Source organism: Pseudopipra pipra, chromosome 1 (assembly GCF_036250125.1).
Source record: "Pseudopipra pipra isolate bDixPip1 chromosome 1, bDixPip1.hap1, whole genome shotgun sequence".
NCBI classification, from domain to species: domain Eukaryota; kingdom Metazoa; phylum Chordata; class Aves; order Passeriformes; family Pipridae; genus Pseudopipra; species Pseudopipra pipra.
Window position 1 is genome coordinate 139,408,738 of NC_087549.1, and position 110,815 is coordinate 139,519,552.

At 37.4% G+C, this 110,815-nt stretch overlaps 1 protein-coding gene and 1 long non-coding RNA gene across 3 annotated transcripts; one reads left to right on the plus strand and one right to left on the minus strand.

The window, feature by feature from the left end:
• Window positions 1–16,691: 16,691 nt before the first annotated feature.
• On the minus strand, window positions 16,692–95,673 carry ODAD2 (outer dynein arm docking complex subunit 2). The gene is given in 21 exon segments (XM_064636335.1): window positions 16,692–16,947; window positions 40,796–41,017; window positions 41,598–41,786; window positions 53,905–54,019; window positions 61,587–61,829; window positions 65,191–65,345; window positions 65,810–65,920; window positions 67,789–68,013; window positions 68,176–68,385; window positions 68,664–68,810; window positions 84,644–84,785; window positions 84,995–85,106; window positions 86,334–86,343; window positions 86,535–86,747; window positions 89,529–89,642; window positions 90,660–90,796; window positions 91,248–91,354; window positions 91,926–92,121; window positions 93,477–93,634; window positions 94,774–95,085; window positions 95,577–95,673. Coding segments are annotated over 20 exon segments (3,144 nt in total). The 5' UTR covers window positions 94,998–95,085; window positions 95,577–95,673; the 3' UTR covers window positions 16,692–16,833.
• On the plus strand, window positions 95,553–110,597 carry LOC135402852 (uncharacterized). 2 transcript variants are annotated; one of them, XR_010425227.1, is made up of 4 exons: window positions 95,553–96,534; window positions 100,200–100,243; window positions 101,825–101,900; window positions 106,339–110,597. It is a non-coding gene; the product is annotated as an uncharacterized LOC135402852 (long non-coding RNA). The 2 variants fall into 2 exon arrangements; XR_010425228.1 differs by lacking the exon at window positions 100,200–100,243 and having other exon boundaries at window positions 95,568–96,534.
• Window positions 110,598–110,815: the final 218 nt, after the last annotated feature.

Genomic DNA, 110,815 nt, shown 5'->3' on the forward strand with positions numbered 1-110,815 from the left:
GAGGTGCTTTGGGGCCTAATGTGTCTCACTGGAAGAGCCAGGAAAAAATCAACTGTGCTGTCAAGCTGAGAGGAGAAATTGCTCCTGAGGCTGCAACTGATGGAGCTTCTCAGTGCCAGCCCTGTTCCAGACAGCAGAGAAGCTGCAGCCCCAGCCCCACCGCCTGCAGTGAGCAGATACCCTGCAGAGCCCCACTGGGGCTGCCTGCTCTCCCTTCTCTGGCCATGAGCAGAGGACAATCCAAAACCAGTTCACAGAATCATAGAACATGTGAGTAGGAAGTGACTCATCAGATCACTGAGTCCGACTATTTGCCCTGTGCAGGACACCCCAATAATCACGCCATGGACCTGAGAGCATTGTCCGAATGCTTCTTGAACTCTGTCAGGCTTGGTACTGTGTGATCACTTTCCTGGGGATCCTGTTCCAGTGCTCAGCCACCCTTTGGGTGAAGAACTTTTTCCTGATATCTAACCTAAACCTCCCCCAACTCAGCTTCAGTTCACTAAAGTCCCATCTATGCTCCTAAATACAGTCCTCATTTCTGGTCTGCACTTCCAGTATAATGTTGCTTTTTGTCCCTTGCTTCCTGCTCTGGTTATTTTTTAAATGCTTTCAGCAAACATTTCCTTAGTGTTGCATTCTCACAGCTTCTCCCTCCAGCTGCAGATTCCTTCACAGTAAACATATATGTTCAAAATTCAAAGAATTTCCTCATGGCCCTGGTACGCTCTGCGCTATGGCAGGATGGGTGGCTAAATAACTACAGCCATGTACGTTGAAGGGCCTGAGAAGTCAAATAGGTGAGAATTTGGTTAGGATTATGCAGAATGGGGTGTTATCTACATAGTCACACTCACAGGGAGAGCAGCTGCAGAGACCTGTTGCCATCCCTGTCAGCAGCTGGATCAGTGCTGAGCAAAGTCCCGAGGCACGTGTAGACAAGGATGAACCTGCTTAACCAAGCTGGAGATTTTGTTGGATCTATGCTAGAATAGCCACTGGCTTAGACTAAGGGCGGCTCTGTGCTCCATCCTTAGGAACAGTGAGGTCATCATACTGGGCATACAAAATCTGAGGGGGGACATAATTATGTTGGGCTACTAGAAAGCAAAGACAAGCTCTGAAGTTGCCAGCTGATTACAGGCCTTTTTGCATGCAAAGACCTGTGGAGGAATGTGTGTTGGAAGGTTTCTCAACAGCAGTGAAGGACCACCTGAAAGGCAAAATGTGTGCTTATGTCTTTTCTTGATGGGTGTTTGGTTTCATGGAACTGGTAAGAAGATATTTTGAAGTGGAACCACGTATACAGGAAGCAAATACACCAACGTTGTCTGTGACTATTCTTAAAGCAGCTTTGGTGGTGGTGCTGCAGCAGGTAATATTGTTAAACTGCAGGGCCAAAGACCATGGGGAGTTCTGTGAGCAGGGAGTGCAACAACAGCACAAAGGTGAAACAAGGAGGTTGTCAAGAGGATGTTCTGAAACTTGGAAGATGTGACCATTAACCAAACCCTGGTTTCAATTCCAGATACAGCAAGACCAGACTGAGACAAAATGTTAGACTGTAGCTCCAGTGTAGGCTTCAACTCAACTCATATATTTCCTTACTGTGTACACCCAGGAAGGGTGTTCATTAAGGGAGCTGCTCTGCTGTCTGCAGGCTACTGAATGCTGCAGAACAGTGGACCAGACATCATGTGCCGAGAAAGCCGAAAACAAAATTGCACCACACTCTGCACAAATGGAGGGGATGACCTTATGTAAAGGTCCAGTTCTTGCCTTCCACAAATCAGGAAGAGCAGCATGCTGTTTGTGTTTAGAGGAGTAGGCTGAGGACATGGGTCGGGTTGTAGAGTGGACTCGTGCTACAACGCATAATATTTTGTGATCTGGCTTCTAGCTCAGTTCAGCGATGAAACCTAGAGCCAGGGTGGTGGCATGGCAAGGCTGTGCCTTGGACTTGGCCTTAGTCATGGCTGTCGGGAGTGGGGGGACCAAGACCACTTTGAAGGCAGGGAGCTGGGCTTGCAAACCTGAGGAAGGGGCAGGTGCCTCTTTGTGAGCTGCAGCAGGCAGTTGCTGGCCCTTGTTTCTTTTAAGAAGGACGGGGTCCGGTGGGTGGCCTCCGTGGTAGCACCTTCAAACTGGGGCTAGTGGTGGCAAAAGCCCCAGACAAACTGCAGATTTAGAAACCCCCAACACTTAGCTGTTGCTTCATCTAGGAGGGTGGAAGACCCAGTTCCATTCTGCATCTTCATTATATGATTTGTCTTAAGAATTAATAAACGAAAAATTAAAAAACAAAACAAGGTCTCCAACCAATGATCTCAGTTAGTTCTACTTCCATGTGAACCTATCCCCAAAGAGTTAGAAAAACAATCTCCTGACTGGTGCTCAGGATCTTTTTTTTTACTCACTGCTCTGTTCCACCTCCATTTTCTATTGCATTTTTTAGGTTTCCATCCCCTTGGGCCATGTAAAACAAAATTCTTTCCATAGGGCCTCTGTTGTCCATCTGGTGCTGTGTGCAGTGGGCACAAATAGGAGGAGGAGGGCCATGGTGTTTGCAGGAGACGTGTTTTCCCAGTGTCCCTTAGCTCAGGTTCTGTTGGAACTCTGTGACAAGCCAAAAGGGCAAAAGGGCTCCAGAGAGGGGCCAGATTGTTTCCCTAGGAATGAAAATTATGTGTAATGCAGTGTTAATTAGGAGGAAACATGGTCAGCAGGAGAAGCTCTGCAGTTTGGCCTGGGATAGAGTCGGTGTCTCAAGATCAGGCATCTTGGTTATTAAGCTTCATTTATGTGTGTGAACTGGTCTCCATTTCATGCTCTTAGGACCCAGGTGGGATCTGCATGTGCCCCATAGGAGACTCCACTCATGGCACTTATGACCTGCCTGTTTTCTTCAGTTCTCTGCCCTTTATGGAGTCAAGATATGTGGGTTGCTCCAGTCTGCATCATTCCTCCTCGGCTGCTCTTTTTTGCTTAACCCCAAGGAATACAAAGTCAGAGACTCAAGCCTCAGATATGTACAGGAGCCCTTTTTTCTGTACCAATAGCAGGTGAAATATCCCAAAAGAGGATGATTTTCTTAATTATGTGTAATGTATCAACATAATCAAAATTAGTTCTTTTGCTATGCTTTTATATATTTTATTCATTTAATAATCCTGTTTCTTTTTTAAAAGAGTTTTAAATTCTGTATTTAATATTCCCAGAGGAAAATCACATCCTTGGTGTCTTTACTGGCCAGGGAATGACTCAGTTTCATTTAATGTAGTATCTCAGATGGTGATGTCTGCTCTACATTTGGAAACTGCATTTGTGGATTTGTTTGGATTTACCATTAACATTGCAGGTCACATTGCAGGAATCACTGTTTTGAAAAGCTAAGCATAAAGGTTGAACAGCTGATAACACTTATAATTATAAATCTAATTTTTCTTAGGTCACCTGTGCAAAAATAAACACATCACACTGTGTTATTGAATTCCCTACTATTTATTCCTGTTCTAGTTCCACTGGAAAGCATAAAGCTAAGTAATTTTGAAATTATTATCTGCAGAATGGTTCAAACAATGAGGAATTTTTGCTCGTCTGTCTTTTTTGGGCAGGAAGAGAAGAGGGTGTGCATGTGGGTGCGAGCAAAGGTGGTGCAGTAACGCACAAGGACACTGTAACTCCTGTGGCATCTGCCTGGGACCTGTCCTCTCTACCAGCCCCAACTCTCAAGCGTCCCCAAATATTCAAAAATGTGAATCAATCCAGCAAGACAGGGAGACATGCATGGGCTGAGGGGACGGAAGGGGCAGCTCCGAGGGGCTGACTCCATTCCCTGCTTGAGCCGCATGCGGCTTCGTGCGACCTCGTGCGAGGATTTCACAATCCCCATGCCTCTCTCCTGCAGCTGTAACATAGGAATAATAACGCTTCCTCCCCTTTCTCTGCTTCCTACTCTGCTTTTGGCACACGGCTAATACAAGAGAGCTTGATCTCAGTTGGAATCTATCACTGCTACTGACATGTTAATAATACCAGAAGAAACGTTTCCTCTTTCCTTTGTACTGACAGAGCTCTGCACTGGGTAGCAGCTCCCAACACGTCAGCCCAGAGCGTATTCACTTTCAACCCCAAATCTAAGGCGTTTTCCGGAGACAAGACAGAGAAGATGCAAGATTCAGGCTGACTTTTAGGATTTTAAACAGGGAGAAGTAGTCATAACATGCTTCAGTTTGATGGCCCTCCAGTTATTGCATAAAAAACCTCTGAATTATCCTCAGCCTCTTGGCTGCTTACACAGCGTTAAACCTCGTGCGGTTGAGTCAGAGTTTCTATGATTTTCTGTCTAGAAGCTCCTCTGGTAGATATCAGGTCCTGGAGAGGACAGGCAGAGTCAGAGCGTGTTGCCTTGGCAACATGGATGTGATTGAGGAGATTTTGGATCTTGAAGGAAAACCCCAAAGTCAATGTCGGTATTTCTAAAGATTGTGTGGGGTCAGGCATCAGAAGCTACCTGGGGAGAATTTCCTCCGGGACACAGGATCCTGCTCTCTCTGACTCTGCTTGGGAGTCACATAGTGGTGGGTTGGTTTCCCGCAAAGGAAGCCTGAGAAAATCTGAGGATAAAATAGGTTTGCGGGAAGATTCTTCTAAAGATGACTTGCAATTAATGTTTTTGGCCTGATTTTGAAAATGTCCTTCCTTACTGCTTGCAGTCATATAAAAATGTGTCCCTAGATGCTCTAGCTCTTACATAATTGATAATTTATAAATCTCTGATGATTTAAAAGTTTTCAGAAAGTTGTCCAATAATAATAAATACGTTTATTCAAGCAGATCAAAAAGTCAGGCCAATCCTATTAATCTGTTTAACCAGTTCTGATAGCTGTATTATCTCCTTTTTAGTAGAACTGATGTTAAACCTCTGTAAATAGCTTTAAAACACACAAATTCTATTTTAGCAGAGGCTAAAGCCAGAGGCTCAAAATGCAGTTTGGCTTTGATAGCTATTGCCAGCCTCAGATGTGGATACCCAAGGAAAGGCAACAAACTCATACTCTGTCTATGCTTTCCTGCTTGGGTACAGAATAGATGGGTTCTGCAGGGTGCAAAACATGAGGTGTAGCAGCATAATTCATGTAAACACTGCTACTATTTATTATTGGTGAGGCTGAGGCATGCAAGCCAGTGAAGGAAATAGCTGGCACATCTTCATTAATTCCTTCTGGTTCTAAAGTAAGTAGTTTTCAGGAAATAATTCTCCAAGACCTTGGCTGCACACACAGCATATTTATTCGGAGTTGGCAGGGGCACCAGAAAACATATAGTTCATAGAGCCCTTGTTTCTTTGGATCCTGAAGGTATTTATCAAAAATGATTTTTAGACAGATTAGGGCCACACACATGCACGGAATCAGGCCTATGACAGTCGCTGGTGTCTTCAAGCACTTTAGTTTAATCATATCCTATGAATAAACTTCAGAAATTCCCCGATGTCATTAAGGGTTATTTTGAGAATGAGTAGCCATCCACCTTAGCTTGGCAAGTGAATATTGGCTTCACAGGTTTTTCCTCCAAGTTACTTGAATATAACTATTATATTTTCTTTTGGATTGTGACTATTTGACTTGTGACCTCAGGAATACTTTACTTGTTGCTTTGAGATCTAGCCATGACTAAATCCAGAAATTTAGATATGTATTCAGACTTTTTTATCTGAAAAATAGACTGAAAATCTTGAATATCAGTCTCTCTCATGAGATGTCCTGATTTCATGCATTACAGCAGGGCCAGAAATAACATGAGAACAGCTTTTCTCACAGTATTTCAGTAGTTCTTTTCTGGCCACTGCCAAAAGCAGGATGTGAAGACATGCACGAACATTAAAGCAAACTCTTATTAGAATAGTTCAAGTTCCTTTTGCATTGTGGTAAAAATTTGTGTCAATTTTCATTCTAGTCAGACTATTTCAACCCTTTCAGTACTTCAAAAATCCGTCAGTGTTTTTTCTTAATAAATCATTCTGCTAGCTTAAATGTGATTTGTGGGTTTTCATCTTTTTTTCTTTTTCTTTTTAAACACAGGCCAAGAATATGACAAAGTGCTCAGACCCAAATTGCACATTTGATTGTACGCATAAATGTTGGCTATCCCGCTGGCTACTCCATTCCTCATTGGTGTAATATTAAGCCTCCAGTGTTTGCTGGACTGGGCCAGAAGGTGCCCTCAGATGCCCGGGGGAAGACTGCAACTGCCATCAGTGGGGATGTGCCCCAGCAATAAGGACAGAATAGTTTCAGGTTTGTATAATTAAATTGTTTCCTTCAAAGCTGTCAACAAAATCAGGTGCCGGTCACCTCACAGTCTTTCCACAAAGTGATGAAATGGTATAAAGTTACCTGCTTCAACTGCCAGGGTAAACACTGGGAATAAGTGCAAGCACAAAGCGGGGTCATAGCCTGCTCCCGTGGGCTCCTCCAGTGTGGGATGTGCACTGGGCTGACAGCCCTGGCAGGGACAGGGCACATCTTGGTGCTGTGCCTGCCCCTGTTCCTGGCAGTGCCTGTACAGTACTTGCTCCTGCTCCTTTTCAGAGTGATAGGCTAAACATGTGCTCTGCCCAGACAGCAGTTTGACCTCTCCTGGAGTGAGGCTCTCCACCCACACTGGGGTCATGGTGGTATCGGGTGGGGTTACAGACCTCTCTGCAAAGTAGGGCTTTCCAGATGTCTAAACCAGGGCGCAGAGGAGGTCAGCTAAACCCTTTGGACTTCACCTTCTCCATGAGGCATATTCCAGCCTGTTTTAATAGACCAGGGCGTCCCTTACTTGCCTATGTTTTCTCTTCAGCAGTTCAGTAAGGAAAGAAGCACAGGGATGTGGTGAGCAGCTTGTCCACGCGGCTCCTGCAGGGACACCCTGCTGTCACTGGCAGGCTTGTCCTGATGAGGAGCCAGGCACCTCGACCATGAACTAGTCTCCAACTGGAGGGAAAATGAACAGAGTTCTGGACTGCCCAGGGCATCAGTGAAGGCCCAGATCTCCTCAACTGATCTGTTCACTAACTGCAAACCAGATCACCACATAACACCAGGTGGTTGGTTTAAACACTTGGTCTCCTCAGGAAAGCTGTCACCCTGTCTGGTCCTGGATGGAGAGGGTCAAGTCATGGTTACACATAGAGAGGAGACCTCTACTTTTTTGCTGACACTCTCTCCAAGGACAGCTGAGATGTAGTGTCTTACTCCAGACAGGTGAATCAGAGCATGAAAATATCTGCCTGGCAAACCAAGAACTGTCAGGCCATTTACAGGATATAGTTCAGGGTTTGCAGATCCAGCCCTGCAACTATGAATCCCAGGATCTCAAATCAAGAGGGCACTTCAGGAGCAGTCAAATCCTACTAGAGGCTTTTACTGTTCACCTTTCTACAGACAATATCAGGACTAAAACCAGCTGGCTACATAGTATTTGAATTGGAAACGGATTTCCTTCTCCACATTTGCTGATTCTCCTTCAGTAGCCTGATATAATATCTGTCCCTGTTGGTTGGGATGCAGATATCTGGGGAGGAACAGATGACCTTTTGCAGTGCACAAGTGACACACTGCTGGTTTTATTAAGAAGCCTTTCAGGACACCCACTGGGACTCTGAAGTTCAGAGACTGAGACCTTTTTCAGTGTTGTCACAGCCACTGTCCTGTAAAAGGCTGTGCCTGAGATGCCTGGGCCCACTTGGAGTGCTCTCTCCAAAAAAAGGCACTTTGATTTGTGCTTGTGTTTATGTGGGAGACTCTCCATGGATTGAGCCATAAAGTCCCAGTTAAGGTAATTCTGTCTGGCAGCAGCACTAGATAGTTTGCAATGAACATTTACAAACCATCCAAGAATATGATTTCTTACACAAAAGATCCAGCTTTTTAAGGCTTTTACCCATGGGAGCTACTTCAAGCAGTCCTCATACCTCAGTCCTCCCTTGGATGGACTCTGCAGCCCTGGACCAGGCAGCTGATAATACAGAAATGCTTGAAATGCCTGGAAAGGACACAGTCATGTCAATTGTCTCCAATGAAGGTAGCAGTCACAAACACATGGGTTTGCCAGGAGTCCCTGGCTGGTTCCAAGACGCTTTCGTTTGTTTGCATTGCTAATCTACCAGAGACTGAGACTGCTCAAAGAGATACCAAGCCTTTTGTGAGCTTTCTTTCACCCTGCTTCTGTTGGGATCTGCCGGACAGCAGCCATCTGAGAAGGTTTTGGGAGACTGTACAGTTATCAGACTGAGACAGAAGGAAATAGTCTGAGCTGGAGGCAGGACAGCCTGTACACATATTCATTCTTAAGTCCTCTTGCTTTCCCCGTGGCTTAGCTGCTTGTCAGGGCAGTCAAACTCAAGGTCTCACTGCAGCAGGGTCTGGACAGGCTGGAGGAATGTCCTCTTGAGATGCACCCCCATAAAATTCAGTTAATGCCGTAGCACATGGAGGGCATTTGGCTCACAGATCATGATGGGATCCCACTGTAAGAAAAATTTCTTTAAGGCTTTTTGAAGCTTTCTTCTCATAGCAGAGTGCTGTGTACTTGTATTTATGGAAAGGGAAGCAGTATGAGGGTGGTATAGGGTGTATAGGGCACACGTCCCTTTTCCAAGTAGATGTAGCATTGTTTCATGCCCCTTGTTGGCCGGAATGATTTCCCAAAAGAGAGGCTGGCTTTGTATCCTGGCATCCTGGGTTGCCACTCCACTGTGCAGGATCCCAAAATCTGTGTTTATAAGCTAACACACTAAATCATCTTTCTTTGCTTCTTACTAAAGTCCTTCCTTAATAAAACCTTTCTTTCCATCTCACTTCCTTCCACACAGTGATGTGACTGACCAGCACCTCCCCTGCAGCTGAGGATGCAGCTGCACTCACCTGAGCCCTCCAGCAAAGAGCAAGGTGAGAAGTAGAGAGTGTGAGTGCAGCTGTGCTACCCTGGTGCTCCCAGGGCTGGAGCATGTTGGGTACCTGCACACCAGTGAGAATCACTGAAAGTGACTTCTCCATCCTTCCCCTTAAATTTTCCTTGGGCAGGAGTGATATCCTACACAATCCACACTTGAAATTTTTGTGCTGTTACTTATTGCCCAGAGCTGCCCAAGCACAGTGTTCCTCATCACAGTAGGCTGGGTTTACAGCACATCCTCAGCTGTTGGGAGCTCTCCAGGGGTAGCCTGCAGCCCCCTTCAGCTCTCACTCAGCTGTTTTGCCATCATTTTGTTTGCAGTTACTCGAGACATATTTACCCAAATCACACTTGTGACTGGCCAAGGCAAAAAGTTACCTGTCTCAGCAAAGTGAGATTTCACTTATTTTTCCACGTATTTTACTGACTGAAACCTTAAAGGGGTATCTGCAGGTGGCAGCCACATTTTGTAACCAAATTCCCTCTGCATTCTTATTACTTTGTAAAACTGCTACTAGTTGATTACAGAAGCACAGTCTCATTACTTTGTTGACCTGTTTAATTTAGAAATGTAAATCTCGTGAACTTCTGACAATTGCTAACTTTCTCATTGGATTAAATTCTTAGACAGTTTTATTGATTCATTCTGTGGGGTTTTCCAAGGTTTTCTTTGGCTGGGTCAGCTTTTCTAAACTGCCACTTAGATTTGCTATGAAAATATACGCCTCTGCATCCAGCGCACACCCTGTCAGATGCACAGTGGAAGCCCTGAGCCCAGGCTCCTTATCAGCCCCCTGCCCAATGCTGCAGGGTGCTAACATCTCCACTGGGGTTGGTGGTACTGGGCAGAGAGGCTCTGTGCTTGATCTAAGCCCTCTTGGGACTTACACACTTACTTGAGGCTGCAAAAAGATGCTTCACATCCCTAAAGTTGCTTCTGGAGTTCAGCATTTTGGCCAGCACTTTGTGAGCCCCCAGCAGCACAGTTGTGTTTTGTCCTAGTTGTAATGGTTTCCCATGACATGGAATAGCTGTTCCAGTGCCACGAGGGTCCTTTCTCATGTTTGCTTTCTCTGATGGAGACTCTCCGAGACTTGCAGGGTTTCTGAGGGTGCTGTGGAGCACTTGAGCTTGCATTTCCTATCTCCCATAGCAAGAACATACATGGTAGAGTACAGAGTATTTTCCTCTTAAAGCTGAAATGTATTTCAGCTCTTTGGGATGGTGGGTGTAGATGTGGCAGTCTTGTAGGAGAGGAGACACACGATTCAAATTCAGTTCTAGCAAAAGTTATAGTGGTTTCTATTACACATTCCTACAAAGTTCAGAACAGATTAAGTAGTAATTAGATATCAGTAATTGCCAGTGGAACTAAAATCATAACATACATCTCAGTAACTGTTGATTTAGAAATGTCCACAATAACGAGTCTACACCCATACTTGTAAAACCCCAAGACTGGTGGAAAGAGCATGCCCACACAATGGAAGTGTCTTGAAGATATGCAAAAATCTGAATAGTAATGTGAGTGGACTGAAAAGAGTTCTGTTTTGGTTTGTCACTTTTTTTTAATATTGAGTTTGGAAATAATTAGGCCTCTGTTTCGTCAGACAAATCACTCCTCTTTGTTTTGTACCTCTTCACGCCACATCAGATCCAGTGCTTGGCAGTCACCTATATTCCTTAGTTGCTGTGCTGAAAAACATTCACCTAGTCATTACATTCTGGGAAGCATACCAAAGCTGTCCGCTTTTCCAAATATTTTTCCTTTTACATGACACCCCACCACAGACAGTTGTGGAACGGGTTGGAAGGAGGCATCAATCTGACCATAACTTCTGTTTCTGAACATATTTTACCCCTCATCCTCAAGTGCATATGGAATATTTCTCTCTAAGAGTTGCTCCAGCTCTACTTTGAATATTTTCCTGCCTGACCTCACACAGGGGTAAAGACTAGGTAGTCTGCTTTCCAAATGGTGCAATTAAAAAAAAAGTCAACCATAATTGAGTTCAGTGAAGGTCTGCAGAGCAAGACTGGCAGCCATGAGGACAGAGATTTTCCCTATACTGGGCAAACACAGCACAAAAAATGGTAATCTTAGAGCCTCTGACTATTGCACCCATTGGGACTGAGTGCAGTTCTCAAGGACAGTGTGACTTTGGTTATTAGCGTGAAGCAACACTGATCTCTCCTCTCAGAACATTAGGAGCTGCTTTTCTTTTGGGCTGATCACCCCCTGGAAAGTGGGCAGAGAAGACCCACTGGTTTGATACATGATGTTGTCCTCCAGCGGGTCTCAGCTTGGCCCTGATCAACCCCAGTCCCATAACCGAGGTTTACATAACTGCTGACCATCCACCACCAGCCTCCTTCTCCTCTTTCTTTTTGACTCTGTGAGTGTCTGTTTGTCCCAGTATGTGATCCCCCACCCTTCCGTCATTGGAAGGTTTAATGCTGAGTGAAAAACCACGAACAGCCTTTGAACGTGTTCTGCCAAGTCTCTTTACAGTACAATACTGGCAGGAGTAAAACACTGGAGCCAGGCAAATATGCAAGCTTCATCACATTAAAGGAAGCAGAGCAGTACGGTTATTGCATCATTCTATGGCTTCCCAGACGTTGTTGTTATGTTTTCATTAGAGCAACAGAACTGCACTTGGTGCTTTCTGCTGAGGAGCCAAGGAGGCCCCAAAAGGCTGTCAACTGGGGAAGAGAATGCGGCAACTGGAAAGATGAGTGGTTTATTGCACTAATTTTATAGCACAGCCTTTACCAGTTAGTGGTAGAGGGAACCAGCAACATGATCTGTGTTTGCTTTTTTTTATAAAAAAAGACACGTAGCCAAATACTTATAACCATTTGCTTGTTCAAGACAAGTTATTTGGAAGTTTAACTACTACTGAATCAACCAACGTTTTTCAACACTAAATCATTTTGACTTCATATCATATGTTTTTAATTTTATCAGCATCTGTATTTTTTTAATTACCATTTTTATTAAAGCTTTTTTTTATTTTTTTATCAGAAGCAGGACACAAATCCCTAGCTATTTAATCTGGGTATTAGAAGGTGCAGTTCAAAGCTCAGCCATTGAAAGTATAATTCTGCTGCCAGATGCACCCACTGGACCACAGGTGCTCGGTATTGCTTTCCTTCATTCACCAAGCCCCTTGGAGAATTAGAGTGTGACATAGCATGGCTGGACAAAAACTTACCACCATTAACAATTTCAAAGAACAAGCAGCGTTAAAAGCATTCAGGATCCTAATGCAAAGGGGAGTTGACTGAAAACTGCTGGTTAGGACCTTGTTCCCTGGTTCACCATTAGTGTAATGTCATTCTTCTGGTCCTTCTCCAACACACACTCAAAAGTAACAACAAGCAAAGGTTTTGACTGGCCAACTGCTATCTTGTCACCACGTCAGGATTCCCAAATGATGGAAGAAACATGTAAAATTAGTGAAGATGGCTTTGTGTCACTGCAGAACTACAAAAGTAGCAGGATTAGGCCACATCGCATTACATGGTAGCCAAAATCAATGCTTCCTTGCATGAGTTCATGAGCCTTTCAGAAAGAAAACATTTGTGTTCAAAGTAGAATTGATTGCAGTTGTAAAAGATCAAGCAACTGAAGGGTACTGTGCTCCATGCAGACCAGGATAAAAACACATAACTTGCCAATGACAACAAATGGAAAAGAGAAAGGAACTTGCCAACTGAAAGGTATCTGGCAGATAACATAGAAACAAGTTGAGAGGATAAACACAAGCCATGGTGATGTTGTCCATGGAAATACTTCCCAGCAAGTTGTACTACTGAACTGATAACTAGGCAAAGCACATGTTACAATGAAAATTGCACCCAAGGAAAAGGTTCATGAAAACGGCTGGCTTCAATAGCCAAAGCAGCAAGATATTAAACACTGAGGAACAACACTGTTTAAGCAGGAGAGGGAACAGTAATTGGTAAAATTAATGCCTTCAGAAGTGGTGTAATGTAACTTGCTGCTGCAATGGCTGTGACTGCAAACACGCTTTTCCTGGCCTGTGTCAGGTCACCGAACAGCCTGTGATTAGGCTGGCTGAGTTGAGGAGTGGCCAAGGTGCAGCACTGCTTCTTTCTGTTGTTCTGGATCCTGAGCAGTGTGTGGCAAAGCCTACTACAATTTGCAGTTGGTGAACAGTCAGCTTCTGACTCTGAAATAAGCTCTGCAAACAGCCTGCATGGAAACTTGAATTCCACTGCTGAAGAAACACATTACATATTTCCGTCGTAGTCATCCTGCTGTCATGTGTAAAATGATGATTATGTTGGTGGAAATGTGCAAGGAACAACCATTTAATTTATTATGAGATGAAAGTCTTAAACTAACATATTATCTATTTCAGCCTCCTGGGACGATTCACATCTGACCGCCAGGGTCAGCAGCTCATTGAACTCACTTAAGGATATGTGGAATGAAAGAGGTACCACGCTTTCACACAAAGTGATCAGTTAGCCTAAAGCAAACTAGTGAATCAAATCTCAAGACAGCCCTATGAGTTTCAAGGTCATTTATTTGCCAAAGGAAAGATCTGATGATGGAGCAGAAAAACAAAACCCCTAAAACATCTCAGATTCATTGCACCCAGGCTGTGAAGTTTGTATTTCTCTAACAACTTGGAGACAATATCATGTGTCAGAGCATATGCACTTGTCATTAGCATGCATAAGAGGAAATGAACATAAATCCCAGATTCAAATGTGTAGTTTGAACATCCTGGGACAATTAAATTATTGATAATGGTTATCTGTCACCAAGCAATAAATCAAAGTCATGGAGTGGTAGAAGAAAAGCTATCTTGGTGCTGACAGATGTGTAGACTGAAAGATGTGGTGGGCCTTTAACGCTCCAGAAATAATTGCATAAAGGTGAAAGATTTCTTCTTTTACTCTTTTTCTCATCAACTCTAGCATTTCCATACTCAGAACAACACTGTCTTGTGATAACTTTTCTTACTTGGACTCTATGTTTTCTGACATTTTAATGTAATTGATGAACAAAGCTGACAATGAGCAGCCGGTGAAGAGCAGGCCCAGCTTTATGGCTGCCAGTTGGAGCACGGTGCTCTGTGCAGAGCTGGGAGCTGGCTCCCAAAATTGTGAAAAGTGATGACAGTAACATCCATGTAAATAAACTGGAAAACCCCCCATATTACAAGACTGTGAAAACAGAGGAATCGCATAGAGGGAGCAGACGATGGCACATGAACAGGACAGAGGCTGACTCCCCCTTCTAAATCACTTCATTTTTGCAACTAAAATGATTTGTACATCAAATTGCTCTGCGCTGAAGATCATATCAAGGTCCCATACTCGGCATAACCATATGTCCTGAGGCTACAGGTTTACACGGACAAGTAGCAGCTGGCAGGAAGGGCAAGGAGTGAAGGCATTTCCCTTCCAGGCATGGGAGCTGGGAAGTAGGAGCTGGCTGGTGCCTGGGTATACGCGGTGGGAATGCTGGGCCTGGGTGGCGGTAGCTGCTCGGGTTGGTGCCAGGGCTTGAATAGGATGGTGGGCACTGCCAGGAGGGCTGTGTGAGCAACAAGTGGGACCCAGCTTTGTGAGGATCCCTTTTCAGAGAGCTGCAGTGCTGGGAAACTCAGCACAGTTCTGTGGACAAAGTGGAAGCTTTTCAAATGTACACGTTGTACTGCACCGCTCAGAGGGGCCAGGGATCACACTCATTTATTCATTTTCCAACAACTAAATCTCTTTATATTAATTACATGGAACCCACCAGTTTTGGCCAAAAAAATATGTATTTTTTTAATACTAGTCCTTTGTCTGTGTGGCAATCTGTATCGATTTCAAGAATTCTTCTCCCTGTACAGAACTTAAAAACTGCAGGCATGGTAAAGGAAAAGAAAACAGCACAAGTAAGTCAGCTTAAGTCTAGGATTAACTGTCTGAGGTCTTAAAACAAAGGTTTCAGAACTACTTGGAGGCATAAGGGCTACCAGTGGGAGTGAGAGTGGCAAGCTGAGGCCATTTCATTGTCAGGAACATGACATTTATTGCCCTGACACCTGTATCATAAAATTAAGCTTACTTCAGAACTTATTCCATTTGAAATCCATGCTAAACAGTTAAGTGTGCCTTGAGAGGTCATGTTAAGGACAGCAGTTATTTTCAGGGAGGTTTTTTTTCCCCCTAACAGTTAGAAAAATAAGCCACCATTTTACATGTTATTCATAAGTGAGACTGTGATAAACTATTTGTATCTACAGCTTTTCTCACAGAAAAGACAAAAATAAAATCAAGCCTCTCCTCTTCCAAATGAATTTTGCAATCAGCATTTATTTTAGAAGTATTTTTGGGTATAGGGCTGAAGCATATGATACTACTATAGCTGTGACATCAGTGTAATAATATAGACATGTTTATTCAAAATAACATACCAGGCCTGTGGAATAGATTTGGAAAATACCTAAAATAACATTTGCTTGGTCACTGGTTGCTGATTGAACTTGTGACAACCCCATGATTATGTTGGTGTTTGCACTGATCAAAAAATACTACTTGGATTAACATTTTGATCTCCACACTATTATATTAGCACCTGTCAGTAGTTGGTTTCCTTTAAAATAGTCTCTACAGCTTCTCTAAGGGCCCAATGCAATTCCCCTTTTTCAGAATTCCATGAGTCTTCTAAAATGAAATTTTAAATGAACCTTCATGTCTGCTTCAGAGAAAACAAAATAAAAAGGCGGATTTGCATTATGTCTTCCTTAGAAGCTTCTGTCAGCAGGAAAATTAGTTGCCTTGAGAAGTCATGCTAGTTAGAACAAATATGGTGAAATTACAAAATGCTTCCAACCAAGAAAATTGTTAATTATTAAGTGAAGTGAAAAGAAATCATTCAGAAGTGAGTCCTTGACAAAGGCAAGTTATTTAAACATTTGCTTTTTTCAGTTTTGTCAGCAGTCTTTGCTTGTAATTAAGACATTACTGCTCTCAAAGAAATGCCTTACTATTATTTGTTAAGCGTGGTATGTACAGTTGGTCTGTAATTTATAATATCAATAATAATTTCTGTGCTTTTTTGAAAGCAACTCTAATTCTGAACATAACTTTATGCAGAAAAATAAAGTAACTACACCAATACAACGCTGTCTTCAGTTTAAAAATGAAAAAAACAGGAAGATAATGTGCAAATGTAAATATAATATCCTGATCTTCATTTAGAGCTGGTAAATTTTAATCTGAGTTAAACACATGTTAATTAAAACACATTTCACCAGCTACTTGGTAAATTAAGCGCTATTTTGTTTGATGTTGGTAGAAACGGGAAATCTGGAGTGATGTCTATTGCTACAGCTGTTTGCAGTCCTCATATAACACCAGATGTGAGATAGATGTATCTGCATTTTCTGCTCTCCTGTGACTCACAAGTGATCAAACATGCAAAAACATCATGAGAGGATGACTGGACAAGTTTATAATGCAGGGAACTGTTCAAGACATTCATAAATTGCTGCAAACCACACACACAGTGAAGGAAAATTTATTGTAACGTCACAGACAAGCAAAAAGATATCTACAGTGAATTAAAATACAAGCATATTAATTTTAGAAGGTGTCTTTGACATATCTCAACTGTCTTTAAAAAGATATAATGCTAAAAGACACTCAAAATCAGGTCTGAGTGTTTTATCAAACCTAGGTGTGACAAATCAATAACGTAAAAACAAATGTAAGTTTCCGCAGATTTGTTTTTATTAAAGTATCCTCATATAAATGAGCTCTGCTATGAAATACAGATGCTGGAAGGAATAATCATGTATTTAAATGTAGCTGTATTGCTAAACAAGTGTGTTGGTAAAAGCTGCTAAAGCATCAGCCATACTTTGCTTTTTCTGTTGCTAGAGCCAATCTGCGTATGTTTGCTACGCAACCAGCTGCTGCCTCCTGCAGAGGGTCATCTGTAGAGCCTACCATAAGCAGTAGGAGCTAGCAAAAATACAAAAGAGAAATGGCATGAGAAAAACAAATAAGTGTGCTATTGTTTCAATAATGTTCAAATCATATCTGGAACCACTGCATGAATTTACCCACACATATAATAAATAAAATACTAACAATCATATTAACAACACTGTATTATATATGTATATATATATGTATGTATACTGTTACATGAATACTTTTGTACACATATATGTATTAACATCCACATAAGAGTGCAATGCCTTATATTTTATCATATTTGTACCTGTGAATTGGCATTTTCATGTCTTATTTTCTGGTTATTGTACCATGTCTGTCTATTGGTTTCTACTTGGATTTTTTTATTTTAAGTAGAAATTGCACATGTTTTATTAGAGTCATGGTTTTCTCCCCAGGGTATACCAGTGTAATTGTACATGCTCAAGATTTTTAATAAACAAAGCCATGCTTTTTTTTTCCGGTCTTGATCATGGACCTGGATCCATGTGAATGGGCCCTTGTGTCCCATTGACTGCAGTAGGTTTCTTTATTGTCACAGCAAACCACTCATGTTAAACTGCTTGAGGGATATAGATCTGGGCATATCAGTCTTAAACATTTGCAAGTGAAAAACAAAAGCTCAAGAAAGGCACCAAACTTTTGGAGTTGATTCAGCTTTTCAGTCATGTGGAGTAAATCCTCTGCTCTGGAAGTCATTCAAATTTTTCAGTGGAAATTCCTTGGGAGTAAGGTACTGTTCAACATGAGTAAGACACAAGACAGGCCTCGATGATAAAACATTTTTACATATCAGAAAACCATTAATAATGGGTTTGGATCTCATTTTACTGTGTTGTAAGTCAGTGATGCAACTGCAAATGCAATATAGCTGGAAAAGAGAAGATTCTTGCTTAGCTCAGATCAGCTCCACACAACCTCCAGATTTCTGAAAATTTGCCAGGCCTAATGTGCGTTCAGGTATTTTGAAGCTCAGACAGCTCTAATTAAAATCTATATTTTCAGTCTGCAATACTTAGGAATCTGTATTCACCCAAACAATGTTGAGTCAAACCACAGAGAAATATGTTATCACTCAACTCTGGTGCATATTTTTCATACAGCTAAAATATTACACAAAATTATGAACTGCTAAATATAAAAGCATAAATTGAATGCAGACATCAAATTCATATGCTACCTTTTTCTAACCTTCCAGCAGTTGTGAGGCATGGGCCACAGCTGCACACATATGGCATTTGCTTAGAGAGATCAAAGCCTTTTGAACTTGAGGAAGTAGTTGTGTTAGCCAAATGTACAAAACAAGCATCTTGCCAGTCACCCATCAACCTTTGACCCCTACATGCAACTTGTATCACAGTGCCTGTGATAGGCCTGAATTAAGTCAGAAAGAGTATTGTGTCAATTAAGCGTCAATGATATTTTTTTCTAGCAATTCTTCTTATAATTTCCATTACTGTAATCAGATGTCTAGGCCCAAGTAGCTAGGTAGTAGAATTCTTAAAGTATGAACACTCCTGAAAGGATATGCCAGAGTTAAAATGACATGAGAAGAAATGATATGGGAAAGTTTTATGTTACTCTACTTTATTTGCATGCAAAACCCGGGCCAAGATCAGCAACCAGAGAAGTCAGTGGAAGGTACCACTGGCTTCAAGTGGACCTAAGATTAAGGAGCATGTCTATGTGTACTGATAAAACTGCTCTACAAAGCACAAAGACCAGAGTGCAAGCCTTATCAAATGACTTCTATTTTTTGATTCTGAAATATTGCTGGATGAAGATCTTTCTGCCTTGCCTTTTGCCATGAGCTGATTTCTCATCAGCTTAAATTATCTAGTGATTCTTTAGGTGCCTCACAACTTTCTTGTGTAACTTACAGAAAAAAACTGTTATAAATCCTTCATATCCCTGACTCAAACCCAAAAATATGCATGCACATACCGTTCATATGGCGGTTTTGGTAAAGCTCTAAGTTTCAGATTTGGGGGCAAGGAAACTATACGCCTTATGTGATTATTCACTTCACAGATCTAATGCAAGGCTTTTCCAGTGTACTGAGTGTGGAACTCAAACTCCCTTAATAATTTCAGATAAGACTTGTTATCAATGTATAAGAGCAGAAGTTCATTACAAAAATAACGTTTTGGAGATACATTATCTAGTAGGAATATAGCAAAAAGTGAAAATCAACCTTTGCCTACATGTTAGGTAGGACTCAAGGTTAATTACCTTTTATTTTAGCCATCACTTCTTTCTAGGCCCAGAAGACTTAGGAAAATAGGTATTTTTCTGTCGCTTTCCACGGAGAGCTCAATATTAAGCAATGACAAGAGCTGTAGGGGAGGGTCCATGCTCTTTGCTGCAGGTGCATTTTGGAAGATCAGGGTTAGGCATCAAGGAACAGAATGCTACACAACACTGGTTCCAAGTATCCAAATAGATGCCTAAAGAATTATGGTACGAATGCAACCAACGCAAACAGCAATTTTTATAAAGGTATCAAATACTGATTTTTCTCCTTCTGAGTTCAGGGGATCACAGACCAGTTGTGCTCCAATTTGCTGTTTTTCTAAATTACTTGCCAGTGGTAACATCTGTAAGAACTGCCACGTCATACAAAATCCTGTACTACACTGTGTCTCAGGATTTTTACAATACGACTTCAAAGGAATATTCTTGGAAACACTGTCCAATACAGTAGCTGCCTCTAAAGACTGAGGATATACAGCAACATTTGTCAGTTAACTTACTCCTTTTGTGCTAACAAAAAGACAGCTGAAGAGAAGATTATCAAAAATGCAAAATATTTCATTTAGAAGTAGGTAATTCTGTATTTAGGAATCCAACTTTGAAGATTTTGATATAAATCCTGCCTTAAATGAAATAAAAACTTATTAAACTTATTCTTTTTTTTTATAGACCAAGACATTTATCATTCTTTCACTTCCTGACTGTCACTCCTTGACCCTTTCATGTGTTCAGTTCAATTTACTGGCAATTTGGGTCATCCAGTTGAGGTATGGGAATATATTCATAGATAGTATACACAAACTACACCCACATATTAGATATATTTGACAAGTCCAAGAAATATTTTTTTTTTTAATTCCAATGCACTAGTGCAATATAACATGTCATTTTTCTTGATGCAATGCCCTTGAACTTCACGTATCCCTTCCCTTTACTGTTCAGGTATTGTTTTCTGACACATGTAAATGCTAACAGATGTGAGATGCAGTAAAAAAAAACATGTGGTATAAATGCTTCTTTCTGGCACATAAAAGGCACTTTCCATAGACAGGGAAAGCATCTGCAGCACCATGTAGCCTTCATTTTCTGTTGGCAGGTATCTATATTCTAAGGCAAGAGTCCAATATTTTTTGCACAGTTAGCACGTCACACCAGCAAATAATCACAAATACAAGCTGTTTTGAGAATGTACAGAGCATATGTAGCATTTCTGGGTTCCAAAAGCAAGAGTAATGCACAGCCAAATCATTTAAATATTCAGAACAATTAAGATTTTGCTATTGCTATCCCATCTTCAAAATAGCACAAAATTGTGATACTATATTTGGAGTGCACAATCACAGAATAATTCAGAATTCTGAGGGGATCTCAGGAGGTCTCTAGTCTAATGTCATGCTCAAGGCAGAGTCAGATATGAGGTTAGACCAGGTTGCTCAGAATTTTATCCAGTCTGAAAAACTCCAGGCATAGAAATGGCACAACCTCTTTCAGCAACCTATTGCAGTGTTCGACTGACCTGGTAGAGAAAAAGGTTTTCCCTGTGTTCAGTTACTCTTGTTTTAGTTTATGCTCATTGTTTCTCATCCTCTTGCCATGCTTCACTGTGGAAAGCCTAGATCCATTCTTTTGATGACTGCCCTGTAGGCACGCCATTGACCATCCTGGTGGTCCTCTGCTGAATCTATTGTGGTTTATCCATGTCTTCCCCACATCAGAGGCCAAAGCTGAGTGCAGTATTTTAGGTGTGATCTAATGAGTACTAAGGGGTACAAGCACTTTCCTCAACCTCCTGGTTGTGCTCCTGCTATAAGCCCAGTGTTTCGATTTCTTTGCTGTCAGAACATATTGCTGGCTAATGTTCTGCTTGCTATCTACCAAAACCTCTATATCCTTCTCAGTAAAACTGCTCCTCAGCCAGTCAGTCTCTAGCATTCCCTTCATAAACTCTCCAGAGAGGAATGTGAGGTGACCAGTCTGTGGTGCTCCAGACTGGAAGGTGGAATTGTAGCTCTGAAGACACACTTTGCAAACTCTTATTGTTGGGTCTTATGCTCTCTGGCAAAGGTGTAACAAAAACAGAAATTCCTTTATTCCTCAAGGCATTAGTAAGAGGTAAGGGGATAAATATAATATTGGTGGCTAATGATGCCACCTACCACTGCCTGAAAGCACATCCTCCTTTTATTTAGTATCTTTACCATCACAAAATAACCAACTGAAAAAGTGTTATTTCAAACAAGATAACACAAGCACCAACAGCAGAACTTGTCGGAAGTCCCATTACCCTGGATGAGCAAGACAGGTATAAAAATGGACTAGCAATTCTCTTTCCCATGAATATGTCTTTCTAGAATTTTTCACTTCTACAAAAGAAGTAGCCCAAGGGGATTTTAAAGCAGAAAAAGATAGGTACGTTTTGTAACAACAAACCCTAAACCTGACAAAATCTCAAATGGTCTCGATGTACTGGTTACCATAACTTAGAATTACTCACTTTCCTTTAGTCACAGTCACTGCAGCTTCTAGACTCAGAGGAGGGAAGCAAGAAGCATAGGATGTCATGTTTTCAGAAAGAATAGAGGTTTGCATGTAATAATCTTTAAATAACAAGTTAGTCATGCAATGTTTCCACAACAAGTTTTCCAAAACAGTGGAAAGTGTAGAACAACGCTGTTGGAAAGAGGCTCCCTTGCTCATAAACAGATAAAAGATCAGACTATTCAATACTCTGGAGTCCTGTGAATGTGAACGAAAATTATGAATAAAGAATAACTGTAAAAAATATTTAATGCCCTTTTTTATTCTGGCTTCTTTAGGTTTTCGACCCTGTAAAACAAATCTTATTTGATTTTTTCTAATCAGAAGGAAATATGGATAAACTCCTTCAACAAGATTCATATCTGTACTGGGAAGCTAGTCAGAGTTCATATAGAGCTTAAAATTCCTGGAACTAAAGACATTTGCTTCAGTACAACATCTTGTAGATTGATATAGCATTTCCAGTTGATGGTAGGACTTGTCTTTTTTTTCCTTAAATTTAGATTTAGTATCTGACTTCTTTTACATGCAACATTTCCTGAAGGATGCTAAATTCCTAGCACTGTGATTTTCTAATTGTGTAACACTTTTTTTTCAAAAAAGACATTTTTCACATGTTTTTTATAAATTGAACATAAAAGAAAAAAATACTTTAAATAAAAGCATATGGTAGAACCTTATCCAAGAAAGTATCAGTCTAGATCCAGCCAGCATTTTCTAACTTTCAACACCATATTGCACACTGGAAAATATTAAAGCACCTAGTTTGAGTGTTACGTTACACATATTCCTACAAAAATACTTTAATAAAATTAAATTATAAATAATAAAACACTCCACAATCAAAGCATAATGAAGGTTAAGCCAAGTCACTGCTTCTAAACTAAAATTCAGGCCAATTTCCTGATTTCCCCTTTCAGCTGAACGAAAGGGTAAGACAACAATGTACCATACCCAGACTCCTAAGAAGAAGATGCTCGTGTAAGTTCTGGGGTGTTTTCTGTTAATTTTTTTTTCCTCAGGTGGCACAAAGAGAATAGATTTCAAACATAAAGACCTATGCACCAGGGAACACTGAGCTAGCAGCCATATAAAATCCAGTACCAAGAAATTCCAGTAACGGCAGAAGATGGGCAGGGCAGGCACTCACTGTGCTGATTCCCTCTTTTATAGGGTCTCTCCTCCCTGGGACTAAAGTCGGAGTAACCCTTGGTGCAGCCTAGTTCACTTGTTCTGAATGTAAAGAGGTGAGAACTGAAGCTCTCTGGCTGGGGTGGAAGAAATCCTAGGAAGATTACACCTGGCTTTTTTTCATTTCTTGTCTTCTTTCTGTCTTTTCTCTCTCCCATGAAACTCATATCCATTCTGGCAGCCATGGGAAAAGGACAACAATCTTCTACAGTCACTCAAGAATGGAGGGGGGGGCTGAGGAGGTCGAAAGGATGCAACTTGGGCTAAGGTACACCTGAATGTGGTGGTGGTCTCTTCTTTCTCATCTTTCCCTTCCTCCCTCAGAAGATTAGGGAAAGAGTACAGAAGCTGGAAAACCTGTGCACTTTCTACAAAGAGGTACAGGACTTTAAGTCAGGATGAGAATGAATTTGTCTGCAGTTTGTTGTGCATTTAAACCATCTCACCTATCTCAGGACTTAGGACAGGTGACTTGTCCTTGGCAAGTCATTTTTCCTATGTGACTGCATGTGACAAAATGTCTGTTGGCAAGATGAATCCCACAAAATGCTGGGAAACACGGGAAGAAGACGAGTAGGACTTGATAGTTTCAGTGAAGTATTCTGAACATATGGTTATTGGTACCTCACCATGAGATGTTTACTCTTTCTTTAGAATACACAGCTTACTGAGCTTCAACTGATTTTACACCATGACGGATTCAAAGTTTAAAATCTTTTTGGGTACAGTGTCATTTTTTCATTTTTCCTGCCTGCTGTCAGTCCTTTTTTTCTATTTTGTTTAGTCACCTCCTGTACTACAGGAGGTATTTGGGTCAAGGACCATATTTCTCCAACACATCTGAATGGGAACAGCACTCTTGAAAAGAAGTCCTCTTGAGCACACAATAATAACATACAAAATAAGAATATAGTTCTCATATTCTCCAATAAAGTTAAATGTTGCATTGCATTACTTTGGAGAAATACATACAGCCTGAATGCCTAAAGGGAATTATAATATGGTACACACACATACTTGCAAATGTTTATATAGCTACAAAATATGAACAAACTCTACAGCTCTCTCTCCACCTCAGCTGTTTCATTGTCTATTTCGTACATAGTTATTTAGAGAAGGATGCCCTCCTTCTCTGCAAAGACATAATAAATGGGCAAAGAACTGTGAATATCAGTGACAAGGAGAAATTGACCAAAATGCTAAATGGTGAAATGTAAAATAGTTTAAAAACTGTAAATTTGCAGACGACTTTAAAATACACTAAGTTTAAAGGTTTTCCTATCTCACATTGCAACTTACAGGACTTCAGAGGAATATTTACAACAATTTCAGATGTAAATCTAACTAAATATAAACATATCATGCAACGCTAAAGGTGCTTAATAAAACTGGTAATAAAAGTTATTTCTTATCTTTGTTTAAAGATATGTAACCTATTGGAGTCCTTAGAGGCAGACAGCTTGAATCTACATTCAGCTGTAAGATGTTTGGTGCAATATTAAGAAAGAATTCAATCACCATGAACATTCCAATGTACAAAAAGTCTTATGGGATATGAAATTCATCCCACAAAAAACAACAGGCAGATCTGATAATCCAGAAGTGATGAAGCCCAGGGTCTCACAGCATATTTTTATTTGAACCACTTTCTCCATTTTATTTTTATTTCATTGTAGTTTTCAAAAGAAGATTAACATATAAAAGGTTTTTGGTGGGATAGAGAGAATAAAAAACTTTTTGGTAATCTCAACAGAGTGACATTTCAAAGAAGTTTTTTTCAATTAATTGGAAACTAATTTTATTAAAATTAAAACATGAACCTGTTTACTTACATGTAATGGACATTCAAAACAGTGAACTTATGTCATGGACGTTCCTTTCCTTTTATAGAATCATAGAATCAACTGGGTTGGAAAAGACCTCCGAGATCATCAAGTCCAACCCTTGATCCAACACCCGCCGTGGTTACTAGATCACGGCACTAAGTGCCACATCCAGTCTCATCTTAAAAACCTCCAGGGATGGTGAATCCACCACCTCCCTGGACAGCCCATTCCAATGTCTGATCACTCTCTCTGTAAAAAATTTCTTCCTAATATCCAACCTAAACCTCCCCTGGCAGAGTTTAAGACCGTGCCCTCTTGTCCTACTGCCGGTTGCCTGGGAGAAGAGACCGACGCCCAGCTGGCTACATAATTTACTTTGGCTCAGTAACATGCTGGGGACTACCCTTCCTTTATATCGCTGCCAGCCTGATCAATCTTTCTTCTTTGTATTTCTTGCTCTTTATCCATACTTACCTGCTTTTTCACACTTTCCTTTTCACTTTACAGGAGCATGACTTTTACCTTGCCTTTCCTTCTCAAATATTACTGAGAAGATAGAATAGGAAATTGAGAAAGAATTCAGTTTTGGTTTTCAAATTTGTTAATATGACTATGAATATGAGTATTTTGTCTGTTTGTCCCTAGCAATCATATGAAGATTATATGAAAGCTAATCAGGGGCAGTTGCAAATAAACTATCACCAGCAAATCAGAGGAAAAAACCTGAAGGGTTCTGCTTGACTTCTCAGCAATAACCTGAAAACATTCTGTGGGGTTTAACTCTGATATTCCTGAAATGCACTCTAACTAGTCTGTCTGTGAAGATAACATTGAACTGCAGTAAAGAGACACCACTGTTTCCAGACTTGTGACAAATTTTGCAGTGTTTACTGCAAGGGCATCTTATCCTGAGAACAGGGTATAAAATCTGACTGCATTAGTATTTTAAAAGTATGTTAGATCTACTGGTGTTCGTGAACTGACTTCAAATTCTCTTCTGTGCTCATTTCCAAGTACTGATTTTGATCTCTAAGGTTAATATAGATTTAGGTCCAATGATCTAAGTGTCTGTCTCTCTTCTTACATATGATCATTATAATCAAAACCAGTGAGGTGCTTTTGCTAGTAAACCTTACATATCAAAGTCTGGGGATAAAAGCAGGATGTGGATCCATACAATAGAATTTATTTCAAATAAGGAGCCAGGGTATTTCAAAGTTCTTTTTTTTGTGGCACACAAGAAGACTGTTCTATAATCTTATGTTTTAATACATGTGGGTGGCAACAGTGCATACATTTACATAAACTGGAAGATGAGTGGTACTGTTCAACTTATAGTCCGGTTTTAGACTACTAAATGTACTAGAAAATGTTCAGTTAGAACACAGGGTAAATAAATGTATAGATGCTATGAACACAGCTCAGCTTTATTCACATAAATATGCAAGTGATGAAGTGATGAATGCAATGAAGCAAAAAAAGAGCTGGGGCTTTCATGGGCAAAGGTCCATGTACAGTCCACATGTTCATTCATATTGGTAGATTTAAATGTATGATATCAGAACATTAAATGTATGCTATCAGTTACTTCTCAAGAATCTCAAACTGCTTTTTTTGTTATCAGAGAAAAACATATGGAATAAATTAATTTATACTGAGGAGTCAACTTCCAATAATCAACCCAAATTTCTGAGTCACTTGAGCATTTCTTTATGAACAGAGTCTGATTCAGTGCTCATAAAATATATTTACAAGTGCTGGAAATTTGTGTGCTTTTTTACAGTCTGTGTTGTGGAAAAACATTACCATGTACACTTATTGTGACAGATAAACACTTTGGGTTTTGGTGATGAAAACACAGGGAGTGGCTTGAATTAGTGTTCCACTCAGGTCATATTCAACCAAAGTACTTGTGATTTGCATACAGTTATCTAGAGGGGAGTTAGGTATTTTTTTTAAAAATAAGCAAAAAGTCTCTCCAAAACCACTCAAGGACTCTGGCCACAAGGTGCTTGAATGACTGCTGGATTTTGGAAGCTTTTTGAGATCAGAGACTTTTAAAAACACTGTGTAGCCTGCAAGCAAGCAGGCAATAATACCTGCCTGCCTGATTTTTGTATGTCAGCCAGGAAATCCTAGAGGCCTTGATCTGCTTCCTTCCCTCTCTGAAGATGTAACTATGAAGTAATGAATGAAAAATTAATTAATAAAAGCTAAATTTAAAACTTTAATTGAAGCAAAAGCCTGTTCCTCAACTTTTTTATTAACTGATCAACTTCAGTTCCAAGCTTCAAGTTTTGGAGATCTTTTTGGCTTATTCATTTGCTTGGGCTTTTTCAGTTTTATAAAAAGAAAGTTATAGTTGTGCTTGGGCAAGTGGAGGTTGTACCACATGCATAAAAGCTCTGCTAAAGCTGGTTAAAGCATGTGGGGGAAGATGTGAAAATTAATTTTCTAAAACCATGCAACTCTCTGCTTTAGTACAGAAAGAAAAAAAAAATCATGTGGACCTTATAGCTGAATGCTATCACTGCAAAAGGTAAAAAAAGAATCACAATTAATACTCTAAACCTGGTATGGCAGTTACTTTGTCTCTCAGGTAGGATGAAATGGCTGGAAAGGTTAGTTAGTTAACTAGTTTCCCAAAATATTATTTCACAACACTAATGTTAGCACAAGAACATCATTAACCACATATTGGACATTCTTGGGTGAGTATGTTTGCCATCTAATTAAAACAACATGTGGAGCTGGTTTGAGACAAAGTACTACTCCTACATGGGGAATGTACTCTCTTCTTCATCAGTTCCCTACTCAAACAGGCTACTATTTCAATAAAACAGTGCATCATGGGCTTGATTCATGACAAAAATTAAGGAACTAAACATCCTTCCCTGAAGAGGAGCATCTTTATGAAGAATATTGACATCTGTAAAAGAGTGGTTTCTCAAAATACAATTCTCTCATACACATTTCTGATTCTGAAGAATTAAACAGACTATCAATTTCCACACACCCCCCACTTCCCAGGATGTCAACACAAATTTAAAGATAAATAACTCCTACATTTAACTGCAAATTTTATGAGAATTCTTGGATTGTGAGACCAAGAGCAGAAAGATTAACGGAAAGAGCCTGAACAATCAGAAGCAAAGTCAGGGCTTCAGGGTGACCCTAACTGTATGTTACATTGAATTTTTTTTCTGTCCAAATTGTTTACAAGGACTTTATTGCCTCATCCAAATACATGTGGACATCTTTTCAGTTCTGACACACAGTTAACTGTCGGTCCCTTTGGATCTGCTGCACATGTAGTGTGCAATACTGCCCAGTGTAGTAAATCCAACACTTCCATGAAAAGGAAAAACTGCAATGAGCTGTGACATATTTGCATAGGAGATTTGACCTCCATAGCTCAGTACTATGAACTGCAGTTTGCAATTGTCTCTGTCTCTACTACCATGAAGAACTGTATTGTCAGCAAAGTTTGCAACCTTACCACTTACTACCCTTTCCCATTATCATTTATGAAACACTGAATGGCAAGATCCTGTGGCTCCAAAACTTCATCCTATTTCCTACACTTTGATTCCTCATTTTTAATCAATTATTTATCCTCTCTAGGACTTTGCTTTCTCATCACATAGTACTTTAACTTCTTTAAGCATTTTTGGTGAAGAGTGCTGCTGAATGTTGTCTTAAAATCAACTGTCAATTCCACCCTTCCAAATAGCAACAGGATTATTGCACACAAATAGAATAATCAACTGATGAAGAGACAAAATGCTCTGAGGAGCAAAAGACTAATAAAATATTCTTTATACAATGAATATACGGCAAATGCAGTGCAAAAGTATGACAGACCTCCTTTAGATATATATACACTCCATTGACCTATAATGTGCCTGGAGTTTAGCAATTGTGTGTCTTTGGAATTCTGAGAAGGAGCTAATCCAGTCTAATGACTGTTGGATTTGAGCAGATTGCACAGATACAATATAAGAGATAAAAGGAGCAAATAAACCTGAATTCATCTCACATACCTCTGGTCAGGGTAGACAGTAGGCAAGAACTGGTGAAAGACAGGATGTCTGGAGTGGCAATGTTGATTATAGGTGTTCTAAGGACTTTCTGGATATTTTTAACTTTTCTATGTTGCCACAGAGCCCTAAATTATCTTAGTCCAAGTCCATACTGTCATACCTGTATGGCAGTATGGTAGCACCCTTATGAGTTCCTGGTTTCTCAATCCTATGTCATGGAGATATTTTTTTTAATTTCGTCCATAACTTTAACACAAATGCAATGAGTAAACTTAAATCAACCTAAAGGCATCTTCTATCTAGTTTTACAGTTTCTGTAAATTTAAAGATAACATATAACTTGCAGTGTATCAGACTCCTTTGGTAAATAAATAGTGTTGCTGGCTAATATTCTCTTACTTTAACACTACGTTTTTTCTTCAAAGCTTCTTGAAATGAAGAATTATCCTAAACCATGGCAAGAAATTCTGCACTGATTAGCAGCTGATAAATACAGTCAACAATCATTCTTGTTGATAAGTGCAAAATTAAATAAAATCAAATTTTCAATAAAATAAAATTGTATGCACTTTCACTCATAGTCTAGAAGATACATTTTAGCTTTTACATACAATTGATTGTTAAATAAGCATCATTGCATCAGCAATTCATAACCTTTCCCTACTCTCACTCAAGTCAGGACAGAATTCTCATCAGCCTCCTGCTGCCTGGCAGCCTCGTCAGCTCTTTAGAATTGATGTCAAAGTGTGCAGAACACTGACCAGGAACATTAACACGAGAGCCCATCTCATTATCCCCACGTTGCAAATGGACTTTCCCTCAGCATCTTTACCTTGAAAGTGACATCAATAAGATGTGCCATATTACTTAAAAGATACCATAGAGTGCTCTTTGAAATGGCAACATGAAAGAGATTACAACGACTAGGGCCTGAAGCCAAACTGAAGTGATTGATTTTACAGGAAGAACTTTGTTCTTGGTATTTCTTATGTTCAGCTTCTTTGAATAGCTCCTTACATACAAGGAAACTATTTTTGATCAGCTGAATGTCAAAAATAATTACCTGGCATTGTGTTCTTACCCATTAAGCCTTATATCTCTCAATTAAGTAAACTAATTTAATATCTGACAGTTTAGCTAAGACATTATTCCATAAACATAAAAATATTTTAATATTCTTCTTTCTGATTGTTGCCAAATTAGAAAGAAAATGATTCACACAGTCACAAGGATAAGTCTGGTGCAGGGAGCTAAACAATTGCAAGAAGCTGCTCTGTGTATTTCTGTGGTTTGGAAATAGTGCCAAGTCGGAAGGAAAAGACATTCTCTGCATTTTCTAAAGCAAGATAAATACAGAAAAGAAATATAGATGAAAGATGGAACTGCTATCTGTGGACTCTGCCAGATTCCTTGGCTTTTTGGCACACCTATTGAAGCTGGCAGACTTAGCCAGTAGCAATCTTTTCCATTAAAAGGAGCAGCATATATTTGGATTTAACATACTTTGTTTGTGCATTTTTAAGCTTCAAAAATGTCTATTTAAATTTTTTTTAATGATTCCTTCTGCACAGTTGGCTGCAATTGCACTTATTTGAAATGGCTCATTTATCACTAAAAGAACTGCAGGGCACAGCTACTGTTAAACAGCTCCAACAAACCTACAGCTTAGTGGGACAAGCTCCTTTTTATAAGACTAAAAGATGTTTAAAATGTGCCAAGAGGAGCTTTATGCCAGCCTCTAGGTTTGTTATCCAAATGTTACGAAATTAGAGATCTCCTGAAGCACAGTTTGTGCAACGATAAGCTGATCTCTCTTAGGCTGCTGTTTTTTCCCATCCATGATCAGACAGATTTTAATAGAACACTTGCTACGTATCATAAACTTTAGCAATGCGAAATTTTGAAAAAAATAATCTAAAATTGAGGCTTAACCTATACTGAAGCCACACTTCATTACCTTTATCAATGGCACAAAAGCAAAATGTTTTACATGTAAGTGCCTCTACTTTATGAATGGTGAAATTTTGCTTATTATGAAGGGAAAGGGTTACTGGTTCCTGTTTCCTGGAGCTGAAACCCTAAGAAAAATGTTCACACCTGGCAGTTGCTAGCACAATAGAAATTGCACTGGTGTAACACCGACAATTTTCATTAATTCTTTTGAAATGAGACAAAATATGCTAGTATTGGACTTCATTTATGCAACCCATGTCTAAAATTTAAGTGTGATGTGATCAATACATTTGTGGGTGAAGGGATTTGTCATACTTTCTGTAGACAACAGACATGCAGAAATTTTGGAATCTAGTGCCCTCCTTCTTGATGTCCAAGAACTGTAACAACTAATTTATAAAAAGCAACAGGCATTAGCTTGGAGTATGTGCCAAACACGCCATATCTCCAGCCTGAACTGTGGAGCCTGAATAGAGTGAACCACTATAGTTAAAAAGGGGATTCTTCTAAACTTAAAATAACCATATAAATATGTAAATTTCAACTACACACTATTATACCCCAATAATGCTATTGTATATATATTACACTGAATATTTTGGATTGATTTATGAAAATTTGTTTAATAATGTAAAACTCCTTATTTTTTATACAGTGTTCTCACCAAAGGCCCCCCACAAGAAAACAATCAATCCCATGGCCAAATACTCCTAAAGAAGTAGGTGCCAGTGCTTTTGCATTTAATTTTCTATACTCCGGATATATAAAGTATGTGATAAAAGGTTGGGTTTAGAATGTTTGCAGTAGAGATTACTAGTAATTGTCTTCCATATTTTGTAATTCACATTTATTTATTTCACAAAGATGGTCTTATGAAAATCCTTGCACATAAAATGGTTAGCCAAAACTTCTTGTAGGGATTTATGACTTTAGCAAATAATGACCAATTCTCTGGAAGCTCTGCACAATAAGTTACAGAAAATGTATTTTTTAATACAGTCGTTATAAAGAAGCATAAAAAACCCTCCAAATATGAAAACTACATTTCACATAGCTTTCAGAAATCATTGTTAAACAAACTGTTTTTATATCTTGGATTCTTACAAGGGAATGGATGAGCCTAACCTTTTTTCCATTAAGAACTGAACTCAAAAAGCACAAATATCTCCTGTTAATTCAACACAGAATTCCAAAAATGCACTACAACTGTTATGCCTTCTTTGCCAAAACAACAAAACCAACCAACCAACAATCCAATATGGAACACACCCACCCTCTCCCACCTTCCCCTAGAGGCATCTCTGTAGGTTGTAACCTGATGAAAAGACACGAACAAATCTGATGAATTAATTAAAAAATATTAAAATCTGTGATTATACAAATCAAGTCCCCTTCTTAGGAGCATGAGTCTGCTTTTCTCACCTTATTGTACCAAGCAGTTGAAATGCAGTTTTCAGCACCCCTGGTGACCTTCTTATAAGATAGACCAATTGATATTCTAGAAGGCACCTATTAATGTTTTGTAATATTAAGAAAACAGAGCACTTCCATGTTGGGCAAATAATACCATAAACCAGACCACAGAGTAAGGCTAAAGATCAGTTGTATGCATGGGTAGGTTAATTAGGCACTTTCAATATTAAAAAATATCAGAACATAAATGGAAAGTCTGATCTTGTGCATTTCAGGTATATATATTTTAATCATTAAGTTAATGGTTCCTCTAGCCCAAAAATAATTAGTTCTGCATGTACAATGGAATAAGAAGAGGAGAAAATGGATTTGTTCATACTGCCGCACAGAATACTATCTTTAAATAAATCTGTTTGGAAAATAAAAGCAGCTCAGAACAATGCAAAGCTCAACAGAGACTAATTTACTTTGACTTCATGTAGCCTTCAGTGCAGACACACATACGCGAAAACCTGCCAACAGCACCAGTTATGGTTCCCATATGTTGTAAGTGCCTTAAAGTCTGGGTGACTGGCTACTGTCCAGTGGTTCTAGGTTTTTACAAAAAGCTTATAGGCAGTATTTGATATGTATGTTTTACTTTAGATAATTAAGTTGCAGCTATGAATCAGCAGTAATTGCATCCCAGTTTGCTCGACCTATCAAATGTAATCATACCTGCCCAGTGCTGCATCCAGTTGGCATCCGGTCACTAGTGGTGTCCCCCAGGGATCAGTGTTGGGCCCAGTCCTGTTTAATATCTTTACTGATGATCTGGACGAGGGGATTGCGTCCACCATCAGCAAATTTGCAGATGACACCAAGTTGGGGTGAAGTGTCAATCTGCTGTAGGAGGGCTCTGCAGAGGGAACTAGACAGGCTGGATAAATGGGCTGAATCCAATGGTATGATGTCTAACAAGACCAAGTGCCGGATCCTGCACTTTGGCCACAACAACCCCCTGCAGCGCTACAGGCTGGGGACAGAGTGGTTGGAGAACAACCAGGTGAAGAGGGACCCTGGGGTTCTAATCAGCAGGAAGCTGAACATGAGCCAGCAGTGTGCCCAGGTGGCCAAGAAGGCCAATGGCATCCTGGCCTGGATCAGGAACAGTGTGGCCAACAGGTCCAGGGAACTGATTCTTCCCCTGTACTCAGCACTGGTGAGGCCACAGCTGGAGTACTGTGTCCAGCTCTGGGCCCCTCAGTTCAGGAAGGATATTGAGGTGCTGGAGCAGGTCCAGAGAAGAGCAACAAGGCTGGTGAAGGGACTTGAGCACAAGTCCTGTGAGAAGAGGCTGAGGGAGCTGGGGTTGTTCAGCCTGGAGAAGAGGAGGCTCAGGGGAGACCTCATCACTCTCTACAACTCCCTGAAAGGAGGTTGTAGCCAGGTGGGGGTTGGTCTCTTGTCCCAGGCAACCAGCAGCAGGATAAGAGGGCATGGTCTTAAGGTGTGCAAGGGGAGGTTTAGGTTAGACATTAGAAAGAAATTCTTTACAGAGAGAGTGATCAGACAGAGTGATCAGACATTGGAATGGGTTGCCCAGGGAGGTGGTGGAGTCACTGTCCCTGGAGGTGTTTAGGAAGAGACTGGATGTAGCACTCAGTGCCATGATTTAGTTAACGGAGTGGTGTTGGGCCATGGGTTGGACTTGATGAGAGGTCTTTTCCAACCTTGTTGATTCTGTGAAATATTTTTATATATTTTTTTTCTACCATTCCATTCCTATCGGTCTGTTCACCTCCACCCCGTTATGTGTTACATTTAAATTGAAAGTTTTTTGGGGTCATCTTCTTACACAGGTACCATCACTCTCTAGTAAAGTGAACTACTTATCTGTGATCAATGCCTTTAAGCATCATCACAGTACACAGAAATAAATGCTAAATAGAAAACCCAGTACTTTTAATATTTCTTAGTTAGTTAGTTTGGAATTCAAGCAGAAAGTTTAAGTCAAAACATCAAGAGATCCTCATATGAGATACTGGAAATTACCTCACTGCAAAGATCTCCCTAAATGTTTCAAAATATTTATGTATCATCTGAATGTGTACTTGCAAAGGTAGAATTTCATTGGCAGGCAGAAAAGGCATTTTTTAGCTTTACACTTTGCAATCAAAGCCACTTGTATTCTTTTCACAGGACTTAATCCACTTGTATCTACATAATTCAAAAGTATGTACCACTTTCTCAGCCAGTGAACTCTTTCAGTTTTCTAATGAATCTTATTTCTGCCAAGGCTGAAATCCTCTACTATGGAAAGGCAATATTTTGCTTTAAAGGTATGACAAAAAGAGTCAGTATGTTGGTCTCTTAAAATTTTCCTCTCTAAAACAATAAAATGCTTGAATACATTTTGTAGCTGCTTTTAAATTGCAAATTATTCTTACAAAAATGAGAGCTAAGTCATCTGACATCTATAAAGTGTACTGACAATAATTAAAATCTGAGACAAACTCCTGGGGAAAAAAAAAATCAGTTTATATCACAAGGTCTAAATTCACTGGTGATTTTTACTCCTGCTCATGAAGGCCAACATTATAGCATGTGAAGGTTTAACCTGAGGAACAGTTTCCAAAAAGACATGGAAATCAAAGTAGAAAATTGGCCAAATAGGAACTTTGAGGGCAATACTGTGGCCAAACAGAATAATGAAAATCTCTGATGTTCAAACAGAGCTTACATAGAAACAGGGAAGTTATTTTACCTGTTTTAAGTATTCATACAGATATTACTGGAATACTGAGTTCTGCTCTGAAGTATGTTGCAATTCAGTCCAAAAAGAAAGTTCAAAAAATAATCAGAACTGACACACAAATACAATTAAAAAAATAAAAAATATAGAAATTTCATCATTGATTACACTTGCTTAGCTAATTAAAAATATGACAATAAGACCAGCAATTTGATCCTTTTAATAAGAATTTATATGAAAACAGAAGTTATGTAGGGCTTTTCAGTTTACCAAGCAACAGTATCATACATGCAACTGCATAAGATAAAGCTAGAGAAACCTTAGGCTACAAATAAGGTGCAAATGCTTTTATGGGGAAGGTATTTAACTATTGGAACAAGTTATGATGGCTCTGGTGGATTTTCCATCGCTGGAATTTTTTAAGTAAAGAGTCAATGTTTTTCTAAAAGATATACTCTATTCCAAGCAGAAAAAAATGAAGCAATGTCTCTGGTTTGCATGAGCAAGGCTAGTCAGACCAGGACAGTAAAATGATCCTTCTAGTATTATAAGGTATGTACCTATGATTATTTAACATAATGTCCAGTTTAAAGGACTATAATCTTATTCAGGCTTTTTAAATATTGGCACATTACCATTCTTCCAGTGCTGCAACTTCCCCTGTACCACAAGCTTGTTGAAAATCAACATTCAGGAGGATATTAATTTAAATTCAGCTGTCTGAATGCTAGCTGTTTAGTCTGAGCTAGTCACCTAGGTCCTTTCTATACTCAGTGGAGAAAATTAGGCACTTTCACGAGTCTATTCCTTGCAGATATCTTGGGCATCTATTTTCAGCTAGGACAAGTCTGCAGGTGTCTCTCCATTGACTACAGAAGGTGTCTTAGTTTAGACTACTTTAAAATCAATACTTAAAAGTGGCCAAAGTTAGATGAAAGGAATCCATCCTTAATACTCCAAAGATCTCCTTCAAAATCCTTGGTTTCAAGTCAGTTAGATCCACTAATTTAAAACATCTGGTATTATTAGATCATATACAAAGTGTGCTTCAGTTATTGCTGGGCAGATTGAGTTTCATCACCATCATAGCATATAAATTCAACTCATCTGTACTCTTCTAGGAAAAGAAAAATTATTTTAATAGCTCTTTCTTACTGCACTATTATTCAGAATTCTATCACTCATATCGAATAATGGACTGGACTGTATATTCATTTTAAAAAGTTCTCCACTGCCTTGGGATGGGATTCACCCCACTAAACATAGATACCTACAGTGTAGATATGCAGATCTGACCTTTAAACCTGCACTCCCATTATAGCCAAAAGAGACCAGAAAACATTGTCAGTAGAAACTGAGGTGCCTCATCTTTGCATAAATGTCCAAATTAAGAGAGATGAAACACAGTAAAGAATCAATTCCTCTTCCTTGACTATTGTAAAATTTGGGACTATTGCAGTTTCGTGGGTGCGAAATGTAAACATTTAAAGTTAAGATGAATTATTAATTTGATTAATTTTGTTTTTCCACAGCCTGACTTTGACTGCTTTTTTCCCCCTTGTTCTTACTGTTTAAATTACTATAAAAATCTCCTCAGAGGTCTCATTATGCTCATAATAAAAAACTGGCCCCAACTCTGTAGGCGATCAGGTCATTCAAACTTCCCAGGCCTTCTTTACACAGATATAAGAGTGATATTCCACATAAATGAATCCTTTATATCACTTACAAAGTCAGAAATTAACTTCCACAATAACAGAAATTCCACAATAGATTTCCTTTTATCTTTTCCACTTGCAAAGGAAGAATGACCAGGAATAATCAGTTGACAGTTTGAGATCTTTTCATGAATGAACTTGATTGTTCTAAGGTTTCAGCAGCAAATATAGGTAGACATCTTTGTTCCTCTGCAATCACTTTAAGGGAGATTTTCTGCTGTTTCCACAAAGAATGTGGTCATGGCTTCCTGTTGCTTGTGAATTTTGCTATTTCTCTTCCCTACGATTGTGACAGACTCCAAGTAGGAAGAGCGTTGCCTGCTATTCCTGCTTTTCTTGGCTATAAACTGCCAAATCCCCACTGGATTTCTCTTCTCCTTTGGTCTGTGGATAGCTATCTCCAATCTTGAATTCAGATTGATACCTGTTTGATGTCCAACATAATTTCTCTTGCCATCTAGTGTCCCACAACATGTTATTATTGGGTCTTTGAAAATAGAAATCTATTTTTCAGCACAGCCATGAATTTTTACTTCAGAAAGAGGAAATATTTTCTGGTGCTTTGTAGAAAGAAAGCATTGATTCATCTGTCACAGGTCATAACCATTGTTCCATTTCCAGTCATAAGATCATTGAGCATGGTATTGAACATAAAAGAAAAACTTCATAAACTGCCTTTCTAAACTTCCTCCATAATCACCCTGTTTGTCTAAGCAGAATTTCACATGACAGTTGACATACACCAGTGATTTCCCAAGCTTTTTATCATACAGACTCGCTTGAGAAAACTGACTGTATTTTGGGTGCAGTTAGAAATAGGTGAAAACTTAGAACACGGGTTTTTTTTCTCACAACTGTGTGCATACACCTGTTGTTTGGTGATTAGCAAATACTGTTTGAAGCAGTGGCAAAATGTGAAATACAAGAATCTGGTTGAAATTACTTTCCCTATATAATTTTATTCCTGGTTTCCTGGACAAAAACATGTATATACACATTGGATAAGGAATGGTCAGAAAGTCTAATGCTTTTAAAAGGCTTTGACCAACTGTTCAAGCACTCAGCAATTACAGGGTAAATGTTTCCCTGAAGCATCAGACTTTCTGTGCATGCGAACGAACACAGCACGTGAATACGTGCTGAAGAACACCTGGGATTATGCATGTATTGCAACCTAGTCAGAACTACAGCAGCTGTGACGTTAATCCAACTGGGCATGATTACTGAAATACCAGATATCTGGAAAAAGGATGAAAAATATCAAAGGAACCCAAACAAATTTTCCAGTAAAAATAATTGGTCCTGGAAAAACCTGTACATAACAACCCCTATTTAAATACAAAGTATGCTTTCAGTCACTGGAGAGGCTAGAAGAATGAAAACACACAGACATTCTGTCATCACTGAGAAGCACGGAGCAAAAATATCCAATATCACAGACAACAGTGCTGCAACTACTGTCTCACCTGTGCTGGGCAGATGAACCGAATAAACCAGGCAAGATTCAGCACTGTACTTCTCGTATTTGAGCATCTAAATCTCCTCCACCCACTGTCTTGCCATCTGGAATTGCCTCTCTAGCCTTTCTGAAACGTCAGTAATTGATTCTTGACCGCAATTCCAACAGTGCCACCACAGAAGTCAAGCTCCTAAGTTTTGGCCATCTGTGCCCTGAGCTGTCATGGTGCATGTGTTGATTTGCTTCATGATCTACTCAGCTCTGGCAACACAGAACAAAAGCACTTGGACTAGCACATCTGGAGAAACTATCAAAGGTCCAACAGAACATAGTTTCTCAGACTGCCCAACATGTTTCAGTCATTTATCCTCACTGGATAGGAAACACTGTGTCTCACTAGTCTGATGTGTCTTCCAAAAAGACTTATTGGTTCCTTCACTTTGTTTTGCCATTCTAGGTATAAGACAACAAATAAGCATCATAAAGTGTTTGGAAACATCACAGCAGGGTAATTGCTAATTAAATCAGACTTTATTTAGGGTTAGAAACTCTAGATGACCACAGGTATTGTCCTTTTGTGGGTAGGAGAATTACATACCCTGAAAAATAAGGGCAAAACCAAACTACATCCTTTCTAAAAAAAGGGTATGTGCTGCAGTCATAGTACTAGAATAAGGCAAATCATCTGACACTGATCTCCATGCTACCAAAGCTAGACAGGTAAGAAAGCTCAAGACAGCTTAAGAGAGCTCTGATGACCTCTCACTGCACTTTTGTCACTTCATGGCCTAGGGAGAAGACACCATGGTCTAGGTTTTTCATGGTTTATTAACATGAATCTCTGAACTCCTGACCTACTGGCTATGCTCCCTGTAACACAGCCAAGGATCCTGTTAGCCTTTACTTCTCCCAGGGAACTAGGTTCATATTCAACTTGCTTAAACTACACTCCAGGTCTTTTTCAGCAGAACTTCCACCCTGGCTGATAGTCTCAACATGGACCAAAATGCAGCTGCTTCCTGTCATACTACTAATGCTCATCTGCTTGTATGACACAAATACATTTGTGTGCTGGCTCACATGAAGAGATTCAGTCACATATCTCTTGTGTTCAGGCCATCCATCAGTTAAAAGATGAGAGGTACTTCCACTTTGGTTCTGTAATGAACCAAACACAAACCCACATTCAAACACTTATCCACTGTACTACAAAAATAGAAGTTTCTGGCACATGAGAAGGGAAGTGCACCCTGGAATAAAAGTTTAGATGTAATAAATATAACCCAAGTTTCCTTATTTTGCAGTTTTAGTCTTTCTTTTATCAGTTCTATTTTCTCTCCCTTAACATATTATAGTCAATCCAGAATATTGTGAATAATAAAAAAAACTAAACCCTTGCAATATTTTTCTGTACATCCCTATTTATTTTTAAGTGCAAATTAATGTTTTTAATTAGTTTAAACACTTTAACTAGGACTGAAAAATAAAGATGAACCTAGACAGAGATGGAATTATTGTAGAAGTGTATCATCAGAATGGGCTTTATGTTCGTTGTTCCACAACTTATAAAACCTAAAATCTGCATAATAAAATAAATGAAAACAACAGATGACAGGAGGTCAGAAAATGGGTAGTGCGAGTTGAATGGAGAGATAAGCAACATTTAAAACTCAACAAATGCTCGTGCTGCAGTACTGTATATATCCCCTATATGTGCTATATATACCGTATATGTGCTATTTAACCTGTATAATGCAACTGTGATAGGAAGGTGTTAGTTTCCAGCACTGAAAGGGTAGCTTAGATTTGAGCAAGTTCAAGTACTGGCATTTAAACTGAGTCTTTAAATATTTTTGACCAGTGGATCCTTTAAAGCCAACTACAGATAAATGTATGATAATGCAGGACCATTAACTGTGCCAGAACTGAAACCGCTCACAATAAAGTGCACTATCATAACTGCAGGCATAAAATCAACATTAATAATAACACTGCATCATAAGTGAACTCTTACTGTCAATACATTTACCTGAACATCAAGTAAAATGAAAAGTCTGCATACAATTAATCTTTCAGGGAATTTATGACAACTGAGAACTCCTGCTATCTCCATCTCTACAGTCATAATGCTCATCTCTTCTGTGCCAAAGGAATAACTCTTCTGGCTTCAACTAGTGAGATAAAACTTTGCTAGAAAAATCGTTTTGAGACAAAAATTCTTTGTAGGGTAAGGTCTTACCAGAATGTGCTCACGCTTAACTCCTAAAATAAGAATTTTTATAAGTAAATGCAGAATTAATTGAAACAGCTCAAGTTGAACTAAGCCTTTGTATTATTCTATCTTAATTTGTCCCCAAATGCATCTACACTCCCTTTCTACATGACTTTCTGCCATATTAGGCAGCTATCCATTAGAGATAACCCAGGTTCTTTTGCAAATGTCACTTGAGAATGACAAAATGGTGATGTGATGTCACTACCAGCCTAGATCAGAGTTAAGTAAATGTCCACATTGTACTTCCATTCCCAACAACAACTTAGCTGAAATATCTTTAGCACTAAAATCCCTAATTCACTAATTGGCTACACATTTTTAGGAAAAAGTTTGGGAAGTCTGAGGCGCAGAGCAGCATTCAAGAACTATTTCAACTTAAATATCTCTTTTTTGACCAGGCCAAACCTCTTCAATAATTTGAACCCCAAATAAGAAATACCTTCCATCTCACCTTCACCACTCCACCTTCATGCATTATGATACAGTTGCTAGCCTCCTCTGAAAGCTGATATAAAGCCAGAGCTGCAGCTCTCTGAACTGACGGATCATTTGCCTTCATGTAACGTACTAAAGGACCCACAGCCTTGTACTCTCCGAAGGCAGCTCTATTGCTGCCCCACATGCAACAGTTGCAAACAGCCTCTGCTAAGTGACGTTTTAATTTGTTATCATTCTGAAGAAGACAAAAACATAAGACATTAAAGTCAACACAATACAACAGAAAATTCATAGGAAAGCAGAATTGCATTCTCAAATATCATTAAGGCGTCCCAATTTAACTGCTGTATAATTAACTGCTGGAGACAGTTGTAAGGCACAGAGCTAGGAGAGTCTCTTTAACATTCTTTTTGTAGGAAGTGCTGTGACTTTTTACATTATTTCAAAGGTACTTTTGTACTGACTGGAAATTAGATAAGATGGCATTAAAATGTAAAATATAGACCCATCACTGAGATTCTCTGCATGTTTAGATTTGTTGTGTTCTCAACCCTTTGTGCTTTCTTCATATGGCAGCTGCACCTCTCAAAAGCAATATTCCACAACAAAAACTATTAAAATGAAGCTCATCTTCCAAAGCAATTTTAGTACCAGACACAGAGTGTTTTCATGTCCAGTATACATCTTGTACAGGAAGGATTCTACATCTCTTCCTTGTAGCTGCTGCAAGCTACTGCTCTTATAACCTTTTAGTTGGGCACAATGCAGTCTGATGTAAGAAATTCAGATACTTTGTACATTTAGATGTTACTTACTGTGTTTGCTAGTTTGGACAACAGAGGGACGACTCCATGATCTGTCATAACAGCTAAATTTTCTTCATCTTTAGCTATATTTGCAATGGCTGCACATACACTAGTTAAAACTTCTTTATTCTTTGATTTTAGAAGACTGACTATCAGTTCCAAACCACCAACAAAGGATCGAACCATCTCCCCAGAATCCTAAATGAGAATCAAAATAAGTATTGTTTTTAAATATTCAATCCATATTTATATGCAAATCTTTAAAAAAAGAGATTGGCATGACATATTTATTCAAAACTGCAGCTATTGCTGTATTGCCTTCACCAAGAAATATGGCTAATTTGGAACTCAAAGCTCTTTTGATTGACATATCAGAGTTTGACTGTTGTACACACCACCATCTAGGCAGAAATCCAATGCCTAAATAAAGGTATCTACGATTTTTTTATACCACAAGGTATAGCTGTCACTTCAGAAGGGTACAAATCTCCTTTATCGGTTGTTATCATATTGGCCAGACAGATCAATAACACTTCTAACACAGCAATAGGCACTCCTGTTTACTCTCATAGTGTCTTCTATTTCCTACGTTAAGTCTGACAGCTAAGACAAAGGAGTGGTTATATTATTTTCTTGTATTGATGCAAACAAGTATTCAGGTATATTTAAGAGGGGAAGTTACACAAGTCATGACAGCTACTCTGGAGGAGCCATGGTGCACCTCAGAGTATGAAAAATCAGTGTAATATATGACTAAAGGACACAAAAATTACACTGGAAAAATGTCTAAGTATGCCCTTAGAAATGATATAGAAAAGAGTGTCTTGAGCTTGAATACAGTGGTCAGATCTGGTCCATTTTTTCCATCTTGAAAAAGTTATAATAAAATCAGAAAAGATTTAGAGAAAGACAAGAATAATCAGGGTAGGGAACTGCTCTGTAGAAGGAATGACTAACCAACTAGGACAGTCAAGGCAATAAAAGAGAAAAAGGAGGAGCAGTGTGATACAGGTGCACAGAATCTTAAGTAGAGTGAAAGGGCACACCAGGATCTCTCTTCTTGGAGAAGAACTGGGAGCATCAGATGAAATTAGCAGGTGGCATGTTCAGAATCAAAGTTATCTTTAGACAAAGCACAGTTGAGAAGTTGGAAGTCCTTGGAGCAGGACTGCAGTGGCTCGTACAAGTTTACATGTTAAACAAATTAGAGGGGGAAAAAAAATCCATTAACTGTTATTCAATATGAAAGTATTCCCTCTGATTTAGAAATTTCCTGAGCCACAGATTTCTTGAAGGTGGAAGAGCAGTCTGGGAAGGGAACCAAGACTACAAGTTTGCCCTGTTCTACCTTTTCTTAGGCATCCCTTGTGGGCTAGTATGAAAAATAGAATAGTGTGTTAGTGAACCTTTGGTCTGACACATCATTGCCTGTTCTCATGCTCTTGTGTTTATTAGTAAACTCATATTATCAAGCACATCTTTACATGTCATATGTAGATTAGAAACCAGTAGTTTTGGCACTGTGAGGCTGAACTAACAGGTATGGGATTCACTTGGTTGCCTCAAGCAAAGAGGAACTGGTAGTATGTGATGAAGTGACATGCAGCACATAAGGTAATGGGAATAAATCCAAATCTTGTTTAAGCACAGATTCTGAATGTTGTTACACAGTCACTGACCAATGCTGTACACAAAGATTCATCGCACTCTGTTAAACAGACATGCTTGAAAAGAAATATATCTCTCTCTTTTGGTAAGATGTTCCACCATTTAAGATTACATTATTTTCAGTTTCTTTGTGGACACAACCAATGCCATAGTGGGAAAATATCTACTACTTTGAATGATTTTTAACATGTTTACTCAATCTGTGGGTAACACTAAGCAACATATTGCCAGCAACCATCTCAGGATGCCTAGTTATACAGAACCTGAAAGACAACACTGTAAAATGCAGCAGCATTTTCAGAAACTTCATTGTAAACATAATAATTAACAACGGGTTGGATGGAAATTCTAGTATTGCAACACAATCTAGAGAAATGACCATTTTTACTTGAAAGGGCCCATCAGTGGAGTGGACCTCTATAGTAAGCATAGATACCTGTGTTTTATCAGAACTTCTTTTTACAAGCTATAATCTAGCCAGACATTTTCTGCTGGATTTTCAACCTTTCAGATGTGGATCTGGAAAGATGACTAGTTCTTTTAAGGTTCTTTGTCCAATAAATACAGAAACTAGTGAATTATTGAATTCTGGCTAACTTAAGTCTTCTCTTCCTACAGGAATCCTTAAGAAAATATATCAACTATTGACTAAAAAATAGATACAGAACAAGGTCCAACTGTAATGCATTAGCTTTGCTGAGCAAATCCATCAAATTGCCCATGGACTTGGTAAGTAAAGATTTCAGAAGATGCTGCAGCTCGTCTTCTTTTAGTTCTGGGGCTAAACATGAAACAGAACTCTTGGCTGTGATGTTTCCTTCTCACAGAAAGCAAAAGCAGTGGGTAGGCATGTTGGGAATAAAACATTTTCTGCCATAGGCAGTACAAATCCTGAGACTGGAAGGGAGAGGTTAAAGCCATACAGTGTGAGGGTAAAAACCAGACGCCACGGCATATGGAAAAAGGGCAGTATCCAAGAGAAAACTTTAAGCTGAAGTCCTTAAAAAACCCAGAATGAACAAATAACAGAAGTCCTTATAGAAATTAAAATAGAATCAAAATGCAGAAGAAGGACAATATAGTTTTGTGGCTCAGAAAAGCAACTGAGAGAAACAGAGAAGGAAAGGCTCTACCACCTCTGTTGCCATGTGAGCTGCATGTAAAGGCAGGTGGGCTTAAAGCAGGTTTCCCATGCACACACTAGCATAAATGTTCCTCTGTCATTGCTAGTGTATGCATACCACCATGTAAATGCATCTACAATCACTTGAATAAAAACACTGTTTCTCAGTATCAGTTTTCATATTTGTCTTGAAATTTTAAAATTTGACCTAAGGTGGTAGAGTTACAGAGAAAGTTCTCTACACACACAAATTTCTTATCTATATGTATTCAAGGGCTAGGCAGCTAAGTGACCAGACACAGGAGAAGGAAAGAAAATGAGATATTTTATATTTACTTACATTCCTTGAAAGTCACTACAGAAGTGCACGTTACATTGTGCATAAGTACTGGCTCAGGAGATGAGAAAGGAGAAGAGAAAGGCTTCTGTTCAACAGGTAAATGCCCCAGTACAGTACAGTGTAAATGCCCCAGAGACAGTACAGTGTCTAAGATTTGAAAGGGGCCCTGAAGATTATTCTGCTTTTCTGCACAGCTCAGATATCCGTGTATTATTATTCCTGCTTTTGAGAGATGTTCCATGAAGAGGTAAGATAGCCTGTATCTCATTTTAATGAACCAATATGTACATTTTGTATTTTCCTACCTGTACATATTTTTTCCAGGTGATTATAACCCTATTTGTTAAACTTTTCTTCTGACAAGTTTATACTTTCCAAATTTTGTAAAGGAGTACAGTCCAACTGAAGTGATGGGATAATATATAAACAATCCAGCAGTAAGTAAAAGAAAAGAGTTTTAATAATCATCTGTGAAACCAGCTAAACACGAGGATAGAACCTTCTACCAGTGAAGAAAAGCAGAGGGAAACTGCAGAAACCACATGTCAGGAAAGTTTCCCAAATGTGATTGTGGGTGTAGTCTGGTGGTCTGTGCAAGACAAAAGAGAAAAGCAAAATGGCAAGAAATTCGAAGAACAACGAGCTGAAAGAAGGACTGAAATGAGAGCTTCAAAGTCCATTATGTTACGTACAAGATTTCTTTTTTTTTCAAAGAAATTTAAACAACTAATGTAATCTCTTTTTTGTATCATTTGGAAACACCACATACTTGCTTTGTACAGTAAATTTCTACTTTTTTTTTTAAACTGAAATACATGTATATGTTATATACAATTGCCATACCTCAAATATATTTAAAGGAGAAATTATATGAAGTTGTGTCTGTAATTGCAGAGCTCTGGACTTAATTCTTTTGAATCTATGTTCTTTGAGTACACCTGTATTAATGATCAGATAGCTGCTCATAGCATAAAGTCTAAAGTAACTTTGTGACTTTTCCAAATGTTGTCAGGCATTTTCATCTATACCTTTTTTAATTATCATAAGAGAAGAAAATTAATAATAGTTTTTTACTTTGTGCTTCAAATAGAAATAAATACAATCTTTAAATTCTACCTTCTATATTAATTGACAAACAACTTTGTCTGACAACCCAAAGGGTTTGTAATGTCCAGCTATCAGTGTGCGTTAAGCCTTCATATTTACCCATAGTACGTTTTATGCAGGTGCCCCCTCCCTTACCTATTGTGACAAAATCTTATTTCTTAGTTGTCCTAAGAAGGCTTCTCAAGTAGAATTAGGTAGGAAAAAAAAATGGCATGGTAAGAATAAAATCTAAGACACAGTCTTTCTAGAGAAAAATATTGATAAAATCACTGATAAGCAATAAAATAGATAATTTTATTGTATACATCTGAGTGCATGTGTTAATGATAGGTTGAATACATCTGCTTTAACAATAATATTTCCTGAGCTGAACAAAGTAAGTGGCCAAATGCAAAGACATTCAAAGAAGCAATAAAAATGTTAAAAAAATTGAAAAGGGGAAGAAGCCTTTACTGCATTAACAGCAAATAACTTAATTTTAAATCTTCATCATTGTTATACCTTTTAATGTAATATTTAACCTGAGGTGACATATAAGAAGTATGGATTGTTAAATTACATTTTAAGTGGCTGAAGAAGACAGGAAGAGATAACAGAATTTTTCATGACTTCATGTGACCACATCTTCTAACTAGCTGACTGCAAATTTTTATCCTCAGAAAGTGTGATACATACTACTTTAAAACTGGATTCATAGGGAGGATTTTGCAATCTCAAGCAGTAAAAAAAGATAATCTATCTGGCATAGATGCTGAGGCCAGTAAAGTTACCTGCTGTGCTAATAAAAGCCTCACCCCGCTACTCTAATCACATATTTTCATCTTGCTGAACTGCATGACTATTAACAAAATTTAGTTAACTTTCCCTTTTCACTTTTTTCTATATTGGCTTCAGCCAAAAGCAGAAATATTGTGAGACAGACCAGCTTTCCACATTTTTTTTAATTAGGAGCAGAAACTATCATGGTATTCACAGAAAGACAGATTTGGAAAAATCACTTGATCTTTGCAGTATTTATACAAGAACATTTGGGATTTTTGAGTTCCCTCATCATCATATTATATGGTTTTTTGTGTTTATTTTCATTAAGTAAATAAAGTTCATCAGTCTTAAGTTGAGACATACAGTTCTTTCAGAAGAACTACTGGATTCTTTTGTAACTTATTTCCATTCTTATTTCTTCCAAAGTGAATACTGTTTTCTTTATTTGAAAGATTTAAAGCTAAACACTGTATTACAAAAACACATTGTGTTTATCTTTAAAAATACTCCCCTTGAAAGATAAAAGTTTCTCTACTAAAAACAAGTAGTATTTCACTCTTAGAACAACATAAAAAGCTTAAGTGTCAAAGTTAATTTGTCAAATTGAATTGCTTTTGCACAAAAAAGTGATGGCATGGTGGTGCAAACAAACTTTAGTTATCAAGAGCCATCTTTAAACTACCTTTTCTTTAATGAAGGAAGCTGTCTATTTCCATTCACTATTGTCAACTGAATAACTTCTCATCCTAATGCACAAACCAATTTAAAATTCAAATTAAAGAAATGCAACAGAAGTTTCTATATTATAGCTGCTCAATGAAAATGGGAAACAGTTTATATAGGCAAGTTTCTATTAAATTTTCTTATTAAATAACTACAGTAATATTAATCAGATTATTTTATATTTAAAGGTTAATTTTATTCCTGTTTATACAGTACAGAGGCTTCCACTGTAGCAGAACAGATGAAGAAACATCTTGTAAGATGAGACAATTACATCTCATAACTTTTCTTCTGTGTTGGACAAATGCAATGTGTTGGGAAAACAAGAGTGGACAACAAAAAGAATTTTCTTGCCCTCTTTACCTCACTGAAGCAGCTAAAGCCATAGCAACAAAGCAGAGTCACTTTAAGATTATTCCAATACTACTCAATAGCCTGTAAGAGCAGAATTCCTCACTCCTGGCTCTTTAGGGATTTAATCATAGCACAGTCAAATGCTTTGCAAGTGTATTTCTGTTGACAGTTTCAACAATAGTCAAGTCTACATAGTCAATAATGCAACTTTTAGTAGTCCTTTGGTCCATTATTTTCTTTACTTTTTAATCTGGCAGACTACACCTGAAGTTCAGTCCTGGGTAAATGCCAAAATCCTAATTTTTTTTTACCAGTGAAATTTTTTTTTAGCAGTGGAACTACTAATATCAAAGTCCTTTGAGGCCACAGTTCTTTTAGATTATCTTAAGGAGCATTTAAATTATCAAAGTATGAGAAACAACTAACTTTGAATAACCGGAAAAACTAAAGATTGTTTCCATTGGTTTCGGACTGAATTGAATTCAAACACATCTAAAAAAGCTTTGTATAATTATTAATACGTTTATGAGATAGTCATCACTGCTATGTAGTTTTGTATTGTAGAGGTGTAAGACAGCATTATTGGAATGTTCTGAGGATAGTCTATCTAAACAATCAATGCAGTGACAACACAAACTAATAAACTGTTATAAGTTATTGTTTGTGTCTTTGCAACTCTGGCATGGTTCCATGAAATAGAGTGGCACTTAAGAAGGCAATCATATTATATTTTACCACTCACACCATCACAGACCAGTGAGAATGTGAACAAGCAGCATGCAGTAAAAAATATGTTTTAGTTCAATCAAAAGCTTCAGCACTAGATAAAATGATTGCTTTAAATTTTATGGTTTATATTATGCAGCAAATGAAACAATGATCTCCATCCTCTTTTCTTGCCTAAAGGTCTATGGAAGTTCCATGTGGCAAGAGAGAGGGTAAAGACAGGAAAAGAGTGAGATGGACAAAAAGGAAAAACAGAGAAGGAAGGAGAAAAAGAATTGGAGGCAGATGGGGTTTAAGCCTTTTCTAGACTTATAAAATCCAATTAGCAAGCCTGACTTAAAAGTACAGAAGCTACATGACAAGCTGTTGACTAGCATGTGTAGCTGTTATAAACTAAGCTACAAGAAAAGCTGGTCAAATATTTTCCAGTGGAACAGTATTCCATCAGAAAATGCTAATGGAATGGAACCAAAACCTTCCATAAGAACACAACGACTTCTTGAAAAGTTTTGACAGAAACCAGGCAGAAAGGCAGGCTAAATTACCAATGTGTCTCTTCATCTTTTCTCTTGTCAGCCAGATGGCTGGTGAGTAGCCTGCCAGGCTGCTTGGCTTCTAGTTTTCATAGAATCCCTGACTTCTTGCCTGATGGGCTGCCAAACAGCTGGAAAGCCAGGTCTCCAGGAGCTCCTGAGCTTTTTGGCTTCTCATGGTCTCCAAGCTCTCAGGCAGCTGCTTTGCATGGAACTTGGGACCCAAGGCTCCTCTGTGAGGGAGATACAGGCTAGACCCTTATTTTCCCTTTGCTTCACAGCTTTCAGTTTATGTGTTTTACAGAAATTGAACTCCTGTATTTGTAGACATTAAGGACCTCAGAGCAATTTATGCCTGTTCATTTGGGATCTCCAACATGTCTACAGGAGGCCCAGACAACTCCTGATAGCTGGTTCACTAAACTAGGCAGCCCGTGTTAAGAATCAGTGGATGGGCTGCTTCTGCATGTACCCTGCAGGCATGGCAGTCAGATATGGATTCACCAAGCCAGGTCTGGCTTCCTGGGGGTTCTAAATCTCCAAGGACCCTGGTTCTCAGGAAGGCTTGAGGGGCGAACCAAAAGTTCCTTTTTGTCTCCCTTATAGTATGCTTTTAAAGTTTAGTTCATAACAAATTCTTATAATTTGGAAGGTCTAAATCCAGATATCAGGGGTTAAAAACTGGATAAAATGAGAGCAAATATAGAGAAGTAGGATGATTGAAGTAAAAAAACTATACTCCTAGAGAAAACAAAGAAGAAAATGGAAAGAGAGCAGTAAGAGCAGTAACCTTGAACTGCCAAGGTTTCTGTACAGAATTGCAAGAAGCATAGTGAGGGAAAACAAAGAAACTGTACATATGCAAGTAGGGAATTTTGACATTATAGGCTTAACCAAAAAATCGTAAGTAAACAAAAATGTATTGGTACTGCTAAAGCAAAATTTTAAAAATATAAAACAAATTAACAGCAGTGTGCAGTATGGAGCATGATTATCTTTTTACACTACAGTTTTAAATCAGTAAAATGTGTAAAGAAAGCATCTTAATTAAAACAGCAAATAATTTTACTATTTGTTATATATTAGAAGAATTTCCAAGTTCAAGTACATTTCTTTGTTACTTTTAGTAAAGAAATGCTCTCTGCGGTTTCATACATATGGTTGCGTTAAAATTTCCATAACAAGCAAAATCTTTGTAAGAATCCTACATAGCATAGGTCATCAGCAGCATATTTTCCACCCACAGGTTAACTCCAGACTGCTGGCTGCAGAAGTCACTTCTTCAGAATATAATACTGTTGCAAGACTGAAGACTAACTGACCTTCACACATACCCATCTCATTACCCCTTCCCTATTAAACCTGGTTTAGTTTTCATTGGGTTTTGGTTTCTCATGTGTCAGCATGGACAGTCCCTGTATGAATGAAATGCACAGACAACTTCAGATGGCTGATCATCTTTCATCACACCCATGATATTCCACTGCAGAGCTGAAATCACGATTTATTAGAAAAGTGTGAGATGTCATTTTACAAGCACATTTTAAGAAAACAGAATAACTTTCTAGTCTCTCAAACCCCCAGTTTCTGTCTGTTTACTTACATTACTTTGACAGACTCTATACATAGATGGCTTCCTGAGGTTCTTTAAGAAAGCCTTACAGCCGTAGCTATAAAAAGGCTAAAACTGAAAGTTGAAAGCTGATATGCAAGTAGAAAAGGACAGAAAAACACGATGCCTGACGTTACCATTCCTATTCTAATGTTTGCACCCAAAACTCTACTAAATATGAGGACAGAAAATAAACCTCTTCAACTTTTTTTTTCTTTATTTTTTCTTTTTTTTTTTTTTTTAATTTATTTAAAGATTCTAGCAGAAGGTTACTCCATGAGGAAATAGGTATTTTCATACAAACTCAAATTGGCAGTGTTCCTCTTATTGGCACAATGCCTTTGGATGATTTTTATAATAGCCCCAACAACATTTTTGTAGAATTTCTCTAAATGCTTCTGTTTGGGCTGATGTACGTTGGGAGAACATTACAAATACTGTTTTTCAAAGAAGCATCATAACCAAATATTGCTATTCCAACATCAACAGAGTTCAGTAGACTTATCCTAGCCATTTTTCATAATCATTTGTATTTCTTGGACAGCGCACTTACACTTTGTCACTACCAATGTGCCTACAGTAGTAATGTTTCCTTTTGGAAGTAAGGAACTAATTAATAAGAATCTGCTTCTATGAAGATAATTCCTTTGAATAAATTACATTCTTGTCTCTTTATGTCTTAGATTTTAAAGAAATGTATGAACTACTTTATCCAAAACCATGACATATTTGTCTAAAATTCACATTTAGCACTTTCAGGTGCTATGCAAATTTTCTCAGGAGAGTTCTACCAAACAAATTGTATCACTGACAGTAAGATCTTCACTCTACAAGAAATTCTTCAGGCTAAACATATCTAGAAATAATGCTGGCATATGAAGTGATGATTGATGTCAAACTAATATTGCGGTTGTCAGAGCTACAGTTTATGTACTAGAGTGTACAATTTACATCCTCTATTTAAAAAGTCATAGATCTGCTATGGACCAAATATCACTGAACTTTGTCATACTGCTGTAACAAACAATATCACTTAGCTATATCCTACTGATACAATTCTATTCCATGGGAAGCACTCTAAAACAGCTACCATGATATGACTGTCAACACATATAATCTAGGTCTATGGGAACTTGGATTCTTCTCCTTTTGCAATTAATTGCCTAACAGCAGGCAAACCAGTTAGACCCAAAAGCTCAAAACTGACAGACATCTAAACATCTTGAGAATTCAAGCCTTGGCCTTTTGTGACTCTTATCCCCTAATGGTAAAACAGCAATGATGGACCCCCAGTCCTAAAGAGATTATAACGAGAGTAAGTGCATGAGAGAGAAACACATACTCATGCACTGTGACAATAACCACCCTATTAGAAAGGTTGATTGGCTTCTAAGATTTTATAAATATCAAAAATAACTTTTAAATTCCTTGTACAGAAAATATCTATGTGGGAAAATGGATGCTCCATTACATGTTATAAAAATTTGTTTCTGATACTATTAACAAGTTCAATTTCATCTGCGAGCCTCCATAACACAGAAGAGAACCACTACAGCTGCCACAAAAGAACACAGAAAGAAAACAAATCCAGATTCCATGCTCACAGCTATTTGAAACACAGTCTGCAGTCCCAAGTACAGGCTTGGAAGAGTCAGAATGCACATAATCCTTTAAAGTCATACCCTTATTACTGGTTTTGAATCAAGCACTGCGTAAACCAAACTGCTTCTTGGAAGATCATGCAAATTGTTGAATAATATTAACTCTGAACAAAAAATAAAAAATTTTCTTTAGATAGAAATAGCTGCTGTACTTCCACACTGTGGCTATAATCACTGCTTTATACATATTTCTTTCTATTCAGTGTCAGCGGAAAGGGTACTATTGGTAGGCTTGTTTCAGTGTGCCACTTGGCCGCAGGCTCACACAAAGAACTCTTTGTGGGGTCACAGATTAGCATTTGGGCAGGCAGCCAAGAGAGATGAAAGGAGGATAGCTACACTAAGGATGTACATAGCTTGCACTCATCAAGTATCCTGGGGAAAAAAACAAGAAAAAAATCCATGTAATCTATAATTTCAGTAGCTGTCCTCTATTCCCTTAGTTTCTGAAAAAGTGCTTTTAGTGGAGAAATTCTAGCAATGTGCAGTTCTATTCTGACTCTGCAGGTCACAGAATCTTACACATAGTAAGTATTACCTTAGTACGGAGATCAAGTAGTATTTTAACATTCAGTTATAGCAATATTGCTCAAGAGAGAGGCAGGTATATTTAGATACCAAAAAAACTTTATTATACTAGAGTGTACATTTAGAAAAAAAAAAAAGATGAAAATATAATTCAGAATAACCAGCATGTCTGAAAAATGGCAAGCTGCGATTGCAGAAATCATTGTGAAGAAATACAAAATTCTTAAGTTATAAAAATCAAGAACAAATATTCTCATAATACTTTTATTCATATATCTGTATCTACATCAAATCATCTATATAAATTAATAGCAGCCAAACAGTGCTCAATTCCAAACAGGAAATACTGCCTGCAAAGGATGCTAAGGATATCTAGCACTTTACATAGTCAAGATCTCAAATTATATGTAGAAGGATATATATTTGTGGTAGAATACATAGTAGATGCAAAAGTTGCATCAGTTATGGAGTAAATTAGAAATGGAAGCTATTATTGTACAAGGATTAAGGAATAAAGTTGGTATTCTAGGAAACTTCTAACGGGAAACAAAACCTTGCCCATTTATTCTACCGCAGGTCAGTGGTGAGGATTCACAGAGGATGACCTGCAGCTTATACTCACCATTTTATCTCTACTTGGAAACTGCCATGAAATACATGAATAGCTCAGTTTTCTGCGCACAACTGACCTGTACAACCACCACTATTCACAACTGGCACTTTTTGTTGGCAGTCTGAGCAGAAAACCTAAGGATTACATTGGCACTGAGTCTGAAATATGCTCTGAAATCAAATGATGGTCTCTTGAGAACATAGCTGAAGTACCTCATAGTGGAGAACAACTACAACTACCTGTGCTATTCATAGCCTGTGAGTAGAAGCTTTCTGTTTTCAGCATGCTTTATTTGGGAACAGTAAGTTAGATCCTGGTAAGTTATTAAAATATATTTTCCAAATACCGTAAACACCATAAAGGCAAAACATATTATATAATGAGTGCTAGATGGAGGACTATTTACTTTTGAAAAGTGAATATGTATGTTTTTTAAACAGTTAACAGAAAGAAATAAGGAGAGTCTAAGTAGCAAACAGCAAACTATTGCTGGAAAAGATCCAAATATAAAAACTGTATGTGTGTGTATATATATAACAAATCTGTTACTTTCAATACTTTCTCACCTTAGCATTTTCAACGCAAGGACAAAGAGCCCAAGCTGCACTTGCTTGAACATCTGGGTTAGGATTTTTCAACAGTGACCATAACAAGCGAACTCCATCTAGACTGTCAATTATCCTATTGCAGAACAGAACAAAAAAGAGATAATTAATTATGGAGTGGACAATGTTGAATCTCAAATTACATCAGTTTGTTTGGAACACTGCTTTAACAAACACTGTCATGATCTTAACATACTGTTTTGCTTTATGCAAGTGCTTGTGTTTTATTGTCAGCTAATCACCATCAACATATTCAGTAAACAGTGCTTACTATAGCAGATGAGCGCAAACAAATAAAGACAGAATGTTTTCTACATAAATCTCATTAATGTTTTCTTTTTTCCAGCACTGTCATTCAAAATTCTTACAGAAGATAAAATAAACTACATTATAACCAGAACTCATAAACATGAAAACAAGCATGTGACTTTTTAACGATCTGCATGTAAAGTGAAATCTGAATTCCAGCATACTGGCTTCTTTCATATAGTAACAAATACTTTCCAAAACAAATATTTGTGCCCAAAACTATGTACTTAACTTTTTATTCAGTCTATGTTTAATGTATTTACCTTGCTCTATGACATATTTTAAGACACTATGTTTCTAATCTAGCATTAGAAATTAAAATGGTCACACCACAGAGCATCCTTTGTTGGGCACAAATAATGTGTAACTTGTTTCCCATGTGTTCCTTACTAACAAGACCAACACTGAACACTATGTTATAATTACTTAAACACACTGTAATCAAAGTATCTTCATGAGTAGCTGAGAAATCAATTATCAGCAGAATCATCTCTACACCATCTGCGTTATGTTTACATATCAATCAGGCTTGGGGATCATAACTTCACATTAGGTTCCAGTGAATACCCTAAATGGAAAGGAAGGTCAAACAAAACTTAATAGCCTTTACTAACATACCATTTTAAAAAAAAAGCTGTGTTAAAGTCAAAGCAGATGAGTTGGGGATGAAGAAAAGCAAGTACACCTTCATTGTCTAACCTCAAAAGTAAAAAATTCAGCTGCATACGTGTTTACATCTTTCATTGTAAATGTGAGATAAACTGAAATACAGATGGAGCTTCAAAACAGCAGATAAAACATCTCATTTGTATTCATTATATATGGTTTGCCAGGAAATTTTAAAACTAATTATAAAATGAACTTTGTATGTAATCCTATCACCATTTGGAGCAGAAAAAATAATTAAGGACATGTGATCTATCTAAAATAAGAAAGGATTTTATTCATAACATTTTCATGCAAACTGGTTAAACAACTATGTTTTTCAAAATAACACTTTTTGCACAAAGCTATGGTTAAGCTAAGACGCTGTAAATTTTTCAAGGTCTGCCAATTTTCGTACAGCTTATTTTACATGCTCAGCTCCAAATCAACTGCAAGAAAATCACGCAAAGGACAAATTCAGAAGTCTTAACACAACAAAATAAAACAGCATAATCATGAACTACACAATTACACATATATGTTCACATACTAAGGATGACTCAAGTAAAAGCTTCAAAACAAACTTTTAAATCCCTCCAAACCTCAAAGACTTTTAAGGAATTTTAACGTTACTCTCCTGTCATTTCAGAAAGCACAAGGCATTTTTTCCTAGATTGGAATTAATTAAAAAAAGAACCTATGAATCTCTCCTCTAGTCAAGTGAGTACTGATCATATACCAACATGAGGTACTTCCTCCCAAGAGAGGCTAAATATAAATGACCCAGCTCCAACCAGTATATAAAAATCAAGAGATAGAAGCCAAACACTGAGCTCAGATTTTTCCACCACACTTAAAAAAACAACCTCTAGGCTGATTGATCTTTCCATTTTTTTAAAGCTTCCTTTTCAATTTACTTTCATTTTCTTTTCAGTTTTCTTGTCTTCTCTTCAATGTTTCAAGGTAAACTAGCCTCACTCTATTGGTCATTTTCTGAAGAATTTTGCCTTTTGCTTGAAGACCAGAAAGACCAGTTGTCTTAGATGCGACACAACCCATCTCAGAATATCTTTAAGTGTAGTTCTCTGACCATTCAACATGTATAAAATCAAACCAGAAAGCACTACAGACAAAACAAAAGAATCTCCAAATTACATTGTTCATCTCTGAGTACTGCTTTCTCACAGTTACACTAGATTAACTCAAAAAGAACGACGCTCTTAAATTCTCATTCTGGAAGAATTATCATTGTGTAATCACTATGCAAGTACAAACTCTTTTATTTTCATCTTGCTGAGAGCATATATTTGCCAATTAAGAAAGCATTGCTAAAGAGTTCAATACATTATCTTTCTGTGGTTTCACTACACACCCAGCAGATGAAGAAAATGGGTGTTGAATGAGCGTATCTGCCTTAACAGCAAAAGGAACACTAAAATAAATGGTCCTGAAAAATGTTTCCTCTATAAAAGTGCTTAGACATTAGTTTCCTTCCTATGTGAAAATTCCTTTTTAAAGCTGACAAAAATACACATTCAGGTTCCTTTACAAATAAACATGAAAGAGAGAAGAAAATAGACCTGTAATCTTGAAAATTTCACCTCTGATGGCATAATGGTAAACAGTATTCTGATTTGGTTTTGCAAACAGTTTTCGTATCTAATTTTCTTCCCAAAATGTATTATAATAATTAGGAGGATGCTGTAATAAACCTGCTTACTGCAATAAATACAAGCAAATATACCATAAAATATACTTTGGTTGGCATTCAATTCTGTATTCATCCATAGCTAGCACGTTATTCACCCTGTGGTTTCACTCATTTAAATTATATATTTCATAATAATTTGTCGACATTCTGATGATAAAATTAAACTACAGTTAAATCCAGAGTAAGCAACCACTCATGGGACTGTTAAAACACAGGTTTTTTAATAAAAATGCATAACATTTTCTTTGAAAGCTAAATGGAAACTCATAAAATTTGACATAATATGATATTTAGTTGATATAAAAATCTTAATGTTTAACACTTAATTATTCAGATATTTAAGTGCTTTATAGAATAGATGATGGTCATGTTTGTAATGTATCTAATGTACAGGACACTATCATTAATAGTCAAAATCTTAACAGGCATGAAACTCATCCAAAATAGAAATATAAACTTTATTGTAGGTAATTGCTGTCTGGTGCTTCACTATAAGTACATAACAATATACAAATATGTGGAGTTCCAGTGCAAGAGCCCACTGTTGTGGTTCTATTCCTTCACACAGCTGAGCCATCTCACAAGAGCACTGGACCAGTTCTTGTAATTCAAAGCTCTGTACTTCATCATATATTGATCTTATTTGATCACTGATACAATTTAGAACAGGTGTAGATTATTCTGCTCCTCAAAATAACCAATAGTAGTTGCACTGGCAGTTAGAAATGGCTGGAGGGAAGAGGGGCTCCTGTGCTGGCCAGACACCATCAGAGCAGAGGTGAAGGGATATGCAGCTGGCATCACTCCTACCAAAAGGCAACTGCAAGGTGTACGACCAAAACATCTTCCTGCTTTCCACACAGAACCGCTGATGTATGGTGTACATAGAACAGGTCTTATGGGCAAAAAATTTTAATGTGGTTAAACCCTTTCAGAGATTACTGGAATGTTTAGTATTGCAGTGAATTGATATTTGCTATATGACCAGAGCAGATAACTTAACAAGATATCTTTTGTTGACTTCTGTTGTCTATTCACAGGCAAAAGTTGCTTAACACAGGCTTTTCAAATTATTTAAGAATCTTGATATCATGAAAACATTTAACATCATGAGCGAGACATGGGTCACAATTCTAACAATTTACTTTGCTTTTTTAAATATATCTGAAACTAGCAAAGCTGTTAATCCTAAATACTACTTCTCTTTCAAATTAAAACTTAATATTGAACATTTCCAGTAGTAACGTTGACATGAATAGCTTAAATACACATACATACACGCAGCTTAGACATCTGTTTGTCATATCTATCATCTTTCTCTGTTACAATGTTGTTTGCCAAAACTTTGAGAACTCTAGTTTAATTGCCTGCCAATTAAGACCACGAACGCAAATGTAAATAAACAAAGTTATACTGACTCTGTATTGTGCTCACTGGTAAGATTACAGGGTTTAAATCTGGCAGAATGTAATCTCGTCTTTTTTGCAACCACAATTTAGCATTTTCCTTAAAACTTTCACTAGTTGCTGCGGACTGCTTTGATAAATAGTATTATATACCAATGACTCAAACTCCATCTGTTTGGCTAAAATAACTGTACATTTCAGTTTATAATATTCTAAACCCTCAGTTTAGAGCACTAGCAATGAAGTCTATGGGTTTTCAAACGGAGAGGGCAAATGAAAAGAAAGTGACAGTCAAAGAATAAGTACCAGACCTTTGTTTTTAGTAAGAGAAAAAGAATAACTATAAAAAGTTCCTCAAAAAGATAAATATACATTAAAAAAGTACTGCAGCATCTCTGTCATGGCAGTGTAGCATGGAGAACAGCTTCACGCTGTCCACAGAAGAGTAAGAAAGTTCAGTCACATAATTATGCTTTTTTTAAGATAAGTCAACTTATTTTTGGCTCTGATAGAAGCTGGCTGCTATTCTTTATTTTAAATAGCTCAACAGAGCCAATAAGAATCACTTAATTGCTTGAAGTTGCCTTGAAGTAAAGGATTGGTGCAGAAAAGTAATACTAGTGTACTTTCCATTCAGCAGTTGTAGAAGTTATAGTGTCAGCCAGAAATGCCTGCAATAAATGGCAGAAATAAAATACACAAAATACATGTAGAAGATGTAGATTCACTTATGCTTATCTACTAGTCTACTGTCATCAGAGCAGGCTTCCTCCATGGGACGTAAGAAAACTGTACAGCATTTCCCTCAGAATTTAACTCCACTGCTTCATAGAACACTCTCAGGTTTTTATAATCCACAATAATATTTTTTTCTTATAATAAACCCATCCTCTTCATAACATATCCTTGAATCATTCACAGAAATTATGTGAGCCCTACACTTGGTCTCTATGGTTTCCACATACCTACTGCTGCAAGAATAACCACATTCAAAATAGAAGACTGCTCAACTGAATATTTAGTTTCTAACCCACACTTTGTTAAACAGACATGAAATATAAGAATATATCTGAAAATTCTAAATCATTATGAGATCCTATCTTTATATTTTTCTGCTTTTTTTTTCTGGGTTTCTAGTACATATGGAAGTCAATGATAGCAGAATTCAGAAAAATCATCATAGTTTTCAAAATTTCTGTAATGCCAAACTAAAAAAGTAACCCTATAAACAGAGCCTGTCTGTACCACATGACAAAGAAAACAAGCCTCAAAACCAGCCAAATTTGTCAACACAAAGGCTAACAGTAGAGAAGAACTGCTCACTTAGAACCCGTCAAGACATTCTGAGAAATAAGTGATTATGAAATGAGGAATATAATAGGGTTCCATCTAGATGAGTAAGAAAGACCATAAACAGCTAAGTATCAACGTGCAATGGAAAGTTCTCATCACCTATATACACTTGCAGGCTTCAAGTGGCTTTGCTTTGCTTCTTTTTAGAAGATAATCTTGGCACATCTCCATATCCTTGTTCAGATGTGCCTTTTTGGTTAAGAACTTCAGAAAATGTTTACAGAAAGAGACTGAACTCCACAGTAGTTTCTAACAAGGCTGCTTATTGTTTTGGGCCAAATTCTGTAAACAGAAAAAAGTCATACTACAGACTACAGAAAAAAGTCATACTACAGACTGTGTGCGTATATCCTTCATGTCCTTGGTGACTCTTCCCCAAAAGGAGAGCACATTGGATGAGGAGATACAATTTCAGCTTCTGTTGTACTGGTTTGAGAGGTGGAGAAAGGAGAGGAATAGATGTACTTTTTTTGTTGTTGTTGCTTTTAAGTGCTCTCAACCCTGTGAGAGGTAGAGCACTCAAGCAAATCATTTAAACATGTGAACAGTTACACTGCTGTCAGTGTTTTAGCTAAGCATTGTTTTTAAAAGATTTGCTGGGTTGGTATCAAACTTATCCCCATTGGGATGAATCACGCTTCGGGAGAAGACAGCAGCATTATCTCTTCTAGTACTACAAGCCTAGCTAGCACAACACATCAGGTACGTGCCACAGGCTTGCTAGTAATAATAAATTTTGTGTAACAGGTGTTTTGTAGCAGTAAAAAGTATATTCCACTCTTAGAATATACTCAAGATCTTGCTTACTTGTTAATGTTTTAAAATACTTTTAAAAACCCTTCTAGAGTTGAGAACTTCAACAGAGAAATTTTTATACGAACCAAATTTTATTCCTTTGTTCACTCTTCACAAAGTCTATAAAATTTTTGTCCCAAACAACCTGTACTCTCTCTTTCTTAAAAATAAGATGGACTTTGTTCTATCACAATTTTAACAGCAACTTGTATTCTTTTTTATGCTTATACTGAACACATTCCAGTATGAAGCTATCCATACTGGATACTACAAGTGACAGTTCTGAGTATAAGAGTATGTCTGAGGTTTTATAAATATCAATTTATATTTATTGGCATTTAAGTTTTTCAGTATTTGCAATGCTAATTCTGTTAAGTTTTTCAGTATTTGCAATGCTAATTCTGTTAGGTTAATACATTACACTAAAGACTGATTTTTAGTGAGATGTCTTGAAAGTGATTTCATTTATTTATAGTTTTATGCTACATGGCTAACTGCTCATACAACCCATGTTTACAGTTGTGTACCATCCAGCCTTTTGCCACTGGGTGACAGCCAAAGCATGAAAACAAAAGCCCTATTCAGGAAAAGAATTCCCTGCACTGCTATATGAATATCAAGTGAATTATGCAAATCAGAACAGGAGGAGCTTAATAAAACTCTCTTTCTGACCTTCCTTATGTATACGGAGGGAAATATGCCGAGAATCTTGAAGTAAATATCCCTGTAAGGGAACTGTAAGTGCAGTAAATGCCGACCTCAACATTTAACTGGAACACTTAATCATAAAACTCAAGAATCTTTGTAACTTATACAAATCTACACCACAAAATCAAAGAGAGGAACAACTCTCTCAGTAAAAAGACATCCTTTTTCTTTGGTTTTGCAAAGGAATAAGAGGTGAGAAAAGGGTCCAAAACTGTCTGAGTTCACAAAAGGAACGATGGAGGGGGACAAAATACAAAATACTAGAAGTACGCTACTTCAAAAAATTTATTTTCATGACAGTAAATGGGCACATTTCCTTTTTAGAATAACTTTCTCTAATTTAGCCTTTATGATTATTATTTATGATTTGATAACAGACGTAAAAGGACAAGGCAAAATACATACCTATCATGCAGCACTTCAAAATGGTGCTTTGTAATTTTGAATTTTAAGTTTAATAAAAATCAATTTAATAAAGGTTAAATTGGTTTTCCTCAAAATGCAAAAGAGATATATATATATATATAATATATGTATTTCCCTAATAATGTTTTTATATAGCACATTTACAGGAGGCTGTAACTAACCCACAGAATCCTGAAAAAACCCCCAAAAAGTAAAATATCCTTTTAGGTCAGATTAGAATTGACTATATTTGCATCAGAATTACTAAATATTTTTTAATATTTAAAATGCTATACATAGTAATAACTCACATCATATTTTCAGTTTCTGTTGCACATGCTCCTACTGCTTTGTTGACATTCACAAGTAGTGCCTGATCTGTTGCAGTTAGTAACTTCACTAAAGGTGGTATTCCACCACATCTGCGGATAGTACTTCGATTTATTTTCTCCTGGCAACATTCTCCCAGTGCTCCAACGACATTTATAAGGACTTCTTCAGGCTGATCAGTAAGCAGTCCTACCAGAGTTTCTATGGTTTGATATTCCCGAAATCTAAAAGACAGCAATAAACCCAAAGTTATTATTTTCAGTATGTTACCATTATAAATTTAATTTTATAATTAAATATCATTATTATTGAAGTAGAATGTTTAATTTCTGTATGTAAAATCATCTTGCTGAAGAAATCCCAATACAGGTAAGTCATTCCAATCACTTAGAATAAGTGTGACATCGAACGTACTTTTCTCATGACATTTCCCTAATTTAGTTATCTAGGAATCTCTTGAGTAGTTTGAGGGTTTTCTAAACCTTGACATGTGGATGCAACATCTACAAATAGCTGAAACAAACCAGAGGACTGGCAATTACTATGCTATCCTGACCTCAGTACTTTTTCCTGCTATGTTAACAATAGCTAGAGTAGTGGTTTACCAGACCCTTCTCCACCTCTCTGAACCAAAGGGTCACGAGCCTTTAGAGAGTTTGCCCTGAGCAGTTCTATACTTAGTTCAGGCCTAATACATTGCATTTTCCTAAGGTCAGACCCATAGTTCTAGTACACCTCTACTGTACTATGTTAGATTTCAATCTGAAATTAAGAAATAAGTTGACAGAAATTTGACTTGATTGCTATATTAATACTTTCCTCATTCTTCATAAAACTTTTGGTACTGAAAATCAAAAATACGGTTTTTAAAAATCCTGGAGGTCCTATCCTACAAAGAGATGTGTGCTAAACCTCAGAAGTTCATCTTTCAGAACAGGATGTTTCCTCAGTGCTAGAATCATCTTCTAAGTTTGTTTTGTTCAAAACTTAAGAGGATTATTTATACTTAAATACTGTATCTTCCTTTCATGCATTTTCTGACACACCTTGACAGTTTCACTTGGTATATCAAGCTAGATCTAACCTGTATCTTATCTAATTATCAGAGATAATTTCTCTGAGGGTACTGAGTTCTCATTTGTGTTTCCCTCCCAGCCTCTACCTTCTGGAAGTGTCTACTTGAGCTACAAAAACTGTATTTTCCAAGAATCAGTTGCACATGTGGCTTTTCTTTCATACAAAAAAAAAAATTAATATTTCTGAGATTTTTATGGCAGACTGGAGCTGTTTCAATAAAACTTAATCTTTCCAAGCTGGATTATCAGCATAACAATTAAAGTAACTGAGAAGTGAGAAACTTTCTTTTTTGGTTATTCTAACCTTTGCTTAAAGGAAAATCTTCCTCTCTTTGTTCACTATAACTTGGAAGTATCCCTATAATCATTTTTTTCAAGAGTAAACATCAACAGCATGAATAAAAGAGCAATAAAGCAAGCAAATAATTAAAAAAAAAGGAAAAACAAAGCAAAACAAAAAACCACCAAACTGATTTTCTCTGGCTACTTTTTCTGCATTGCATATCAACCGCCTCACACATGGAACGACAGGAGCTGGCTCTGCAACAGGCAGGCTGCACTCTGACAGAGCTGCTGGCTCGGGCCATCTTGTGTCCAGAAGCAGAACGGCTCCTTGCACGCAAACTGGAATCTGAGCTGGACAGGCCCAGGCACCTGTATCAGCTCACTGCTGAGTCAGCACATCACCTCAGCAATGTACTTCAGGTATAGGAAATACTGTGGAGCACTTTGAAGGTAAATTAGTGTCCCTGCAGGAACCAGCAGGATTTGTTAGTTCCAGCTTCAGGCCAGACTCAAGCTCATCCCTCCAGATCTACTTAGGTGTTTTCATACCGACCTCACTCCCTTTTCTTTAGTGCCCTCCCATCTTGAGTTTGGACACAGTTTTAATGCTTCAGACTCAGCACTACATAATACATGAATTCAGCTGGAGCTGTGCCTGGCTAGTAACCTTTGTGGAGCACCAAGCACTTGCCAAAGATATGTGAGTAGCCCAACAAAAATCTGTTTGCATTTGGACAGAATTATTGGCTACAGCTATACTAATAAATAAAACAGGCAAGGGCTCATTCTCTAGCCCTGAGGACGAGAAGCACAACATAGCATCCATATGGCTAAAATCTCTTCTCCTCACAACTCAGGGTGGCCTCGCCCATTCTGCCTAATGGAAACAATCTGTTGCCTGCACTGTTCCCAAGGAGTGTCTGGGCATTGTCTGGGACAGTGCTTGCTGGCACAGGCCAAACTGTGTAAGGGACTGTGCTGGCAGTTGAACAGTACGGATAATCCTAACATAGTGCCTGAACCCTGAAAGGTTTGGCCCTGTTTAGTTTACTAGTAGAGAGAGAGCCATTCAGCCTGTCTCATCATTGATTGATCCAAAATCAGGATACCTCTGTGCAGATACCCAAAGCCCACAGAAAAGAAGGATATACCCTTCTGCAAAGTTAGGTTACCATACTATCAAGAATGCAAAAAGCAGTAGGACAGAGGTAGAAGATGTAAAGGCTGTGGGTTTGGGAACTCAATAAGGACAGTAAAAAAGCCAGAATGTAAACACTTAGAGTGGAAATCTTCCTAATTTTTATCTAGCCTTTATCTATATTTGTGCTTATTCAGCAAAGTACACTAAAATGAGGGCTGCAGGAAGAGGTTACCTCTTACTTATACTCTTTCTAACATATGAGTCTTGCATTCTTTTGTACAGAACAGCATAACTTGTAGGAAACCTAGCACATATGCAGCAGAGTCAGCTTTTTTTTTTGAGGTAAGGTACATGAATATGGTAAATTAATTTTACATGAGGACATTGAGTATTCTCAATGATGAAGCTGTTCCATGAAAGGTGGAGGGTGATAACTCATGCTGTCGCATTCTCAGACAATTACTCAGGACCTTGGTACAGAGAGGTTGTAGGTACCTATGGTAGGACTCTCATCAGTTAATTCCACTCTTTAGAAGCTGGGTCTCCAGACTAAGCTGCTTTCCTGAGACCCTTCTGTAGTCAAGAAGAGCAGCATCAAGACTAACTATCCTAAACTCCAGTATATTTCTAATATGTATTAGACATCTACCCTAGAATGACATCATTTCCTCTCTGTCTCTCTTGATGTAAGACATTAAAGTGTACTAAGAACTCTGTCTACCATTCAGCAGTGATTCCAGCTTGTAAGCTACATGGAGGAGAGAGGATATCAGATATGTCCATGTATCAAATGTTTAGTATGTGCTGGTACACCTCCCGACTCAGTGTCCTATGTCTTAGCTATTCTTTAGAGGCATCACTTGTCTCCATTGACTCTTAACATTCTAGGATCTGAGCACTGTCCACCGTGCCCTGATGAGGTCAGGTGGGAGTTTTTTAAGTACTATGAAACCTAAGTTGAAAGTCCAACTGATTATAAAGAATGTTTTTGACGAACCATGACACAACAATTTTGAAAAAAATAGAGGCCCATAAAATCAAAACACAATCATGTAATAAATGCTTGTAAAATTAAATTGTTACTTTGACACATTTTCTATACTGATAGCACATTTCCAGATTGCTCCTGTCACAGCTGCCAGAAGTTTCTTGTTTTCAGAGTTATCAAGCAGAACAGAGAGTGGTTGTAGACCTCCATGTTGTCTAACCAGGTCACGTATTTGTTTATCTTCTGCACACTATACAAAACAATTAAACATATACATTATATAAAAATGTGTAAAATTATGTCTTCAAAAGCTAGCTGTATTACATTGTAACTAGTAAAATCTAATACAGAAGAAAACAAATATTGTATTAAAGTACCTGAATATGCTAACAACTCACTAAGAGAGTTTGACAGTAAACTGCTTCTGTATATGCAGCAGTGCTTATACTGTCACATTGTCCACTTTGTGAGCAAACAAACATAAAAAATCCAAAGAGGCTTCTCTCCACTGGCTACCCGTGCAATTTAGGACTTGCACAAAAGAAGAACAAGTAGCTATAATATTAAATATGCAGTTAAAATATTCACAACATTTTTATAAAGTAATTTCTTACATATTAGAGAGATAGTGAAATTAAGAAATATTAAAACCGACAACCACATGAAAACAAGGGGCTAATTCTGGCTCTGAGCTACTGATTATAATAAAATTACCTTAAATATGGCACTTGCACAATGCATCTGAAGCTCCTCATGTTCACTACTCAAATTTTTCACCAGGTTCTCAATCATTCCCTCTGTTTTTATTGCAAGCCTGTAACTTGGCTAAAAAGATAAACTGCATCTTTTAAATCCAGTATATTAATAGTTAATAGGTCACAATAACAATACAGTGCTATTCCAGGGTTTGGTATTGAGAAGTCTTGTACTTTGTCACAAGCACAAGTAATCATTGCCTTGAAAATACTACTCATGATCTCAAAGGTAAGCAAATATAGAAATTCTCTGCAGCGCTCTTCCAATCACCTGTAAAACCAGGTGCTGCAATGCCTGTTGTGTAGCCACTTGGCTTAAAGAGAATGCAGAATATTCTGAAAGGTGTCCAGACTCCCTGCTCAGAGGCAAGAAAGTAAAAGGTGCTTCAGAATGGGATCAAGAAGTACCCACCCACTTCTTTGATAACCAGCAGCCAAAACAACAGATCTATACCTAGAACAAGGTTAGAAAAACAGGTTTGTGTCTCATGCAACATGCCTAAATTTGTGTAATTCAAGAAACTAATTTTTAAGTTCAAGAAACTAAATTTTTACAGTGTTCAATAATGTAAAATCTTTTGAAAACTCATGTCTTCCGTGTCTCGAATTCTCCAAGAGAAGGTATTTATATTTTTTACCTGAAGTGCAATACACTTTACTTTCAAATATGATTCTACAAATGGAGGTATAGAATCATAAAAAAATAGAATAATTTAGGTTGGAAAAGACCTTCAAGACCTTTGAGTCCAACCATTCACCCAGCACTGCCAAGTCCACCTCTAAACCATGTCCCTAAGTGCCACATCTACACGTCTTTTGAACAGCTCCAGGGATGGTGACTCAACTACTTCCCTGGGCAGCCTGTTCCAATGCTGGACAACCCTTTCAGCGAACAAATTTTTCCTAATACCCCAATTAAACCTCCCCTGATTCAATCTGAGGCCATTTTCTCTGGTCCTATTGCTTGTTAGCTGGGAGAAGAGACCAATCCCTATGTCGCTACAACCTCCTTTCAGGCAGCTGGATGGTGTTATCAGATCCTCCTCATCTCCTTTTCTCCAGGCTAAACAACCCCAGCTCCCTCAGCTGCTCCTCATCAGACTGGTGCTCCAGATCTTTCTCTAGCTCTGCTGTCCTTCTCTGGACTCCAGCACCTCAAAGTCTCTCTTGAAGTGAGGGGCCCAGAACTGAACACAGGATTTGAGGTGCAGCATCACTAGTGCTGAGAGGGGGTGATCACTGCCCTGGTCCTGCTGGTCACACTATTGCTGATACAGGCCAGGATGCCACTGACCTTCTTGGCCACCTGGGGACAATCTGGCTCATGTTCAGTCACTGTCAACCAGCACCCTGAGGTCCTTTTCTGCCAGGCAGTTTTCCAGCAACTGTTCCCCCAGCCTGTAGCACTGCCTGGGGTTGTTGTGACCCAAGTGCAGGACCCGGCATTTTGCCTTGTTGAACCTCATACCATTGGCCTCAGCCCATGGATCCAGCCTGTCCAGATCTCTCTGCAGAGCCTTCCTGCCCTCCAGCAATTCAACATTCCCACTCTACTTGGTGTTGTCTGCAAACTGACTGAGGGTGCCCTTGATCTCGTTGTCCCCATCACTGATAAAGATATTAAACAGAACTGTCCCAGTCATGTAATCACATATATGGTCATGGTAAAAAATATTTGTATTTGAATTTAAAAACTGAATATACTCAAAGCTGTGAAATCTGCCATGGTTCACATACCACTCCCAGCCATTTAAATAAAAAATACATGGCCTTTACTTCATTACAAGCTGTGACCTCAAAAACACTTCGATCACACAAAGCATCTACTTCCTGATGGGATAACTGCCCTGATTTAAGTGACATTAAAATGTAATACTTCCTTTTAGTAGGCAATTGTTCTAATGCTTAGAAATAACTTAGCTATATGTGTTTACTCACCTCTGAGGCACATTCTTGTAGTGTTCCCACTACTGGGATTAAGATGTTTGCATCTGAGCATTTGAGCCATGTAGCTAACAATGGAATGCCACCAGCTTTGCGGATTGCTTTCTTGTTTTTGGTGCTTTTGCTGCAGCTCCACAGTGCCAAAGCACCACAGCGTGCTATTTCGGTATCTTTGGCTTGGTGTGGTGTCCCCACTGAAACACACTCCAACAGCCCAACCTAAAAAAACCCATATTTTTTAATATCTAAAGGGAAGTTTGATATTATACTGCTTTTTAATTATGGTAAACACTACCACAATAATCACGTATACAACACATGATGTATTTTTTTAACAAGAATACACATATGACAAGGGTACAAATTTTAATGTCTGCTTACCAATTTCCTGATTCCTCCATATTGCCTTACTGTCTTTCGTGCTTGCTTAAATCTAGCAACGTGAGCAATTGTTTCAGCTGCCAAACATTTTAGATCTTTATCTGGAGAGTCCAGTATTTTCACCATGATCTCTAAGCCCCCAAGATCTGCAATTGCATGTCTGATCAGTATATTTTGACTAATTTCCTTCAGGATTTTTAATGAACCAGTCTAAATAATGGGAAAAAACAGATGTTAAACATTATTTAATTATAAAAAACGTTAGCATTGTTTAAAATGCTGGGTTATCTAAAACATCTTATCTTTTATATTTAAGAAACTGAAAGTCAAAGAAATTGATTTCTTTCTCAAAAATCTGAAGAAAAGAGAAAATAGAGGAATGAGTAAAGAAAAAAATCAATTTTCTTTACACTCTATAACTTTGAAAATTGAAACAATATTCTAATAGAAAGGGCATATTCATAGATCTGTTTGACAAAGCTGCTTACCTGACAGTTAGTTTCTTCTGTATCAAGTAAATTAATTAACACTTCAAGACACCCAGTGTCTTTGAAAGCCAGCTGACACGATTCTTGAGCCATATTGAAATCTCTCATTGAACACAGTGCGATTACAGTAGCCGTTGGATCACCTGCCTAAAATAAAGCAAATAATTAACAAATCTGTAAAGTGCTCTTATTATAAAACTTAATCACTTCCACTCATACTAGTAAAATTACTACTAAAGAAGAAACATGTTAGAGTATTTTGATTCTATTGTGTTAAAAAACACAGACATAGAAAGAAAGGGAATTATTGATAAAGTCTGTAAATGTTATAAAGATTCAAGTGAGTGAATAGCTCAGGTGACAAATGACTAATATGGCTTTCTGTGAATGGACCAGTAAATCAGGCAGTCAAGTATTGTGAGCTTTGTACAAGTGTTTTCAGATAGCAAAAGAACACAGATACAGACATTTCAGAGATCCTGTCTGCATTTTTGCATTGGTATTCTAGAGATTCCAACAGGAATCTTCCATTGTGGACGTTTCAGAGGACTTTTTTCCTGAGATTGAAGCCCTTGTAGAAAGTGTTTATTAAAAAACCCTGACATTTATGAACAATAACAAATTGCCACTATTAGATAATATTCAGCTGAGTTATAAAGGAAACGGTATAATAGTTGATTCAGCAGAGGTGGCACATATCCTCTCACTTCAAACTGCCCTGCTACTGTCCTGTGAAACAACAAATGTTATGTCAACTTTGGAAACAGCTCAAAGGTTATCCAAGGCCTTTTAGCCAAAAATATGCGCTGGACAAATTGGTAGATTGTAATAAAGAACAGAATTAGCAGTCAGTGAATATAATATTCTTGCAACAATATGATATACTTAGAGCTCCAAAGAATCTCTTACAAAAGTCACCAAGCTGTGGCAATGGTGATCCAGTTGATATGTCCAAGTGGACTCCATAACGATTTTGACAAAGTCAAAAAAGGAAAGACCTAAGAAAAGAAAGTAAGCCACTGTATTATAATAGGAAAGACCATTATTTGGATTGCAAAGAATGACTGAAGGATAGGAAACTGAGGATAGGAGCAAAAAGTCAGTTCAATAAAGGGATGTGATTTAGTGGAGTTCCATGGATCCGTGTTGAAGTTATGTGATTCAACATACTCGTAAACACCCAGAGAAATGGAAGGACTAGTTAAGTGACAAAGTTTATTGACAATATTATAATTCAGGGCCTGTTGTGACAGGCTGCTAAAAAAATTACCAGGACTAAGAGGGTAGTAAAACAGCAAATGAGAAAAGAGAAATTCTGCACATCAGAAAAAACAATCTTAACTCCATAGATGAAATGATAGTTTTTCAGCTGACCATTAAAAATTAGAAACGATATCTTGAGGCTGGGGGAGATGGCAAACAAATAAACATAATACTGGGACTTATTTGGCAAAAAATATTGAACAGAGAACGTCTCTATACCACAGTATAAATCTACAGTTCACATACAACTTAAAAACTTCAAGCAATTCTACAGCTTCCCCCTCAGGAAGGTTACTATAGCACTGGAAAACTTTCAGAAAAGAGCAGCAAAGACAATCCAAAATTTTTTTAGTCTAAAAGAGGGACGCCTGAAGGGATATCATAGAGGTTGACAGTGTTAGGGATGGCCTTGAATGGGACAGAGAGGGGTTGACTGTCCTATGTTTCTTTTAATACAGATATAATCTCCTTTCATAATGAGGTATAATAGGGTTAAGGTAGTTGTTTCTTCAAATGAGGTAACATACTAGTTGTGAAATGATTCTGTGAAAGTTAAAAATTTTCACTGAAGGTCAACAAAAACATAAATATGTCATTCAATTATTAACCTCCTGTGTTAAAAACAAGTGGCAGCTTGAGAGTATTAGAAAGCTATGTTTGCCCTGTTCTTACTTTGCCCTGGGCAATCTTTTGTGGTACTGGGTTTCTTCTGCCTTGATGAACTATGATAAGAACAGTGTTTCACACTACTATAGGTTATATAGTCAAGTTTCCCACATTTGTGAAAATCAGAAGTCAGGACATAAGAATGCAGAAGATGAACTTTAACCACAGAAAACTTCCATCCTGATTATCGTGTCTCCCCTCCTGTTGCAGTCAGGTTATTGGGATACATTGTCTTCTGATCTGCCCAATACAGGGGGGTTTGAAGGTCATACAAATAATGAAAACAGGATATAACTTAAAGAGTTCTATTTTGGAAACAGAGTATATAAAAAAGACTAGGGATGTTGGATATGAATTTGAGATTACAGTGTAATATTTGATTAAAAGGATGAATTTTGGGATATATAATTGGAAGAACTGCATAGGAACATACCTATTCTCTCTTTTTAGGCACTTAGGCACTTGTGCAATTACCACTGAAATTCTGTGTCTAATTTTCCTTCTTACTGTTCTAGAAGGAAAGCGAAAAGTTGGAGATGATTCAGAAAAGAAAAATTCAAATTATTGTAAGCCTGGAAAATACTTGCATTAAGAGAGACACGAGGAATACTATTTAGTTTATTAAAAAGTAAATTAAGGTATGAATCATTCATAGTGACTAAATAAATCTATTATGAACAGGAGCGTGATCACAGAGAGCTCTACATTCTAGCACAGAGATTTGATGATTTGAAGTTAAAGGTACTAAAACTTAGATGAGGAGTAAAGTGCAAGTTTTCCATTGTGTGGTTAATTATCCTTTGGAAGAAATTATTTAGGAGCGATGATAAGTTTTCCATCAGTGGAAATTTTTCAGTCAAGATTGGAAGATATTCTAAACAATAAGCTCTATTTCAGTCACTGCTACTAGACTTAAAACAAGGAAAAGATCAAAGAACACAACACAGAGAGTTAAACCATATGACAATGGATTCTCTTTTGAACCTATAATATACGTTTAGTGTTAACAAAATCAGGGATGGACCAAGATGAATGGAAATTAGGAGGGCCAAGCTACCACGTAGCTGCAACAGAAGCTGAAGCACATGAACAATGCCAACTGCGGAAGTTACAATTTGGAATACCTAGTAAATCAAATTACAGTATCCACCTCCTGCATGTCTCTGAATTCTAGGGAAGCTTTGGATCCCATCCAGATCTGAACTGTGCTGCCCAAGCCCATCTCTTCTAAATGACAGTTTTGAATCTGTGAAGGACTTTTAGCCAACCCCTTCCAGTTGTGCACATCATAATGAAATACAGAATACTGAAAAACTGACTAAAGTTTGCTAATATGAAGCAAGTAGATCTAGCAAAACCAAAACTTTTGCAGCATATTACTTAAAAGTAAACAGAAACACTATGACAAATACAGTAAAAAAGGCATTTAAATTCAACATGCTCTTCCTACAGTTAGGATAAATGTAGTAGAGAATCACAAGTGAGAAAATCCAAAAAGAATGTAAGAACTACTTCATAAAGTTTGAGACCAGTAACTCACATCAGACAAAACACTTCTTCTAATCAACAAAGTGTATTCTGATAGTACCTCATAATTTTTACTTAAATGTCTTGTAACAATACATATACACAGAATTTCCCCACAAAAAAATATTTAAATATAAAGGTAATTTTTAAACATCTGTAGCATATAGTGTGCTAAAGGAAGATGCCCACAACTTTTTTAAGTTATCTTTTTTTAATCATCGTTATCATCTTGACTTCAGAAGAATGAAATGTGTCTTGCTTTAATAACATATTTTCATCTATTTTGAAAATATGTCCCAGGGTATAAAATAGCGTAAGAATTTCTCAAATCTTTTCATAGGGAAATCAGTTTATCCACACAAACAAAACTAAATTATTTTTTTAAAAATCCATATGATATGATTAAAAGACTATATTGAATATCCTACAGCTCAAAAAAACTAACAGCTCTCCTTTTATGAACTTTGTGGTCTTTTCACATATCTTAGGCTTTGTTATTTACTTTGCTTTGTATAATAAAAACTTTGCAGCAGGTATTTTCAGAGAAGACTTATCTTTTTATTATTTTACATAAACGCAGAAGTATATCACTAACCTGAAAAGTGATGTCTCTTCTTTTGCAGACTGCTTCTCCTAAAGTGAAACTCCACTTACACCTAACATAATAATCCATAATTCCATTATCTTACACGTATAATAGTTGGCATATGATATTTAATATAGACCAGATTTTTAAAAAATAAACAACTTTTATTTTTCTTTTACTAAATAAAAAATAGAATGTATATAAAATACATATATACGCATTTTATTTTTTTGGCTTCAAAAATGAACACACCACTTAAAGTGTTTTTAATGTAAAACCACAATAAAATATTTCTCATATGTGCTGAAGCATCAGTTCCACAAAATAAGAAATATTAGTGACGGTTTCAACAATTCTTTTTTTGTTTCTTGAAGTTATCATTACAGTAAGTACTGCAGTAGTTACAGAATAGATTTTAACATGCATGGAAATAGTTACCTCTCCATTAAGTTGACATAAAATCTGCATCATGTTGTTATACCATTTGAAATCTGATATGTTGGATGCAAATAGACTCTACTGGCAGATCAACAATCAATTTTAAGGCTTGAAATTAAACACAGACTTAGTTAAAAATGTGCCTCTCTTCCTATATATTGGTATAACGTATATATCCATAAATTAAACGAAAATAAACCAGTATCACCATTACACTATCAGTAAAACATCTTCTGTGCAAAGTATGTGTAATGTCTCTGTTATGATACTCAGAGCTTGCAAATGACAATTACAGAACTACCGACAAGATCAAATAAGAACGAAAAGAAAAACACAAGCAAATAAGGACACAAACTAAAATACAGTTACCAAGGAACACACAAGTTCAAACCATAATTTTGTTTGATACTTCTGTAATAATCAAGAGGATAAAATCTGTTAGTCAATGGCAAGCTTTCAACAAATGAAACTAAGAAAGCTAAAAGCATTAAGGGGCCTTTTTTATGCATTAACTTTTACTGTTTTCTACTAATGTTTACTTAGTGTCAGTGATGGCATAGTGAACACTGCCTATGCTAAGGACATAATTAACTAGTCAGTAAGTACTTAGATGTTTTCATACTAGATGAGCTTAATGGATTCTGCTCTTTGGTGCTGAGAGAATTGGCTGATGCCATGACAAGTTTGCAGAACTGTAGATAAAAATCTGTTGTTATCAATGGAACACAATATAATCCACCAATATCACAGTGTTGCCAAACAAAAAAAGCAAACTTTACAGAGAGACTTACACCCAGATTTGTAAGATACAAGAAATCATCCTTCTTTGGTTTGGCACTGATTAAGTTTAAGTGCTGTGTTCATTCTAGTTATCACATTTCAAAAAAGATACTGGTAAAGTTGATAAAGACCAGAGGACATCAAAATATCTCAAAAGTATGATCTTCACAGAAAAATGGAAGGAACTGGAGCAGTTTACTCTGAGGTAGAGCATAAGGAAGTGGTTTAAAGGACAGCTACAATGGCAATCATCTGTTCACCAGATCCAGTGTGAGTAAGACAAGAAATAATTGGGTTAAATAGCATCAGGGCTGATCTATGCTAGGCAAATAAATAAATAAATAAATAAATAAAGGTAAGGATATTTGAATTTTTGAATATATTCCTTGCAGCACTTACGAAATCTCCACAACATGAAAGAAAAGATAGAGAGATATTTGTCCAGAAGACACACAAAGAATTGATGCTGTTTCAGAGGCAAGCAGATGGAGTCAATGACCTCCTACATTCTGCTCTAGTCCTATTTTCTGTTGTTTATTTTTTGTGAACTTTTATTGCCATTAAATTTTGTAAATATTAAATGGTTTTGATATTTCCTTCTTTTCTTTAAAAAGAGGATTGACCCATAATAGATAACATGATTAAATACAGAGAATAGATAGTAAAATAGGCTTAAGATTTCAATAGCCCATGTCCCATCCCAATGAAACCCTTCCCAGTCAATACAAAGCTTTAAGTGCTGAAATGATGATCTCAGTTCAACGGGCTAGGAAAGAAAGACACAAAATTTCCTCTAGAGTCATCTCTGGAAGGGGTAAACGCCATTAAAGTTTTTTTGCAGATGATCTGCCAGCAGGCAGAAGCATTAGCTCTACAGGCAGTTGAGACTGCACAGGAGCTGTGCAGGAGACTGCAGGGTATCTAATCCAGTACAGTCCACTGTATGGCTCTCCTACCCTCCCTGTTCCTTCTGCTTGAACCCTCTGACATCATAAGTGGCATAATTAGGCCACTTTGGGTGACCTACAGCAGAGATCTGTATCAGAGTTCAGAATTGTCACAATTGCCACTAGGGAAAGGGCAGTTTTAAGAAAAAGGCACCACTTATACCTGGACTCAGGATAACAATGATCTTTGAGTCCTTTGACAGAATTGCTTCCTGCTACTGACCAGGTGCCTTTTCCTCGTATCGCTCTTCCCCTCTTTCAACTGAAACCTAAAGGCATTATTGGAGTACAAGTAATAGAAGTACTCACAAGATTATAAAGAAGATTATTCCAAATTTGTTGCTCAATTTGTAGTAAAATGAATCTCCATGCATGGAAATATATAAACATTACAATAAAGTTACAGTGCATTTCAGTTTCTTCAGAGAAAGCAAGATTAAATAAAAACAATTATATAGTTTTTGGCTCACAAACATCTCTATAAATATGGTACCTATTTGAAGGGGGTTTTAATTAATTTATTTAATTTGTATTACGATTTAGAGTGAACATGACTGAATGCAACCAGAAAATGAAATATCGTTTTACTTTGCATGGCAATGTCAAGAATGGGTTTTTTTTGTTTAGACCTACGTTTGAAATTTATTTTTCCAGAGTAAAAGTTTATTTACTGTATTAAATAATTCCTGGATAGACAGAATAATGTGCCTGTCTGTGACAGCATGTCCATGACTGAATAACAAGAAAGAAAATTGCTGTTTGTGGGCAGTTTTGTCATTCTTCTGTATAATAAGACCTAGTTTTAATTATGAGTATATATAATCAGAATGGCAATTACCATATACTTGACAAAACTAAGACCAAACGTACCAAATCAACATATTTTTAGAAAATACCGAACAAACAAAATAGCATAATGTGATACCCAAAAGACAGTAGGTCAACTGATATTGTTATACCAGAAAAATTTCAATTAAAATTCATTAATGGAATGAAAAAACTTCTAGAACAAAAACACTGTTTAAGAGGAATCCCAGGCTAAAATATTATTAAAATACTGTCATTTTTATAAAACGAGGAATCCAAAATAAGTAGTAAAGTATGAAACAGAATTCTTAGTTTAATACTTTGTCAGTTTTTTATTTTCTGTTAAACTTGACTCTCTCAAATCACAGCCCCTTTTGTAATTTTCTGCTGGAAAATAATTCAAAATTTAAATACATTTTGATAAAGCATAATGAAAGACTGAGTATTGCAGTACAACATGAATAATATGCTTCAGCAAGGCAGTTTTTCTATGCTAGTGAATCTCTAAACACTCTGAGTTTTGTTATGGTTTATATATTAGTTCCAATATTTCATTTTAGTTTATAAAACATACAAGCTGCAACTTGTTAAGACATGAGTTATGGACAAGTATAACTGAGTTATGGAATAATTCCCTGACCCACTTCCTGAATCTTCTGGCGTTCTTTAGCTACAGCCTGGCAGTATGTAAACCATACAGATTAATATAAGTAAAGCCAGTGGAAAATCACAGGCATCATGAAGTCTCAAAATCCAAAACATTCACACTGGACTACAACAATGCACAGAAGCTGCAGTTTTAATTGCAGATTAATACCTTGACCCTGACCCTACACAGTGGCAGAAGTGACATATATGTCATGACCCAGATACAGTGAATATAAATTGTCATATTTTATGAAACTGAAAAGAGTTTCCAAACAAAAGAATAAGTCTATTATTTTCTGCACGAACCAGAAGGTTTTGTTAGGCAACCGTTGATTCTGTCTTGAAAACTCTTCCAAGAAATGTATCCATTCCCTTAACTTTCCTTTTCTGATTCATAGTAATTGGATTCTACTATAGAGAAGGCAAGACTCTAACAGTTCATGTGCAAACATATGAACTTTTACTTCACTGGACTAGGAATAATAGATTTCCTAGTAACTTCTCAAACCTCAAACTTGGAAGGAAGTGAAATGGTGACCCCAAAACCACAGAAAACCTGGCCAAGGTAATATATAATATCTCTAACAGTGCAAGTTTATCTTCTACTTTTTTGTGAAAGTTTCAGTTTAGGAGTGTATTTCCTCCCCAGTTGCATCTAGACAATTTTGTTAAGACGCTTCATTTGAGGAAAATAAAGCATATATGTTTTTAAAAAGAACATGCTAAAATTAGAAGGAAATAGAATTGAATGAGAAAAGGGTCTAGGATTAAATTTTAAAAAGAAAAAAATCCTACACAAACAGCACTATTGTTACCAGTATTTTAACACTGAATTTAACATTGTAAACCCTGACTGGAGACTTTGAGATGAGACATATGCTGTCCATAACACAGATGTACTATTGACCTTGTGTGACAGTGTCAGACCTGCCTAAGCAATTTTGACTTTGCCTAGTAGTTGGCTCACAAAGAGGATAAAAGCCTTAATGTTATTACAGCTATTTTAATTTTATGTATCCAACTAATTTGGGAAACCAGTGGAAGTGAATCTGAGGAGAAAATTTAATGAGGTTGAACTAGGAAGGATCTGTGCCTCTACAGTCTACTGGAGAGCTCACACACTGTTGAAACAGAAAAGACATTTTAAACTAGCAAAAAAAAGATTTTGCAAGAAAAACAGAATGATAGCAATAGTTTATGAAGAACTAAGAGACAGGTGTCCTCTGGAGAAATAAAACAAAAACAGGGCTTAGTGAGAGCATAGGAAAAACAAATATAGATGAAGACATGGCTAAAGCACAGGCTTGCCTCTGAAATAACTGTGTGTATAGTGAGCTGTGATTAAATTGAGCCTAGTCAATGTGGAACACCTAAAAGCAATGAAGAATATTGTTCTGTCTACTTAAAACTCTTTGTAGCTTTCAGACACAATTCTGTTCTAATTCTTTAGGAAAGATAATGATTTGATTATCTAGTTTGTGAATATAAAGCCTGAAGTCACATTCAGACAGCTCTGGCAATTTACTATTATTTTAAAGGTACTATAGTTACAGTGTCAAAATCATAGTTCATTAATTTAATTACCTGCTTTTACAATAGAATACAATCCTGCAGAAAGAGAATCAAACATCAGTTATTTTACATTCTTTTCCTCAGTCCTTAATGTTTGACATACCATCTCTTCTTTCTCATCTTTTATTGAATTCCACTTTTTGTTTGCTTTTTTTCCCTTTTATTTCTAAATTGTCTTTCATCTCATCAGCTATGAAACTCGTAGGAATGTGTGACCCTCTCAACATTAATTAAATCTCCACTACACAGAAATTCACCAGAGTTGGTGTTAATGGTCAAAATTCAATTGGCTGTTATGAATTTTATATGTCTCTTGTGATGAGGAATGGTTGTTTGTACAGTATTTTGAGGAGAGAGCTATTCGAGTGCTTCAGAGTTGCCAATTATAATAATAATTTGAGAGTTCACCATTTGCCAATATTTCCTACCTAGTAAATTTATCATAAAAGTATTTCTTTTTCCTGATCAGCACAATCTAGGTTGTTAGAAAATACATATCTTAACTATAATATGCAGTTTTCCTATATTTTTATTTCCTTTTTTTTCAGTAATCACATTCTTTACTGAATTTTAAAATAAAATCTTGGCTAATACTGGAAGATGAGAGCAAGAGACGTTCATGAAGAGTAGAGAAGAGAGTGATATGAAGGCTGACAGGTTAGCCAAGGCTGACAGGTTAGCCTAACATGTGCTTAGAAACACTAGCAGGTGGCACATGATTCTGTCAGATACATTTGGTATTTTCTGAAAAATAACAGTCTACCACTTAGCCAAACTACAGGAAAATTTATTTTCATTTGAATAACCTTCAATTTACTCCACCAAATACTTTCATCATGGAAGGGGGAAGATTTATTGTTAGACATTCTACTAATAAGATCAGGTAAACTACCTGCAAAGTTGGTCAGTCCTGAAAAAAAATTATTACATATTACACAGCGTCAAAAGTATTTTACATACAAAAATATTTTACACACACTTATATGTGCTCATTTTGTATTTAACAGCTAAAATATAATCTCATGCAAGTCTGACTAACATGATATTATAAAGAAAAACAGCATGATGTGCAATATATGTTCTACACAGATTAGGTACTTTTACTCCTGCTATTAGATTCTGACATTTGCACCTATTACACATATAGGGCCAGATTTCAAGACTACAGACTTTGTACTTGCAGTTCTCTGTGCAGTTTGCTATTCAGGAACATCCATAAACACCAGAGATTTTTTTCTATGACTATGAAAAAAATTTTTAGCAGTATTACAATGTGCAAAATAAGCAAACAAATGCTTGGTACTTCAGCAGGTACATTGCAACACTAGCACTACTTTTTTCTTGTCTTACTAAATTTGAAATTACTTTTTTGAAACTTTAAGCTTTAAAGTTTCACTTTAAAGGATCAGTATTTGAAGACCCATTTTATCCCTTAGGCTGGGATGTTCATGTCTTTTTTTGAGGTTCTGCATTTTGGAATAAAATAGAATTACTTTTCTACTACTCCCAAAATACAATTGATTTCTTAACCCATTGTTCATGAAGCTGATTTAAATTCTTATAATGAGTGTTAGTGTAACTTTTCATTTGCACAAGAAAGTAATAATTTTTTTGAAAGGCTGGATGTTTTCTATCACAAAATTTTATGAGGAAGATATCTATTTTTCAGGTATATAAAACCTTACACCTCAAGTATGACAAGTCTCATCTTCGACATAAACTGTGACTGACATTATATTAAGGCATAGTAGGGAAGTGTGCAAGCATTCAATTATTGACTGCCTCCTGCTTACCCTTGATGCAGAAAAAAGTCACACTGCAAACCTTGCATAGAGAGTGCAAAATAACTCCACACACACATCCAACTGCAATTTAAGACTTGGTCCTCAAATGTTCCAAAATATGCTCCCTGTTACTGTAATAGTTTAGATCCTCCTTGTCCACATTCCTGAACTTCAGGCATACATGGATTTCCCGTACCTTGGTTTGCCCCAAGTCCCTTAATCCCAACTTCCAGATGTTTCCATGTTTTTTCTTGGGAAATAAAACTACTCCATACAGTTTATCAAAAATACCTACAAGAATCTCTGATTTGAGATCCTCTTAGCTCCTGGCAGAGTCTCCCTGCATCATTTCACTTTCTATTTGACTTTCTGCACTTTTAATCTGCACCTTTCTTCTCCAAGAATGTAGGACCCACCACTCCTTCCTGCAAACCAATACACAGTTGCATGTTGCTAAATGATAAATTTGAGCTTTCTGAGAAAATAAACTGTGCCTGTGGTGCAGAGGCCACACTACACCCTCCTGGCTCAGGTCTGCCTGTACTGTAAAGGGGAAGCAAAAGTGATGGGCAGTAGGTCTTGTCCAGCCAACAATCACTGCAATGCAGTGAAAAGAGAGAAAAACGAGAGAAGAAAGAAAGAATAGAGAGAAAGAAAAGGAAAGAGGCAAAGGCCAGAAGGAATATTCCTGTACATTCCTACCTCCCTGGTCTGTTTGACAGCTTTATGTAAGCCCACTACAGAGGGGCCTCCTGCCAGCTACAAAAATGTTGCTTGAACACAGCAGCCTTCCAAAGGTTCTGCCAAAATTCAGCTGTGGAGCAGCCCTGAATACACCCAGTGTATCCTGCAGGTTTTGTACCTTTTCCTTGTCCAGTGAATGAGATTTCACTGACTCATGTGATAGATGTCCTTTCTTCCCAGCCATCCACTGCTATGCAGCACCAGGGCACATGGGCACCTGGGAGCTGGTGCTCAATGCCACAGTAAGGGCACATCCTCTGTGGCTCCTGTGAAGTGCCATAGCATTTCCCCAGCTCCTGGACCTGGCACAGGATGGGAAGAGACATCAGATTCGTCCACCTATGATTCTGAAGTAGAAAAGAAACACAATGCTGTTCTGGGAATGAGGTCTTTTGCACTGGAGTAATTGCAAATAGGTATGAAATTAATGGATATTTTACGTGAAGTGTGAGATTTGACTGGTTTCACCAGTGTATCCCTGAAGTATAGCCAAAAGCAGAACGACTTTCCACATAAGAAACTGAAGGATGAATTCTGTAACTGCCATGGTCCTGCAGAACTCTATCCAGAGCTAACCCTGGCACAGGTGTACACATAAATCACACCCTTACAAGGAACCAAGATCAAGCAGCACAAGGGCTTAAGAGATTACAGACTTATTCTAGAGATTGGAGTTATTACTGGCACAGTCACCAGCCCCAATTCACCTCTCAACATCTCAGTTTTATCTCAAAAACTGGCAATAGCCAGTGCTCAACCGTGGGCAGCACAAAACCCAGCTCTCACCCTTTTTCTTTGTTCTTTTTTTTTTAGTGACCAGCCACAAAGAAGATTCTGCATTTCTACCTGATGTTCCCTGTTTCTAGTAAAACGATGACAGAAAAAGATGATCCCTTCATCCTATTCCTAAAATTTTTCTTTAAATATCCCCTAGAAATCAAATACTTCAGAAGCACAAATTTAATGTCAAAAATAATGGCAAATCTGAAGTAGGCACTTCTGGGTGAATCACACTGTTACAAACATCAACAGAGCACTTAATTCCAGTTTCATCTACTCTGGCCCTAAGAGATACCTAACACAAGGTCATCACCAAGCTCGCTGATCTATCTTCGCTGCTCGCTGCTAAGTCGATGGGGAGACGTGGAGAGAACACACATGTTCTGTCTTCTGTTTCACAGCCCTGGGAAGCTTGAAGGTAGGACAAGGAGCCAGACCACAGAAGCAGCTGCTTCCCAGCGGAACAATTCCAACATGGATACTCTTTCCCAGAAAGGAAGGGGAGTGGAGAAGGGCAAAAAGTCAGAAGGGAATTTCCCCTGCGCTGGAATTTTCTCTCCATGAAGAGGTATACAAGTACAGAGCCTACAGGCATAACTCACAGGATCTAGCAAGTTTGCTTTATACAAAAAGCAATTGCCTTTTTAACATTTAATGACAATCTAACATTGGTATAAAAACTAGGTATCTTTCAGGTTTTATGGAATTTTTTTCTCTGTAAATTCTATAGAGTCTTGCTGAATTGTGATTCACATTTACTTTAGCAGACATTAAAAAAATGGTTGCATCTACAAATTTTTATATCTTCCTGGTATCTCAAACACCTATCATTTAAGGCATTTTATTCATTTTTTCAGATGTGCAAACAATGTATACAACCTTTGAAGACGCACAAGCCCTCTGAAATTCGTGCTTCTATATAAATAGGCTTGTAGATACTTAAATAACACAGTCATAAATATATTTTCTCTTATGTTGCATCTGTCATGAACACTTGCCTACATGAACAACAAGAATGCCAAAAAATCTCCTAAGTCTGGCCAGAAGTGCAGTATTTATACTTGAATTAAAACGAATTCCATGTGCAAGCTAAAGTAGCACTCCATCAATAAAACATTTCAACCACTGTCTGTGGTATGGCACTGAGGCATCTCTTTTCAGCTTTATCTGACCCCAGGGAGTTCTTGCTTTATGTAGCTAAGAATCAACACAGAATTATTTTAAGTATATCTTCAAATATTTTGTTTAATTTATACCTAATTTAAAGAACTATTTGGCAACTCGAGTGTGCATGAATGCATGAACAAGTATACATCTGAATTTTCAGAACAAAACTTGTTCATATTATGGAATTTTGTATTAAAAACTTCTTAACAGGTACTCGCAATTTGATCAGAAATGCTCCCCTTTCTTTTTCTAGTTCCAAAACATTTTGTAATTTTCCTTGTTGACAGCTGGAACAAAAAAATACCAATTTCTGAAAGAGAGGTGCTTGAAAAATACATTTCCCTATTTGCCATTATCAGTCTTCATTCAGAATGGTTTCATGCAAATGTAGATATGAATTTCAATACTGGATAAAGTCCAATACTAAAATCTAAACATGACTATATGAAGAACCTAGAGAGGAAAGGGAGTTTGAGAATTATGCAATCAGGAGACAAGAGCCTTGTCGGTAAAGAGGGTGGTACATAAATGGGCTAAAGAAAAGATTACTGTGAGTTCATCAACAGTAATTAATTTCAAATCTCCTCTCTAGGAGGACCTTGTGTGTTTACTAAAAAGCAGCATGGTTGTTTCTCTGAGCTCTCAGATAGGCAAAAAGAGATGCTTCATACATAGACCAAAGCAAGTTATTAGCAAACTGAAAAATTTGAAAACAGCATCTTGAACTGTAATTCCATGCAAAAAGGAAGATTCATGCAAAATCTATACATTATGTGTTCAGCATTAGGAATAGCTGAGCAAGTTATATGCTCAGTGTTATACCAGATTACATTTGCAAAATGTTATTTTACCACAGCCAAAATGACAAAAATATAGAGGTCCAACCTAGAAAAGATAATTGTAGAGAGATTTGTATTATCCATGTTTGTCTGTGTCTCTTTGGCTACAACCACTACCAAGGTTCCATGTACACGAACTGAGAACAAGCAGTGTGACTGCTCTGAATACAGTTTAAAAGACTGAGTTACTCTTCTACAATGGTCAAAGGACTGGAAGGAGCCAAAGCTTTGCTTATTCCTCACAAATGTTTAATTGTAGAATCATAAAATCATTAAGATTGGAAAAGATCTCCAAGATCATCGAGTCCAACCTGTGACTGAACACCACCATGTCAACTAAACTATAGCATGAAGTGCCACATCATTATTTCCTGAATACTTCTACAGATGGTAACTTCACCTCTTCCCTGGGCAGCCCATTGAATCAATTAACAACCCTTTTAGTGAAAGAATTCTCCCTGATGTCCAGCCTGAACCTCCCCTGGCACAGCTTGAGGCTATGTCCTGTCATCCTGTCTCCAGTTGCCTGGGAGAAGTGACCGACCCCCACCTGGCTACAACCTCCTTTCAGGCAGGTTGTAGAGAGTGAAGAGGTCTCCCCTGAGCCTCCTCTTCCCCAGGCTGAACACCCTCAGCTCCCTCAGTTGCTCCTCATAGGACTTACACTTTTTTTGCTTTACCAAATGGCAGCACCATCATTTTATCAGTCGGATGTGTGTGCTCTGTACTCAAAAAAATAAACAAGCCAGCGCTTTTATTAGTAACTTAACAGAACATAAATTCCAGTACAAACTTGTAAAGGAATTTCTCCTGAGGGAAAAACATAATTAGAGTTTTCCAGAATAGTAGAGGGTTGCTGGGGTTTTGATGTGTTTCAGACATATTCAGAATTTTAACTGTGTATATTTATAGGTTCCAAAAGATTTTCACCAAGTCTGCGTAAAAACCTTTCTTTTTCGTTTGTTTTAGAGGATGCCTGTTTATCATACATTTTCTTGTCCACTAAAGCATCTATCCAGACACAAGACCATGTTAGAATTACTTCAGTCATGCATTAATCATAGCTGATGAAAGACTTTAGGCAACTATTCAGTTTTAATAAAAACTCTTGAAAGTTATTATCCACATAAAGAAATATCTTGGAACATTTCATACAAAAAGCAAAACAGAAACCCAATAATTAATAAAGAGATTATACCATCTTAAGTTTTAAATAACACTGAACAGATGGTTTAATCTAAAGGTCTATATAAGCCAAAAATAGCAGATGAAAAAAAAAAGTGCATGATAGGAAAGTCCACAGTTCCAGGATTTGAACATACTGCATAGCAAGGCTATTCTAAAATATATGGAAGGCAGAAAGGATGAGGAGCTGTGCCCTCAACTGTATCTTTTTTATTTTTTATAAAATTTATCAACACTTCTTAATTACCTTTACATATTTTGAAAGTTTCTGAATTCCCCAGTATTCAGGTGACAAATCAGTGGTTCCTTCCTGACGACGTATAGGCTGTTCATCCTCCTCAGCATCTGAGGAACTGTCACTAACATCTTCTACACTGCTTGATGTTTTTCTAAAAATAAATAAACAGAATCACCAATTTTAAACAGCTAGAAGCTAATAGGGACAAGCACACTTCAAACAGGTATTACAACAGTGCCTAATAGAAGAATTAGAAAAACACAACTGACATTACTGAACAGTAAATATGGTGATAATTACTGTAGATAGGGAAAATAAAAATTTTTTTTAAATGAAGAAAGAAAAATAAGTAACCCATACCTTCCTGGGGCTCGATTAATTTTAAGAGATGTAGCATTGGCACTGGATTTCTTTTTCATTTTCGAAGATACAGTACTACTTCTCCCTTCTTCTTCAGTATCTTTTTTTGAAGCTTTGTCACTAGATTTGGGTTTATTTAAAAAAATAAAAAAATAAAAATAAAATAAAATTAATTAATTAATTAATTAAAAAAAACAAACAAAACCCACACAGAAATCATTTTTTCCAGAACATTCTTCAGTAGATTGTGACTCACAGAACTCCTGATTGTCCATGCATTAACAGTTTTGGATGGATTCTTCTTCAATGAATGTGTCTGGTTGTTTTTTGTACTCACATAAACAAATGAATTTACTACCCTCTGGCAAAGACTTTGAGTGCTTAGCTATGTGGTGTATGAAGAAGTCTCTCTCTCTGTTCTGAACTGATCTCACTGGCTTATTTTCACTTGACGCCCTTTATTCTTGTCCTAGAACAGACAGTGACTAAATGTTCCCTGTTTATCATCTCCAGTCATGATTTTCTGTATCTTTCTTCTTCTCCTCTAGTCATTATTTTCCAGGCAAAAGAGTTCTAGTCTGCCTAGTTCTTCCACACACTGACATGTTCCATAGCTTTGATCATGCTGAATACAATATATCTTGCTTTCCTTATATTCCAAAAGATTCCTAGGCCTAGTTGAGTACAATAACTGGTGCTTTTTTGTCCCTAACTTACAATATTATGAAAGCAAAATGTCTTTTCAAGCCTGGACTGGTCAGCCTATCACAGTCACAACAATGAAAGAGAATACTACTCATGATTACAGCCCATTTCACTACATCTAGACTTTAACAGACTGGGGAAAAAGGTTGACTCTTGACCTGGGAAACCATTTTTTTTAATTGATGACTGTAGGTCAAATCCTAAATCTCTTAAAATGTTTCTTGGAACGTCAAATTGGAAGACCTGAGAAGATACTATTTTTTGTAGGATGGCAATCAAAGGTTTTTCTTCAGATATTCTTCTTCGTCCAGTAACATGAAATCAGGAAACATTAAATCAAAATAGAATTCTGATTTCAGAAGAAAAATCCAACAATATCCAATATATGTATACTCTATTTTGGGTGTTCAAGATCTGAGATAATCTCATTAGTGAATATTGTTGCTAAGCAGAGATAGAAAAGTGGCTCATATAGTATGAAATCATTAAAAATTGGTAGTAACAAGTAAGAGTCATTCTGATTTTCCATCATGAAAGTGTGGTTTAGATTAGATTTTTCTACTCTGTCTTGCTTTAAAAGGTATTTAACACTAAAAACATGATGATAAACCAGTACTGCATAGAACTGCAAGACATTTCCCTGCCTTGCTGCAGAAATGATGTAACATTAAAATTGTTGCATGAGAGAAAAAACGTGAGAACTCTCTTCTCAGAAATTAACATGTAGTAAGTTTTGTTTCATTGCTCTTAAGACAATAATGCAGACTTCAACATGCAGTCCAACCATTAGTACAGTTTAGAGAAGCCTATAGGAAAATACAATTACAAAGATAACTACTTATCTTTGGGAAGCAGAAGGCCCAGTACTTTTCCACTGCATAGTTGGTTGTAACTTCTTGCCAGTGGATCTTCTCCCTGCTGCAGAACTTTTCACCTTCTTTTCTGTAGAATCATAAAGGTTCTGGGATTGGCCAGAAACCTCAGCATCAGCACCTTCCACATACTGAGAATTCTTCTCATATGCTGGTTCTTTAAAAAAACTATATTCCTAATAAAAGGAGACATGGTTTGTCAGTTATATTGCTATACGAATAATGCATGTGAAGTTATAAGCAGTTATAAGCACAATTCCAGGATTCTGTGCTTAAAAATTGTATGCATTATATGTAGAATTAGATTCTAAACACAAAGTTGTATTGTCTTTAAAAGAAAAAAAATTAATTTGGAAAGCAGCAGTTACCATGTGCAAATTAAAGTTTTTTAAAGAAATGAAGTAGCTAAATTTGGAACTTTCTGAGCATACTTGAAAATTTGGTGTTGTTCAGTTTCTAATATGTCCAATAATTTGTGACACAAGCACTTTTATAGAACCTAATTCCAAATGAGTTTTAAGATCCAGAATTGCAAAATCAAGTCACTGTGCTTCCAGTGGATCATTTACATAAAAACTATTTCCTTCTATAAAGGATTTACAAAAAATTCCCACAAAAAAAAATAATGAAGAAAACAGGCTATCATAAACTGCTCGACTTCAGTTCCAAGTCATTTCATTTGATATAGTTTAGAATTAATATGAACACATTCCTTTTCATTTTTTTCCTGTTCCGTCTCTCAGGACAAAACATTGTTGAACAAGTCACATACAAGAATTGAGCTGGGTGGCACCTACCAATCCTTCAGCTGTCTGTGTCTAGTACCATGGCTGATCAAAAACATACAGACTAGAAAAGACTCTTGTCAACTCCTATTCTCCATTGGAACATATTCAATTTTTACAGGAGAGACAGCACACAATCGTTACTTATGATTATTATTATTGCAGCTGTCACTACCAGATAGGTGAAGACATTCCTTTATGTATCTGATTCAGGGCAGTTTTAAGGAGGCTGTCACAGTGTGGTCTGCTTTTGACCAGTCCCTGATGTGAATCGGCTGTTCCAGGCTTGCTGATCCAACTGTCCCATTCCACACTAACTCTTGCTAATTCTCTCATTCTGAAAATGTACTTCAGACAAGGCAATTTAGCACATGATAAACTAGATAAATCACAGGGAACTGGTGCTGTAGCTTCACCAGCTAAGCATACATTAAAAAGTATGTTTCCTACAGCACTATATACCAACACAGAAATTCTGAATGTTAGCTTAAACAAGGCCAGGCAGATATTATAAAAGTTAATTGGTTTTGCAATATATGTGTATGTAACAAGCTTTTTGAAGCTCTCTTCAGAAAATAAGACAAAACTATTTCCAGTCATATTTTACTTCATATAGGCAAACTTGGAAATACGGCTTTTCTCTGCTTTTGAGAGTTCTAATACAGAGATTTTCCCTCAGGTACAAATGCTCTGCAGCTTTACAGTATTAACTTGTTTACATTCTAGTTTTAGAAAGGAGAAAGTACTAAACCAGCTTTTCATCATGGCAGGATGATATGATATTCCTAAACCATTAAAAGGAATAATGTATACTCTTCTACATAAACATATTTACACAGCCAGGCACTATTCAGTGTGTGATTTATGTGATAATGGAAGGAAAACAGTATAAATTCTATTTATTTACTCTTATTTAATAAGTGTACACATTTCTTGAATAGTTACATTATTTTTATAAGGGCAGAAAACCAGTAAAGGAAGATATATTATCTCTATTATCAACAGTATCATTATTCTACATTAACATTTAGAATTAGAAATGTAAAAATTATTAAAATATTCCCATGAACATCAAATTAAGCCAAATCACTGCAAACACATTAAACCAGTAATTATGTCTAAAACCATTCATATGTTATTCCATTTATAAGTGTAAACCAGTATGTAGGTATAACATTAAAAAACTTGCCTATAAGATAAATGAAATTTTTTTTAACTTATTGCTCTTTCAAACAGAACAACTCACAGATTTAATTCCATTGCTGTAAGCTATTATATTTATGCGTGCAAGTTGAAATGTTCTGCTCTTTCAGAACTGCCAAATACCTGTATCTCAGAAAAATAAATATCAGCACAAAAAAACATAACTAAAGCATAAGAAAATGTCTTAATCCCTTCTTTGAATAAATAAAGTTGCATATAAATAATCACGATAAAATTTTTGGCAAGTTTTGGCCTGTAATTGATTTTACCACCAAGTTATTAATCTGTTATAACCACACCAGAAATCTAAAAAAAAAAGACTTTTTGTCAGGAATGATAAAGCAACTAAAACTGTAGTGGCACTGTGTGGTTCTAGCTAATATAGAACTCTAAATTAAAGCCAAAACACTTGCATTTTATAGTGGCTGAAGCAAGACACAGTGTGTAAGCTGGATGCTTAACTCCCAACTCTGATATTTAAATCAGACAGTTCTCATAAAAAAAAAAATCAAGCTATTATTTTTCTTTAGGTTACGAAGTCTGAAGATAAAAGTTTAAGTGGTTTTGATAACAGAAAAATATTGTCATAAAAAGTTGACTTTTCCCATAAGGATATCATATTTTTCTGCTTTAGTATTTCCAGTGCTCCGTAGAGAACAATACCAGAGGACCAGCAAAACATTTCAAGCAAAATTAGAGGCTGGTCTCACATGTAATTCAAACCCCACCATAAGGTACGACACAACAATACATGAATGGTGTATTAGTTGCTATTTACAAAAGAAACATATTTCACAGAACCTGAAACAAATCCAAAGAAAAAATAATACATGCACTTCAGCCATTAAAATTCTTCATTTAATCATCTTTGATAAAGAACATAAACGTTCAGCCAGGTTTATAATTTAATTCTTAACAATGTACACTTGTACAAAGTAGAAGACACACCCAGTATCAGTAAATACATACCTGTTTAGCCATATTTTCTACAAATCTAGGTGATCTCTCTCTTAAAAATGTGACTATATCTTTATATACATCACTTTTTCTTTCATAGTCAAGCTCTTTACCCTTTAGCAGACCCTTAAAAAAAGAATACATTTTAAATTATTAATAGCTTTGCCCTACACAGGTAATTTAATCTGTATCACAAAATAGTGCTAAAGCACGAAGGTCATACTGTAATGAATTAGGTACAGAAGTCTCATGCCTAGCAGAGTCCATCAAATTTCACCAATGCTTTGTAAAGATGTATGGATCATCTCCATGGATCCCTACATATGACGAAGATCTCACATGGAATTTTGCAGGCAATTATCAGTAAATTGTACCGTGTGCAGTTCCACTGAAAAGAATTTACGGCTTACGGCAAACAACCAACTAAATACGAGCTTCCAGTGCAGCATGCAGCTTCCGTCTAAACGGATCAGAAAATTATGTGACCTGATTGACTGCACTTTATAAGCTTCATTTATTAATAATGTGCCAAATCAAAATTTCCCTGGATTTTTTAACTCTTAGGAAATCAATTTGTGGAGTTATGCCTGACGGATATCAATCTGTCTTCAAAATGAATGTAAGAGCTCTGGTCACTGCTTAACACACATAAGGGGCTAATATGCCTAAATAAAACCCATCTGAAAGGAAAAAGGTAACCAAAATGAAAAGAAGAAGAGATAAATAATTTCTTAAAAGCTTCCACTGACAGGAGAAAGAACTGCTTTATCATTTATAAAAAGACAAAATGAAGCTCTAGTAGACACACAAAACAATATCACACTTCAGATCAAGAGCAATGAGGCACTAAAGAGGCATTGAGTCCCCCAGTACCTTTAAACAGGAACACTGTGAAGAACTGCTTGAGTACATTTAAAGACCAACCAAACACTGTTAGGAAAGAGCACAGAATACACTCCTGGTATAAAACTTTTTGAAAAAGCACTCAAAACACATGGAAAAACTAGCACACATTTATTACTGTGGCTTCTCTTTCTGTACCAAAACATGAGCTCTGCAGGTCTTAGAGCCCCAATACCACTACCCCAAACCTGAGCACAAAAAAATAATCATTACTGCATGGTATCCTTTATTATTACTTACCCCATTTAAGAACACTCCTGCTGTGTTGCAAGTGATATACAAAGGATCAGTGTCATGTGGTTTGATGACTAAATAACAAATGTCTCCATGCACTTGTCTCCAGGGAGGAGCTCGGCATCCATTAGCAAACATGTAATCTGTAACCAATTAGCATTAGTGTTTTTATCCAGTTTAAAAGTATTTTTTAATAGTTATGCTTGATGATTAATGTAACACGTATACAAATAAAATCCCCAAACAATTTGTTACTCTTAAGAATTCATACTGTTAGGTATTAATCATGCAAAACTCTGTGACCCTTGGTCCAATCCAAGCAAGAACCACAACTGTGTTCAGCACTTTTCGGGATCAGGGAGTCAGTTCACTTCCTCTACTTCCACTGAAGATATTCACATAACTGGGCCTTTATTTCTGTATGTAAAGGCTGAAGAACACCATTGCATGTCTGAAAATACTTTTTATTTTACTTCAGAACTTTATGGTAGAAATAAACACTTTAAATGTGTTACCGAAATTAATCCAAAAAATTTCACACAGAAATCAAGTACTTTAATAATGGTCTATGTAAACATGAGATATGATCTAGACCTGATGTATATTCCAGTGATTCCAGTACTGTATCTTCTCCTTTCCCAGAGAAATTCTTGAGAAGATTCACTTCACTGTTTACAGCAGCTGGATTTAGTCTAACATCTCTGCAATTAATAGAAAATAGTTTAAAATGTATTCATCAAAAGGATGTGCTCAGAGAAATGAAGAGAATATTGCACGATTTTTTTATTTTACATTGAGTCTTACTAGTAGCAACAAAAATATAAAAATGGGTCATCTTTCATAGTGCTTCTTAATTTTTTCTATCGTTCAGTGAAATTTTCATTCCATACCTAATACAAAGTCCTTGTAACTATGAAACAGACTCAATGTAATACTTAATACAGTTCCATGAAGAAATAAACAGTTCCTTGAAAATATTTGACTGTAACTTTGTTGTTTGTACAAATGACTTCAATTTGCTAACAAAATGCAAAACATATGCAATAAAAAAACCACACTTGTGGGCACACACTTGCATACCCACACCTACAGAAAAATCTTCATAAAAAATTGGTTTTTTTCAATAACTTAGTGAATAGTGAAAGTTATTTCCATCAATTTCTTTATATCACACCAAAAACACATGCTGTGGGCTGAAACCAATCTGATTTAATAATAAAACAAAAAAATGCACTGGCTGAGATGCCTAGCTTCCATTTGAAATGCACTTACTGTGAAATCTGTTTCAAAGAACTATTAAGCAGTTGCAAATCCAGCTGATGAAGAAGAAGAATGATTTTCATTTTCGTCTCTGTTTCAGGGTCATAACCTCTTTTCACTTTGTCAAATAAATGCAAGATGGACGTATCTTCTCCTTCAACAGTCGCATATTCAGGGCCAAGAATTTTCACTATAGGATCTCTGTTAGCTGTAAACATAAAACAGAATCATGTAATGTGCAACTATGTTTAAAATGATTGGATGAGACAAACACCTTTTGTTTCAATTGCTGCATGATTTTGATGCTATTAATTTACAGTAAGAACTTTATAATGTTCATAGTTATTCATCAAACATTACTGTCTGATTTATTCTTTCATATCCCTCTACTGCAATTTTAAATGTACTTTTCAGAACATGATAACACTAAGAACAAAAAGAAATTTTTCTTAACAAACCAACTGCTTTTTACAGCAAATATTAAGATTCATTCAACCAAGGGGTGAATATTAAATAGTTCCCTTTATCAACAGTCCACTTTCCCAAAAATATGCCTGGCTGATTCCCAAAACAGGAAATCAATGGGCTTAACTCACTGAAAATTGATCATTTTGGAAATATGATTTAGTGTAAAGAACATCTTTAAGCTTTTCTAGCAGCATTCCCAACGGCCCCATTACTTCCTCAGCTATGCCAGCTGTTCTTTTTGGTAAACAGTGACATAACTACATGTCAATGTATTTTACAAATCCATTTTGCTCTGTTGCTGCAAATGAAGTCCCATGCATCTCTGAATGGCTCTGCATGATACACTGGTCATATTATTCTTCCCTAGTATTCATGGTTAACCACTGTCAGTGACAGGGCCCTGGATCAGATGGATCGGAAGCTTGATCCAGTATACGCATTTATATTTTAGTACTGCAGATGCAATTTCTACTAATATCACAATAGAATATCACGGATCTCTTCTACCTCCAGGTAGGAGGAGGATATCCAGTTTAGCATATCAAGAGTCTTCTTGTCAGTTTGAAAATCTTGGTCTTGAAGATGATACAGTAAAAGTGCTCATACCTATATTTTAAACCCATTGTGAGAAGGAGGAATCTGGAAATGCTCATTGTGAACCTTGTACAGGTAAGAATGTCTTAAACATACAATTTTTTCTTTGGCTGTTTTTTAAGGATGTAACATTTTAAAGGAATATTAAACTACATATGTAGGAAAACCTGTTATTTAGCCTCAAAGACGACTTTTTTTTTTCAGAAATTTAAGCCTACTGTCATCGCTGGGAAATTGCTCAGCATACACAAATTTGTATGAGATTCAACAACTTTATTTTAACTTTATTCCAGATTTCTCTGTTATTAATTTCTGTGTAAATAAAACAAGAAATAGAAACTTCATTAAGGTCTGGATCAGCACCTTTAGCCACCTTCATGAATTAGTACCTTCTCACATACTTAAAACGAAGGCATATATTTCTTTCTGCACATTTCATAAATTGCTGAAAACATTTTAAGAATGAGGAAAGACTTAAAAAAAAAAAAAAAAAAAAGAAACCTTCGAGGCATGCTTGTGCTTCCTTTAACTTTTTTTCCATAGCAATTTGTAGCAAACGGGACAGCTGGTCAAAACTGCGAACTCTCAGAGTTGATGCCGAGAGAAGCAGCAATGGTTGCCCATCTCTGCTTGTGGCTTCAGACTGAACAGCTGCTTCACTAGAAAAATTAAATTATATCTTTTTAAAATAATAACTTTAATTGAGAAGAATCTTAAATGTTATTCAAGCTTGACATGATAAAGCATACACAATTTCTTTAAGCAATATTTTAAAAAACTTCCAAGGTAAACCAATTCATTCATTGCAAATCAGCAGGCAGATAGGCCCAAAGGAAGCTGTGACCCCATGGCAAGCCTGTACTAGAACAGGCTCCTGGCAGGACCTGTGGACCCACAGAGGGAGAAGCCTATGCTGGAGCAGGTTTGCTGGCACGATGTGTGACCCTGTGGGAGACCCATGCTGGAGCAGAGGGTGCCTGAAGGACTGCACCCCATGGAAGGGATCCTTGCTGGAGCAGGTCATGAAGACCTGCAGCCCGTGGGAAGGACTCACATTGCAGAAGTTTGGGAAGGACTGTTTTGTGGGAGGGACCCCAGACTGGAGCAGGGGAAGAGTGTGAGAAGGAAGGAGCATCAGGAAAAAATGTGTAATGAACTGACGGCAATCCTTATCCCCCATCCCCCTGTGCCACTCAGGAATGAGGAGACAGAGAAAATCAGAAGTGAAGTTGAGCTTGAGAAGAGGTAGGTATGGGAGGAAGAGGGAAGGTTTTAAGATTCAGTTTCATTTCTCATTATCCTACTCTGACTTTTAATTGGTAGTAAATTTAATTTCCGCAAGTTAAGTCTGGTTTGCCAAAGACAGTGACTGGTGAGTGATCTCTCCCCGTCCTTATCTCAACCCATGACCCTTTGGTTGTTTCTTTCTCCCCTGTCTAGTGTAGAAGAGGGAGTGACAGAGCAGCTTGCTGGGCACCTGGCAACCAACCAAGGGCAACTCACCACATGGGAGTCACTCCTAACACAAAGAGAAATCACAGTTGAACATATGTTGTGAAAAGTCTTAGGAACAGACAGTCCAAGTTTTAAGAATTGCTAACTTACCAGGTCTGCATCACAAATGAGACAGAATAGTCTCAAACTCAAAAAGAAACACTTAAAATTTCAGCTCAAAATTTTCAATATATATCAATAAAAATCCCACCAATGGCCACTAAGGCTTGCTTTATGCTAAGTGAGCACAATTTTGCTTTATAGTTCACCTTCTGCATTTGAAAACACACTGCAATTCACTTACTTGATCACATAACCCTTTCCAAATACTGAAGAGTCCAACTGCGTTTTCCACTCAAGGGGCTCTCTGAAGACAAACGCTGCTTCCTCGGGATGTTTAGTGCTGAATTCCTCTGCAAACTTAATAATCTGATTTAAAAGAGATTCGTTCAAAGGGGTGATTTCGAGCGTGCCGGTTCCAGAGCCAGCAGCAGTCCACTGAGCCGCCCTCTCCAATGCCGCTCCCATGGTCTCGGACACTTATCACAGGAGTCCACCTTGGCAAAGAGACACCACCAGAGAACGGCAAAACTGAGCTCTCAAATGGTAAATGCCGCTGTAATTTGAAACAAACATATCCAGTAATTATTAGATTCATTTAACTCGTTAAAATCCCCGAAGTGGGGAAGGGGGACTTGAATAAGCCAACTCGCAAATTTTAAAGAAATAGGGAAGTCAGGTGCAAGTACAGTTTCTTTCACCTTAATTAATTCCGGGTGCTATGGAAATGCTGGGAGCAGAGAGCAGAAGGCCCTTGTTGAGGCTGTAACAAAAGGTTTCCCCCCCGTTACACCCCCCTGTGCAGGCGGACACACCTAAGCCCACCATGACCCCCCGGCACTGTCTCTGAACGGCGGAAAGGAGGGTGTGGGACCTCCCTCCCCACCAGCCTGGAGAGCCCGAGGGCCGCCGCAGCGCCTGGGCCTGGGGCCGCCTCGGCCCTGCGGGGAGCCCGGGGCAAGGGCTGGGGAGGGAGCGGGAGGGAGCAGGGAGCCCGGAGCCGGGAGCCCGGGGGTCGCACGGAGCCCGCCCGAGGTCGCCCCTCACCTCGGGCCGGGCGGACATGGCCGCGCCCCGCCATGGCCGGCGGCGTTGCCGTGGGGACGGGCCGGCGTCACCGGGACAGCGGCAAGAGCCGCGGCCCCCGCGGGCGTTCCCCCTCGGACGGGAAGAGGAGCAGTATTTAAAATAATAAAGCAGGCTTATATGGTTTTTTGGTGCGGAATTAAATAACGTAGTAACTAGAGTTACTTCGCACCAGAAGTTAAAGGGAGACCACCGACTGGTTTTTAGCTTGAATTTTAGCCTGGACAGCTCAAACCTTTCACTCGCTGTCAGCTGTTATGAGAAAACAGCTTTAATTAATAATGGTTGAGATCGACCACTTTTAGTTCTTGAGGCAGTGTGACAGATTATGCCTGAAATCCTTTTTGTTAAGGTAAATGTAATGTGAAATTATTGTTTCTTGAAAGAAGTAGAGGAAATAGGTATGGGCAGAAGCAACGAATAAAGTCCTTTCACGTACTGAGTACTACACAACACTATACACATGCAAATAGAAAGCTCCAAACACAGAATGGAAATTAATACTATTCCCCTAATCCTATTATAGATCCATATATTGTTGAATGAGCCATCGCTCTGAATAAATTTTTAGGTTATAAAGTTTTTACTGTGCTCATCTCATCACTTTCTCATCTTTTGTGCTACTGAGCAGATAAGAACAGTATTCTGGGGCTTCCCTTTCCACTACGGTTCTGTTATTTGGGCCCATCAAAATGCCTACGGAATGATAAAAATTGGACTTAAGATTTGAACTAGGAAGGAATGATTACCCATTGTACAGTGACTGAAGTTAGGAAGCTATGGTCAGCTTTCCAGTATATATGTCCTTCTGAAGGCAATATGTGTGTCCTTCGAGGACAGTCAAGCAGAAATACCCGGCTTCCAACACCACAGAGTTAACACAGCCAAGATTTGTTTTACCAACTCAGAACTCAGACAGGTAAGAAACCTCTAATAATGAGGAAGGTCATGAAGTGTATGTGGAGTGTATCTCGAAGAATAACAGTGTGGGATTAATACACTTCTTTCACAGAGATGATTGTCCATATACATTTTACTTACTGAAACTTTCAAGCAGTTACTATGGATAAGTACACGCAGTCTGCACAGTAATGACTTAAGAATAGCATTAGCTGTTCTTGTTTCACTGCATAACTTAGAGAAGATTGAAAATGAATCATTTGATTAGGTGAAACTGAGAGAGCATTTTTAGTAAAAAGCCTGGGTAGAGGCTTAATGCAATTTCTTTTCTGTATGGAATACTATGTATGAATACATTTCCAGAGTGGATTAAATCTCTTCTTTTTACTGAAGCAATGACTATAAAAAAGTTGATTTTGATGGGCAGAAGGTTCAAGCAGCAAAATGTGAAAGGGAGTAAAAGTATCCCCACCATGGATGGTGGGGAGTGAAGACAGTGAGTTTTCACACAGAGCTGAGTATTTTAAGCAAGAAGTCGGTGGAGTAAGAAATAGAATTCCTAAATGAGATCACTCTGTTCCACTGAAGAGCAAGAAGAAAAGATATTTCAGTGACAAAGATAAATGGGATGATTTGCCCTCAAAGACTATGCATCTCCACTGGCTATAAAAGGAGCTTTGGTAACTAGCTCAGGCTTAGTTACCAGTGGAACTTCCTGTGGGGACAGATAAGTGAAAAATTAAAAAGCAGAACAGATCCTGCAAGCCAGTGGTGAGGAATGCTGCTGGGATCTGATATTAGAAGTTAAGGCCTATGGATGCTCTGAAGTCAGAGGTGCTTTTCTGTCTTTTTTTTTTTTTTTTTTTTTTTGTAACTGGCAAGTGCAGAGTTCATAGCACAGCAGCACTCCCAGGAAGACTGCTCTAAGTCTTCTGAAGACTAGAAACCACCTGATTTAATTTATAACCTCAATTTGTGTGACTAGTTTACGTGTATTCGTTCTTGTACGAATGTTGGTCCTTTTCCTTGTTTTCAACACCTACTTTCCTCCATAGATTTTACACCCAGTTTCTGAGTTAGAATATTTTCTTTCAGACTTCACTTTGCTAGGCTAAACCAGTTCAGTTCCTCTAGACACAGCCTACAAGTTCTTCATGTCCTTACCATATTAGTATCTCTTATTTGCCTATGTTCCAGTCTGAGCATTTTTTTCTTAAATAGATTCAATGCTATTTCTAAGGTCATTTCACTGGGACCTATTACAATGGCATTAATAGTCTTCATCTCTTTTGGAAGTTCCTCAACTACTACATTCTAGGATTGCATTTGGTTTTCACATTTGGGATTGTTGTCACCTTGCAGTTGAATAATACAACCAACTTTTAATCCATCACTTTTATTTTCAGCTGATGAGTTTGTAGCTTTCTGCAGAATTTCAGCATATAATATTGCCATCTGCCCTTATAAAATCAAGTTCCATTTCTAAACAAAAGAAATATTTATAGCCTGCAGTCTCTATCTTTTGGTTCCCATCATCTTCCTCTTTCCAAAGTAAGTTTTGAATCGGATAGAAAATTTGAATCATATTTTACAGGGGGTTCTGATCTTGGAAATAATTAAGTGATATGAACAAGTTCTGTTCCTGCTTATTGTGTCTGTGCTCTGTAGTTTTTTGCACATTTTCAGACATGTATCAGCTGTAACAAGTCATTACTGCAGTTATTGCATTGGTATTTCAGCTCTGGGTGATTCCCTTGGTTACATTCAGGCGTATCATGCTGGATGACAGGGAATATTGCCTTCTTACATCAGCTCTCACTAAAAAATAAACACTTAGGGACTCCCTCACTTAGCTAGACTGAAGGAGATTTAATACCACTTCTTGCTTTTTTTGATTGATCAGTGCTATTAATACATCCTAGCGCAATAGTGTAAATGGATATATTAGAAAAAAATTTTGCCTGAAAGCTAAAGCGTTAAGTAATCATTTAAAGAAATATGAAAGTATTCTCTTGGTAGCTCAAGATCAGCATGCAAAAAATTCCAGGCAATAGAACTATAACGTGTTCTCAAAAGCAGCTTACTCAGGAACTGGGTCTGCCCAGAGATGGCATATGCACCATGTTTGGCAAATTCCATAAACCAGTATTAGTACATTTTTGTAGTAGTGACTTTCTGCTCTAAGCTATTTTTACATTTTTAGTGTAAAAGACATTTTATAAAACAGTAGGTGAGATGTTTGCCTGAGCACAGTCAAAGATGAGATCATTTGTTACTGGCACAAAGAAATGGGGAATATGAAGAATTTGTTAGCATGGAGAGTAAGGCAATTGGAAATTTTTTTACAATCTCGAAGTTGCAGCCAGAATGTGTAAGCAATTTTTCATGTATATTTTTCCTCACATTATTGTAGAATAGGGAGTAAATTATTACTGCCAAAGCAGAACATTAATACTCATTGTAAAAAAATTGTAGAGGCTTACACAAAATAAAAAAGGCATAAAATACCAGCTACTCCTTCTGTTAAATAACGATTTAGCTGATCAGCTTCGTGGTCAGTTTGTCAGACAAGTTGAAAATCAGGAGAAAACAATATAATATTTGTCAGTTTCCTTTTATTGTTCATTAGCTTGCTTTCATTGCAAAATTTACATATTTTGTTGTTCATAAAACAAAGTCTTACTGTTTTGGTGAAAAGGGCTTAGCAAGAGAAATTTAAAAAAAAAATCTATTTTTACTGCTTTTATTTCCTTTTGTATTAGTACAAATGCACCACTTAGATGCCTGGAGTTGTTAACAAGCATTTTTATGCATCTTAAATTCTTGTAATCCATTGTTGTTTGTTGTATTGATGTTTGGTTTTTTTTAATTGGGTAGTAGTGCTTTGTGGAAAGGCAGGGTTTCAGCTCAAAAGGTGACATACATGAGAATGTAAAAAGAGGGAGAGGACATGAATCTGTTGATGTCTTTCTTTCTTCTCTTTTTCACCTAGTCTCTGATTGCTGTGTTGTGATCTTCTACTTACATCTTGTTTTCTGAGTAATTATGTGTTTCAAAAAATGCCAACTTAACTGCAGTTAGGATTTTTATGGATTGGTCACTGTGCAATTCACTGTCTTGGCCCTAGAAATTAAAAAACAGAAAAGAACATTTTTCAAATGGGACTCAATGCAAGGGGCAAAGAGGCATGCAAGGGCACATGGATGTCTGGCAAAGAGACAGTTACTTCAAAAATCTTCAAGGAAAATAAAGCAGGACAGTATTTTGGTTAGTAAGTGATAAATTAACAATATCTGCACAGTTATTTTCTGAACAATGACAATAACAGAGATATGCTGCTCTTTTTTAGAAATGGCTTCCAGATGCGATTCATGTTTTACAGTCCAAGATTGAATGTGATTTAATAAGTTTCTATCAGTAAAGAACATAATATTTCAGAATATGAACTGTGTTACTAGACTGTGCTTCCCTCTCTTTGTAGATGGCAAATTATTCCCTTTTGTTCATTTATGTTTGCTACTGCCTAGGACTTTTGAATATTTTTGAGTATAATTTGAAAGAAATAATCAGTCTGGTGTAATAACCAGAGGACTGTAACTATGTCACAATAATATTTGAAGTACTAGTTTACAAGACTGTGATTTTGAAAGACTCAGTAAATTCATTGAATTTTTTTCTTTGTAGCATCAGAACAAGATACAGGGCAGGTTATCAGGGGCCTTAAGATGGTGAGATATCTTTTCAGAGGCTGTTTTTCCTGGGTTTGTAATACTTTAGTAGGGAATAATTACATTCGAAGATTTTTCCTTTTAATTCCTACATTATCTTTTTTGCATCTTAAACCTCAATTCCCTCTTCATGTAATATTTTGTCTTGAAATTTCTGCAGTGAAAATATGTGTGCATAATAACCCTGAAAGAAAAAGCTTTTGAGAAAGATATTCTGAAGTAGAGTTATCTAAGTATATAAAATTTTTTTGAATTGTTTTTAAACCTTGACTTTTACAGGAGGAGTCACCAAAGTATTGACTCCATGAGTCACCTTAATTTCTTCATATAGCAATACAACTCCTTGCACAGAGAAAGGATTAATGGCTAATTTTCTTTATTTTTCCAATTGATTCTTCCCTGCATAAAAATTTTATATTTTGTTTGTATTTTTCAAGGGAGAGAGAATATCTATGCATTGTGATATTCATATAAAATGCTTTTTCTAGAACTAGTCAATTGTTCTGACTTTATTAGCATAGCAATTCAGTACTAATGGAAACTACATAGTGTCTTTTAAACCTTGTTCCTTGGTTAGTTGAACTGTTTTTAGGAGTGGATTATAACTACAAGGTTGGTACAGTTTCTGTAAAGAAATCAGAAAGATAGAGAAGCCTTTTAAGGCTTCCATGTAAATAAACAAAACAAACCAAAATAAACCCAACAATATTTATTCAAAACTGTGTGTGCCAAGTGGAATGGACACAGTAATAACCCAGCAAATTAGAACACCTTACTCTAAATTAGGTACATCCAGAAACACTTTGCACCTTTGCAATTTAGAAAAGAATTTGACTTTGTGGCCAATAAAACAAAAAATGGAGAATTATTTCAAAATGTAGGCAGAAAACTGCCAGCTGCACTTCTTAATTATGTGTTTAGCCTTATTTGAAATAACTCGATATTAAAAGCAGTGCTGCAGACAGTGTGTCTTGCGCTGTATTGAAGACAGTGTTTTTAGCTTTCAAACATAAACCTTCTGCAAGTGAATGCTACTGACGTGCCCAAATGCCTTTTGCTTTCTTAGTAGTTTCTAAAAATTACCTCCTTTTTCAAGGGGAGAAAGGGAGAAAGGATTGGGCTGTTTGTTTTGTGGTGGGAGTGTGAAAAGGAGATTGTTTTAAAATTAGAATTAGAATGTCGTAAGTAGTCTCCAGTTATGGATTTCTTTTCCTAGAGGAAAAATGAGAGGTATTGGTGGAAAGTATTTTGGACTGTAATGTCCAGTATTAGTCAGGAGAGAGGGTTTGACTGTTTCATGACGAGCAGATTCTCGCACGAGGTGCTGACACAGACACGCAATAGACACTACATAGCTAGAGAGAAGGTTAAAATACTTCTCAGGTATTCAGCTACCAGTTATTACTGTAGTAGCCCCATTTCACTCCTTAGATAATCACCAGCAGTAATTCTGGATAATTCCCTCCTTAGTTTTTACAAAACTAACATAAAAATATAAAAAAAAATCGTATCGTTTTTCCCCTGTTATATAATCAGAAAGAAAGCCAAGACTGACATCAGGGCGTTTTCTCTTCTTTGTAGGTCATTTCAAGGCAGAAATTCAAGCACCTTGGAGCAATCACTGGTTTCGAAGGGACTGCTTCTATCATTTATGGTGGTACGGTAATATTATATGGGAAAATGTGAAATGGTGAGAGGAGTGGAGATCAGAATCCAGCCAAATCACTACAGGGTTTGAGCAGCAACTGGCTGTAAAATTAATACGGAGCAACAGTTGGATGTTGCAAGGTTGAGCATTAATCCAGTGCCTGGTAAAAAAATAATGTATTTATCTAAATTTCTGCTTCATAGTGATTGTACTGTGTGAGCTATTAAACAAAACAAAATAAAAACCAACTCTAAGTCTATAGAATATGTTTGATGAATCTGACATCTTCACTCAACTTGGATGAAAAATAAGTCCTTTGTGGATGAGAACAGGGGTTATAGCTCCATTCCAAATCCTTTTACGGTAGAACTTCAATCTGGGGAGGAAAGTTGCCTTTTTATCAAAATTATTTTTATTGAGAGAAGCAGAAATGTGTGTTGCATATACATGTCTTCTTGCATAGTGTACATTCTGATACAGTTAATTCAGCCAATTTTCTGGTATTGTTCTCAAGATCTGTGCCATGGATATTAGAGTCCTCCATATGGGTACATTTTTCCTCTGATTTTTTCCGCTTCTTTTTCTGGTAATAGCTGTATACATTCAAGCATTTTAGTTTAAATTTAGAATCATCAAGGTTGTTCTAGAGGATCTGAAGTTCTGCCACAGTTAGGTAGTTATTTTACTGTAGAAGGAATTGCAGGTAGCTCCTACGTCTTTATTTTTTAGTTCAAGCAGAGATAGAGATTAAAACTATCTATTTTAAAAAATTCTCAATTATTTTTCCACCTAATTTATGCATAAATTAATATTTCAGCTTGTTACAATAGCTGTTGATTTTCAGCATACCTTCAACTCTGAATGTAAAATTTGGGGGCTGAAGCAGGCCACTTTTTCAAAATGCATCCTTATGTGCTCTGTTTAGATTTGGGAAGAATAACACTAAATTGTTTGAATGTTATTGTTTCCTGGAATATCAAGTTAGCATCTGTTGCTTTGTTATTGAAAAGGTTGCTAATTTTGATGCCAAAAGACTCTCTTACTAAGTAGTTTGAAATAATTTCTCAGAGATGAAAGGGGATTCTGTCCCTAGTGGAAAATTGTACATGGCAAGACCACATGGCAGACAAGTATCTGCTCCCTTTGTCATTGAAAGATTTCTGTCATTGATTTCATGGGAGGAAAAATTTGGTCTATCAACAATACTGTCAGACAGCAGGCAGTTAAACCCTAATTTTTCCCAGACTCTTTCAAAAAAATGTAGGACCTGTGGCATTCTAAAACATAGTTTAGTTATATTAATGACATTTTTCTTCTAAGATTTAAATGTGAAAGGTTAGCGATTTGTTCAGATTTTGGTAAAGCCATTCATGCTGGAAATAAGGATGCCATGGGTCAGAAGCAATTAGGCTTAAGAGTCTGAAAAAATCTACTACCAATTAGCAGTTTGCTACTGCTGTGAAGTACATATAAGCATATTTGATCATGGTAAGCCCAAACTGATATGCTTTAGGGATTCATTTATAATGGTATTGTAGTCTTTGATGTTCTGTTTCAGTAATACCACTAAATTTTAAGCAGTGACATTCAAGAATTAAAAATGTTCTGTGCTGTTCAAGTGAATAAGTGTAGAATAAAATTTGAGGATCTGAATCTGTGCATTTTTATGCAAAGAGTCCTTTGCTGTAGTGCACAGTATGTACGGTATGGAAATCGATGCCAAAGCTGGCCCACGGACTGGGAGCAGGGTAGCCTGTTTGTGCACTGCTTTGCCAAAGCTAATTTACTTTGCTAAAAACCAGGGTAAATTAGACAGTATGCAGCATTAAGCAATGTGGTTAAACTGCTTCCAGTTACCAAGCTGGCTCCTTTGGAGCTGCTCTGGCTATCTCTCTGCAGCTCAGTGTTGTGCAGCATGGACATGCCCTGACTAAAATTGATGTGTGTGAAATTTTATTCATGTAAGGAAGGACTGGTGAATCATACCCATCCTCTCTTCTGCAGAAATTCTGTCCTCAGATACAGGCAGAATGTACAACTAAGCATGTTTTCAAATAACTACAATATAACTGTCATTGCATTTGACCTCAGTAATGTGATTCTCTGAGTAAACACAGACAGGCACCACAACTGATTATAATTAAATGTAAGTAGCTAAGCACAGATCTGTGGTATAAATAGATGTTACAGCTGACAGTTAAAGTTTGAGTTCAGTTTTTGTGTGAGTCTTTGCATTACTCATGTAAATCAATGTTCTCACTTACAAGAGAAACCTCATAATTTACCACTACCCATAAAGTAGCCTCGCTGTAATCAATAGTGATTCCTATATGGAATTACTGTGCAGAGCAGCGTTTCTTCCATCCATATCCTCAGTACAATTACTGTATGGTTTGGCACCACGACAGAAAAATATCCAGTGAGCTCAGTAGTTTTCTGCGTGGAAGGACTTAGTTGTCCTAATTTGGTACAAAAATTCTATTCAGTTTAAAGTAAGCAAAAGTAGGATTAAATACTCCACATGGGGAAGGATTGAGCATAATCTTGGGGGGGGAGGAATGGCTTGCAATCTCACTGTATTGAGACATTACAATTAAATTCAGGTCTATTTTTATTCTATGTAGAAGTAGAATATAGCAATTAGAAATACTTGGTGTTTTCTGCCATATTGATAACAGTAAAGGATGATCTGGTGATTTTTTTCATCTCTGCTTCTGGTAATAATTATATATGCTTCATTTGAGACTGAGAGCAAACCATATTCAAGTGAATCTCAAAACATTTTACAGCGTTCTGATCCTGTGAGCTTGCTGCACTGCACACACAGACATCCTGTGCTCAGCTCTTTAGTCCACCAAACAGGAATGATGAGTGCAGAGGGGTTTCTGAACTCCTCCACTCCTCTTGGGAGCCTGGGGGTGCCCGTGCGGGTGCAGGGCTCTGAGCCACTCTCCCAGGGCACCTCATGGAGCCACAATCAGTGTTCAGTGAGATTTCCTTCTATAAAACAGGCTGAAGCTTTGAACAGTAAGGCAGGGACTTTGAAGCATGCGGGAACCCGAGTCCTCTGTAACTCACCACTCTGCTAGACAACTCCACAAGTTCATGGGCAACTGCCAAGTACCCACGAGCCCAGGACATGAGTGAGATCCATCCTGGAAGCAGCCAGTGATGTCAGTAAATGGTAGGTGTGCTCTGGGCACCTGAATTGAAGCGATCTCCTCAGGGAACTGAGTCCAGACTTGTCTTTTAGTGGGGTTAAAAGAAGCTGTAGCTGGAAGTTGAGTTTAATGTACTCACGGAAACCTCAGCTTTGGCACTTAGCAGACTGACAGGACCAAAACAATGGAGCCAAGTGAATTCAGATTTTACAGTCAGTAAAGCAGAGGTTTTATGAATTACTTTTGTGCATTTGGATTGCCTGAATTCTACTTTTGGTGCCATGTGTGCATCCTGAGTGTATGGCTCTGTGTCCCAACAGAAAAAATAGGTTACATCTCAAATAAGCAAAATTTAGAAAATAAATGGGTTTCTGTGTTAGTATGTGTTTGTGATTACTAAAGTTAAAAACATCCCTCTACTTTTCTAGTCACCTATGTAACTAACACCTCTGGTGGAATGGAGCATGCCTCTTCTAGTTACATAAAACAGACAGTTCCAAATGTAATGTTTTTAAAAGCTGTGATTAACGAATGGGGGAATAGAAGAGTTTTCTGTTAATTATGGTGAGCATGCAAAATAAATAGCACTTTCAAAAAAACAAATAGTAATTCTCCCTGGCACTGGATTACAGCATCAACGAGTGTCAGTATTTAAGATGACAAAACTATATTATAGAAATCTGTGATCTGCTTTTCTGTTCTCATTTTCCATTTCTCATATGAAAGAGACTTATTTTTGACTTTGCCCATCTTGATATAAGCATAGCTTACATACAAAATGCTATACATATTTTCATGCAATTTGTGACTTTTAAGATACACATTACACAAACAGTCGTTTTATTTTGTGAGTAAGCAGAAGATTAACTCTTCACTTCAAGAAGTATCTTCCCCTAAAGTGTCTTACATGTCTTTTTCAACTTTTGCCAACAGAACAGTGTATTATTTTTAAAGTGTTATCTTTTTGCTCTACGATTAAACTTATATTTTCCACATTAAGACTGTGGGAAAACACATAGAGTTTATTGAATCTCTAACTTTGCATATAGTCAGTAAAAACATACACGTACTCACAATATTACTTTAATAGAAAGTTCTTCAGTGACTGCTCAATGATACAATAATATCTCCATTTAAAAAGATAAAGTAGCAAAACAGATGAAGGACAGAAAAATGCTAAACAGCAATTTTACTACTTCTCAGCTTAGCAGACCTATCTTAAACTCAGCAATTGTTCACAAATATTACATTTGTATTTAACTAGAACTTTGCTGTTCCTATTTTAGGTACAGGAAAGGACAAGTTTAAGAAGAACAATCCCCTTCAAGCTGTTCTTCAGCCATATAAATTGAACTCACAAAGATTTATCTGTGTAATCCCTGCCTCCACTTTGCTTGCCTGCCTCATTGGGATGCAGGGTGCCTGGTTTCTCAGTGTTCATCACAGCACAGCTCCCACTGCCTACAGTTTGCAGTGGCAAGTGCTCAACACTTCTACAAATTACACTCCTCCATACCAAGCACCTCCAGAAACACAGTTAACAACCACATGTGCAAAGTGACTCCTATCACACAGGAAATCTGTGGCAAAGGCAGGGATACGATTCAGTTCCCCAGGGCTGCGCTCATGCCTTAATCGTGAAAACATTGTTTCCTTCTGTACAGTTGTCTGCTTCACTCACTGTGTCCTTACAACGGCTGCAACAAAGTACAGATTGCACAGAGGTTTTACTATGCAGTGATTCATCCTCCAGCGCAGGTCCTTTCTGTGCGCTAAATAACACAGAGGAGCCACGGAAAACTCTCTCTGCCCAAAGGAATGGCATGCAGTTCCCTCTGCCTCACCACTCACATAATCCACCAGAGTCCTTGTCCTTTTGTCTGCCTCTTCTACCACCAAGAGAGCTGGGTGCATGGCAGTGATGGGATTCCTGATCCAATTCCTGTGCTTAATCAGGCCCGACTGCAGCAGCAGCGAGCGGCAGGATCAGGGGAAAATGTTTTGAACGCCAGTAGCCCCAAGGGCTGGAGCGTGCCCAGATGTTTCATGGAATGGCTCTGGCAGACCAGTCACACACAGGTGTTTATTGGCTTGAAGTAAAAGTCAGGAATACCAAGAATAATTCATCCGCCACTTGGCTCTTCAAACAGAACAGGAACGAGCACAACGTGCAAATCTAAAGGGCAGATAACAGCAGCTCTGAGCTAACACACACACTTTACCCGCGGAGCTGCTTGCCTGATGAACTTTTTATTTTCCTGGAATGAACTCATTTGAGTTATGAAAACTGATTATGCATATTGTTACAGGCACGCAGCCAAGCAACCGTACAACTTGCTTTTTCACTAATATCTGTCATTTTTAGGAACAAAACATGCTGCTGCTAACTGCAAGTATAAATCTACTGCTTAGAAATATGATTTGCAGTTTACTTTCTCTTTACATTTAAAAGCTATTTAAAAGCAAAATAAATGTAGCTGGATCAAAAGTAGCATTGTGTACTTAGATTAAATATACTAATTTTCACACTAAAGTTACTTTAGGGAGCAAAGACTTGCTATATGTGGCAAATCAAAGGAGAAATGTAAGAAACTATTCCAAAGAGGTTTGTTACTCCGCATGGCAAAAGCTGTGCACAGCCTCTCCGTGACCTGACTCTGCACGATTTATTGGTCATCTTTAATAAAGCGAAATCCAAGCACCTTTTCTGTTTCGTTACTTCCATTTTAGCACTTGCAGTAGCAGACAGACAGACAAAGTTTAGTTTTAGCCTGGGAGCTAAAAGAAATACTTCCAACATACATATGTACTGTTACGGTCTGACTTATAAATGCTCAGTAGTAAAGTCAGCAGGAATTGAGCACTAAAACTGGAGAAGAGTAAATGGAAAGAGGTCCTGCTGTATTTGCAGACTCGTGGTAATAAGGAGAGCGCTCCCGACTGCTCTTGGAAACTTGTCATGTAAGTGAGTAAGGGGAGAGGTCAGACAGTGACAGACTGCTCTTCCTGCCTGAAATGGGGGGTTGCTCCAAATCTAGAAAACCAAAACTAGTTTGAAACATGCATTTAACTAAAAATTAATGTTATTAAAGCAAATTATACCCATCATTTAGAAATGTAGTCTGAAAGTACCGTAACTCCTGGCTTCTCTTCAGATGATGTCTGGCAGCGTGCTATGTATTATCCACAAAGTATCTTCCAGAATCCCCAGCACCCTGGCTTCAGGAGCCACTCTGAATCTCACTAAATTCTGATGATTCTGATGTCATTTTCTAAGCTTAAAATATTCTTGCAAGTGACATCAATCATGACTCAACTGGGCCTTTCCTGCCACATATGACAAAGGCTCCTATTTTTAAACTTCCAGACAAACACAGCCTGTATAATTTATTTATTTTTTTGCCAAAAATATGTCAGTTCAAATCTCACTGTTCTGAGCATATTCTGTTCTTTTGGGATACTTGTCAGCTGGCCTATTTGTATCAGGTTTATAAGAAATTAAATGTTTTTCAAGAAGCAAAATAACAGACTTGGAGAACAGAGCTTCCACCTTGCATTATTCATAGAATTTGTGAAAATCTGTGGTTCTATTGTCAAGAAGCACAGAGACTAATTGCACAGAGCCAACAATTCACTCAGTGTGGTGGTTAAAATGGATAAAAATGATTTGTACTAGTGCTTGCAGTCTCTTGGAAAAGTCAAATACTGTCTTGACATTCTAAAACCCAGGCTGTACAGCAAAAGTGGGAGAGTACCATTTCATATTAATTTAAAAATGCGTAAAACGGATTATCCCCTTCTAGCACTCAGTAGTTGACTGCTTCCTGGAGACTTGAGATGCTGATTGTAACTGGCGACACTCTTCCAACTCATTGTGGCTCTCATTCGTCTTCCAGCAGAGCAGTGAAAGTTTTACTTCCTACGTAGAAAGATATTTGCTTCCTATGTAAAAAAATATTTACAGAGATTCCCCATAACCAGTTTTCCCACTTGGAGTAAGCTGTAAATGTTCATCTCCCCTGTTTCCCATGCATGGTGGGCTCGCCATTCCCATGAACTAGCTGTTCCTCTTGTGCAAATCCCTAGCCCATGCATGTATCTCCATGCATTTCAGTACTGTCACTTCAGGTTCATACTGTTCACTTTAATCACCTTGCAGGGTTCAAAGGACACCTGGACATATTCTCATCTCTAGTCTCTAAAACATTCACCAAAAGTTCCAGTATAAAGGATTTGTTGTATTTCTTTGGTTCACAACATTTATGTCCTTACCATACATCTGTTAGACTCTACTTTTTTTACTCTGCTTAAGTAGAATGATGCACAGGTGTAATTGAACTGACAAAAGTGTTAATATTTTTCTAGAACAGATAACTTATATTTAGTACAACTGACATTTTACTCATTGTTCTTGTTAGTACCCACATTTATTCTAAAAGAATTGTGAAATGAAATCATCAAAAAAGGTACCAGCTGCCTAAGTCTTCTGAAGCCTCTGTCTGAGTCTGTCTTAGACATTACAAAAACATGCAAGAAGGCTTAGAGATAGTCTCAAAAAAAAAAAAAAAAAAGAATAGAAAAGGAATATCCAGGTGGCTTTTAAACTGCGGAATACAATAAAGTAGAGTTTGGAAAGTATTACACAGAAATATAGTAACAAGAAAACCCAAGATACACCGTTTACAAGTTGAAATATATAGTGCTGTGCCTTTGCGTGAGCCAAGATCAGTAAAGCAGACAGAGCTCACCCTACAGGGTTTGAGAACTGCGTGACAGCTCCGAGTTTACAAACGTGTGACTGGCAGCTTCCAGGCGTGCTGAGCAACACCAGAAAATCTTTTAAGGCTTAAGGTTAATGAAGGTTAATTATTCTGAAACACTGTTTTGTAGATTTCAGTAATAATTACCTAAAGTGACAGCGATGAATTGCTGCCTCCATTTTGAGAGCACTTGGGAAATTACTTAAAAGTGTGTGAGAAGATTTATCAGGAACACACTGTAGGTGTAAAAGAAAGGAAGCCCTGGAAAGACAGCTAAGCAGCAAAGGGCAGGGCCACCTAATGCCATCCTACAATTTCCATTAAATAATTCAGACAAAAAGTCAATAGATTTATCAGCCACACATATTTACTACCATGTGTTTGACAGGACTTTGAGGTGTTTGCATTGAAATTCACTCCCAGATTCTAATCTCAGATATTAATCCAAAGATAATAACCAGATGGCTCTCACACGTTTGATTACTTGCCGAAATATTTATCATCTTTGCTGATTGCATCTTATCTTAAAGCCAGACCCTGAGCTCAGAGAAGTCATCAGCTTGGTTCCAGGGTAAGAGCTGCCAACCCCATTGTGAGGAGTGTTACAGAAGTCAAGACCACACATGAAATGAGGCACTAAAGTTCAACAGTAAAAGCTGAACAGCAAGACCTGGCATTAGATTACAAGGTCTTCAGAGCAAAGGCATTCCTGATTTCCCAGGCACAGAAAGACAAGAGGTAAAACTCTGATACTGTTAAAATAAAAATGAAACTTTTCTAACTTCCCTAGCACTGCGTGTTTATCCACTACCATCTCATCTGTGCCACAGAAACTGCACGAACAATCCTGAGTGCTGAAGTGGTACAAATAAAAGTCATTTGAGGCTAACTATAGGAGGAGTTCCTACTATCGCTCATTTAGGGGTTGAAGTGGTGTCAGCTCTCTGCTGATATTTCACCCTTGTCCCATACACATGATACAGAAAGCAGCAGCAGCCATTAG